This window comes from Macrobrachium nipponense, chromosome 43 (genome assembly GCF_015104395.2).
Source record: "Macrobrachium nipponense isolate FS-2020 chromosome 43, ASM1510439v2, whole genome shotgun sequence".
In the NCBI taxonomy this organism is placed as follows: domain Eukaryota; kingdom Metazoa; phylum Arthropoda; class Malacostraca; order Decapoda; family Palaemonidae; genus Macrobrachium; species Macrobrachium nipponense.
In genome coordinates this window covers 39,232,453-39,376,631 of record NC_061104.1, presented here as the reverse complement: position 1 = coordinate 39,376,631, position 144,179 = coordinate 39,232,453, and the positions used below count along the sequence as shown (strand labels likewise).

General features: G+C 42.8%; 3 protein-coding genes across 6 annotated transcripts in view; 1 reads left to right on the top strand and 2 right to left on the bottom strand.

The window, feature by feature from the left end:
• Positions 1-27,210: 27,210 nt before the first annotated feature.
• On the bottom strand, positions 27,211-98,558 carry LOC135213674 (GRB2-associated-binding protein 1-like). 2 transcript variants are annotated; one of them, XR_010314179.1, is made up of 5 exons: positions 98,311-98,558; positions 92,115-92,240; positions 66,828-68,600; positions 42,776-43,055; positions 27,211-40,734 (listed from the first exon to the last, which is right to left on the bottom strand). XR_010314179.1 is itself a non-coding variant. In XM_064247739.1 (4 exons), the coding sequence occupies exons 1-4, from the start codon at positions 98,386-98,388 to the stop codon at positions 42,831-42,833; spliced, it is 2,202 nt and encodes a 733-aa protein (XP_064103809.1). In that variant the 5' UTR covers positions 98,389-98,558; the 3' UTR covers positions 27,211-42,830. The 2 variants fall into 2 exon arrangements, 1 of the variants encoding a protein (XP_064103809.1); XM_064247739.1 differs by having other exon boundaries at positions 27,211-43,055.
• Positions 84,669-87,172, bottom strand: LOC135213673 (uncharacterized). 2 transcript variants are annotated; one of them, XM_064247737.1, is made up of 2 exons: positions 85,031-87,172; positions 84,669-84,823 (listed from the first exon to the last, which is right to left on the bottom strand). In XM_064247737.1, the coding sequence occupies exon 1, from the start codon at positions 87,140-87,142 to the stop codon at positions 85,640-85,642; it is 1,503 nt and encodes a 500-aa protein (XP_064103807.1). In that variant the 5' UTR covers positions 87,143-87,172; the 3' UTR covers positions 84,669-84,823; positions 85,031-85,639. The 2 variants fall into 2 exon arrangements, with proteins under 2 accessions (XP_064103807.1, XP_064103808.1); XM_064247738.1 differs by lacking the exon at positions 84,669-84,823 and having other exon boundaries at positions 85,008-85,332; positions 85,395-87,172.
• A 35,369-nt stretch (positions 98,559-133,927) lies between the features above and the next one.
• The window catches only part of LOC135213672 (ankyrin repeat domain-containing protein 50-like), a 161,298-nt gene continuing 151,046 nt past the window's right edge, over positions 133,928-144,179 (top strand). For both annotated transcript variants that reach the window (XM_064247736.1, XM_064247735.1), the window contains exon 1: positions 133,928-134,304. The gene's annotated coding sequence lies outside the window, so the exon portion shown is untranslated. The remainder of the gene's footprint in view (positions 134,305-144,179) is intronic.

The following is a 144,179-nucleotide window of genomic DNA, read 5'->3' as shown; positions in this document are numbered from 1 at the left end:
GGACCGACGGGACGCCCACTGGCCCACACCAACAAGGCGCCCGAGCCCAAATGGATGGAGGACGGACAGCATGCGAGGAACCACCGGACGCCCGCTAGGCCCACAACCAAACGATTGCGTCCTAGCCAAAACTGGCTGGAGGACGGACGGCGCCAGGGGACCGGCGGACGCCCACTGGCCCACACCAAACGAGGTCCCGAAGCCTAAACTGAAGTAGGACTGACGGCGGCCGAGGGACTGGGGGGAGGGAGGGAAGAGGGGACGTCGGCCGTCGGGACCACCGTAGCGACCAGGCTCGGGCTGGAGGACGGACGTGGCCCGGGGGACCGCAGACGCCCACTGGCCACACCAAACAAGGCGCGTCCGAGCCAAACTGGCTGGGAGGACGGAGGCGGGAGCCGGGGGGACCGCCGGGGAGCCCCAATGGCCACCCAAATCAAAACGAGGCGCCCGAGGCCAAACTCGAATGAGGACGGACGGCGGCCGGGGTACCGCCGGAAGGACGCGGCCGGGGGACAGCCGGACGCCCACTGTCCACACCAAACGAGAGCGCCCGAGGCTAAACTGGCTGGTGGACGGACGGCGGCCGGGGGAACGCAGGACGCCCACTGGCCCACAAGAAACGAGGCACCCAAGCCCAAACTGGCTGGAGGACGGACAGCGGCCGGGGGACCGCCGGACGCCCACTGGCCCAAACCAAACGAGGCGCCCGAGCTCAAACTGGCTGGAGGGGAGACAGCGGCCGGGGGACTGCCGGACGCCCACTGGCCCACACCAAACAAAGCACCTAAGCCCAAACTGGCTGGAAGACGGACGGGGGGAGGGGGACCGCCGGACACCCACTGGCCCACACCAAACGAGGCACCCAACCCAAACTGCCTGGAGGACAGACGGAACGGCCGAGGTACCGCCGGACGCCTAGTGGCCTACACCAAACGAAGCGCCGAGCCTAAACTGGCTGGAGGACAGACGGCAGCCGGGGGACCGCGGGACGCCCACTGGCCCACACCAAACGAGGCGCTCGAGCCCAAAACTGGCCTTAGGACGGACGGTGGGCCAGGGGACCCACCCCCGGATGACCAGGCTCGGGCTGGAGGACAGACGGTGGCCGGGAGACCGCCGGACGCCCACTGGCCCACACCAAAAGAGGCACCCGAGCCCAAACTGGCTGGAGGACAGACGGCGGCCAGGGGACCGCCGAATGCCCACTGGCCCACACAAAACGGACGGCGGCCGGGGGACCGCCGGACGCCCACTGACCCACAACAAACGAGACGCCGAGCTCAAACTGGCTGGAGGACGGACGGTGGCCGGGGGACGGCCGGACGCGCACTGGCCCACAACAAAAACAAGGCGCCCGAGTACAAACTAGCTAGAGGACGGACGAAGGCCGGGGGACCGCCGAACGCCCACTGACCCACACCAAACGAGGCACCGAGCCCAAACTGGCTGAAAGACGGACTGTGGCCGGGGGACCGCCGGACACCCATTGGCCCACACCAAACGAGGTGCCAGAGCACAAACTAGCTAGAGGACGGACGGCAGCCGAGGGACCGCCGGACGCCCACTGACCCACACCAAACGAGGGGCCAAGCCCAAACTGGCTGAAGGACGGACGGTGGCCAGGGGACCGCCGGACACCACCTGGCCAACACCAAACGAGGCGCCCGAGCACAAACTAGCTAGAGGACGGACGGCGGCCGGGGGACCGCCGGACTCCCACTGACCCACACAAAACGAGGTAAAGGACGGACGGTGGCCGGGGGGACCGCCATCACACCCACTGGCCCTACACCAAACGGGAGCCCGAGCCCAAAACTGGGCTGGAGGACGGAGAGCGGCCGGGGACCGCCAGACACCCACTGTCCCACACCAAACAAGGCGCCCGAGCCCAAACTGGCTGGAGGACAGACGGCGGCCGGGGGACCGCCGGACGCCCACTGGCCCACACCAAACGAGATGCCTGAGCCCAAACTGGCTGGAGGACGGATGGCGGCCAGGGGACCGCCGGACGCAAACTGGCCCACACCAAACGAGGCGCCAGAGCCCAAACTGGCTGGAGGACGGATGGCGGCCGGGGGACCGCCGGACGCCCACTGGCCCACACCAAACGAGGTGCCCGAACCCAAACTGGCTGAAGGACGGACGGCAGCAGGGGGACTGCCGGAGTGACACTGGTCCTTACCAAATGAGGCACCCGAGCCCAAACTGGCTGGAGGACGGACGGCGGCCGGGGGACCGCCAGACGCCCACTGAACCCACACCAAAACGAGGTGCCGAGCCCAAACTGGCTGAAGGACGGACGGTGGCCAGGGGACCGCCGGACACCCACTGGCCCACACCAAACGAGGCGCCCGAGCACAAACTAGCTAGAGGACGGACGGCGGCCGGGGGACCGCCAGACGCCCACTGACCCACACCAAAACGAGGTGCCAAGCCCCCCCCAAACTGGCTGAAGGACAGACGGTGGCCGATGGACCGCCTGACACCCACTGGCCCACACCAAACGAGGCGCCCGAGCACAAACTAGCTAGAGGACGGACGGCGGCCGGGGTGGGGGACCGCAGACGCCCACTGACCCAAACCAAACGAGGCAAGGACGGACGGTGGCCGGGAGACCGCCAGACACCAATGGCCTACACCAAACGAAGAGCCCGAGCCCAAACAAATGGCTGGAGGACGGACAGCGGCCGGGGGACCGCCGGACACCCACTGGCCCACACCAAACGAGGCGCACGAGCCCAAACTGGCTAGAGGACGGACGGCGGACGGGGGACCGCTGGACGCCCACTGGCCCACACCAAACGAGACGCCTGAGCCCAAACTGGCTGGAGGACGGATGGCGGCCGAGGGACCGCCGGACGAAAACTGTCCCACGCCAAACGAGGCGCCAGAGCCCAAACTGGCTGGAGGACGGATGGCGGCCGGGGGACCGGAGCTCGCGCACTGGCCCACACCAAACGAGGTGCCTGAACCCAAACTGGCTGGAGGATGGACGGCGGCCGGGGGACCGCCGGACGTCCACTGGTCCACACCAAATGAGGCACCCAAGCCCAAACTGGCTGGAGGACGGACGGCGGCCAAGGAACCGCCGGATGCCCAATGGCCCACACCAAACGCGGCGCCTGAGCCCAAACTGGCTGGAGGAACGGATGGCGGCTGGGGGAGCCGCCGGACGCCCACTGGCCCACACCAAACGAAAACGCCTGAGCATAAACTGGCTGGACGACGGAAATGGCGGCCGGGGGACTGCCGAACGCAAAACTGGCCCACACCCAAACGAGGCGCCAGAGCCCAAACTGGCTGGAGGACGGATGGCGGCCATGGGACCGCCGGACGCCCACAAGCCCACACCAAACGATGGTCCCGCCCCAACCCAAACTGGATGGAGGACGGACGGTGGCCGGGGGACCGACGGACGTCCACCTGGTCCACACCATACGAGGCGCCCGAGGCTAAACTGGCTGGAGGACGGACAGCGGCCGAGGGAACCGCCAGACGCCCACTGGCCCACACCAAACGCGGCGCCCGAGCCAAAACTGGCTGGAGGACGGACGGCGGCTGGGGTACCTCCGGACGCCCATGGCCCACACCAAAACGAGGCGCCTGAGCCCCAAAACTGGCTGGAGGATGGACGGCGGCCGGGGGACCGCTGGACGCCCACTGGCCCCCCACACCAAACGACGCGGCCCGGAGCCAAACCCTAGCTCCGCCCGAGCCCAAAAACTGGCTGGGGAGGACGCGAGGCCACCACTAGCTGGAGGACGGACGGCGGCTGGGGTACCTCCGGTGGCAAAGCCCACTGGCCCACACCAGACAAGGCGCCTGAGCCCAAACTGGCTGGAGGACGGACGGGCGGCCGGGGGGGACCGCCGGCGCCCACTGGCCCACACCAAATTGAGGCGCTTGAGCCCAAACTGGCTGGAGGACGGACGGCGGCCGGGGGACCTCCGGACGCCCCACTGGGTCCACACCAAACGAGGCGCACCGAGCCCAAAATGGCTGGGCAGGACGGACGGGCAGCAGGGAGACCGCCGGACACCCACTAGCCCACACCAAACAAGGCGCCCGAAGCCCAAAAAACCCTGGCTGGAGGAGGTACGGCAGAACAAGGGACCGCAGACGCCCACTGCCCCCCACACCAAATGAAGCGCCCTAGCCCAAAACTGCTGGGAGGCTGGAGGACGGGACGGCGGCCAGGGGACCGGCGGAACGCCCACTGACCCACACCAAACGAGGTGCCTGAGCCCAAACTGGCAGTAAGACTGACGGCGGCCGAGGGGACCGCCGGACGACCAGGCTCGGGCTGGAGGACGGACGGTGGCCGGGGGACCGCCGGACGCCCACTGGCCCCACACCAAACAAGGCGCCCGAGGCCAAACTGGCTGGAGGACGGAGGGTGGGCCGGGGGACCGCCGGACGCCCACTGGGGCCCACACCAAACAAGGCCGCCCGGAGGCCAAACTGGCTGTAGGACCCGGAAAGGGCTGCCGGGGGAAACCGCCGGATCCCACTGGCCAAATCAACGGCCCGAGGGCCAAACTAAGGCCTGAGGTAACGGACGGCGGCCGGGGTACCGCCGGAAGGACGGCGGCCGGGGGACAGCCGGACGCCCACTGTCCCACACCAAACGAGGCGGCGCCCGAGGGCTAAACTGGCTGGTGGACGGACGGCGGCCGGGGAAGGGGAACGCAGGACGCCCACTGGCCACAAGAAGAAACGAGGCACCCAAGCCCAAACTGGCTGGAGGACGGACAGCGGCCGGGGGACCGCCGGACGCCCACTAGTCCAAACCAAACGAGGCGCCCGAGCTCAAACTGGCTGGAGGGGAGACAGCGGCCGGGGACGCCGGACGCCCACTGGCCCACACCAAACAACGCACCTAAGCCCAACTGGCTGGAAGACGGACGGGGGGAGGGGGACCGCTGGACACCCACTGGCCCACACCAAACGAGGCACCCGAGCCCAAACTGCCTGGAGGACAGACGGTGGCCGAGGTACCGCCGGACGCCTAGTGGCCTACACCAAACGAAGCGCCCGAGCCTAAACTGGCTGGAGGACAGACGGCAGCCGGGGGACCGCGGGACGCCCACTGGCCCACACCAAACGAGGCGCTCGAGCCCAAACTGGCCTTAGGACGGACGGCGGCCAGGGGACCGCCGGACGACCAGGACCGGGCTGGAGGACAGACGGTGGCCGGAGACCGCCGGACGCCCACTGGACCCCACACCAAAAGAGGCACCCGAGCCCAAACTGGCTGGAGGACAGACGGCGGCAGGGACCGCCGAATGCCCCACCCCTGGCCCACACAAAACGGACGGCGGCCCAGGGGGGGGGGGGGGGGGAGGGGAACCGCCGGAACCGCCCCTGAACCTTGACAACCCCCAACAAACGAGAAAACCGCCCGAACCCCCCAACTGGCCCTGGAGGGACGGACCCCGGTGGCTCCCCCGGGGGGACGGCCCCGTGGACGCGCACTGGCCCACAACAAAAAAACAAGGCGCCCGAGTACAAACTAGCTAGAGGAGGACGGAAGGCGAAGGCCGAACCGCCGAACGCCACCCACTGACCCACACCAAACGAGGGCACCGGGAGCCAGCCCCCAAAAACCTGGCTGAAAGACGGACCTGTGGCCGGGGACCGCCGGACACCCATTGGCCCACACCAAACGAGGTGCCAGAGCACAAACTAGTTCTAGAGGGACGGACGGCAGCCGAGGGACCGCCGGACGCCCACTGACCCCACACCAAACGAGGGGCACCAAAGCCCCAAACTGGCTGAAGGGAACGGAACGGTGGCCAGGGGACCGCCGGACACCATCCCTGGCCAACACCCAAACGAGGGCGCCCGAGCACAAAAAACTAAGCCCCTTACGAGGACGGACGGCGGCTGGGGCACCGCCGGACGCCCACTGACCCACACCAAACGAGGCGTCGAGCCCAAACTGGCTGAAGGACGGACGGTGGCCGGGGGACCGCCGGACACCCACTGGCCCAACACCAAACGAGGCGCTCCGAGCACAAACTAGCTAGAGGATGGACGGCGGAGGGGGGACCGCCGGACTCCCCACTGACCCACACAAACGAGGTAAGGACGGACGGTGGGGTGCCGGGGGACCGCCATACACCCACTGGCCCACACAAACGGGAGACCCGAGCCCAAACTGGCTGGAGGACGGAGAGCGGCCGGGGGACCGCCAGACACCCACTGTCCCACACCAAACAAGGCGCCCGAGCCCAAACTGGCTGGAGGACAGACGGCGGCCGGGGGACCGCCGGACGCCCACTGGCCCACACCAAACGAGGTGCCTGAGCCCAAAACTGGCTGGAGGACGGATGGCGGCCAGGGGACCGACCGGACGCAAACTGGCCCACACCAAACGAGGCGGCAGAGCCCAAAACTGGCGGAGGACGGATGGCGGGGCGGGGACCGTCGGACGCCCACTGGCCCACACAAACGAGGTGCCCGAACCCAAACTGGCTGAAGGACGGACGGCAGCAGGGGGACTGCCGGACGTCCACTGGTCCTCACCAAATGAGGCGCCCGAGCCCAAACTGGCTGGAGGACGGACGGCAGCCGAGGAACCGCCGGCGCCCACTGGGCCACACCAAACGAGGCGCAGAGCCCAAACTGACTGGAGGACGGACGGCGGCCGGCCGGGGGACCGCCGGACGAACAACTGGCCCACACCAAACGAGGCGCCTGAGCCCAAACTAGCTGTAGGACGGACGGTGGCCCGGGGACCGCCGGACGCCCACTGGCCCACACCAAACGAGGCGCCTCAGCCCAAACTGGCTAGAGGACAGACGGCGGCCGGGGGACCGCTGGACGCCCACTGGCCCACACAAAACGAGGCACCCGAGCCCAAACTGGCTGGAGGACAGTCGGCGGCCGGGGGACCGCCGGACGCCCACTGGCCCATACCTAACGAGGCGCCCGAGCCCAAACTGGCTGGAGGACGGAAGGCGGCCGGGGGACTGCCGGACGCCCACTGGCCCACACCAAACGAGGCGCCCGAGCCCAAACTGGCTAGAGGACAGAGGGCGGCGGGGGTCGGGGTACCCGCCGGACGCCCCACTGGACCACAACCAAACGAGGCGGCCCGAGCCCCAACTGGCTGGAGGACGGAGGACGGCGGCCAAGGGACCGCCAATACGCCCACTGGCCCACATCAAACCGAGGCGCTTGAGCCCAAAACTGGCCTGGAAGGAACGGACAGCGGCCGGGGGACCGCGGACGCCCACTGGTCCACACCAAACGAGGCGCCCGAGCCCCCAAAACTGGGCTGGAGGACGGACCGGCGGCCGGGGGACTGCCAGACGCCCACTAGCCCACCCCAAACGAGGTGCCTGAGCCCAAACTGGCTGGAGGACGGACGGCAGCCGGGGGACCGCCGGACGCCCACTGGCCCACACCAAACGAGGCGCTTGAGCCCAAACTGGCTGGAGTACGGACGGCATCCAGGGGACTGCCGGACGCCCACTGGTCCACACCAAACGAGGCGCCCGAGCCCAAACTGGCTGGAGGAGAGACGGCGGCCGGGGGACCGCCGGACACCCAATAGCCCACACCAAACGAGGCACCCGGCCCAAACTGGCTGGAGGACGAACGGCGGCCGGGGAACCGCCGGACGGCCACTGACCAGCACCAAACGAGGCGCCTGAGCACAAACTGGGTGGAGGACGGACGGCGGCCGGAGGACCGCCGGACACCCACTAGCCCACACCAAACGAGGCGCCCGGCCCAAACTGGCTGGAGGACGAACGGCAGCCGGGGAACCGCCGGACGCCCACTGACCCACACAAAACGAGGCGCCTGAGCCCAAACTGGCTGGAGGACGGACGGCGGCCGGGGGACCGCCGGACGCCCACTGGCCCACACCAAACGAGGCGCTTGAGCCAACTGGCTGGAGGACGGACGGCGGCCGGGGGGACCGCCGGACGCCCCACTTGACCCACAACAAACGAGGTGCGCCTGAGCCCAAACTGGCTGGAGGACGGACGGCGCCGGGGGACCGCGGACGCCCACTGGCCCACACCAAACGAGGCGCTTGAGCCCAAACTGGCTGGAGGACGGACGGCGGCCGGGGGACCGCCGGATGCCCACTGGTCCACACCTAACGAGGCGCCTGAGGACAAACTGGCTGGAGAACAGACGGCAGCCGAGGGACCGCCGGACGCCCACTGGCCCACACCAAAAGAGGCACCCTAGCCCAAACTGGCTGGAGGACGGACGGCGGCCAGGGGACCGGCGGACGCCCACTGGCCCACACCAAACGAGGTGCCCGAGCCTAAACTGGAAGTAGGACTGACGGCGGCCGAGGGACTGCGGCGGCTGTGGGACCGCCGGACGACCAGGCTCGGGCTGCAGGACGGACGGTGGCCGGGACCGCCGGACGCCCATTGGCCCACAGCAAAGAGGCGCCCAAGCTCAAACTGGCTGGAGGACGAACGGAGGCCGGGGGGGGGGCCGCCGGACGCCCACTGCCCACACCAAACAAGGCGCCCGAAGCCAAAACTGGCTGGAGGATATTCGGCGGCCGGGGGACAGCCGGACGCACACTGGCCCACACCAAACGAGGCGCCCGATAACAAACTGGCTGGAGGAGGGACAGCGGCCGGGGGACCGCCAAACCCGCACTGGCCCAAACCAAACGAGGCGCCCGAGGCCAAACTGGCTGGAGGACGGACGGCGGCAGGGGGGGACCGACCTGGACGGCCCACTGGCCCACACCAAACAAGGCGCCCGAGCCCAAACTGGCTGGAGGACAGGCAGAGGACAGGGGACCACCGGACGCCCACTGGCCCACACCAAACGAGGCGCCTGAACCCAAACTGGCTGGAGGACGGACGTTGGCCGGGGGACCGACGGACGCCCACTGGCCCACACCAAACGAGGTGCCCGAGCCTAAACTGGAAGTAGGACTGACAGCGGCCGAGGGACTTGCGGCGGCCGTGGGACCGCCGGACGACCAGGCTCGGGCTGCAGGACGGACGGTGGCCGGGGGACCGCCGGACGCCCATTGGCCCACAGCAAAAGAGGCGCCCGAGCCCAAACTGGCTGGAGGACGAACGGAGGCCGGGGGACCGCCGGACGCCCACTGGCCACGCCAAACAAGGCGCGCGAGGCCAAACTGGCTGGAGGATGTACGGAGGCCGGGGGACCGCCGGACGCACACTGGCCCACACCAAACGAGGCGCCCGATAACAAACTGGCTGGAGGAGGGACAGCGGCCGGGGGACCGCCAAACCCGCACTGGCCCAAACCAAACGAGGCGCCCGAGGCTAAACTGGCTGGAGGACGGACGGCGGCAGGGGGACCGCCGGACGCCCACTGGCCCACACCAAACAAGGCGCCCGAGCCCAAACTGGCTGGAGGACAGGCAGAGGACGGGGGACCGCCAGACGCCCACTGGCCCACACCAAACGAGGCGCCTGAACCCAAACTGGCTGGAGGACGGACGTTGGCCGGGGACCAACGGACGTTGGCATGGTCGGGGGACCAACGGACGCCCACTGGCCCACACCAACAAGGCGCCCGAGCCCAAACTGGCTGGAGGACGGACAGCGGGCGAGGAACCACCGACGCCCACAGGCCCACACCAAACGAGGCCGTCCTAGCCAAAACTGGCTGGAGGACGGTACAGCGGCCGGGGGGGGGACGCCGGACGCCCACTGGCCCACACCAAACGAGGCGTCCTAGCCAAAACTGGCTGGAGGACGGACGGCGGCCGGGAGACCGCCAGGCGCCCACTGCCCCACACCAAACGAGGCACCAAAACCCAAACTGGCTGGAGGACGGACGGCGGCCGGGAGACCGCTGGACGCCCACTGGCCCACACCAAACGAGGCGTCCTAGCCAAAACTGGCTGGAGGATGGACGGCGGCCGGGGGACCGCCGGACGCCCACTGGCCCACACCAAACGAGGCGCCAAAACCCAAACTAGCTGGAGGATGGACAGCGGCCGGGGGACCGCTGGACGCCCAATGGCCCACACCAAACGAGGCACCCAAGCCCAAACTGGCTGGATGACGGACGGCGGGCGGGGAACCGCCGGACGCCCACTGGCCCACACCAAACGAGGCGCCAAAACCCAAACTAGCTGGAGGATGGACAGCGGCCGGGGGACCGCCGGATGCCCACTGGCCCACACCAAACGAGGCACCCAAGCCCAAACTGGCTGGAGGAAGGACGGCGGGCGGGGGAACCGCCGGACGCACACTAGCCCACACCAAACGAGGCGTCCTAGCCAAAACTGGCTGGAGGACGGACGGCGGCCGGGGGACAGCCGGACGCCCACTGGCCCACACCAAACGATGCACCTAAACCCAAACTAGCTGGAGGATGGACAGCGGCCGGGGGACCGCCGAACGCCCACTGGCCCACACCAAACGAGGCACCCAAGCCCAAACTGGCTGGAGGACAGACGGCAGACGGGGGACTGCCGGACGCCACTGGCCCACCCACCACAAGGCGCCAAAGCCCAAACTGGCTGGTGGACAGACGGCGGCCGGGAGACCGCGAAACGACCACGCTTGGGCTGGAAGACGGACAGTGGCCGGGGGACCGCCGGACACCCACTGGTCCATAACAAAAGAGGCGCCCGAGCCCAAACTGGCTGGAGGATGGACGGAGGCTAGGGGACCACCGGACGCCCACTGGCCCACACCAAAGGAGGCCCAAACCCTGAAAAAAAAACCCCCAAACCTAAGCTGGAAGGATGGGACAGCGGTCGGGGGACCGCCGGACGCCCACTGACCCACACCAAACGAGGCGCCCGAGGCCAAACTGGCTGGAGGAAGGACGGCGGCCGGGGGACCGCCGGAGCCCATTGGCCCACATCAAACAAGGCGCCCGAGGCCAAACTGGCTGGAGGACGGACGGCGGCCGGGGGACCGCCGGACGCCCACTGTCCCACACCAAACGAGGTGCCCGAGGCTAAACTGGCTGGTGGACGGACAGCGGCCGGGGGACCGCAGGACGCCCACTGACCCACAAGAAACGAGGCGCCCGAGCCCAAACTGGCTGGAGGATGGACGGCGGCCGGGGGACCGCCAGACGCCCACTGGTCCAAACCAAACGAGGCGCCCGAGCCCAAACTGGCTGGAGGGGAGAAAGCGGCCGGGGGACTGCCGGACGCCCACTGGCCCACACCAAACAAAGCACCCGAGCCCAAACTGGCTGGAGGACGGACGGGGGGAGGGGGACCGCCGGACACCCACTGGCCCACACCAAACGAGGCGCCCGAGCCCAAACTGCCTGGAGGACAGACGGCGGCCGGGGGACCGCCGGACGCCCACTGGCCCACACCAAATGAAGCGCCCGAGCCTAAACTGGATGGAGGACAGACGGCAGCCAGGAGACAGCGGGACGCCCACTGGCCCACACCAAACGAGGCGCCCGAGCCCAAACTGGCTTTAGGACGGACGGCGGCCGGGGAACCGCCGGACGACCAGGCTCGGGCTGGAGGACAGACGGTGGCCGGGAGACCGCCGGACGCCCACTGGCCCACACCAAAAGAGGCACCCGAGCCCAAACTGGCTGGAGGACAGACGGCGGCCAGGGGACCGCCGAACGCCCACTGGCCCACACAAAACGAAGCACCCGAGCCCAAACTGGCTGAAGGACGGACGGCGGCCGGGGGACCGCCGGACGCCCACTGACCCACACCAAACGAGGAGCCGAGCCCAAACTGGCTGGAGGACGGACAGTGGCCGGGGGACCACCGGACGCACACTGGCCCACACCAAACGAGGCGCCCGAGCACAAACTAGCTAGAGGACGGATGGCGGCCGGGGGACCGCCGGACGCCCACTGACCCACACCAAACGAGGCGCCGAGCGCAAACTGGCTGGAGCCTGGACGGAGGGCGGGGACCGCCGCATTCCCACTGGCCCAACCAGACAAAGGCGCCCGACCCAGAACTGGCTGGGAGGACAGTGCGGAGGCCGGCAGGAGCGCCGGACTGCCCACTGGCCCACACCAAATTGAACAGCACCCGGAGCCCAAAACTGGCTGGTGAGGACGGACAGTGGCGGGACGCCGACACCCACTGGCCCACACCAAGCGAGGCGCCGAGCCCAAAGCTGGTGGGAGTACGGGACGGCGGTAGCGAAACCCGCCGGTACCGCCCACTGGCCACACCAAACGAGGCGCCAAAAGACTGGAGGACGGAACGGCGCGGGAAGACCGCGGACGCCGCCCTGGCCCAGACACCCAAACAAGGGCGCCCGAGCCCAAGACTGGCTGGGGATGCGACGGCGGCCGGGGGACCGCCGGACCCCGACTGGCCCACACCAAACGAGCACCTGAATCCCCAAAACTAGCTGAAGATGGACAGCGGCCAGGGGACCGCCGGACGCCCACTGGCCCCCACACCAACGAGGCGCCCGAGCCCAAAACTGGCTGGGGGCCGGACGGCGGCCGGGAGAACCGCCGGATTGCCCCACTGGCCCACACCAAACAAGGCGCCCGAGCCCAAACTGGCTGGAGGGACGGACAGCGGGGCCGGGAGACCGCCGGACCGCCCACTGGCCCACACCAAACGAGGCGCCAAAACCCAAACCGGCTGGAGGACGGGCCACGGGCGGTTGGCGGGGGAGACCGCCAGACGCCACTGGCCCACACCAAACGAGGCGCCCTAGGCCCAAAACTGGCTGGAGACGGAACGGCGGCGGGCGGGTGACCGCCGGGGACGCCCACTGGACCCACACCAAACAAGGTGCCCAAGCCCAAACTTCTGGAGGACAGACGGCGGCCGCGGGGGACCGCCGGACGCCCACTGGCCCACACCAACAAGGCGCCCGAGCCCAAAACTGGCTGGAGGACGACGGCGGCCGGGGGGACCGACAGACGCCCACTGACCCGACCACCAAACCAGAGGCGCCAGAGCCCAAACTGGCTGGAGGACGGACGGAGGCCGGGAGACCGCCGGACGCCCACTGACCCACACCAAACGAGACGCCCAAGCCCAAACTGGCTGGAGGATGGACGGAGGGCCGGGACCGCCATACGCCCACTACCCACACCAAACGAGTGCGCCCAAGCCCAAACTGGCTGGAGGATGGACAGCGGCCGGGGGACCGCCGGTTAGGACGCCCCTGGCCCACATCAAGACGAGCAACCCGAGGGCCAAAACTTGGCTGAGAGGAACGGACGGCTGGAGCGGCGGGACCGCCAGATTGCCCAACTGGCCCACATCAAACGAGGCGGCCCTGAGGGGCTCAAACTTTGATGGCTGGAAGACGGGACGGCGGTGCGGCGGGACCGCCGGACGCCCACTGGCCCACATTCAACGAGGCGCCCGAGCCTCCCAACTGCTGCTGGAGTACAGACCTGGCGGGCGGTGGACCGCGGACGCCACTGGCCCACATTCAAAACGAGAGCGCCCGCAGGCCAAAACTGGCTGGAGACGGACGTGGGGGATGGGGACCGCGGACGGCCTACTGGCCCACACAAACGAGAGCGCCCGAGCCCAAACTGCGGAGGGACGCCGACGCGGGCGAGGGGGACCCGCGCGGACGACCACTGCCCACACCAAACGAGGCGATTTGACCGAGCCCAAACTGGCTGTGAGGACGGACGGGGGGAGGGGGGGACCGCGGGACGGGCCCCACCCGCCCACAAAAAAACGAGGCGCCCGAGCCAAAACTGGCTGGGGGGGAGGGGGACGGGGACGAGGCAGGCGAACGCCCAAACTGGCCCACCCACACGAGGCGCCCGAGGCCCAAACTGGCTGGAGGACGGACGGGGGGAGGGGGGGACGCGGCGACGGCTGCCCCACCCAAATCCATGAGGCGCCCGAGCCAAAAAAATAAAATGGCGGAGGGACGGGGGGAGGGGGGAGGGGGACCGCGGACCCACCCAAAGGCACACACGGGAGGGTGGCCCACACCAAACGAGGCGCACGAGCACAAACTAGCTAGAGGACGGACGGCGGCCGGGGGACCGCCGGACGCCCACTGACCTACACCAAACAAGGCGCCGAGCCCAAACTGGCTGAAGGACGGACTGTGGCCTGGGGACCGCCGGACACCCACTGGCCCACACCAAACGAGGCGCCCGAACACAAACTGGCTGGAGGATGGACGGCGGCCGGGGGACCGCCGGACACCCACTGGCCCACACCAAACGAGGCGCCCGAACCCAAACTGGCTGGAGGACAGACGCCGGCCAGGGGACCGCCGAACGCCTACTGGCCCACACCAAACAAGGCGCACGAGTTCAAACTGGCCGGAGGACGGACGGCGGCCGGAGGAACCGCCGGATGCCCATTGGCCCACACCAAACCAATCGGCCGAGCCTAAACTGGCTGGAGGAGGGATGGCGGCCGGGGGACCGCCGGACGCCTACTGGCCCACACCAAACAAGGCGCACGAGTTCAAACTGGCCGGAGGACGGATGGCGGCCGGAGGAACCGCCGGACGCCCACTGGCCCACACCAAACCAAGCGGCCGAGCCTAAACTGGCTGGAGGAGGGAAGGCGGCAGTGGGACCGCCGGACGCCTATTGGCCCACACCAAACCAGGCGCCCAAGCCTAAACTGGCTGGAGGAGGGAAGGCGGCCATGGGACCGCCGGACGCCCACTGGACCACACCAAACAAGGCACCCGAGCCAAACTTGCTGGAGGAGGAATGGTGGCTGGGGGACCGCCGGATGCCTACTGGCCCACACCAAACAAGGCACATGAGCCCAAACTGGCCGGAGGACAAACAGCGGCCGTGGGAACCACCTGACGCCCGCTGGCTCACACCAAACCAGGCGCCTGAGCCCAAACTGGCTGGAGGAAAGATGGTGGCCGGAGGACCGCCGGACGCCCACTGGCCCACACCAAACAAGGCGCCCGAGCTCAAGCTGGCTGGAGGATGGACAGCGGCCAGGGGACCACCGGACGCCCACTGGCCCACACCAAACAAGGCGCCCGAGCTCAAACTGGCTGGAGGAGGGACAGCGGCCAGGGGACCGCCGGACGCCCACTGGCCCACACCAAACAAGGCGCCCGAGCTCAATCTGGCTGGAGGTTGGACAGCGGTCAGGGGACCGCCGGACGCCCACTGGCCCACACCAAACAAGGCGCCCGAGCTCAAACTGGCTGGAGGATGGACAGCGGCCAGGGGACCGCCGGACGCCCACAGGCCCACACCAAACAAGGCGCCCGTGCCCATACTGGCTGGAGGACGGATGGTGGCCAGGGGACCACTGGTCGCCCACTGGACCACACCAAAAAAGGCGCCCGAGCCCAAACTGGCTGGAAGACTGACGGCGCCCTGGGGACCGCCGGACGTCCACTGGCCCCCACCAAACAAAGCGCCCGAACCCAAACTTGCAGGAGGACGGATGGCGGCCGAGGGACCGCCGGACGCCCACTGGCCCACACCAAAGAAGGTGCCTGAGCCCAAACTGGCTGGAGGACAGACGGCGGCCGGGCGACCGCTGGACGCCCAATGGCCTACACCAAACAAGGCGCCTGAGCCCAAACTGGCTGGAGGACGGACAGCGGCTGGTGGACCTCCGGACGCCCACTGGCCCACACCAAACAAGGCGCCTGAGCCCAAACTGGCTGGAGGACGGACGGCAGCCGGGGGACCGCCAGACGCCCACTGGCCCACACCAAACAAGGCGATTGAGCCCAAACTGGCTGGAGGACGGCCGGACGCCCACTGTCTCACATCAAACAAGGCGCCCGAACCTAAACTGGCTGGAGGAGGGACGGCGGCTGGGGGACCGCCGGACGCCCACTGGCCCACACCAAACAAGGCGCCAAGCCCAAACTGGCTGGAGGAGGGACGGCGGCCGGGGGACCACTGGACGCCTACTGGCCCACACCAAACAAGGCGCCCGAGCCAAACTGGCTGGAGGAGGGATGGCAGGCGGGGGACCACCGGATGCCAACTGGCCCACACCAAACAAGGCCCCCGAGCCGAAACTGGCTGGAGGACGGAAGGCGGCCGGGGGACCGCCTGACGCCCACTGGCCCACACCAGACCAGGCGCCCCAGCCCAAACTGGCTGGAGGACAGACGGCGGCCGGGGGACTGCCTGATGCCCACTGGCCCACACCGAACAAGGCGCCCGAGCCCAAACTGGCTGGAGGACGGATGGCGGCCGGGGGACCGCCGGACGCCCACTGGCCCACACCACACAAGGCGCCCGAGCCCAAACTGGCTTGACGAGGGACGGCAGCCAGGGGACCGCCAGACGCCTACTGGCCCACACCAAATAAGGCGCCCGAGCCAAACTGGCTGGAGGAGGGATGGCGGGCGGGGGACCGCCGGACGCCTACTGGCCCACACCAAAAAAGGCGCCCGAGCCGAAACTAGCTCGAGGACGAACGGCGGCCGGGGGACCACCTGACGCCCACTGTTCCACACCAAACAAGGCTTCCGAGCCCAAACTGGCTGGAGGACGGACAGTGTCCGGGTGACTGCCGGACGCCCACTGGGCCACACCAAACAAGGCGCCCAAGCCCAAACTGGCTGGAGGAGGGACGGCGGCCGGGGGACCGCCGGACGCCCACTGGCCCACACCAAACAAGGCTTCTGAGCCCAAACTGGCTGAAGGACGGATGGCGGCCGGGGGACCGCCTGACGCCCACTGGCCCAAACCAAACAGGCGCCCGAGCCCAAACTGGCTGGAGGATGGACGGCGGCTGGGGGCCGCCGGACGCCCACTGTTCCACACCAAACAAGGCGCCTGAGCCTAAACTGTCTAGAGGACGGACAGCGGCTAGGGGATCGCTGGACGCCCACTGGCCCACATCTAATGAAGAAAAGGTTAAGTAGGTATTGGAGGAGTAAATTGGCACATCACTTTCATTTAGGCAGCATAGGTCTTGCTCTTATACGTATTTCTCTATATTTGTTCGTGGTGCGTCAGCAGGGTGACTGTTATCCCAAATGGGACTATGAGCGTTAAAATCTCTTATTATAAGTAGGAGTTCGTGTAGATTATTAATTAACGCTGGTAGAACACTGAAATACCAGTTAGAATTTGGTTGGTTGTATAAGTTACAAATTGTGATCATATTTTTGTCCGGTATATATAATCTGATAGCTGTTATCTGATATGATTAAAAGTTCATTGGTGATACTATTATGAACATATATTGCTGCCTAGTTTTCCACCATCAGTTGGTGAATAACAAGCAATTTTGTACTGTCGAATGTTTGTGGGGTTAGATCCTGTGTTGTAGGCAAATACATGTCGGGTTGTGGTCTCGTAGGATTCTGTAATTCACCCAGATGTAGTCGGGTTAACCCTCTTACGCCGGAGCGGTAAATAAAAAAATTACCCCCGTATGCCGGAGGGGTTTGGGAGTGAGCGCGGAAGCGGAAAAAATATTTTTTTCAAAAAATCACAGCGCGCTTAGTTTTTAAGATTAAGAGTTAATTTTTGGCTCCTTTTTTTGTCATTGCTTGAAGTTTAGTATGCAACCATCAGAAATGAAAAAAATTATCATTATCATATATAAATAATGCGATATATGATAGTGCAAAAACGAAATTTCATATATAATTGTATTCAAATCGCGCTGTGCGCGAAACGGTTAAAGGTAACAAGTTACTTTTTTTTCGTTGTAATTTACACTAAATTGCGATCATTTTAGTATATAACACATTGTAAAACGATAAAAGCAACACAGAGAAAATATTATCACAAAATGATGCATGAATTCGTAGCGCACGGACGTAAAAAAATATTTTTTTTTTAAATTCACCATAAATCGAAATATTGTTATAGAGACTTGCAATTTGTTTCAAAATGAAGGTAAATGATGGAATATTACGATACTGTAAGAGTTTTAGCTTACAAATGCAGTTTTTGACCATTTCGGACGAGTTAAAGTTGACCAAATGTCGAATTTTTGTTTAAAAATTTTTTTTATATGCAAATATAAAAAAAATGAGAAATGCAACAACCTTCCAATATTTTTTGTTATATTGTGCATGATTTTGCGCACATTTTCATATATAAAACTCTAAAAAAAAGCGTAATATGAAAAGGCACAAATATTAGGAGAATGTGACCTACGCATTTCGGAGATTCGCTGCCGAGAATCGGCGCGCGGACGGAATAAAAATATTTTTTTCAAATATTCACCATAAATCGAGATATTGTTCTAGAGACTTGCAATTTGTTTTAAAGTGAAGATAAATGATTGAATATTACTAGACTGTAAGATTCTTATGTTACAAATGCGTTTTTTTACCATTTCGGTTGAGTCAAATTTGACCGATCGTAGTTTTTTTCGTACTTATCGTACTTTATATGCAAATATTTCAAAAATGAGAAATGCTACAACCTTCCAATATTTTTTGTTATATTGTGCATGATTTTGCACACATTTTCATATATAAAACTCTAAAAAAAAGCGTAATATGAAAAGGCACAAATATTAGGAGAATGTGACCTACGCATTTCGGAGATTCGCTGCCGAGAATCGGCGCGCGGACGGAATAAAAATATTTTTTTCAAATATTCACCATAATTCGAGATATTGTTCTAGAGACTTGCAATTTGTTTTAAAGTGAAGATAAATGATTAAATATTACTAGACTGTAAGATTTTTATGTTACAAATGCGTTTTTCGACCATTTCGGTTGAGTCAAAGTTGACCGATCGTAGTTTTTTTCGTACTTATCGTACTTTATATGCAAATATTTCAAAAATGAAAAATGCTACAACCTTCCAATATTTTTTCTTATATTGTGCATGATTTTGCACACATTTTCACATATAAAACTCTAAAAAAAGCGTAATATGAAAAGGCACAAATATTAGGAGAATGTGACCTACGCATTTCGGAGATTTTCGGCCGAGAATCGGCGCGCGGAGGGAAAAAAAATATTTTTTTCAAAAAATCACCATAAATCGAGATATTGTTCTAGAGACTTGCAATTTGTTTTAAAGTGAAGATAAATGATTGAATATTACTAGACTGTAAGATTCTTATGTTACAAATGCGTTTTTTTACCATTTCGGTTGAGTCAAATTTGACCGATCGTAGTTTTTTTCGTACTTATCGTACTTTATATGCAAATATTTCAAAAATGAAAAATGCTACAACCTTCCAATATTTTTTGTTATATTTTGCATGATTTTGCACACATTTTCATATATAAAACTCTAAAAAAAAAGCGTAATATGAAAAGGCATAAATATTAGGAGAATGTGACCTACGCATTTCGGAGATTTTCGGCCGAGGGAATAAAAATATTTTTTTCAAATATTCACCATAAATCGAGATATTGTTCTAGAGACTTGCAATTTGTTTTAAAGTGAAGATAAATGATTGAATATTACTAGACTGTAAGTAATTTGCTTACCCAAAAAAAAACAATATTTATAATATATATATATATATATATATATATATATATATATATATATATATATATATATATATATATATATATATATATATATATATATATATATACATATATATTTTTTTTATACGTACATATATCTATTACATTTTTCGATTCTGGTACCAATACATAAATAAAAGGAATGCAGGTGACACTTCTCTTTTCGCATACAATGAAATGTCTTATTATTATTTTATCATGCATAGATACGGATATATAAAAAAATTGTAATAAATATAAAAATAAATATAAAATAAATGCAGAATACTCACTCGTAATCCTGACTCTTCGTTCTATTCTTGTTTTCTCCCTCCTCCATTGAAGAGTCTTGCATTATTTTCCACTCGACATGACGAGGTACAGGTGGAGGAGGGAGACGTGCGCCCTTACTGCTGATGGACCCGGCGGCCCCGTGCGCCCTCCGCTGTCGGTTTAGGGGGCGCGCTCCAATACCCGACCTTAGTGTGGTATTTTCGGTCACACTCCCCTATCCTGCAAAGAGCAACTTTGCAGAGACGACAGAAGAACCGGGTGTCTCTCCTTCTGCCATTCATATGGCACACCCGGCACCGTTTCTGCCTTCGCCCTTCTAAGGCCTCCAGTATGTGATCCCCTGGCTGCAGCCGACACACAGGGTCCACTACCCGACGAGAAGCGGTGATGGCCGGGCCGGCAGCAAGAGGGGCGTCGTCAGCAGGGGCGGCGGCAGCAGGGGCGTCGTCAGCAGGGCCGGCGGCAGCAGGGGCGTCGTCAGCAGGGGCGGCGGCAGCAGGGGCCATCGTCAGCAGGTCGACCGAAGTTGGCCCTCCTATCTGCCCTTTCCGCTAGGGGCAGATCTGCAGCTCGGGGCAGGGGGTCAGTTATGGAAGGCCACTCATCGGGATCGAAGTTGATGAGGGCATTCCCGGCTTCCTCTAGGAACTGTAAGTGGGTCAACCTCGGAAGATTGTCACCGCGGTACCCACAGTACAGTATGTAGGCATTTTGGAGGGCCAACTGAAGGATGTATTTGAGGAGCTTCTGGGTCCACCTTCTGGTTCTCCTGGCGAAGGGATAATACTGGATGAGCTGATCAAAGAGATCAACTCCTCCCATGTGCCTGTTGTAGTGCCCAATGACGGTAGGCCGCTCGATACGAAACTCCTCAAACACAACTCGGCCCTGTCGACGTGTCTTCTTCTGCTGTACGATCTCTTCTTGGATGGGTTCATGACTCGTCGTAATCATGGGGACGAGTCGGACACCCTTCCAACAGATGACGAAGACAGCACCCTTCTGCCGCCACTCTGTCTCTCCTCTTGCCAGGTGTTGCGGATGACTAGCGAACCTCTTGAGGACATTCGGGGCCCCACGCACCAACCGAAGGGTACCACTGATTTGCACACCAGCTTCATACAGTTCCTGGGCCAGGGATACCGAGTTATAATAATTATCCATAAACAGGTGATATCCCTGGTTACGGAAACGTCCCACAAGACTGAATACAGTGTCACACAGCGTGGAGAAGACCCCGGAATACACTGAAAAGTCCACGACGTATCCAGTGTTGGCCTCGGTAATAAGAAAGAATTTCACACCATATTTCTTCGGCTTCTTGGGGTTATACACTTTTATACTAAGACGTCCTTTGTAAGGCATCATCCCCTCATCCAAAGACAGGTTCTTTCCAGGAATCACGAGATTTCTACACCGATCACGGATATAATCCAACACTGGGCGCACTAAAATGAGGCGATCACTGTTATTCCGGGGTATGGCCCTTCGGTTGAAGGCGTTGAAGTACCTGTCCAACGCCAGGAAATTATCACGGGACATAACGCCAGGCACATTAGGCATACATAAAAAATAATTCCTCCTCCAATATTGCCTGACGTCGGAAGCAGGTGTCATACCAAAATAAATGTGGAGCCCCAAAAAATGCGCCATGTCAATGAGGTTGCAACCCCGCCAGTAATACGACAAGGTCGTCCTTAGTTCATACCGGCAGTACCGAGCGTAGTCCACCGTTTCGTGTACCAGGTATTCCAGCAATTCCTGCGTAAGGAAAAGCTGGATGAACCCCAAAACAGTCAGGGGTACTGGTACGGTGAGCCCAGGGGTTGCCGTGAAGGGGTGCATGTCAGGAGGGGTGGGGTCCTCCGTCCACCCCTCGTCACTCTCCGACGACCGACCTTCACCTTGGCTGGCGCGACGAGCCGACCTTCTACGTGCCCGTGCGCGCGCACGCGCACGGGTGTGGGCACGATATTGCACTCTACCCTCCCCCATTGGCCCATTACCCTCACTTAGGCCTTCACTTTCTGTATCGTCCCCCGCGATAAAACTAGACCCCATATCCCCATCCTCCCCCTCCTCAGATTCCCCCTCGTAAGCACTGAAACCACTGAATTCGAGCTCACTTTCGGGATGTGAGCCTCGAACGGACATTGGGGGCATATACCTATTCATCCTCACTTTCATCGGGACTGATGTCCTCATCACTCGATGACCATCCACCATCAAAATGAGGACTTGCGACATGTTCCCGATCAAGCTCCGAAAGATATTCATCTATGTCCCTTGGTTGGAGGCCTCCCAAATGCCTACGAATGCCCCTAAGGACGCCCACATGCTTCCTAGGGGTAACCAAAGGCATACGCTGTGTTCCTGAAACACTTTCAGCCACACGTGGCCGCACAGAACGGCCTTGAGGTGCGGGGTCATGCTGGGTGCTTGGCCCCTCGCCAGCATTCAGGTCCAAAACTCTCCTTACACGATCCCTTACGACGGGTAAAATGCGCCTTTCGCAGTTCACACGTCGTTGAGACATCTCTATGAATGTCCTGTAGCAACACAAATGCTCAAAGTCTCGCACAAGTCCAGAAAAACACGCTTTTGACGAAAGATCGCTCTCGGATGATGCGCCACTGATGCTGGCTGGAGCGAGAAGAAGGGATATCGCGCATGCGCACTTGGGTCACGCTTCAAAACAAAACAAGGCCTTGATCCGTGAACTCCCAACATCCCCCAAGGCGCGTGATTCAAAAGTTTTAGGCTGGTAGGCCTATAAGTATTTTTCCGCGAATTTTAAAAAAAACTTTTGTATGTCGACGTAAAATACGTCCAGTCGGCGTAAGAGGGTTAAGAGGCCATCTATATTCCATCGAATAATTTTATATTCCATTATTGGGAGGAATAGGTGTTAAATTCCGTAAATTTTGCTGATTTTACTTTGTCTCGAAGTTTATATGCATTTGAATTTATTTGTTGTTTTTTTAATCGTTGTATTTGTATGTTGGCTATTAGATTCTGCAGTTGTTTGTTTTTCATAATTGAATATTAAGTATTTTTTATTTTTATAATTTCCTTTTTGTATTTTAAGGAATCAGAACATAATTCGTGTGTTAAAGGGCATTTCCTTAATTTAGTAAAATTGTCTATACAATTTCTTACTGTGTCCAACCACAAGAAGAAGCATGTTTGGTTATGTTAATTATTGGTTCAGAAATATTTGATCTAGCCTTAGAAATTTCTGGTTTTGTAATTCTTTAGGTTCTTTTCTGTAGTGATAAGGGCTGTTGGTTTGAGGGATTATTTGTGTTGTTGTTGTTAATGGAATATTTGGGTCTTGTGGATGGTTGGGGAGTGGTAGTTACATTTTGGTTTGGTTTAATGGTATGATTTCCGTTAGCATTATTTGATGGGAACTGTAAAGTGATTAGTTGATTCTTTACTGTCCAGATGTTGGCTGCTTGCTTGCGATTGAGGGTAATTATGCATTTCCACTTGTGATGAGGTTAGTACAATATCTTTTTTCAAATGTTCTCCTGGTTAGTTGCGTTTCTTTGGATTGATTGTAATTTTCAATATTCACTTTTTTCCCTTGGGTTGGGTTCGTTCTAGTATTCTTTTCTTTTTGTCGGCTCGATTATTATTATTATTTGATTCCTCTTCCACTGGAAGTTCTTTTCCATGGATATCTGATTCTTCTATGTTAGTCGTGATACTGGTGGATATATCAACATGTTTGTTTTGGGGTTCAGCGTTATTGATATGAGAATTAGTTTGTACTTTTACATTATCTTGTTATTTATTATTAATGTGATTGATATTTAGATTTTTCGTTACATTTGCGAAAGAGTGGTTTTTAGATGGATTACTGACACTTACTTTTAGCTTGAGTCTAGCTTCTTTGACTGACATTCCTGTTCTATTCAACAACTGGAGCTCTGTGTTGTATTGATAAAAGGAGCATTCCTTAGATTTTGCGTGATGGGATTGTCCACAGTTAATACATCTTGGGGATTTAAATTTCCAATTAGTAGTATGGGTGTCTGATGCATACAGCTTTATGATGGCATTTTTTGTAAATGTGCCTGTACTTTGAACATTGAGTGCACTGAAGTGGTTTGGGTATAAATGGATGCACTTCTCTCTTTTGTCCAAGAATTTTGAATGGAAGATCTTGGCCTGTAAATTTTATTTTTGCAATATTAATTTGCTTATTTTTATCTTTCCTACTTGGAACTGAGTAGACTTCTAATTCGTGTATATTATTGCATCTAAAGGGAGTCAAGTATCAAATGTTTTGAGGGTCGTTCTGCTCCTTCAATGTTGGGTCAAATGACTGTGCCCTGTAGGTATATCATTTAATGTTTCATGACTTATTATCTATATTTTTGTGCCAATTATTTCGTTAATATATCGGCATTCCATTTCTTGTGTTGGACATGTGTTCAATTATTTTTCTATAATTACTGCTGATATTTTTATTTTCAGCTTTAAGTACTAGAAATCTCGACCAGTTATCTGGTCCACAAAGATGATCAAAATGCACCAGTGTTGGGTTAACACGATAATTTCGATTTCTTTTTTAACCTTTGCCTGATGTGGGTTATCTGTGTATCAGATTTGTTTCCTTTCTCTGTAACGTATGGTTCCATTGTTAAAATGTCTGAATCCTCTGATTGGTTTTTACTTTTTTGAAGAATTTCTATGGGCCCTGACGGATGTTTTGGATCATATAATTCATTTGGAATTCGATGTTCCTTTGCTTGCATCATATCTTGAACTGACTGAGAGAGATTCAAGGATAAACTTCCAATGGTCATCAACTGTGCCTAATTTTGTCCATCAAGGTGCCCAGGACCGGGGTACTAAAAACTTTAGACGTATTTATCACGAAAATGAAATTTTAAAAAATACAATTTGAAATTATCATTGGCTTCTCGTGAAGTGAAATCTTCCGCCAATGACACAGGTGAGAAATGACTCCCAAATGTCCGCATCCCTACCCAACCCAAAAAGGGGATGGCATAACATGATTATTATGGCCCAAGTGTATAAGCAATACCCGCTTGCTAGGACTAAGAGTAATGCGAAAATACAATGATCCCCATCCTAACCACGTCATGGGCAAACCGGACAGAATGCCGAGAGTTCTATCCCTCGAACCAAGCCCTCCACCTGGAATCTGTGGTCCAGCTCCACAGAATAGTTCTGCCTGGAAAACCGGGTCCAAGCATTGTCGGGTAGATGATGCATCTACCACAGTTCCCACTATTTAGCTATGGATTTAACTTCAATCAGTCATACGTTTTCTTATTTATTAGAAATGGAAAATTTTGACAGTGGAAAATCCACGGATATTAACCCAAACATATATGATGTTATAAGGGACTCTTGTATTCGAACCTAGGAAGAAATTCCGGAGGTTCGAGAGCCACTCACCACGTCAAGGTGGTCCCCGGTGATTAACTGTGCAATCTACCTTCATCCAACTGCACAACTAATTTATCGCCACTGTTGCATTTACGTGTATGTGTTTCCTTTTATTCTATTTCTCTTTATTATTAGTCAGTCTGTTCTTCGGTAACTTTGGTTGTATTTGTTGAAGTTAATTGTTATATGGGCTAACCTTCATTTATTGCTTGTGGTTGAGTTTTTCTTTTCTTAGGAAAATTGAAAATTAATTTCCTTTCATTATCCAGTCTCTCAGGAGTTTAAAAGCTTGAGTACGTCGTAGGACTCTGGGCAAGTTAAACACTAAAGTTAATCTTAAGTCTATTAGAACAGGTTTTCATTTATGACACTACACAAAAATCACAGGGAACAGAGAGTACACTGACACAGCCTCAACGTTTAAGGGTTTGTTCTTAACTGAACTTCTCTGAGACCTCCAGTGAAGTCTCAACCTAACTTCTAAACTTTTGCTCCTCCTTCACTTTAACTAAGACACATCCTACTACTTCTTCATTGAAGGTGTCATAGTTCAGATTTTCCACTGGAGCTTGCAACTTTTTGTTTTGGCAAGCTGCTGCTGCCTATGTTTAGTATCGTTTTTCCAAACTGCTATTGCTGCAGTGTGTTCATACCACACTTCTACCTCCTTGTCTTTCATCTACCATAACTCTACCATCACCCTACATATTTCTACCAGTGGATTTTCCTATCTAATTTTCCCGACGTATTTTTACACAGACTTCCATTGTATTCCTAACACCACCATCTATAATCAACATTCACCACCAGTGAGTACCCTTATGATTTAATATTATTGTTGTGATATTTAATATATTATACAGTAAACATAAACAAAGGATATTTCTCTAAAAAATTCCCATCGTTGAATGGTGGCGGACCCGCGAATATTTTTATAGATAAGTTTCACAGAAAATCCTGCAAATAGGCAAGTCCTACGTGAATAAATTTTAGATAGGTTCGACAGAAAAATCCACAAATAGGAAAGTCTGCGAATCTTAATAACGCAAAAATGGGGGGTTGACTGTATAGCCAAATGTCTGAATCTAGATAGCAATAATATTTATTTAATATCATCATATGCCTGGCAGTGCATACCACCTTCTCGTCAATACATATAGTTTGTTTTGCTCCAAACCAAATCCTAAGAGGTCTACAGCTGAAAAGAGGAAGGTTGGTTATTTTGATGGTATCCCACCTCTTTGTACCCAGTAATATGCAAGTCTTGAATGTTGGTACTCCGTGTCCCCCCAAAACAAACTGTCAGTAAAGAAGAGGTTAAATCAAACTTAATTGATGATGCGTAGATGGGGGCAAGGCAGGTCACATACCTTCTTCCTCCATCTACCCTATTGGCTGATGCCAGTTGCCAACAACTGTGCTGTTTTTAACCAGACTCCAGCTAGTTCCCCAGAATTTATCCTTACGTTAAGAGCAAGGTTTGTTCCATAAATGAACAACTGAGAATTATGAACAAAGTATCTGGGTATGTTGACCGATACAATAGCAGCAACAGTAGTATCCAGTTGGCGGTTAAGAGCCAGTCTTAAGGTTGCAGCAAAACCTGTCTTGACAGGACCAACTAGCTTGACTTTGGCAGCTTGCCCTTGGTTGCAAGCAATTCTTGGATATGCTCATGCTACATGGGTGACTCCACCTGCATTGGTTTTATTGGTGTCTGAAGCAGCACTGGTTCCCCTCAGCAGATCCTTTGATACTGTGCTCATTACACCAAGGAACTGAGGGACAATCATACTTCGTGAGAGTTCTCCAAAACGAGACACCTCTGTTTTCAGGCTTGTCACTGGAGGGTTGGGACGCACACCCAGAGGACTTGGTCAGTTTTAGAACGTGGACTAAGAATGCAGTTTGGATCAATGTCTTGGAAATATAGGCAGCGTTACTGATCGCAAGCACTCCGAGCCACCCAAATGGACACAAGGTGACACTAACAAGCAACACCAACATAGCAGTTTGTTTGTGTTTGAACATGCAAGATTGGTGTTCCTGCTGCCAGCCCCTCCCTGCAAGTTGGCATGGAATATGCCCTTTTTCCACCTTCACTAACAAAATCTCTTTCTAGGATAATACAAAAGTGGTGTTATATCAACAATTCATTTAATTAGGCATTATCTGAAGTAACATTAGTAGGCTGAAGATACCAAAAAGCATCAACAGGATTCACTGTTACCCTGTTTATACTTATAGAAATGTGCATACATATATACAAAACATTATGTATCTTAATCTTATTAAGACATAGTTATAGGCCTCCAATCAGGTCACTACAAGAGAGAGGAAAGAGGATTACTGTAGTAGAGCAAACAATAGTTGTTTAAACCTGTGGGTTTCATACTTGCAATCTACCCCTAACATCACATTGTGCTAGTCAAAATGTACTTCATTAAAAACTATACAATTTTTTAAAAATTAAAAAGTTTGGTGGCTGAAATGTTCAAAGTAATCTTAGGTTAAATTGCTAGCCATTGCATATACTTTTAATAATAAATAAAGAATTTGGGGCATTATACTGAAATGGCTTCAAAAGACCAAACAAAACTTTTCTACTGTACAATTACTACTGTAAAAATAATAAAGCCATTAGCCATAAAGAGACTTGTTTTTTATTTCTTTCTTTGTCCTACTAACCAACTGCCTAACACACAATCCTTTCAATAAGATTTGCCACAATCAGGGGTATGTGACACATTGAGACTAACAAAGTTTGAGCAAATCAGACTTAGGTCTATCTATGCTCTCACACAATACAGTAGTAGTTCCTAATCTTTCATACCTTATTCCCAATTGCAAGTGCTCGTTCTGAAATTACTTATATTTACTTTAGTAAACTGCTTTTTAACCCTTCATCTCTGGAACTGTGGTACCTTCCCACAAGGAGTTTTTTCAACTTTTTTCAACTAGGCGACTAGATTCTTGCCACAACTACCCAATTTGGTCCCTCCTAATAATGAACATTTGTGTTTGTTGAAAATGGAATTTAAAACATTGTCAACAGGAATTAATTTATAAAATCTTCTACCTTTTCTATACACTTCTTCAATTCTACAGTGACAGATTTACATGTTGCCAGGATAATCTGTATACAAAACTCAGTCCAAGAAGTTCTCCTGGCAGAGAATTTACAGTTGTACATTTCCCGTAAGGTATTGTGAGAATAACTTAACGCTGCTGCAGATAACTCACATTTAAAGCTACGTAAAATACAACATAAATTATGACTGAATTTCCAAAGATACAGCCATAGTCTATGAATTTCTCTCAGGAAAATATATGAAAATACGCTCTAAAATTACAGATGTGGAAAGTATTTGCTTGACATATGGTAATCCTGTTCTAAGTGTCACAATACAGACTTTCTAATACCAATGGAGAAAAAGTACATGTAAGTAACTCTCACAAGAGAATAGTAATCTAGTTGAACAGTTTGCATCTGAGTTACAAATTAATATACCATACACTTCTAAAATACAGGAACTGTGCTTTCTGCATTAACCAGTGATGTATAAAAGCACATGGTTACAATGACTAAACTCAAACTGACTTGCCACGTTTCCTGTAAGAACATTTAACACACACGTTCTAATTTAAATCCAACCATGTTAAGAATAAGCTGTAGAAACAATTAACTTTCATTTCCCTAAAATAATTATGAATTGAGAAAATTAGCCAGATTTTCTTTCAAACAGCAAAAATGAGAGAATTTATGGCAATGCAGCACAAGATTCACTTTACAAACTCCTGATTAGATGACCGAATTCATACATTTGAGACTAAACATCCCGTAACCTCCCTTGCCATTTGTAGTGAAATAAGGTCAAAATCTGGTACCTTACATCAATCCAAATCAAGTTCAACCGGTGTGATATACTATTAGTATCAAAATCTCATGTTTAAAATGTTTCTGAACATCTCACAGCACAAATAATCAACCCTTTGTAATATATGAATTAAATGCAAACAATTGAAGCCTTCCTTCCTTCCTTATAAAATAATTTGCCTTTTGTAATGGCTTAGGACAAGGCAGTAACAGATTTCCTATATTCATTTGCCTGATCATGACAAACAAGAAAAGATTCCCTAAAACCTGGAACAACATGTATTGTAATCATTTTATCTACTGACGTTCTGAAAACTTCTTATCAAATAATAAAACCTGACTCCCAATTAATAAAAAGCAAGTTGCTAAAGTAGTCCTTATTTTTACAAATAACTTTTAAAATGGTATACAATGAAAACTTAAATATCTCACCAACAATAAATCATAAATTCTATTTTACACTGCTGGTTTGATAAAACCAACTTTAAAGCTTCAACTGCAATAGCAGGTAACAAAAATATGACAGGTTGTACATACTATTAAACGCCTACACATCCTTCGAGTCATATCTGAATCCATTACAATATTATATAGAGTACTGTACCTACTCACTGAGGGACAAAATAAATTGCAAATGAACACCAGAAATCTCCAAATACTTATTACCAAAATCTTTGTTCCTGTACAACATGATTTTTCAGATGGCTGCTGCCGACATAATACAGTATTGCATGCATTATGCTGATCAGACGTAAATTTGTCACTTGTAAGAATATGTATTTATCTGAAGGTCATCAGAAAATAGCTTGTACAATCTGCAAAAAGCAACTGCTATTCTCAATTTTATTCATAAATAGAACAAGCTCTCTGGCATATGAGGTATCAAGATTTATCTAAAGTAGAGTCTATGAATTTTTGAAATACATCACTTCAATATGACATTATACTACTGACTTGGTCAGCGAGGTAAAATTGCAGTTTACCCAGACCACTAGGTCAGAGAAGGCTTATGATATCTCTATTTGAGGTATCAGATTTTATACAACTAAGTTTTACTATTGTGCAATAAGTAATATATAAAGTTGATGGCAGTATCTCAGGGCGCTTTGCAGATTTGTTTTACTTTGACCTATGTACATATTTTTTTTCTACAAACAATTAAATATATTGTGCTTCTCTAGCTGCAAACACTACTTACCAAAGACCAAACTTGGTCCACTTCTGTCCTCCACAATAAATGTCAATTCTACAAAGTCTACTGAGGATATCAAATGAAAGCAAAACTGAATCAGTGCTAAACAGAGGCTGCATTCCAGGGATCTTCTCCAAGAATGAAACAGAGATATTAGAAAACAAAATAGGACAGATAAACAGAAGAATGCATTCATTTCATTCACTCTTTTAAACTGTAATCCACATCAAACACTTGGTGACAATGATGAGAAATGCTTCTATTAAAATATCAAAGGAAAACCTGCGTAATTAAACAGAAATGATGAAGTAGTATCCTTACATGGTAATTTACATACACTATATAAAATTTTTAATCCACCTTACTCCACCTCCACCTAACTCTTCCCTGGCTTAAACTTTCTGAGACACAAAATGTTAAGAGAAATAAAAGATAACTTCACTACTATTTACATAAAACTGGAGAGAATTTCATCATCAAAGGGTATGAACACAGAAAAATAACAAATTTTCTAAGATAATTTGTATTTTTCATAGCTACAAACCTAAGGTCTCAACAATAGGATAATTTTCTAGTGCCTAGCTGGATCCAATTAAACAATCGGAGATTGAAAACCAAGGAATCTGTGAGATCTGGCAATGTGTGCATATATCTGGTGAAAAATGGTCAAAGACCATGCACCCACGCTATAACGTTCAGTCTTTCCCAACCCAGGATGTCATAAGATAACAGAGGGGCAGCTAAAGATGGGCAGTAGAACGTTAAGACCTCAGGTTTGTAGCTATGAAAAATACAAAATGTCTTATGAAATTTGTCATTTGTTCATACACGAACAAACCTTCAGTCCTAACATTAGGATAGACTTATACTTGGTGGGAGGTACAGACATCCTCAACTGGCTGGGGGCCAACCCACCAGTCCATCTCCAAAAGAAATATCTACAGGAGAGAGGGACTAATGCCTGTGAGAAGCTAGATAAACTGATATGCAACAACTCTGCCAACCGAGTTACACACAATGAAATGCATCAGCAATCCTCCAAGGAGGGTGAACCCCGTAGACCAAGCGACGCCAAGAGCCCCACCATTTTGGACGCCTCTGATTCAGAAAGAGAAGAGACTGATGAAATAGCCTTCTCCCTCCCAGGAAGAAAATTAACTCCCAAGGGGGAGGGGGCGACATTACACGTTAAATCAGCCTGAGGGCCTCCTGATACTTCCAACAACAAATTGATGGAAGGAAAGGAAGGAGACACAGGCACACATGCTCTAGCATCATGGGGTGTGACTGAGGAAGAAGACGAAGCATCTGGCCGAGGCAATGAAAACCCTTCCCACAAAGGAAGAGTCGAAACTCTATGACGCTCCCTCTTACTATAAAGTAACTTCCACTGCGATTCAGGCCATGCACAACATTCCGGGCAGGGATTTACTGTAGTACAAAAATTAGCACAACACTTACTGCATGTGGAATGGGAGTCCGTAGCCGAAAAAGCCAGGAAACAAGAACACGGGAAACCTTGAGTCTCCAGGCACATACGTTGGCAAGGCTGAGAAGATGCAGAGGAAGCCCTAATAACACAAACACACACAAGCAAGAGCGAAAACGGGCAAAACAACCGGGTTGGACGGAGAGTAAGCAACTGCGTCGCTCACCCAGGCGATAAAGAAAAAGACCAATCGTGATAGCAGTTTTCACCCGATATATGCATGCATTGCCAGATCTCACAGATTCCTTGCTTTTCAATTTCCAATTGTTTAACCAGATCCAGCTGGGCGCTAGAAAATTATCTTTTTGTTCAGACCAAAGGTTTGATTGCATATTAACAATGTAAATATATAAAAAAATAGTACCCAAAGCAAAGGCTCCAATATTGCAACATTCAGTAGTACCACCTTAATATGTACACTGACAGCAACAGAAATCACTAAGCTATTGGAAATTACTAAAGGTAAAGGCTAGAGAAATAGCATCCCTGCAAACTCCCATATCCTAAAAACTACTGTTAATTGAACAAATGACTCAACACTCAAATCATTATTCCTGCTGATATTGCTTTTCAATATAAATGATTGAAATATTTGAGCATATGAGTACGCCTTATCTGTACATAATAAAAACTAAAATCCAAGAGAGCAAATACTTCCAGACATAAAGTGTTATATACATGCACTGTATATGTCAAAACATTCTGTAAGATATGAATTGGAAATTAGCTGGTTTGGTATACAGAATCACGAAAAGTTACAATAGAGGATAAAATATATACACACCACCCTACTTATGAACATTCAAGTTACGAACATTCAGAGATGTGAACAAATGTGATAGTATATTAAAATAACGTTCCGAGCAGTCCCCTTTGCCAACTGTAAGTTATCATCACTATTTCTTTGGGTTTTATTTATCATTCGTATTAATAAAGTACACTGCATTTTGTAAAACTCAGTACTATATGTACAGAGTACAGTACTGTATTATGTTTTGGGATGAGAAAAACTTACAGTATTGTACTGACTTTACATCATACTGTACTTAAATAGGCGTGAAGACCAACTTACTAACAATTCAAGATACGTGCAGCTGTTCAGAACATAACTTTTATATATAGGGTAGTGTCTGTACTAGTAATTTCTAGAAACAGTATTCCTTTCCCTTTCAATACTGTGAAATATCACAACTACAAAATTTAACTTCCTATCATACAACAACAGCTGCCAAATATAAACTAACATGAATAATTTGGTGAAATGAAAGTGCAATATAATTTAGTTTTGCACACAAAAAACTAGTATCTACCCACATTCTAATTTCTGTAAAAGCATGTAAAAATACTTTAAATGAGAGGAAAATAAAATAATTAGCAGTCACTTTTGCCATCAAAGGTGAAAGATTAACTTTTAGTAGTGTGCAATGTTATCTCAAAAAGTACAGAGGAATAACACACTTATAAGAAGTAAATATTAAAAGGGAATGTTAATTCACCTTTGCTGTTGGCCCTTCTCATACATTACAGTAAAAAAAAAAATTAGTCAGAGATGGAAGAGAAGTCTTTCACTGGAGTAACATCAGAAACTTAGACAGACTTGAAATATGCAGATGATACCCTTTTTATTTTTTATCAGCAAGACACCCCCTTGATTTATAAAGCTTTCAAGAATAGTGGGACTCGATTTTAACAAAAACAGAAGTGGTGATGGCCGAATATGCACATAGGGATGAATAACATTCATTGCAGAGGGACAAATGAGGTTGAACTTGTTGGATGTTTGTGAACAATATCTAGCACAGGTTCCCTTAGGTTGAAATTTGGTGACAACAAAAAAAGGTAAATCAAACATGCTTATTAGATTTGGAAATTAAATAGTTTGAAACTGCATACAAAAGATTATAACTAATTCTAGAGGGAGCTGCCTTGCTATACGGATACAAATCACGGTATGATAATGAAACTATAATTCTAAAAGATTTTGTCAATACAAGAATGAAACTTGAGGAATATTAGGTGTCAGATGACAGGAGCCAACATGAAACTGTTCCCAAAGGGAAATTTTGGATGTTCCATATGATATTGATGTCAGGGATGATGGAGATGGCTTGCATATGTCATTCACACAAGTCCCTGGGAGAATGGTATGCGACATTATCACCTGGGCATCTAGGGCACCAAGCAGAGCTGAATGACCTCAACATACTTGGATGAGACCTATAAGGAGGCTAGAGATGTGTGGAAGATGGAGCACAGGAAAACATGAGGCAGTATTTCAGAGGCCATTTGCATCATGCAACATTGGAGGTTATACTATGATAATGATGGTGATGTATTTCAAGAAGATAACTTCAGATGTCCAAAGTTGTCAGGTCTATTCTTATAAGGGTCTGTAACACTTCCAAACAGCCACTTTCTCCTCTGAAAGTGAGCAAAAATAAGCATCCGAGTCTGTTGTAACAAAAGATCTTCTCAATGAAAACCATTTTTTCTAAGTAGTTAGGCTTGTTCAGCACTATTTTAAAATGTACCATTGTAGTTCTGCTGTTAAAAAAAATTCCAATAACAGCAAATTAGTACTGCATCTTACAGAAAATGTAAGTGGATTCGACAGCAACCAAGAAGGTAAAACACAGAGATTCATGGATCTTGGAATCAAATCCTTGTGAATGCAAGGAGTAAATGCTTCATCAATAAATCTTTGAAAAATTCAGAGCTCACATTCACATCTCAAGATACATTACGATGGATAAAGCTCAAGTGCAGTATTCATTCAGAATCTTTTCCTTCCTCTCTACCACATTTAATATGAACAACTCATTCAGAGTACCTCAATTTTTCCATGAAAAGTGGCAACTTCCAGAACAAACCAACTTTAACCCGATAAAAATACCTAAAATGGCATGTCCAACACTGTCCAAGGAGAAACAAAAGTGATTGTGGTTTTGAATGTACACATTATGTATAGTGGATTATGATGAGAGTACGTACAAAGAAACCGAACCATACCAATTGAGCAATCTCTAGATGATCACAGGGCTGAGCTAAACCAGTTATTTTAAAGGGGGATGAAAAAGTAAGACATCTGGGTAAGGAAGGGCAAAAGACGGACAGACATCACACAGTAATGGAGCTCTTGACCAACAGGGAACAACAAAGATGATTTACTACTGCCAACAGTGTGGTATGCTAGACTATAGAATAGAATAGAATATACAATTTATGCCTAAAGCCAAGTGCTGGGAGCCATGAGGCCATTCAGCCCTGAAAGGGAAATTGACAATAAGGTGGTCTGAAAGGTGTAATGGGAGGAAAACTTCACAGTTGCACCACGAAATATTTGTCAGACAGGGTGAAAAGTCCAACGGGTAAGAATATGAATGGAAGTACAATAAAAAGAATGAGAGACTTTAGCTAGAGGTCGAAGGGATACCTACAGTGCATAGGCAGACTAAAGGTTGCAAAACTGCCTCTCACAAGACATGCCAAGTGTAAAATATCATTTTTACTGTATAATGAAGTATTTCTAAGCAAACCTCTCAAGTCATTACAGGACTCTCAAGATACCACTCCAAAGGATTTGTTTTCAAGCAGTAAGAAAATTCAAGTACTTTTCAAGCAGTAAGAAAGCTAAAGTACAAGTTATGAAAAAGTTGTGGGTAGGTAAGTGGTAAGAAATCAAATGGAATCCAGAAAATCTATCAATCAGAAAGCTAAGCAGTTGGGACAAAAGCTCATCAGACTATCCAAGGAGAGGTGGAAAAAGTTCCAAGGAATCTAGATAATGCTGACAAAAGGCCCAGCCTCTGAATTCTCAACACAGGAGGCTGAGTGGTCTTTTTATCACTGCACTGAATCTGTATGTTTTTGTTTATACTGTACACTTTATAGCGATAATACAAGCAATGAATCAGGGAACTTACAGTTCACTAATCTTTAGAAAGTAGACAAATTTTTTCTTTGTCACAATGGGAGCTTTTAACATATATATTGTTGTCAAGGGCCAAGTACATATTTCAAGTACTCGTGTATGTATTGTAATAATTTTTCCAAGTATTGTTTAAATTGTTTACAATGAAAAATTAATTTTTAACAGTTTGTTAAAGGGTGAAAACTACTCAAAACAAAAAGAGACAGGACTTTCAACAGATGAGTGCAGAACCATTATTCTTCCCATTTTCTTTACACTAAATGTCAGCCTTCAAGATTCTCTAGGGGTTACTTCTCACCTGGCATGCAAATTTATCAAAATACTACAGATGTTACATCTGACCACTTGCAGTCTCAGTTCTTGATACTGATGGGGCTGAAACAAAAGGATTTGGCTTCCAATTAGAGGTCAAATTTGCTGATATTGATGGGGCTGGACCACAAGGATGTGGTTTCCAATAAGGGGCAAAATTTGGATCACGAGGAAGCGAGATCAGAAGGGCATATTGGCAGGAAGTCCAAATGAATCATGAAAAGCACAATCTAAAGATCTCTGCACTACAGCTGGGGAGCCAGATTTACGGGCCAACATATGCTACATGTCAACCTCTGTGTACATGAGTCTCCAAATGGATGCCATACAACGAGACTTATTTCATCATGAATCACTATGTATTACAATGAATCTGTGAAATAGTTACTTGCAACTCTCCTTATTCGTGGCCATCTCAGCACTTGTTACTCCTGTTTTGGATGGCAAGAATTACTGCTGCTACACAGGTGTGCAAATAAATTAATATGAAAGTATAAAAAATTTAAACTCGTTACATGGTTATGCTTGCACTTTACTTCTCTTATCTGAAAATCTTTTAGTTAACTTATAAATCCTGTACCAAAAAGTTGAAGCCCTCACACAACTAAATTCTTTTCAAGTGCATTTATCCCATGCACAAACTATGAATTATGTATTCCGTCCCTACTTCTGTCTTGCAATTAGGTAAGGGTTTTGTTACTTAAGGTTCTCCATAAAAACAACAGATAAGGTTCAAGAAGTTCGAACTACTGTATGGGTTGGACGGAACGTTTGAATAATGGTCTTAAAGTAGTTTTCAGGCAACTATAATATGTAATTAATGAGAACTTTTTCAATAGCTCATATTGGTACAGGCAATACTGTTGAAAATCATAGTATTGTATAATAAAAAGTATATACGTACTTCACTACACATGTAAGTGTACATATACATACATGAACTATGATAATATGAATACTCCATGTAATATAGCTTTATATACATTGCCAATCTGAAAGTATCAGGTGGTAAGCTCTTGTATCACAGGGTGAATGGAAATAAAGCCATATGAAAGCATTTAACAACATACACAAGTCCTTCAGCAGTGCTAAACTCTACCAATGTGATAAATGAGTTGGAGAAGCTGAAAAAAAAGCTTTCTTTGCTTCAAAAATTCTGTAACCATTCTACTGAAAAATAGGATAAAATGACCTCATTCAGTATATCAGATAGCCAACTGTCCTTGTAAAACAGATAACATATTGTCCTGGAGCATGGAATGTTGCACCAGAATTTATTGCAGCCAAGATTATCAAGAACCAAGTTAAGTTCAAGTAGAAAGTTTTTCATGTTCTGTACAAATTAAATTATACTATATATAGACCACAAGTATGCAACAGATACTATATCCAACTTAATTATTGAGCAAGAACAGCACTAAGAACTAAAAGTACGTAAAAACTAACAATTATCACTGAGTTATTCATCAGATTTAAATGACCCCAACTGATTATCTATAATCCTCTTAAAACTCAAATTTTTCAGCTTACCTGCCAACCATCTCTGTATAAAAAATGGTAGAGTGTTCCAAGCTAAAATTCTGTATAAAACCTTCCTAATAAGATTTCTTCAAACAGTCCATTACACATGAAGTCACAATGCTTGCAGGCTTAGGCTGCAAGGATGATACTCTTACTGCAATGCACCAAGTTTTAGGCACCACCGTTCATCATTAAATATTGCTCAACATTCACTTAAGTATAGGTAAAATCAGTAAACCCTTAACCAAAAGTAACCACTTGTGACATCAAAATAGAAGACTGCTTGTAGTATTACAACAACAAAAAAGACACATTTAAATGCAAACACTACTGTGACCTTGGATGAAAAGCAAAGCACTTAGGACAATACTCAATGACAGAGCACTGGTTGTGTAACTGCACTGCCATCAAACAGTAGTCAACTGCTCAAACCAATGCCTAATGGTCTACCCATCATACAGCTCACCAATAATTAAATCTTAATTATTGTTACACATCTCTTCAACATCTCTATGGGTACAAATGCTGATATTTCAAACCAAGAGCACCTACGTATAACTATGTTGTCCATTCAACCCCAAGCAAGGTTATATGAAACAGCATTTAGACCTCGAGTATTCAGAGGCAGGAACATATTCCATTCCAAAACCAGCAAATCAACTTTAACCGTATTGATGAATCTGGATTATGAATAACATAACAAACAACTATACAGGAAATTAGAACAGCATCCATCATTTTGCACACTTCACCAAAAATCTAAGGTGTTCATCGTATTTTCCCCTCAAATTTCAGGATTATTCAGTAGAATGGTAAATTTCAGAAGATGGGTAATATGCCTTATTAATTTTCCAACAAAATTTACACCACCATTTCAAAGAAGGACTACAGCATTAACATTAAGATTCAGTAAAGGGAGTCCCACGATATAAATGAACTGCATTACTTGCTAAATGCTCAACAACTATGATTCAAGCACCCAGCCTTGACACTGACTCAACTGAAGATTTCAAGTTCATTACATTAAGAAAAAGGGACCAGAAAAGGAATCTGATATTTCCTCATTTTCTCGATTCCCTTTCTTAAACTGAAGATAGGGTGCAGTGGCAATTCCCAAATCTTTTCTGTAATTAGTGCACTGAAATATCCTGAGTATCAAAGAGCAAAATATGTAAAGTGTGTATCAAAAGATCACAAAAATAAATGTAAGGCTTGATTCAAAGTCCCTTATTTCAGAAATACATACAAATATGAAAAATCTACAACTCATCATTTGGATGAATAACAATAAGAGCTCACCTCATGATTAGCTAATTGGGTCTGCTGCTATCATTCGTACAAATTGGAACATTTTTACTTATTAGATGAACAACACGATCTTTCAGGAAATGACAATTTCAAGTGGTTTCCATCACGTCTACTTTAAAACAACCCTCAGGACTATTGTAGTGATGTATTTTACATGATATGTTACCATTAGGGTAAAGACATATAAGGCACTATTGACATTACCACATACACATACCATTCTAACACAGTAATAAATTACAATGTCCAAGTGATAACTAGTCACAGTATACCTGATCACTTAATCCGACACTTTTTTTTTTTTTATCCTACACCAATTTAAAAATGCAACTCAACTCATAAGTGACTAATTATGATCTTATCTACAACATTCTAAAAACTTTAATTATGTAAAAAGCAATATATAACAATGAGCTCATAAACATAATCTCATGAACATCCACAAAAAATGTTAGTGCTTATCTGGAGAATAGCTAAAGAACAATAAAATAAGCCATTAGTGTTTTAATCTCTCAAATGTACCTAAAATATAAATTTTCATAAAGATAATTACCTGCTGTTACAGATAGCTTCACACCGGAAAGTGTAGCCACCATTTAAAAATATTACCTGGCTGACACACACGAATGTTTAGTTCACCTGTTCTCCGCTAGGTGTTTTGAATATAGCTCTCACCACAATTCTGCTTGACAACCCAGTAAGTTATGGGGAGGCTTTGGATTTGAACTAAAAAAATAAATTTTATTATGAAAATTTATATTTGGGATGACTCCTACCTACTGTTAAAGGTAGCTAACTCTCACATTGAAAGAAGGATGGTGGACTGGTGCAGCTAGTCAAGAATCAGCTGAGTAGCCAAGAGAACTAAAGGTCTTTTACATGAAACCCAAAACATTCTAACCTGATCTGTCATCATTTCTGGAACGTACTGCCACCAGTTGTATCCCTTGCAAGGAGCCTGGTTCTCTGGTCTAAGACAAGGTAAGAGCAGCCTTACAAAGTAATCTGCCTAGCAGAAGCAGTGTTAATGAGAACACTGTCTGGGTCCAACAGCACAAAAAAAGGTACATCCCTATTTAAATTAATATACCTTCAAGCTCCCCATCACTCAAGACATTACTTGCCTGACCTCTACAACTGGCACAAAGTTTGTACCTATCTGCCACTATGGAATAGAGTACGTATCTAATTTTATAGAATGCAATCTCTATGCAGACAACATTCCAGCAAAACCTGATGCTTTTGTTCCTGGTGTCAGTTGAAGACATCCTAAATGAATGAAGCATAAAATTCAAAATACACAAAAAAAAACAGCCAACATCAACTACCATCCTGCCCTACAGCAAGAATTTTGACAGAACACACATAGTGAGAACACATGAACTAGAAGTCCTTCAGGTCACCAAAGCAAGCTTTCCTTTTTATTTTGAATGCCAACCTGATGTGCCAGCACAAAGGTACAGTTAACTGTAACAGCAAGTAAAATTCATCCCCAATTAAACAGAACGTCCAGAAGTACTATACTGACACACAATTACTGACTGTTAACCTTAACAAAAACATGTACATCTGTACACTGTACAATGGTCCTTCCTTCATGACCCAAGAATGCAGAAATATACTTATAACTTATGATAATTTGTTTTAACATTTTCATACATATACTGAATTTGGACTTCTCAAATAAAAAAGATATTAATTAATGTGATGGAGAAAATGTAAAAAATCAAAGTGACTTGGACAATCTAGATTACAATAGGACTTTTTGTTACAATCCATTATTTAATATGCCTTTAAATGTACTTAATAAAGCCCAAAGTGTTTACAAGAATATAAAAAACAGTACTAAAGAATATGAACATGGATTTGTTCATATAAAAATCATTTTAAAAATCTGTGCTCCTTCAGGACAAATCATGGTCAATATCCAACAAAACAAATAAAGCGCATTTATTATGCCATGCACTCTCCCACATTTGAAATCAGTATTAAAAAATAAAAATTAAATTACATACCTAGCTATTGTAACACTACCTGTTAAGGAAAAGAAAAACCAGGAATTATGTATTGATCATACCAAGCCCTTCTTATGTATAAAATTTGATTGAGTAAAAAAATGCAAGAGGAAATGGCTTGGCATTCAACACTTATAAGACTTACACCACTGCACTTTATTCGCCTGAAGATACATCCATGATTAAAAATGAAAATATGATAAAAATTTCCGAATACCTGAATAATTAAACTACTAAAAGACATCGTACATACTTGCATTCAAGAAGTAAATGACAAGAACAGGTACGGTATATCAAAACCAATGCACCTCTGCCTACCAATAGTAATAACCTAACTCTAAAATTATATTACATGACAGTGCTCTGAGCACTTTTAACTCCTCAACACCTCATAGTCCTTTTCACTAACAAGTGAGCTCTACCCAGAGCAACTTCAAGCTTTCACTTTTCTAGGTATGAAAGAAAAGTTTCTCCTGCTCAGAGTAGGAAAGTAATGTGTCGCGTAAAAACTATTTCCACCAACATGATAAGACAGCATCACCAAAATAAGATTAATACAAATAAGCAGTATGTACCTCAGATGCAACATAATGAACGATAATTTTCTCTGGCACAGATAATATGCAGTTTGAACAAAAATACTGAAGGTAGCTATGGGCATGTTAAATATTTACATTACTGAACAATCTAAACTTTAAACAGAAGACACCTATATGAAAATTCACATACACTATTGTACATAACAAGCACTCACTTTGTTAGTGAAGAAATAAGAATCAGAACTGTCATATTGGGCTCCTTGGAGAAGACAAAACATGTTAATGACAAAAGTACAGACTTTCACGAGCCGTAAGTCATTCTTGAAGGCCTAAAATGGTACTGGAAGTAAGCATGGATGGCCACAATGAGTTGGAAGAGGAGGCACATTCTATCTGTCATTCTCCAGATCATAACTGTTAATCCTATTGAGGTTCACATGAAATCCTGAAGCAACAAATACAATGTGCCTTTTGAATAAAGACACTGAGGGCGTTAAAGATATGTCTCCTCTATCTCAGATTCGTACAACTGTTTCCCAAATTATCTACTCACACAATCTAGAATAAGCATGCTGAATTTCTCAGTAGCTAACTACATATTCATACTGGTTATCAAGGAAAGTTCTTCTATTCAGAGCCTACTTTAAAAACTTAATGCAAACTTCAGTGAATGTCTCTCTTGAATGAAATACTATAACTGAAAATACAATTACTTATGGAACAAAATACTACGTATACTGAATAATGACGACTCCAGTTATATGACAACACCTTTGGATAAAGTGGTGACAATCAAGATGACAGACACTGAATAATCCCAAGAAATATGATACATGGCTCTCTATATAACAAATGAAGTATTCAGTGTCTCTAACCCTGAACTGAATATTAGTATTATAAGATTATTACAAGTGGTTTAAACCACATCACTAAGTCAAATTCCTACACACTTGTAAGGCTGATAATGAGGGTTTGTTCTTGAACTTTGTTTCAATCCTTCAGTTTTAGCACAGATAAAACATAGATTGAATCATACTGATACAATTCCTTTTAAATTCAATGAACAGTATCTTTTTTCTGTAAAGAAAAGCATTTATGATGGATAAAACCAATGTGAAAGAATAATGCAGTACACCCATTCCACTGTTACCAATATGGTAAGAGTGTGAAAAACTTATTTTCTCATTCCATTCACAGATCCTTTCTATAATTTGTGAGGGAAAGAAGGCCACTGTTACAAAACTTTCATCCAAAAGAGGTGGGACATTTGGGAAAACGACACCAACAAAAACAGCAATCTGAGGCCAAGGAGTTGAACCTGCTGCAACAAAACACAGTGAGTGCACTTTGTAAAAAGAATATCATGAAGAGCATGAAGTGTATGTATGCAGTCTTTGTTCCTTCATCACAAAAGGAAATTCTCAAGGCTACTTTGGTATCACATTTAGATTCTCATTCAACATTATAATAGTAAAAGTATCAAATGAAACGTAACAATAAGTGCTTCAGTAGTGCACTTACCACAACAATAAATCTATCTAAGATGCAACAGATCTTTCCACATACTGTGGTTCTGCTATTGATTCTTACGATAAGTGTCTTCAACTGTCTTCTTCATTTCATTGAACACTTCTGTTTTAACAAAGTCTATAGTCTTGTACACCACAGATGGCACAGAGGACATGGCAGAGATTTTCGTTCCAGGTTTTAAAGGCTTGGGACTGTGACGGTTTTCCATCTCAAGGTCTAAATCCGTGTACTGAATCTCGTGCTGCGATCTGGTAGGCAATGGAAAGAAGATCTGAAAAAAATTAAATGTTAATCAAATATTGCATCTTGATTCAAGACAAACTTTTTTCACTATAAAACTGTCAGGTTTTCCGTCTGAATTTTTCCCAATTTCTTAATATGAATACTAAAGGACTATACTAAACACAAAAATCAGAGTAGAGAACATTTCTAATTTGCAAAATTTCAAACTGGTGAACCAAAGTGTTTTTATATTATTATTTACTAATCAAGAAAGTTGACTTGATAAGTACACGAGGTGACTAAAGTCTGGGTGACCTAACAGTTGGGAGCAGGGGCTGGGAAGCTATATCAGATACTCATAGAAGTCATTTTTTGCCACTTTAACATTATATTATAAAATCAAGAATGTTTGTAGCTGGAAGGTCTAACTTTTTTACCATTAAATATCAGCTTAATCAAACCATCCCCAAAGAGGGTAGTGCCGTCAGTGCACCACACGTAGGCATTACTTAGAGGCCTTAGCAGCATCCCTTCCTTATGCCCCTAGCTGCAATCACTTTCACTCCTCTTACTGTACCTCCGTTCATATTTTTTTTCTTCCATCTGATTTCCCAACCTTTCTAACAACTGTTTCATAGTGCAACTGCTTTGAGGTTTCCCTCCTGTTACACCTTTCAAACCTTCTCTCCATTTCAGCGCTGAATGACCTCATAGGTCACAGCACTTGGCCTTTGGCCTAAATTCTATATTCTATTCTATCAAGTTAACAGTTTAACATATGGCTAAACTTTAAAAATTTCTTTTTAATAGACATAACTGATTTTATTTAATATAGTATATACTATACAGTATTGCAAATCATTGCAATTTAATTAATTAATGAACTTAAAATGTGGATATAAAATGTAGATGTAGAAATACTACACTAGGGGACAATCACAAAATAGGTTTGGTATAAGTGTTAAAAAAGTTAAGTATATCTTAGTTTTACCAGACCACTGAGCTGATTAACAGCTCTCCTAAGGCTGGCCCGAAGGATTTGATATTTTTTTACGTGGCTAGGAACCAATTGGTCACCTAGCAACGGGACCTACAGCTTAATGTGGGATCCGAACCACACTATTTCGAGAAATGAATTTCCATCACCAGAAATAAATTGCTCTGATTCCGCGATGGCCGAGCCGGGATTCAAACTTCGGACCACCGGATTGGCAGCAGAGCGCGAAAACCACTCGTCCAGCGAGGGACTTTGTATAAGTGTTGCTCTGGGGATTAAGTTGTGGTTTCTTACTGCCCTAACACTATTCTTGTACTTTAATGCATTTTTATCTATTACTGAATTTATTCTTTCCTTTTTAATAAGGGTAATAAGTGAGATCTTTCTTTCTGTACGTCCCTTTACCTCCTCTTACTTCTTCCTAATGAACACCATATTCTTTGGAAACTTGAATTTCAAGTCAATGGACCCTATGGGCTTGTTCCAGATGAAGGATTATCTTCTGAATAATAATAATAATAATAATAATAATAATAATAATAATAATTAATAATAATAATAATAATAATAATAATAATAATAATAATAAAGGGATTTTGACGTAGGAGAAATCTATTTCTGGGTGATTGGCTCGTGTCGCCCTATGAAATATCCTTAAGATCATTATTTCTAGGTAAAATTAATCTAAAATTACCAGAGAAAAACAAAATTAAGAAAATGTCAGTAAAACTGACTCGCTCACTCTATAAAAGAAGTGTCGGTATGGGAATATAGGCGAGTGGGATCACTACCACGAGTCATTTACCATTTAGACCTTCCAACATAAAATCCCCACCAGAGAGAGCTGATACTAAAGGGTGATGCGGCCGCTACTACTACTACTACCGACGCCACGGACAGCAGCGCCCCTAGCGGTCATCCTTAATCTATGAACATCTTGTCCTGAAGGGTGGGCAAAAGAAAACAGGGTGGGTTTCGTAGGGCGACACGAGCCAATCACCCTGAAATAGATTTTTCCTACGTCAAAATCCCTTTTCTGGGCTCAGCTCGTGTCGGCCTATGAAATAGTACCAGAGAAACAGACAAGATGGGAATAAGGACAAATGAAACCCAATAGTAAAAAAGAGATATATAATATAAGTGAATCAGGGACATTACAGTATACAAACAAAGTACTTAAAGCTAACTTATCCTAAACAATGGCATGATAAAGAAAGCAATCAATATAAAGTACTTAAAATTAACTTATATTAGACATAGTAATACATAATAGTGTAATGGCAAAAACAATAAAGAGTGATTCACTTAATTAAGATATTTACAAAATATACAAACTCATTGTGTTCTACCCTTGCATAAAAATAAGGGTAGAAACACTGAAGTACATTATATGTACATAATGTGGATGTCCCTAGCAAAAAAATAAGGGACAATCCACCAATATGATTCTAGCGGCTAAGGCTAGAGTATTCCGAGTAGCATGGCAATAGGGTGAGGCATGTTGGACGAGGTAGGTAGAAAGGAGACCTGGATCTATACTACAACTACTATGCAGTATCAGGAGAAACAATGTTTCCCGCTGCTACTGCAGAAAATTTTAAAGATTCCAAGGACTTCAGGTAATGACGTTTAAAAACTGTCGGTGATAGTAGTAGTGGTAATGAAGAACAGTAGGAGAAGGAAAACCAACCTAAGCATGGCATGGATAGACTACATATAAGAAAGCCCTCGACATGATACCACACACATGGCTGATAGAATACCTGAAAGTATATGGGGCAGAGGAAAACACCATCAGCTTCCTCAAAAATACAATGCGCAACTGGAATACAATACTTACAAACTCTGGAATAAGACTAGCAGAGGTTAATATCAGGAGAGGGATCTTCAAGGGCAACTCACTGTCCCCACTACACTTGTAGTATCCATGATTCCATGACAAAGTAACAGTACTGCAGAAGATGGCAAGAAAAAAGGCAACAGAATTAACCATCTGATGTTCAAGGATGACATCAAGCTGTATGGTAAGAGCATCAAGGAAAAAGATACCCTAATCCAGACTGTAAGGATTGTATCTGTGGACATCAGGATGGAGTTTTGAATAGAAAAATGTGCCTTAGTCAACATACAAAAGGGCAAAGTAACAAGGACTGAAGGGATAAAGCTACCAGATGGGAACAACATCAAACACATAGATGAGACAGGATACAATTACCTGGGAATAATGGAAGGAGGGGATATAAAACACCAAGAGATGAAGGACACGATCAGGAAAGAATATATGCAGAGACTCAAGGCGATACTCAAGTCAAAACTCAATGCCGGAAATATGATAAAAGCCATGAACACAAGGGCAGTGCCAGTAATCAGATACAGCGCAGGAATAGTGGAATGGACGAAGGTAGAACTTCGCAGCATAGATCAGAAAACGAGGAAACATATGACAATACACTAAGCACTACACCCAAGAGCAAATATGGACAGACTATACATAACACGAAAGGAAGGAGGGAGGGGATTACTAAGCATAGAGGACTGTGTCAAAATCGAGAACAGAGCACTGGGGCAATATATGAAAACCAGTGAAGATGAATGGCTCAAGAGTGCATGGGAAGAAGGACTGATAAAAGTAGACGAAGACCCAGAAATATACAGAGACAGGAGAATGTCAAGCAGAACAGAGGAATGGCACAAGCAGCCAATGCACGGACAATACATGAGACAGACTAAAGAACTAGCCAGCGATGACACTTGGCAATGGCTACTGAGGGGAGAGCTCAAGAAGGAAACTCAAGGAATTATAACAGCAGCACAAGATCAGGCCCTAAGAACCAGATATGTTCAAAGAACGATAGATGGAAATAACATCTCCCCCATATGTAGGAAGTGAAAAACGAAAAATTAAACCATAAACCACATAGCAAGCAACTGTCCGGCACTTGCACAGAACCAGTACAAAAAGAGGTATGATTCAGTGGCAAAAGCCCTCCACTGGCGCCTGTGCAAGAAACACCAGCTACCTTTTCAGTAATAAGTGGTACGAGCGCCAACCTGAAGGAGTGATAGAAAACAATCAGGCAAAGATCCTCTGGGACTATGGCATCAGAATAGATAGGGTGATACGTGCAAATAGACCAGACGTGACGTTGATTGACAAAATCAAGAAGAAAGTATCACTCATTGATGTCGCAATAACCTGGGACATCAGAGAGGGAAAAAATGGATAAGTATCAAGACCTGAAAATAGAAATAAGAAGGATATGAGATATGCTAGTGGAAATTGTACCCATAATCATAGGAACACTAGGCACGATCCCAAGATCCCTGAAAAGGAATTTGGAGAAACTAGAGGCTGAAGTAGCTCCAGGACTCATGCAGAAGAGTGTGATCCTAGAAACGGCGGACATAGTAAGAAAAGTGATGAACTCCTAAGGAGGCAGGATGCAACCCGGAACCCCACACTATAAATACCACCCTGTCGAATTGGAGGACTGTGATAGACAAAAGAAAAAAAAATATAATAATAATAATAATATTCTTCAAATACACCAAGCATTGGTCAAACAAGCGTGACCAATCAGACACAGTATAATAACCATATCAATGTGACATATGACATTTTCTATTAAATGAAGAACATTAAACAAAAATTGGTTTGTTTTGCTTTTAATTTGTTACTATCAGTGAATATTCCATAATGACTGCCACTTGCCTAATATGAGGGGGTTTATAGATAGTAACAAATCACTAACATATTTCAAAATTTTGACCAGCTTTAAATAATTTGTGGAATCTAGGTAATTTGTTGCAACAAGGGATTTATGCAGCAAAAGATGTTTTAGCATCAGACCAGGGATGTGGCCTGGGAGCACAAGAACCTCAGGAGCACAACGATCTTCACATTTCAAGGAATGATCAAAATTGAATTATTGACAGTTTTGAACTGCTTGAGATCGAAATAAAATCATCCTCAAGTGTTAGAATAAACTGGATTTAGGCCAAAGGCCAAGTACTGGGACCTCTGAGGCCATTCAGACCTGAAACAGAAATTGAACAACTGCACTACTGTCATAGGAATATGCAATTATACATCAAAAAACTAAATATCTCTTTTCAAGACGTGACAGCTTCCTGCGTTTGCAAGGTTTCAGTGTCTGTCAGTTCCTGCTGTCAATACTTCGTGGCAAATTAGCAACAATGATGAATCCTCCTTTTTATTTTGTGGAAATAACACCATGTGGTCTCATGCCAAGCTTTGTAAGATGGCGCAACACTTGGATCCAGACTGCATCAGAAAATCTGTTCTAGTAGCTTCTATGGCATGATCAAAATGGGAGTTTTTAAAAAACCAATCCATATGCACAAAATCAAAAACTCCTTAAATGAAAATGATGATTGTCTGTTGTCATTAGCTGAATAAGGGTGGAATGCTCTCAAAAGGAACTGCGTAGCCTTCTCTCTAGCCTTCTCTCAACACTTTACGATCCAAAGTTCTGCTCCTCTTACTTCCCAGTTCATCCAAACTGGTGGAACCTTGCTCCTGCAGGTGTACGGAGGACTGCCCCTTCACTTCTTAGTAGGGGATTTTGGAGGAGGATTCCTAATGGTTCAAGGATTGAGACGTACTCTTCCCCCAATCTAGGGAATGACCTAGAGCTTCCCCTGCCACGAAAGGGCTGAACGCATGTGACAGAAGAAGGGTGCGAGCTAGGATTGGTAACATGAGAGTGCTTGGTTGATTGAGAGAGAGAGAGAAGGTCTGGAGTTGATTTCATCTGAAGGTCAGAAGATACTTGAATCATTATGTTCTCAGGAAAAAGGAATTTACTATCCAGAGGAAAGTAAAGAAGGGTGGATCCCTGTGTCCGAGACACTCCTTGGTGGTGAAAGAACACCAGAGTTCTCTCTTTATCAGAATGCTCAGCATAAAGGGAGAAGCAATTTCTAGGGAACAGTCTCTGATACCTTTATCCACGTAGGAAGTTACATGTTAAAGGTCCTTAAGAAAATCTTCATTCAGCGCCGAACATTCCTTGGTTATGCAGCCCAAAGTTCCAACAGTCCAATCAAAGGAAGCCAACTACTACAAACACATGGAAGACAATTTTGATAAGATGGTCTAATTCTGATGCCGAAAACTTTGTCTGTTGAAAGATTTGACGGTGGGAAATTAAATTCATCCTTTCCCTGTTCCCTCTTTCAGAAAGCCAAAGGTTAACTTCCTTCATCGCCTTACAAGAAGAAAAGGAAAGAACTAGATAAGCAACTTAAGACGAATCTAACTGATTATCTCTCATATATGAAAACACTGGCAAGGAGGAGTCAGAAATATTCTAGAAAATAACAAAGAGGCGACTTGTAGTTCATAGGAGGAGTCTCCTTATCTCCTCCTCCTTCCTCTTCTTCCGCCAGAGAAAGAGCAGTGCGCTTCATGAAGCCTTGGTAAAAAAGAATCTGAAGAATTTGCTACAAAGTAGTAAAGCAGCAAATTGTAAGACATCGGAGATGACTCCTTATCCTCCTCTTCTTCTTCTTCAGCTGATGAAAATGGTGACAAGTCTGCTTAAGATTGAACAGGAGATACCGAAGACTTAATAAAAATGCAAAATACTGTCCAACTTATTTTTGAATGGCTGCAATTGATGGATCAGAGACAGCCATAACTTGTGAAACTGTCGGTAACACAGAAGATTAATTGTTGTTGATGGTTGTAGAAAAACTTCCTACTGATCAGGGGCGCTCGGACACTTGTGGAAGCTCAGGCACCAATGGACGGTCAGGCACTAATGGACACCCGGGCACCAGTGGACGCTCGGGCGCTAATGGATGCTCAGGGGCCAATGGACGCTTGGGAGCCAGTGAACGTTCAGGCGCCAGTGGGTGCTCTTGAACCAGTAAATGCTCTTGAAGAAGAGGTAAAATATGCGCCATTAAGCACTCCTGCGCCAATGAGCATTCAGCCGCTTGTGGAAGCTGAGGCGCAAATGGGTGCTCTTCTCCCTATTCCCTTGAATTATTGAAGATAAAGAGGGTAGGACCAAGTCCCTTTCTGCTCGAGAAGGATGCACAGATGCCAGCAGGTGTTCAGGTGCTGTACACTTCTTATAACTACACTCTAATACAGAGGAACCATCTGGATAGGGGGTACAGGAGGATAAAGGTCTGGCACCAACAGACGCTCAGAACTTGTCCTGCATGCAGCCTCATCAGATGGACGCCCAGAGGATGACTTCCTCAAATCTTAGAAGAGGGTATCCTTTCACTACACTTATCCTCTAAGCCTTCATAACACACTGACCTACTTAGGAAGGATAGGAGCTAGGAGAATCAGAACGAACAGCACCTCCTCCAACTGCACAACGTTTCGCTATCACAGGGTTAACACTGCTAACCCCAACACAACTGGCAATGGTACGGGAAGGTAGCGACGGAGCCAAGCAAAGGAGCAAGTGGTAAACTTAAAACGGCTAGTAGCAGGTGAGAAAAAACACTAAAAACTGGAATAGTGTGTAATCTGACAGTGTCCATGTATCACAGGAAAAATTATATTTTCAAAATAAAATAAAGTTTATTAGTACCTACCCAGCAATTATATAGCTGTAGAAACTACAGCTATATAATTACTGGGTAAGTTACACTAATAAAACCACTTGAACACCTGTACAGCTTACAATATTGAGCGCTCGGCCACCATTGTTTGCTACTAGGCGCTTGGGCGCCAATGAACACTCAGGCACCAATGGACGCTTGGGCACCAATGGACACTTGGGCGATAATGGACACTCAGGCGCTAATGGACGCTCAGGCGCCAATGGATACTCGGCTGCTAAAGGACGCTCAGGCGACGCTGGATGCTTCAGCTAACTATAAGATAAACACAAGACATAATCTTTGGTAAAATACATGACTAAAGACTGGATCAGCCAGAATAATTCGGCGACAAGTAAGCTAACAGCTTTAACAGCAAGTGTACTATTCCGTCAGTCTAAGTATATAACAGATGTGTTTTCATTCAAGCTCAGCTGCTAAAGCAACTTTACTTTGTTCCCTTTAACTGTTTTAAGTACAGTCCTCTATAGGGATGTTCTCTCTGTAGTGGATTCTTGTACGTTTACAAAGAAAGTTGCTTCCCATAATTAATAATAATTTTATTCCTGCTTTTCCTTGATTCTCAGTACATCGTCCTTTGAAAGCCTATCATGACTAATTCTCTCCTGCTACATTACACCCCTTCACTTACAACAATTCTGTAAAGGAAAGATTGATTGATAAGTGTTTGAATTTATTCAAATATCGTTGCAGTAGTGAAACCGCTATTAAGCAAAAGTGGTGTAAAAACTTATAGCAGCACTTTATAACAACAATAATAATTACTAATTCTGCAAAAATGCAGAATTAAAATTCAACACAATTAAAATTCAACACCAACATCGTTCTGGTACAAATGCATTGTTTACATTATTACGCTTAATAACTCAGCAACATTTCATTTTGTTGCATTACTCATTGTAAAGATGATTTAATCCAAAGATTGCTACTGAAACGTATTATTGAATGTTTAGTCAGAAACAAGATTAACATCGGTTTGACAAACCAATGTTTACATATTATAGTCCTACACCTGTCAAAGAGTAGTTGACCAATTAAATGCAATTTCACTGTAAATGTGAACTAATGATGTACTACTTCAGTATAAAAACCAACAAAACATGGAAAAAACTCATCCTGAAACTTTCGGCTGAAGCTATTCCAATTTTGGTTTATAGTATACCGAAATACAGTAGACCCTTGACTCACGAACACAATCCGTTCCTAGACCTTGGTCGTGTTCCAAATTGTTCGTGACTCGGAGCTAATTTCCCCATAAGGTTTAATGGGAATAATATTAATTGGTTCTCGACCCCTACGAACCAATATATATTATGTATATTTTGCCTTATTTTACACAGATAATGTAAAAGTCAGTGTAAAAAACCTTAATATATCTAATAATATAATTTAAAATGGTAAACTAACACTATAAAAAACGTTTGTAAAGTGAACACTTACTATGACTGGCGAGACTTCTGGCTTGACGGACAAGAGAAGAGGAGGGTGGTGGGTGGGGAGGAGGTTATTGTGCGGAAGGAGACCCTCCCCCATCCAGGTCGGGGAGATCTCGTTCCAGAGATTCAACTCTTCTAGGTTTTTTTGGTGAACGTTTAATCACAAACTTATCCAATGTCTGTTGCCTTTTCCTTCCTTGCATAACTTTTCTGAAATGGCTCATTAAATTTTCATTGAGCATATTCACGATCCTGTCGTAACAATTTTGTCCGGATGATACAATTCAAGGAAGCACTGGACATCATTCCACTTTCCAATGCGGCTTTTATCACATCACTGCTGACATCTGTAACTTCCTCCCCAGCCTCCTCTTCGTCAGTTGATTGCTCCCGAGCAAGTTGCTCCTGCTGCTCTTTGTGGAGTTGAACAAGTTCGTCCGCAGTCAAATCTTCTGAATGTTCAGCGACCAATTCTTCAACATCTTCGTCGTTGACTTGTAGACCCATACTGTTGCCCATGGACACAATTTCTTGCACAATCTCTGCATCGAAGCCCTCAAAGTCACGGACAGTTACGCACTGGGGCCAAAGTTTCCGCCACGCAGAATTTAATGTGCGGTACGTAACTTCAGTCCATGCGTTATCAATGAGGGTTATGCAGTGAAAAACATTAAAGTGCTTCTTCCAAAATTCTTTTAAGGTTAATTTTGTCTCTTCAGTTACACGGAAGCATCTGGAGAAGAGCGCCTTCGTATATAATTTCTTAAAATTGCTAATGACTTGTTGGTCCATGGGCTGGAGAACAGAGGTCGTGTTGGGTGGAAGGAACTTGAACTGAATGAAGTCATGTTCACTGCAGTCAGCCAAGTACGAAGGGTGTGCCGGGGCATTATCCATGATCAGAAGGCACCGCAGGGGTAGCTTGTTCTCTGTTAGGTACTGACTCACGGTCGGCGCAAACACTTCATCAATCCACTCCATAAACAAGTTCCGTGTCACCCATGCTTTTGTATTGGCCCTCCACATTACAGGCAGTCTGGCCTTATTTACGTTGTGCTGCTTAAAGGCACGCGGGTTATTTGAATGGTAGACAAGTAGCGGCTTTAGTTTCAAGTCGCCACTTGCGTTTGAGCATAACAAAAGCGTAAGCCTATCCTTCATTGGCTTGTGGCCTGGGAGCGCGCCTTCTCTTCTTGGGTGATAAATGTCCTGTTGGGCATCTTCTTCCAGAAGAGGCCCGTTTCATCACAATTGAAAATCTGTTGAGCGACGTATCCTTCGGCCTCCACGAACTCGGCAAACTCAGTCACGAATGCCTCAGCAGCAGCCTTGTCTGCGCTAGCAGCCTCACCATGCCTAATTACAGAGTGAATTCCAGTTCTTTTCTTGAAGTTATACAAACCACCCTTTACTAGCCTTAAAATCATCTGGCGTGGCACTAGTAGAAGGAGTTTCCTTCAGCAAACTCTGATACACTTGCCGAGCTTTCTCGCAGATGATCGGCTCGTTTACACTATCACCTGCCATCTGTTTCTCATGTACCCACTTCAAAATTATTTTTTCTGCCTCTTCGAGGGTTTGCGATCTCATCTTGGTTAGTACTGTCACTCCCTTCGCAACATTTGCTTCTTTAATGGCATCCTTGTTTTTCAAAATTGTCGAAATTGTCGACTTGGCCATCTTGTACTCACTTGCGATATCGGTCACGCGAACACCACGTTCAAACTTTTCTATAATTTCTTTCTTTATTTCAATGGTTATCTTCCTCTGCACCCTCTTCTCACCATCACTCTTCACTTTCTTACTTTCACCACCACTCTTCACTTTCTTAGGGCCCATTATGAAGAAAATCACAAGTTTTAGCGCAAAAAATGCTAAGCGAATTGACGAACGTCTTGTACACAATGAGATGAGACAAAGAGCGATGCGTGGGTGACGCCGTGCGTGGGCGGCTGGAGGATGGCTGTTCCCATGGCAACTCAAACGCTCTCACGTGTGCTGGGCGATTTCGCGCATTTTTCAAATGTTTGTGTCTAAAAATTAGTTTGTGAAACAAAGTGAATTGTTATTTTCCAGAAATTTCCAGCATTTTTCAAATGTTCATGTCTCAAAATTAGTTCATGACCCAAACAGAATTTTTATTTTCCGCATTTTTTTTTGTTCGTATCTCAAAGTTAGTTCGTAGGTCAAGGGTGAAATTTTACCTATAATTTTGGTCGGGGATCGAGTTGTACGTGGGTCAATGCGTTCGTGAGTCAAGGGTCTACTGTACGGTAAATAACCAGTGAAAAATAAATAACTGCTGCCAACACCAGATGCTTACACCAGTCGTTGCAGAAACAGAATGAACTAAATGGCTGTGTCATTGCTAACCTTCTCGCTAAGGGCTGTCACCTACACACTTATTGGTGTCACTAACGTCAAATTTAAATCTATACTGCTGTGAATAACAAAAACTATAGCTATGTAATTACTGGGTAATTTGCATAATTAAAACGCACTTCTCCTATTTATCACACTTTTAACTTTCACTTCCTGGCTAAACCTAACAATTGAAGTCATGCTAATTTTGCTATCATACAGTAGCAGCAAAATCTTGTGTTTCAAAATGGAAACACACTTTCTCGCTATGATAGATGGATGTATGATATTTAGGGCTAAAGCTCAGGCACTGGAGCCAAGAAGGCCATTCAGCACCATACTGAAGGTTAAATATATTGAATTATGGTCAATGAATTAATGACTTAGTGAAGGAAACGATTAATAAAATTAGATGTGACCAATAAATAAAATAAAAATATGAAATTGAATGAATGGCGTACTGTATATTAAAAATAGTTTAATGTCTTTAAAAATCTGTATAATATGATATACTATAAAGAATTAACTAAAGTTAGTGTTATCAAAAATTTGTACAAAAAAAAGGGAGATGAGAGCAGAAATATCTGCTTCATTTCCCAAGATATTTGAAAGAGATTTACCCTGGAAATAGCTTTCCCTTTGGTTAAACTATCTTGGGCAAATCATCAGAATGTGCTCCACAGTAAGCACACACTGGTGGGCTGCTTCCTTCTAAAATAAACTGATGGGTTAAACAAATATGCCCTATCCTTAGTCTTGTTAAAAATTTCTCGCTATGAGATTACTCAGTCAGCATGCCTGCAGAGATTTTAAATTCTTAGAGAAAATTAGTAAAAAAAAAAAAATTCCAGTCACGCTTTATGATCACAACAATATTAAAATAACAAAATACTTGTGCTGTGTACCTGTTCTAATGTACATGCTTGCGATTCGTTTCTCGTCTTGTATCCAGCTTAGCCAGGCTAATTGCTGAGAGCTGCACTGTTGCAGGCTACAAGATCATGAGCAATGGTTGCCACTTTTATGTTCAGTCAATGGAGGAATAAACTTACCACAAGGAAGGCACTAATCTGACTAATTTCTTGGGCTGTTATAACATAACAAGAGAAAAATGAGCCAAGTGCCTTACTAGAAACAGACAATTTGCCAGTATTGATACAATGCTTGTCATTTCCTTATCTGGTTAAGAAAGCTACTGCAGGTAATTACTGCCTCTGGTCGGTGCTCATCTTGACCTGTAGTGACGTGGCGGAATAGCCAGCAAAATGCCTCCGAATATTTTCCTACCCTAATCTTTCCTATATGCAACAATCATACAATCTACCTTCAAGTTCACGTTCCTCAACCCCAATATATTCCAGCTTGAGACTTTGAACAACAAAACAACCGGACTTATAACTCGTAACTGGAATTCTCCAAGTCTGATGACAACTGATGCACACTAACACAGATGTCTCTCCAACAGCTGCCTATCAAAGCCTGGGCATGTGTGACAAGTTCAACTGAGGGGGTGACTACCCGTAGGCATGCCCCATCAGCCTTCTTTGGACCTCCGGTATGTCTTCTCCCAGGTTCAGGGGAGTAAGACAGGACCTTCGTCTATCAGAACTGGCAGGATGGGCAGCCACCTCCTCCACTTGCACTGACACAACACTATGCAATTTGTCCATAAGGACCTTTAGGGACTCTCCTAAATCAACCACTGTATTCACTATTAAACCTAACTTACGGTCGAATCTGCTGCGAGCCTTCCATGCGATTGGGGTCGGAAGCATGGGAGACAAGGCTAGAACAGGGGGAGAAGGAATGGCAAGATCATCTGCAACATTAGGTTTAGGTGTAGGTTCTAGGCAATGAGCCCTACTTTTGGCTCTAGAGGCCACCTTCCTCTTCCTATACCTATCAAGCTTCTGTATGTGGGATTTTAACACCTTCCATACACTCATCACGTTAGCTCTTTTGAACATATGTCACCTACAGCTTGAACAAATCATATGAGTGTCTTAAGTAGCATTTGTCAACCTGGTGTTACAACCTTCCTGACAACAACCTGATGCTGGAGGAACCGGAGTCCAACAAATATACTGCTGAAATAAATCAACAAACCATATGGCAAACATTTGATGTTACACCACAGGCTGGCAGAAAAGACAAGTTCTTCTGGGTTGTTGTTCCTATTGTCCCCCCGATAGTGGGCAGGGTAGGCACCTATATTCAAACAATAATAGCGCTACCCTGACTTTAAACATTTAAGCTGCTGCGCGAGTGGAAAATATGGCTTTGTAATTACTTGGTAAGTTCCTTATATGAAAATATTTCTATGTAATGCAAATTCTTTATAGTGTAAGGTTCAGTGCTTATTTTTTGTCTGTAACAATTGCGCTCTCCTTGTTCCCATGTTGTGCCCTCCTTACCCGGTAGTGGTGGTTTTTCTTTGTAAGAGGTGACTTCTGCCACTTGTGTTTCTATTAATTTTAGTCAGGTTTGGGATAGCAGTACAGCAGCTTGGAGAATTTTGGAACTGAAGGTATTTTGCTACCTGTGCCCCTCTGCAGTTTGAGGATGGTTTTGATGACTGAACCTTGTCCATCAGAGGAACAGTGTTGTTCCTGTTTGACAGCAGGCTTGCTGTTGCCTTGACTCTGGCAATCATCTGTATGTTTTTGGAGATGTTCCTGTTGGCCGTCATAGGGCGGGTTTTCGATGATCGTGCGGAAGAGTTCAATGTTGTTTGTCCTCTTGGACCTTTCATCGTCTCGACATCTCTGTGTAGATTGTCTGTGGCGTTTTTGTACTGTACAAGGTTAATGTTAAATCTAATTCTCCAGATAATGTTTTATTATGTTATTTTTTACTAGTAATTTGGTATTCATGCAACTTAATTTGTTATATTGTTAACTTATTTTTTACTAGTTGCTTGGTATCTATGCTGCTTATTTAAGTGGTGTGCAATTTATGAAGGTTGTTTCGCCATTGTATTATTTGATATTGTTTATGCGGTCTGATTTCTTTTTAATGTGGCTAAAGTATTTGTTAACTAAAGTATTGTTAACTCAATTTGAAATGTTTACTGCTTGGTAATTTACATTGGTTGTCTTTAAAGTAACCTTAAATGATTTTGCTACATTCGTGTTATTTAACCAACTCGTTTGCTAATACATTTTATTTTTTGTAAAATGATTATTTTTTGGTCCAAACCTGACTTTGTAAATATATGTGAATAATTTAGGTTAATAAATTAGTCCTAAGGTAATTTTGCTCTTTTGCTGATGTCCTTTGCCTGTTGTTGTCTCTACTCCTGCAAGTCATTCCAGATCCATTGTTATTTTATTTGTTGACCTTGTATGGAGCCCATGGCAGACCATAACAATATATATTATGAAAAAAGACATAAGATTTATTCAGCTGTAAAATTTATAGCTCAAAAGTTGAACTTTTTAGTCCTACTGCTGTAGTTTTGAAAAATACTTGTTTAATAAGAGGTGGAAATTTGAAGTCAATCCCTTCAATTATAAGGTCACAATGTTCATTTATATAACAATGCACACTTATGGCATAGGCATCCCCCTTCAACACATATTGAACACTGTTTGAAGCCCATAAAGAAAAGAAAACCTCTTGGGTTGGCAAGAGGAGGAGTGTGAAGCTCAAACCTCTACAACACATCCTCCAAAATAAATTAAGGAACTGTCTTTGGCAGAAGTTGAGAAATTTGTATGCTCTTAAACTTTCTTCAAGTTAGGACAATTTCTCAATGGCTGGGTTTTGCAAAGCTTATAAAATATGACAGAATAGAATAAAATGACATTGTTATGATACAATAAAGTTTCATACATACTTACCTGGCAGATATATACATAGCTATAGACTCCGTCGTTCCCGACAGAATTTCAAATTTCGCGGCACTCGCTACAGGTAGGTCAGGTGATCTACCGCCCTGCTCTGGGTGGCAGGACTAGGAACTATTCCCGTTTTCTAATCAGATTCTCTCTTCCACCTGTCTCCTGCGGGGAGGCTGGGTGGGTCTTCAATTGTATATATCTGCCAGGTAAGTATGTATGAAACTTTATTGTATCATAACAATGTCATTTTCATACATTCAACTTACCTGTCAGATATATACATAGCTGATTGACACCCTTTGGTGGAGGGCAAGAGACAGCTAACTAACTGACTAGACAGGTAAACAACATATGTTGTAGGTATAAATAAACCTTAGTTCCTACCTTCTTAGATGGAAGACTTCGTGGCTACTGCCCAGGAGTCTGCTTCATCTCAAGAGCCTTAGCGAGATAGTGATCTGTGGCCAAGAGTTCTTGTGGATCTGTCGATGGGGTCTCTTCCACTTACTCGACAGAACCTAACTGGCGTTTGTCAATGGGAGCACATCCGCTTATATGACAACACGCATTTATTTAAGGAGCACACAACCAATCCCGATCACCCGATCCTAACCCGTGTTAGTTCTAAGATTGCCTAGAGTTATCCCCAAACTCTTAGCAAACAACCACAAACTCGAAACTCATACATACAAAAATAAAAAAAAATTTTTGTACCCCTCTAATAGTCAGATGTCACTCGATTTTCAAATGAAGCGAAGTGAAGGCCGCTTGTGCGACAACTGACACTCCCATACACCGAAAACACGAGAACACATCCGACAAGAGGGTTACGTACACAATTTAAGGATTGGTGCTTTCTCCTTTACCCAGAACCGTCTGTGCTGACACAAACGGACCTAAGGAAAAACATTTATCATACGTAACTCGCACGTCTTTTAAATAATGGGATGCAAACACGGAGTTGCATCTCCAATAAGTTGCGTCCAAAATGTTCTTGAGTGACATATTTCTTTGGAACGCCACAGAGGTTGCGATTGCCCTAACTTCGTGGGCTCTCACTCTTAACAGATTAAAAGAATCATCTGGACAATTCTTATGAGCTTCTGTAATAACACTTCTAACAAAGAAGGCTAATGCGTTCTTGGACATTGCTCTCTTGGGGTCTTTCACTGAGCACCAAAGACCTTTTTGCGAACCCCCCAACTGCTTCTTCCTTTCCAGATAAAATTTTAGAGCTCTAACTGGGCAAAGGGATCTTTCTGCCTCTCTGCCCACCAAACTAGAAAGTCCTTTCACTTCGAAGCTCCTGGGCCAAGGACTCGAAGGGTTTTCATTTTGGCAAGAAAAAGGGACTGAAATGAACAAATTGCAGAGTCTCCTTTAAAGCCAACTCTTGATTCAAGGGCGTGCAACTCACTGACTCTTTTTGCCGTTGCAAGCGACATCAGAAACAAACACTTTCTAGTGATGTTACGAAACGAAGCAGTGTGAAGTGTTTCGAACTCCTCTGATGATAGAAATTTAAGAACCACATCTAAGTTCCAGCTTGGAACCTTAGGTTCAAGTGATTTTGATGTTTCGAAGGAACGAATGAGGTCGTGCAAATCCTTATCATTCGTTAGATCTAATCCCCTGTTTCTAAAGACTGCTGAAAGCATACTCCTGTACCCTTTAATAGTCGGTACCGAGAGATGCGACTTTTCTCTAAGAAACAGAAGGAAATCCGCAATTTCGGTCACAGAGGTACTGGAAGAGGACAGCTTCTTCGACCTGCACCAGTTTCTGAAAACTTCCCACTTCGATTGGTACACTCGCCTAGTAGATGATCTGCGGGCTCTAGCAATTGCGCTTGCTGCCTGGCGAGAAAACCCTCTCGCTCTGACAAGTCTTTCGATAGTCGAAAGGCAGTCAGAGCAAGAGCGGTAGATTTTGATGGTACCTCTCGAAGTGGGGTTGTTTGAGCAGATCTATTCTGTTTGGAAGAGATCTGGGGAAGTCCACCGTCCATTCCATCACCTCTGTGAACCAAATTTGAGCTGGCCAATACGGAGCAATCAGAGTCATCTTGGTTCCTTCGGATGCCACGAATTTTCTGACTACTTCCCCCAGTATCTTGAACGGGGGAAAAGCGTAAACGTCTATCCCTGACCAGTCCAGGAGAAAGGCGTCTGTTGCATAAGCCCGGGGATCTTCCACCAGGGCACAAAATGTTTCTATCCTCTTGGAGAGGAATGTGGCGAAAAGATCTATTTGAGGCTTCCCCCAAAGGAGCCAAAGGCTCTGACAGACTTCTGAGTGGAGTGTCCATTCTGTGGGAAGGACCTGGAACCTCCTGCTCAATCTGTCCGCTCTCACATTCCTCTCCCCTTGGACAAACCTTGTTAGAAGAACTACCTTCCTTTGGTTCGCCCAAATTAGTAGATCTCTTGCCAGCTCGTACAGAGCAAAAGAGTGCGTCCCTCCTTGTTTCTTGACATAAGCCAGAGCTGTCGTATTGTCTGAATTTATCTGTACGACTTTGCCTCTGACTATGTGTTCGAAGCTCTTTAGCGCCAGGTGAATTGCTAAGAGTTCCTTGCAATTTATGTGCCACCATGACACCTGTTCTGCCGACCAGGTGCCTGACACTTCTTTGGATCCCAATGTTGCACCCCAGCCCGACTCTGAGGCGTCTGAAAACAATGTCAGGCTTGGGTTCCGTACTTGCAGGGACACTCCTTTGTTTTCCTTTAATGGAATCAACCACCACTTCAAATGATGTTTTATTTCTTCCGAGATTGGAAACGTGTCCGAGAGCTGACCTGTCTTCCAACTCCAACTTCTTCTTAGGAAGAACTGAAGCGGTCGAAGATGTAATCTTCCTAGGAGAAAGAACTGTTCGAGCGAGGAAAGGGTTCCCAGAAGGCTCAGCCATTCCCTCGCTGAAGTGCGCTCTTTCCCTAGAAAGTAGAAAGTTCGATACTGTGGCACAGCCTTTCTTTATTCTCTCTTGAGATGGAAAAACTCGAAAACCCCGAGAATCCATCTGAATCCCCAGATAAACCACGTTCTGGCTGGGGATCATCTGAGACTTCTCGAGGTTCACGATCAATCCCAATGATTTTGTCAATTCCAGTGTTGTTGACAGGTCCTCCAAACACTGCTTTTGAGACCTGGCTCTGATGAGCCAGTCGTCCAGGTACAGGGAGACGTTTATCCCTTTCAAATGTAAGTGTCTTGCTACATTTTTCATCACGTCTGTGAAGACTTGAGGAGCCGTGGACAGGCCGAAACACAGGGCCCTGAACTGATAGATTCTTCCTTCGAACATAAATCGAAGGTACTTCCTCGACGAATGGTGGATCGGGATGTGGAAGTATGCGTCCTGAAGGTCTAGGGACGCCATCCAATCCCCTTGCCGCAGTGCTGCAAGGACTGAAGCAGACGTTTCCATGCTGAACTTCTGTTGTTCGACGAATTTGTTCAGCGCACTTACGTCCAGTACCGGTCTCCATCCCCCCGAGGCTTTTGCTACAAGAAACAAGCGATTGTAAAACCCCGGGGAGTTGCAATCCAGCACTAGCTCTATTGCTCTTTTGTCCCACATCTGTTCCACCATCTGACGAAGAGTATCCATCAGAACAGGGTCCCTGTATCTGGCGGACAATTCCCTCGGTGATGTTGTCAAGGGAGGAATGTCCTTGAATGGGATGCGATACCCTTCTTGATGATCGACATCGTCCAAGGATTCGCTCCTATGTCTTCCCAGGCTTTCGCAAAAGAATGTAACCTGGCTCCTACGGGTGTCTGGAGGACAGAATTCTCACTTCCCTTTCTTAAAGGGACGGAAGGAAGACCTGCCCCTCTTTTCGGTTGACTTCCTTCTGGCGATCGATCTAGTTGGAAGACCTCCTCGAAAGGGCTGCTGCTGAGCTGGGCGAGCCACTTTCTTTTCCTCACTAGCCACAGGCCTATTCTTCCTTGAGGATTGTCTAAGGAGATCCTGGGTGGCCTTTTCAGTCAGAGAATGCGCGATATCCTTCACCAACTGCGAGGGAAAAAGGTGTTCAGAGAGAGGCGCAAACAATAAGGCGGCTCTCTGCGAAGGAGAGACGGCCTTCGTGAGGAAAGCACTGTGAACCGCCCTCTTCTTTAAAACTCCTGCACCAAAGAGGGAGCATACCTCAGCCGATCCATCCTGAACAGCCTTATCAATGCAGGCGAGGATGCTATTTAGGGTTTCTGGGTCGAGTTGTTCCTTTTCCTGAGATTTCTTGGCCAGAACCCCAAGGGACCAATCTAAGAAGTTAAAAACTTCTAAAGTGTGAAAAGTCCCTTGAGGAGGTGGTCCGTTTCCGAAAGCCCCCATGTTACCTTCGCTGCATTCAAAGCGTGCCTTCTCGACGAATCCACCAAACTCGAGAAGTCTGATTCAGCTGAAACGGACAGAGACAATCCCATATTCTCTCCCGTTTCGTACCAAATGCCTCTCCTCCCTGTAAGTTTAGCGGGAGGCATACAAAAGACCGTCCTTCCTAACTCCTTCTTCTTCTTGAACCAGGAGTCAAGAGATTGAAGAGCCCTCCTCATAGAAATAGCAGGCTTCATTTTAAGGAAAGAGGAAGACTTGTGTGTTTTCGTGCTCGAAAACAGAGAGCGTGGAGAAGGGGGAGCAGCTGGCGTCAAAGAGTCTCCATATTCCTCCAATAGAAGGGACGAAAGAACTTTATAATTAGAAGATCCTTCCTTCATTTCGTCCTCCGAGGCATCTTCTGGGTTGATAGGCTCGGAAGGAGAAGGCTCCCTTCTTTCTTCTGACTCTTCTCTTACTCTCTTACGAGTGTCAGGCTCTTCATACGAGGAATGCGCCTGGTGTACAGCAGGAGTATCTCGCCTGGGAGGAGTAACGTGTTTGGAATACTCCTGGCGCTTGGCAGGCGCAGAGCGCCTCGAATACTCCTGGCTTCTAGTAGGCGCATCTTGTTCAGAATACTCCTGGCGCGTGGGAGGAGTATTAAGTTCAGAATACTCCTGGCGCCTGGGAGGAGTATAAGCTTCGGAATACTCCTGGCGCCTGGGAGGAGTATTAAGTCCAGAGTACTCCTGGCGCCTGGGAGGAGTATAAGCTTCGGAATACTCCTGGCGCCTGGGAGGAGTATTAAGTTCAGAATACTCCTGGCGCCTGGGAGGAGTATCTAGGCCCGACGACTCCTGGCGCCTGGTAGGAGCACGTCGTTCCAAATACTCCTGATCCTTAGAATGCGTCTGATGTTTAGTAGGAGTATTGATTCCGGTAGGCGCTTTCCGTCTCACAAGCGCTCTACTCCTAACAGGATCTTCCTCTTCAGCTAACTCTTGGCGCTTGATTGAAGATCTTGAATGTTGTACTGGCTCTTTGCGCCTACTCGGAGCCTGGCTCCTGGTTGGCGCCCTACTCTTGACAGGAGTAACTTCCTTTCTTACTTCTCTCCTGTCTAACGCATTGCTCCCCCCAGAGATGGCCGCTTGTGCGACAACTCCCCTGAAGGGTGCGTCGCGCCCGACAGGAGATCGGTATTTAGATCTTTTAATAGGAAGCCTATCATCCTTCTTACGAGTAGGCTCCTTATAAAGAGTTCCTACTAACGAGGCTAATTGCTCTTGCATATTCATTAATATTCTCCTGGTTGAGGAGTCTTTCGAATCAGGAGAGGGAGATCTGGAAGGCGCTCTAGGATCCCTTCCAGACCCAGAGTCTGAATGTATTCTCGCCTTCTTTATTACCGAAGGCGCTCCTTCTTCAGAGAAGCGCTCGGGACTCGAATTGAGTTCATGCTCTTTCATACTCCTCTTCAGCGGACGGGAAAGTTTCGACTCCTTCCATCCTCTTCTCGGAGAAGGCGAACTAGACGAAGAAAAGCACTCTCGAAGGACGCTTTTCCTATAGCGGTCCTTGGCATTATTTGATATGCTCGATTCTGCCGAAGGGACGCCTGATCGTTGGGGATTCTCCACAACCCCCGTACGGCTTTCGACATTCCTTCTCCTCCGGGCCAGGGAGCTTGGAAGAGGTCTAGGCCTGGGAGCGTCGCAGAGACGACCAGACGCCCCCTCCACTACACTGGGGACACTAATATCACTAGCGAAACCACATTCACTTTCCTTACCTTCCAATGCTGCGACTTTTTCTTGCATTTTCTGAAGGGAAGCTCTAAGTTCTGCTATTTCCGAAGCAGAACTAGAGGGATTAGCAATTTGTGAACGGGCTGAAACAGAATGGGCATGATTATCAGAGGAAGAAGCTACAGAACTAGATAGTAAATCATGAGAAGCAGACATTCTGTGGGTTTTATAAGCCGCCTTCCTCTCTCTATCTTTCTCTAACTTCTTCAAGTAAGAAGTTAGATTCTTCCACTCTTGTGCACTCAATTTCTCACACTCGTCACACGTATTCTCAATCGAGCATTCAGCCATTCTACACCCACTACAAGTAGTGTGAGGATCTACCGAAGCTTTCGGAATCCTCACCTTACAGCCCTCATTCACACACACTCTGAAACTAACACTAGAGTCAGACATATTCACGAATTCCAAAAACCAAGTCCAAAAAACAGTCCACGATAGCGAATGCCAAACAACGATCCAAGTACGTCACCAAATATCAGCGAGAGATGATCAAAAGCTTTGCGAAAAACGAATTCTAGTCAGGAGGAAGTAACAACAATGTTGATACCGCCGGCGACAGAGAGAATCTGATTAGAAAACGGGAATAGTTCCTAGTCCTGCCACCCAGAGCAGGGCGGTAGATCACCTGACCTACCTGTAGCGAGTGCCGCGAAATTTGAAATTCTGTCGGGAACGACGGAGTCTATAGCTATGTATATATCTGACAGGTAAGTTGAATGTATGAAAATATAGAATTCAGGCCAAAGGCCAAGTGCTGGGACCTATGATGTCATTCAGGGCTGAAACTGTAATTGACAGTAAAAGATCTGAGAGATGTAACAGGAAGAAAACCTTGCGTTGCACTATGCATCAATTGTTAGGAAAAGGTAAAAGTAAAATGGAAGAAAGAGAATATAGAGCAGAGGTACAGTAAAAGCAATGAAAGGGGTTACAGCTAGGGGCCGAAGAGGCGCTGCAAAGAACCTTAAGTAATGCCTGCAGGTAAAAATGACTGAGGAGATTTCCAGTGCACAGAAAGCAAAGCATTCTCCTTGTAAATCAGTGTTAACATCATCTAACAATATATCCTGATAGGCAACACTGATCCATCCATTCACTAAAGAGTAAAAAGGGGTATTTATGCTGGCATGAAAGATTGGCACTGCATCCTGGGGCCTCCCAAGACATTAAGCTGAAGTCTAGTGCAATAACCTCAAAAGCAATTAAATGGACACTTTTTTATATAATAAATTGCTAAATAACACTATCTAAAATATAATACAAAAACTTATTGAATTTTGCTGGGTTGTGAAACAAAAAAAACTGCTATTAAACAAAATATTACAATAATTTGGGCAAAATTAAGTTTATGATTATTAAAGATTCTGGAAAATATTTCAGATGACAGAGCTTGCAAAGCATTTATAAGCAGTAACAAAAGCTTAGCTACCACAAACCACTCCAAAAATGCATATCTAAAGGAAGAAATACTGTAGATTGATACTAATACAGTACACTATATATAACTGGAAGGGTAACACTTTCCAACTGTCAAAACAGGAGCACAGGAGTTACTGGAGTTCCAGTAACTCTCTATTTCAGATTTACCTACAAACAAGGAACTTACTAATGGTGTTTGGCCCAGAGTAAAAAACTCACCCAACAAACACATTCAGGGAATTACTAATAATTTACACTACCAAAAGACCAGCAAGAGAAAACAATGCAAGAGTAGCAGCTCAGAAGGAATAAAAGATTCAGTTATCATGAATTTCCTGAAACAACACTGCAGAAGTTCAAACAAGAGACACGAAGAGCAACAACCAGTTTTAAAACTATAAGAAATCACTGGATAGGTGCTCTTCATCAACTTAACTGCCTTGCTAACAAGCCTAATGGCCAAACAAACTGTCACCAAAATATTCCTATATAAGACACAGAGGTTATGTTTTCATACAAACAAATATTGCTATGCCCATAAGCAGCTGGTGTGTGATTTGCCGAAGGTGAGTTTTAGAACAAACTGGAATCCCAAATGGTTAATTAAAAGGTTTGTTCTTGAGTCCAGAATTGAGCTTGCAGCTAGTATGCTACTATGTATGTGATGAAATTATGACTTTTTGGGACTAAAAACAGGGTGATTACACAAAGTATTAAACAAATATATTTACGGCATATTACTTTTGAATAGTCTATTCAATACCATTCAAATAGACAGACATTAAAATAAAAAAAGTTTGCTCAACATGCACAAGAATACAGGATTTTGCTTCTCTCTGGAATTCATATTACACAGAGAGAGCATTTCTAGAGGCCAAACAATCCAAAGGTAAAACGATAGGTTTATGCTACTTGGTAAAGGACTAAAAAGTTATCTCTACATTTTGAAGACTTTTCTCTTAAATCTATTACAATAAAAAGACCCCTGGACAAAGAGAATTTACAAATCTTACCTGTTCATCTTGTGTCGAGTTTCTCCTACTACTTGGGTTTGAAGTTCTCTCAGGTTCATCTCCACTTTCATTGTTGACACGACCATTACCCAAGCTAGTTGGTGTGGGTGAAGGCGCCGCCCTAATGCGCTGATCGTGTTTTTTATAACGAAGAGGCGCAGGATCCAATACAATACTTTTGATGACTGGTTGATCAGAGGGAATCTTCATTGGTTTCAAATTTCTATCAACAGCAGGGGGTGCAGATCTTGGTGGTAATGGTGAGCCACCCACAGCCCCTAGGGTATCCTTAGAGGGCCCACCAGCAGAGGGAGGTGGTGACATCTCTGATGAACTCAGGTTCCCACCATCGGCAACTTTCCTCGGTTTCAAGCCCCTGTCAATTGCTGGGGGATGAATTGGACTCATGTTAGCCTGGGGGATATTGGAATAAAGGCCAGCAGGTGATATTCGTGGATCAAACTCCCCTTGTTTATCATGAATGTCATGGGCCCTCATATCATATGAAAAGAACTGGTTTTGAACTGGGACAGCAGTGAAATTGTTATGACAGATTCTCTGTTTTGATCTTTCAGCAGCTTGAGGACTTATAGTCTCAGGATGTTGCGGTGACCTCACCACCAAAACCTGCGCCTCGTCTACCAAATCACTTGGAGTTGGAGGGACAGAACTGCTTACTGAGGCAGGTGAGGGTTCTGGGTCTGACACACCTACAACAGTATCATATGAAGCTAAATGAATACCAGTGCCATTCTTCACTTTGTCGTTAGAGCTATTTCTACGTACAAGATTAGTTTTCACAATAGTTTCTAAATTTTGGTAAAGCTGTTGTGGATTTTCAGTAAGATGAGGGGGTTTTGGTGGACGGGGAGGAGCAATAAATGGCAGTGCACCTTGTTGCTGTTGCTGCTGCTGCTGATGCTGCGAGTCATCTGATAATGTGAGACCTCTGACTTCACTGGGCAGTGTAGCAACCCCACTCACTGCAGGTGAACCTCCAACAGCACCAACCTGACCATCCTTTGGAAGAGGATCCCTAAGTGTATGACTAACTCCTCCAACAGGTCTTAAATTGTCACTGAAAAATTTGGCTTCAGCTTTAGGTGGTGTTAGAGCCCATTCATCTTCACTAAAGACACTGCTGCCTTCTGTCCCCAGTGGAGACTGCACACTTAGTGTATCTTCAGAAGTTGTTCCAGAAGGCCTAAACTGCCTTTGTATGTCATAGGCCTCCCTAGGTATAGCCCCTGTACTTGCATTTGGGGCCAAACTTGAAGATGTTAGTTGACTGTCTGGGCATAAAAACAGGGCAGCAGGTGCCATTTCATTAGGTATGCTGGACCGATGGCTCTCAGCTGAGCCATGTAATGGAAGATTAAGATCATCAGTAAAAGGGAAGTTTGATCCCGCTATTGGTGTTCTTTTTCCTGTTATACATTCACTTATCGGAATGTACGGACCAGATATGGATGAAGGAGACAGAGGAGGAGAATCTAATTGAACATGATGATCTGAGGGCAAGCCATGAAGGGCTGCAGGTGGTGTAGCAGGAAGTGGGTTGGACGCTGAAGGCAAATGTTCCAAAGATGGAATAGGATATTCGTCATCTTGTGAATACACCTTGAGGCCACATACTTGACACACACAGTCTACCCATCTGTTCATTTCTTGTTCAGTTTCTGCACATAAATAGTAGATCCTCTTGGGTGTCTTTATATCAAACATAAACTTGTATTCTGACTTTCGATTTGTAAATGTCAAACCTGCATCTACCTGTAAGACAAAAAAAAAAAATTAGAAAATTACAATTTTATGATAAAAAGGACATTTTTATAATAAAATAAAATTTATATGAATACTACTTACCAGGTAATTACATAGCTATAGTTTCCACTCATACAGCAGCTCGAATTCCACTAGCGGAACATTGGAATGACCTAGCAAACATTCCTCATTCGTTTTATGCCTTATGCCCATCAGAGGGGAGGTGGTTATCAGCAATGGGGTTTTATGGGGCTTGTCTAGCACTGAAATGCGCCAATTTCCAGTTATTGGTGCCGATACATACCCAACTGAGGCGCCATTAACCAGTTGTCGGCACTGATAAGAGTAGAAAACCGTCAATTTTCCCTTATCATCGAGCCATCGGAATGAAACCCATAACCGGGACTGCCTGTATATAAACTTAATTTTATTATAAAAATGTCATATAAGTAACTTTCCAAATAATTATGTGGGTGAATCCCATACCGACAGGAGGTGGGATACATGGACAGTATTCTACTCCATAAATTAAGTAGTGTAATGAATTTCAAACAGAAAAGTTGCTGGCATTGAATACAATGTTTGTTTTTCCTTATCAGTTAAGAGAGCCTGCAGTATAACACTGTAACTGGTTCTTGCTCAACTTAACCTGAAGTGGCATGGCAGTGAAGCCAAGGTTCGTCTCTACTCAAGTGGGAGCTTTGTAGTGATGGAGTACTTCGATGGCTAGGAAAGCATCAGTGGAAGTTATGCAGCTAAATAGTTACCCGATAGCTAGTAAAACTTTAAAAGGTGCCAACATATAGAAAAAAAAAAAAACAGTCACCTACGCTGAAATATTTACCACCACTGAGAGTGGTGGATGCTCCAGGTACTTATACCTCCTGGTTCATAAAAACTCTTACACCTTGTAAAAGGTGAAGAGATAGAACAACCCAGGTTTGTCCCTGCCATACCATGCCAGTCCCTATCCTATAGTACTGCAGAATTTTAAAATCTATTAAGTTGGCGCCAGTCTAGAGGTGATACCAGGTGAGCTGTGGGTAGCTCCAAGAGAGGCATAATTATTGCTGAAGTCAGACTGTAGCTGGCACTAAGTGCATTGGACACCAGTTGAGCTGCTGGGAGTTTGTAGACACTGTAAACTCAAAAGTTGGCATCACGCAAACCTGAAGCTCTGGGCATCAGGATAACTAGAAACTCGAGGTTCTGCAAGCACTATAGCTTGGGACAGACTGTAACTGGCACCATCAGAGCAAGTGCTTCAGCTTTCATTCCTTACAACAGTGAAGGTCGATTATACTTCCAGTGGGTCAATGCAGAATGGAAGTAAGGGGCATATGTGCCTGAAATATACAGAACCAGAAGCTGTTCTGATGTTCTTAGCTTTCACTAAAACCAGGCAAAGTTGTTTTTCAGAATCTGAGTGTAATGGAGATAAAATCTCTCGAGGATGAAGGACAAAGCAATCTAGGTCAGATGGTGAAGGAGTTACTGACCAACCATCAAAGGATTATAAAGTCCTGCTTAGGTAAATACCTAAAAACAACTCCGATTGAACAGAGAACTTACTCCTTTTCCTAAGAGTTGGTGAGTGCTCCTGGGTGCTTGACACAAGAGCTGGCACCAGGCTGTAACTGGTGTCAGGTGAGCTAGACACCAGGCAAGTTAGGAATTCAGAGCTGGCTGGAGTTACTGTAAGCCAAGAGTGTTGTACTTTCCCTATGATAAAGCCTAAGATCTGATTAAATTATTTTAAATAATGAGGATTTTTTTTATTTGCTGACCTGGCTACTCATTGGTCAGTGGCAAGAACAGACAGAGGTGTGCATCACCCATCTCTTCTCAGGTAGCAGGCAGCAACCATACATATTTGTTTTAATGTCTCTCTCTCTCTTCTCCTCTCTTCTCTCTCTCTCTCTCTCTCTCTCTCGTCTCTCTCTTCACTCTCATCTCTCATCTTCTCTCTCTCCTTCGTCCCTTCTTCTCTCTCTCTCTCTCTCTCTCGATAAAGGTTGTTATCAAAGTATTTTGCATGCATTCTGGAGGAGTAAGATGGTAATTTAAGTTTGACAACATATTTGAGAGAGAGAAGAGAGAGAGAGAGAGAGAGAGAGAGAGAGAGACGAGGGAGAGAGCTCAGGAGAGAGGAGAGAGATGAGAGATAGAGAGAGAGAAGAGAGAGGAGAGAGAGAAGAGAGAAGAGAGAGAGAGAGAGGGGGGGGGGGGGGCTGGTTATTAGCTCGTAGGTTGTTTGTGTGAATGGATAGTTAACAAGCAAATTACTCATTCGGCAAGCGGTTGTTGTGTCTGTTGGGTCAGTCACGGGTTCAGTCTGTATTTGACAGTGTCAAGTGAGGCAGTTTTTTGTTGAGTCAGTCTTGGATCAGTGTCTGTACTGGACAGTATTGAGTCTGTGTTGCTCAAGTTGTTGTGCTTGTGTGTTGGTGGATTGTTAAGCTTGCGAGTTCTGTTGTGTTGTAGATGAGTTGTTGAGTGTTGTTGACGGTGAGTTGTTTAGGTGGTTGTATTGACTTGTCATGTTGTTGTTTTTTATGTTGTTAGTGATTGGTTGTGCAGTGGTCTTTTGTTGTATTGTTGAATAGTTGTAGTCCTTGTTTGTCTGTTTGTGTATTGATTTACAATGGTTGTTGGTGTCTCAGTGACCTCGTCCAGCAGATAGCACAGCTTCATGCCCTGGAGTCAAGCCCATCTGGTGAGTACAAGAATGTGAGAATTTATTTCGTTTGTGTCTGTAGGTGAACCAATTGCCCTGTCGAGTAAAAGTAACATATAGGGGAAATTGTGCCTGGGGGAACATTGATAGCAGGTAAGATTAATGCAACTGCAGGGAGATTTGCTCACTTTTGTGTTGGCTTTGAATTCGCCACAACACTGTGTGATACACCAACACTGAGTTCCAAAGCAATTGGGCATACGTCTGCATGATGCCCTTAGTGTTGTGATGTAAGTGGTTAACCATATTAATTCAAATTCCCTTCGAGATCGCCTCTTTCATGAATTCTAAAAGTGCTTGAATGCCTTGTAATGCATACTGAGGTGAGGTGGTTATCAAAGGGGAATTTGTTTGTTTGTTTGTATGGTGCTTTTATGTTGCATGGAACCAGTGGTTATTCAGCAACAGGACCAACGGCTTTACGTGACTTCCAAACCACGTCGAGAGTGAATTTCTATCACCAGAAATACAGACCTCTCACTCCTCAATGGAATGGCTGAGATCGAAACTGTGACCACCGAGGTGAGATGCCAACACCATACCAACCATGCTATTTTATTGCAATTTGGGAGTCAATTGTCTTATTGCTCACTAACACCCAGCTTGGAGAACAACTGCTTGCAACTAAATTTGATATATTTTACTTACCAGATATATTTTATAAAATCAATTTACTTAAGAAAAAACTTCTGATCTCATATCCAGTCAAGGTGCTCACAGCTTTTTTGCAAAAACTACAACTGTACAATATTAATATCAGACGTGCATTTGAACAGCTTCCTTGTCTGGCCTTGATTAGCAGCAATTTGCACAATGAGGCCTTGCACTGTATGGTGAATACAGTCAAACCTACATTTTCATACAACTCTCTTTTTATACAGAAATCTCTCAATTATTCTAATTGAGAGAATTTTGCATAAAATCAATTCTTTTGGTTATCATAGACTTTTTTCTACAAAATTTTATCTCTGTTATTGTACGTTTCCTCGGTTTTCGTACACTCGCAAATGCTCCATCTGGGGCCCACCGTGTGACCAGGGCCCCAGTATCGAGTGCCCGAACAAAGCATCCCATCTTCTTTCGTGACCCATTCTCTGCATATTGGTGGCAAGTGTCAATGAGTCGCTGGAGACCTTGCACTGATGGGGAAATCCAAACCATGCCATCAGCTAACAGAGGTTGTTTATTGTTGTTTCATTGACAGGGCATCCAATTGGGAATGAGTTCAGTTTGACATTCAAGGCATCAGTGTACATATTAAATAGGTATGGGGAGAGAATGCGCCCTCGCCGAAGCCCATTTAGTAAGCCGAAGGTGTACAATAATACATTACCCCATCTGACACAGATTTGCTGTGTGGAGTTCCAGCAATATAAAATGCCAATTAAATACAGTAGTACCTCGTACTTTGAACTCAATCCCTTCCAGAAGGCTGTTCGAAGTACGATTTGTCCGAAATACGAAACAAATATGCCCAACAGAAATAAAATGTCCCCCTTTTCACATTTTTTCTATTATTAATGAGTTCAAGTTAAATTAAGCATGTAAAGTAATGAAACAGTATGTTATATGAAGTAAAATTTTCTAAATGTTATTTTTTCTATGTACGATTTACAAACTGTTTGGTAAAAATGGCGCTGGCCAGCAGGGGGATGGAGGGAGGAGAGACGGGAACCCTTAGAGCAAACCGAATTGGTTGCAATACGCAAAGGTTGATCAAATCAATTTTATTCCCATATTAGGTACAAAGGCAATCAAAGGAATTGATAGTGTGTGTCCAATTGTGTCTGACCTTACCTTACCTTACAGACCTTACAGTTCGTTCGGGTTGCAGGGTTGCCCCAGGTCCCTCAGTGTGAGGCGCCTCTAATGTCTACCAGAGAGTTGCTAGTACATCTTCCGGTATATTTTGCATCTTCCAATCTTGGATGGTCTGGGATGCAGTTTAGATATTTGTCGAGCTTATTCTTAAACACATCTACGCTCACTCCTGATATATTCCTCAGATGAGCTGGCAACGCATTGAATAGACGCTGCATTATCGATGCTGGTGCGTAGTGGATTAATGTCCTGTGTGCTTTCCTTATTTTTCCTGGTATAGTTTTGGGCACTATTAATCTACCTCTGCTTGCTCTTTCTGATATTTTTAGTTCCATGATATTTTCTGTTATTCCTTCTATCTGTTTCCATGCCTGAATTATCATGTAGCGTTCTCTTCTCCTTTCTAGACTATATAATTTTAAGGATTGTAGTCTTTCCCAGTAGTCTAGGTCCTTAACTTCTTCTATTCTAGCTGTAAGGACCTTTGTACACTCTCTATTTGTGCAATATCCTTTTGATAGTGTGGGTACCATATCATATTGCAATATTCAAGTGGACTACGAACATATGTTTTATAAAGCATAATCATGTGTTCAGCTTTTCTTGTTTTGAAGTGCCGTAACAACATTCCCATTTTTGCTTTACATTTTGCCAACAGAATTGCTATTTGATCATTGCATAACATGTTCCTATTCATCATCACACCAAGGTCTTTAACTGCTTCCTTATTTGTGATTGTCTCATTATTAGGTCCCCTATATGCATATAGCTTTCCTTCTCTGTCTCCATAATTTATTGATTCAAATTTATCAGAGTTAAATACCATCCTATTTACCTCTGCCCAATCATATACTTTGTTAAGGTCTCTTTGTAGAGCGTTCCTATCTTCATCACAAGTAATTTCTCTACTTATTCTTGTGTCATCAGCGAAACTACTCACTACCGAATCCTTAACATTACTGTCTATGTCTTCAATCATAACAAACAATATTGCAGCTAGCACCGTACCTTGTGGCACACCGGATATTACCTTGGTTTCACCCGATTTCTCATCGTTTGCAATAACTATCTGTTTTCTGTTGTGTAAAAATTCTTTTAACCATCTTCCTACTTTATCTACGATATTGTGTTTTCTAATTTTCTTTGCTAATATATTATGGTCTACTTTGTCAAAAGCTTTTGCAAAGTCTAGATAAACCACATCTGTTTCATTTCCGCTTTTCATATTTTTGAATATGTTCTCACGGTGGACTAACAGTTGGGTTTGTGTACTTTTTCCGGGTACGAAACCGTGTTGTCCTATATTAAACAAATTATTTTTTATTAAATGTTTCATAATATTTTCTTCATTACCCTTTCATACACTTTCATATATGTGATGTTAGACTCACAGGCCTATAATTACTTGCCTCTAGTCTTGATCCACTTTTGAAAGTAGGGGTGATATATGCTATTTGTGCTCATCATAAATCTTGCCTGTATCTACACTTTGTCTTAATAATATTGCAAGTGGCTTTGCGATAGAATGAACTACTTTCTTTAACAAAATAGCAGGGATTCCATCCGGCCTCTGAGAGAGAGAGAGAGAGAGAGAGAGAGAGAGAGAGAGAAGAGAGAGAGAGAGAGAGAGAGAGAGAGAGAGAGAGAGAGAAGAGAGAGAGAGAGTAATCAGCGTATTTACACTTGGATATTAAGTGCACAAAAGCGATTAATAATTATGCCACAATACATCAACTTACTGTGGGCAAACGGCAGACTTTTAAAAGAAACATGAGGATTTTGCAAACAAATAAGTAATACGTTGTGAAATAACATTTTATTTTTTAATTGAATTGGTACTGCTTTTATGTGCATATTATAGTAAAGATTTTACTGTCTCTTCTCTCCTCTACAATACCATGATGCACAATAACTTAAAATCATTCATTCATTATTCCTCAAAAATATAAAACGCTCCCTCCCCCTACCTCAAGTTAGCTGTGTATCACTGCAATGACGAATGATTTTGTTAATCATTTGTGCTAAATTCTATGGTGAAAAGCTTTCTTTCATTTACTATTTTGTTAACCCTCTTACGCCGAAGGGGTATAATAAAAATCGTCTCCCGTATGCCAAGGCGGTCTCGGAGTGAGCACCGAAGCAGAAAAAATATTTTTTTCAAAAAATCACAGCACAGTTAGTTTTCAAGATTAAGAGTTCATTTTTTCCTCCTTTTTTTTTGTCATTGCCTGAAGTTTAGTATGCAACCATTAGAAATGAAAAAATGTTTAGTATGCAACCATTAAAAATGAAAAAAAATATCATTATCATATATAAATAATGCAATATATGATAGCGCGAAAAAAATTTCATATATAATTGTATTTAAATCGCGCTGTGAGCAAAATGGTTAAAGATAATGAGTTAATTTGGTTTTAGTTGTAATGTAAACTAAATTGTGATCATTTTGGTATATAACACATTGTAAAACGATCAAAGCAACACAGGGAAAATATTATCACAAAATTATGCATGAATTCGTAACACGTGGACGTAAAAAAAATGTTTTTATAAAAAATTCAGCATAAATCTAAATATTGTTCTAGAGACTTCCAATTTTTTTTAAAATGAAGATAAATGATTGAATATTACTGTACTGTAAGAATTTTAGCTTACAATTGCAGTTTTCGACCATTTCGGACGAGTTAAAGTTGACCGAATGTCGATTTTTTTTATATATTTTATTTTATATGCAAATATTTCAAAAATGAGAAAAGCTACAACCTTCAACTATTTTTAGTTGTATTCTACATGAAATTGCACACATTTTCAAATATAAAACTCTATGAAATGCCTAATATGAAACGGAGCAAATATAACGATAATGCGACGTACGCATTTCGGAGATTTGCGGCGAAGAATCTGCATGCGGAGAGAAGGAAAGTTCTATTTTAAATTCAGCATAAATCTAAATATTGTGCTAGAGACTTCGAATTTGTTTCAAAATGAAGATAAATGACTGAATATTACTAGATTGTAAGAGTTTTAGCTTACAATTGCGTTTTTCAACTATTTTGGTAGTCAAAGTTGACAAAACTTGTTTTTTTTTTTTAATTATTGTGATTTATATGCAAATATTTTGAAAATGAGAAAAGTTACAACCTTCAATCATTTTTAGCTGTATTCTATGTGAAATTGCGCACATTTTCATATATAAAACTTTATGTAACGGCTAATTTAAAATGGTGTAAACATTACGACAATCGCACGAAAAAATTTCTGATTTTTTTTCAGAAGAGTTACCCCGCGGACTTAAGGAAAATGGTTTTTTTTATAAATTCACCATAAATCAAAATATTGTGCTAGAGACTTCCAATTTAATGCAAAGCTACAACCATGGGTTGTTTTTAGTTGCATTGTGCATGAAATTGCGCACATTTCCATATAGTATAAAACTTTATGTAACGGCAAATTTAAAATGGTGCAAACATTACCACAATCGCACGAAAAAATTTATCGGAAGTTACTGCGCGGATGTAAGGAAAAAGTTTTTTTCATAAATTCACCATAAATCAAAATATTGTGCTAGAGATGTTCAATTTGTTGCAAAATGAAGGTAAATGATTGAAATTACTAGAATATAAGAGTTTTAGCTTACAATTGCATTTTTCGACCATTTCGGTAGTCAAAGTTGACCGAAGGTTGAAATTTTGGCACTTATCGTTATTTATAAAAAAATATTTCAAAACTGATAATAGCTACAATCATGAGTATTTTTTTGTTGTATTCTACATGAAATATATAATACTCCATGTAACGGCTAATTTAAAATGGTGCCAAAATTATGTCAAAGTGACAAAATAATTTCTGAGATTTCACCGATACTTTTTAGTGTGATAAGAAAGAAATTCGCGCTTGCACGCCTGCGTAACGATTGTAAACAAAACAACACCTTGATCCGTGAGCTCCCAGCATCCCCCAAGACGCGTGATTCAAAAGTTTTCGTCTGGTAGGCCTATAAGTACTTTTCCGCTAATTTAAAAAAAAACTTTTTTATGTCAACGTTTAATACGTCCAATCGGCACCCGGGAGACAATTTATCTCGACGTTTAATGCGTCCAATCGGCGTAAGAGGTTAATATTGTTCACTAGACCGTCTCACTCAGCGCACCGAACACTGGCTCAATTAAGGCTTCTTTTTTTTCTGTTTTGCATTTGTTTGTTTCCATATTTTATCATTACATTAAATTCATTGGGAAATTCCCTTTTTATATGAATTGTTATTGCTTTTCCATACGTACAGTAATATTTTAACTCTCTCTTCTCCTTCTCTCCTCAACATATCAAAACTCCCTCATTCAGTCTCAAGTCAGCTGGGCGTGACGTCACCGTGGTTACATAAGATTTTATACATCTTTTATGCTAAATGTTATATTGAAAGCTGAATTTTATATTAAATGCTTTACACTTTTATTTATTTTGTTGAATATTGTTATCATTAAACTATATATTGTAAATGAAAAGAATATTAATACAGTTTAACTTGTAAGACCCAGTGGCCCGTAGAATACAAGTATAAACTAGCTAATCAGTCAGTTCCAAGTACGAGCATTTGTTCGAGAAACGATATAAAATTTTCTAAAAAATTTTGTTCAAAAAACAGAAATTTCAACATAAACGTTCAACAAACGAGGTACCACTGTATACAGGTATGCCTCTTTTATGCAGCTTCAGATAGTTTACTCTGCCAAATGCTTTTCTCACATCCACAAAACTTAGCAAAACAGGAGAGGCTGATGACAGGTAATAGTTCAGCAATTCTTTCAGTATGTAGATGGAGGTGTCGGTTGAGTGGTTTGCTTAAAATCCGAAATAGTTGTCAGTGGTGTGTAGAAAGGGGAGAAGTCTCACTAGAAGATCCGACTCAAGTATCTTCAACACGATCGTTGTGATTGCAATCGGCCGGTAATTACCAGAATCAGCTGCATCCTTTAGCTTGTGTTTTGATAACAACCCAGGGGCAAACCCCTTCGGACTCCCATGGACTTCAGTATGCCTCTTCCCTGGTGCATGGGAATCAGATAGGGACTGGGTTTAGGAGTCTGAGGAGCCAGATAGTCGTCTCCTTCACTACACATCCGTAAGATTCCTTTCCAGTGCATGGGAGTCTGACAGGGACCTTTGTTTAGGAGCATCGAGGGACCATGTAGCCACCTCCTCCACTGCATTATACTTCACTATTACTGAGCTAACATCTGTTAACCAAGACACATGACTGGCACAGGTACAGAAAAGAAGCAAGGGAGCCAGGTGCAGGAGCATGTGGCAAAGCCTATTACAAAGAGAGAATTGGCACCAAGGTTGTCATCTCTGGCACCAAGCACATGAGAGAGGCTGCAGGCGTTGCTGGCACCCGAGATTGGAGCCAGCAAGCTACTAGCTTTGTAGAGTGAGCTGGAACAGAGCTCGACTAAGGGAACACCTACTCACAGCAGTCAACGAACACCCAATTATCTCCTTACTACTTTATGCCTTAACACTTTTCAGTTCTTCTGCAAAGGAAAATGTGAAGGTTAAGTAGAACATTTATCTACTGGAGGCTTACACGAAGCTTATGTCTGGTAAATAAATCATAATTGTTAAAATTACAGGCCCAATGAAATGACCAAATACCCAAGAATTATTTCCAATGCAATAATCAGTGGCTTATGCAAAGACTAAGGCCTATAAAAAATCATAAATTACTCAAGATATGATCTAGAGTAAAAATAATATAAAAATGTCACAACATCTAAAAATACTTTAAGGTAAAACCATTACAGGAGTCTCGTCAGTAGCCTATGGTCAGAAATTAATTTGTGAATTGCAAAAGTTAATGCATAAAGAAAAAGAGTAACATACACCAATTACTTAATGATTGAAAGTCGAACATCCTGGAATTACTTTAAAGCAAAACTATATCGACTCCCAAAGAGGGAGCTTCTCCAGTAGAACAGGAGAGGTATCTCCTGTGAATAAGCCTGGAAGGAGGTCAGGCCAGAGCAGCTTTGCCCTGTTCCTTCTTTGAAGCGAGCCAGTCATCCACCTCGATGGCTATCCTTGATGAGGAGGAACGCAACACCTTGGGAAGCAGAGACGTCTGCCTGGTTCCTCATAAGGAAGGAAGAGGCAGGAGAAACTGGAGTAGCAGCCAAGAAGTTGGGAAAACTAGCCAAAAGAATGAAGCAATGCTGCAAAAGCAGACTGAGAAGTGGTTTCCTGCTCAAACACCTCTTCATCTGAAGATACGGGCTAAAAGACAGGATCCTGAGAGATTGTGGGCAATGGGGGGGAGGGGGGCTTTCTGTATGAAACCTGTAACAGCCTCTAGTCGGCACTAATAGGCTCCAACAGAGGATTCTCCCAAGCCAAAGGGCGAGCTTGAGGTGGCAATGGCAACCTTACACCTTACAGCTCGTTCGGGTTGCCCCAGGTCCCTCAGTGTGAGGCACCTCTGTCTACCAGAGAATTGCTAATGCATCTTCCAGTATATTTTGCATCTTCCAATCTTGAATGGTCTGGGATGCAGCTTAGATATTTGTTGAGCTTATTCTTGAACACATCTACGCTCACTCCTGATATGTTCCTCAGATGAGCTGGCAACGCATTAAATAGACGTTGCATTATCGATGCTGGTGCGTAGTGGATTAATGTCCTGTGTGGTTTCCTTAGTTTTCCTAGTATAGTTTTGGGCACTATCAATCTACTTCTGCTTGCTGTTTCTGATATTGTTAGCTCCGTGATGCTTTCAATAATTCCTTCTATCTGTTTCCATGCCTGTATTATCATGTACCGTTCTCTTCTCCTTTCAAGGCTATATAATTTAAAAATGTCTGGTCTTTCCCAGTAGTCAAGGTCCTTAACTTCTTCTATTCTAGCTGTAAAGGACCTTTGTACACACACTTTGTCCAATATCCTTTTGGTAGTGTGGGTACTGTATCATATTGCAATATTCAAGTGGACTACAAACAAATTTTATACAGCATAATCATGTGTTCGGCTTTTCTCATTTTGAATTGTCAGAACAACATTCCCATTATTGCTTTACATTTTGCTAATAGAATTGCTATTTGATCATTGCATAACAGATCCATATTCAACATAACACCAAGGTCTTGAACTGCTTATTTATGTACGATTGTCTCATTATTAGGTCCTCTAAATGCATATAACATTCCTTCTTTATCACCATAATTTATTAATTCAAATTTATCAGAGTTGAATACCATCCTCTGCCCATTCATATATTTTGTATAGGTCTCTTTGTACTGAGTTCCTGTATTTGGCACAAGTCATTTCTCTACTTATTCTTGCATCATCGGTGAAACTTCTCACTACTGAGTCCTTAACATTGCTGTCTATGTCTGCAATCATAATAACAAACAGCAACACAACTAACACCGTACCTTGTGGCACACCGGATATTACCTTAGCTTCATCCAATTTCTCATTGTTTGCAATCACTATCTGTTTTCTGTTTTGCAAAAATTCTTTTATCCATCTTCCTACTTTATCCACAGATGAGTGCCAAGCGCTTTGGAGGCGACAGGAGCTTGGAGACAGAGAGGTGTCTAAGTGGGTCTTTCATGAGCTTGTTGACTAATAAAGGGCGCTCCACGTACAGGGTAAATTACTCCAGACTGTCCTTGCCTGACACCTGAGATTGAGCCAATGAGGAAGCAGGAGGGTTGTGGGCTGTGACTGGTCTCTCTGTACCTCTTAACTGGAGGAGGGGAGTGGTCAGCATCATCAGAGTGCCTCTTGAGCAGTGAGAGGGGGCAGGAGAGTGCCACAGGCACCTCTTGTCAGGGTTGGAGACTTCCGAGTCAAGAGGAAAGTTGATGAACACCACTCACTTTATCACCTTTTCACTGGTCTAAGTCGACACATGGGGGATAATAGGTGCAACTGAGGGGGCGACTACCACTCAGCAAACCCCACTGGCCTCCCTTGGCCCTCTGGTATGTCTTCGTCTAGGAGCACCAGCAGGACAAGTAGCCACCTCTTCCACTTGCACAACACTCACTTTGCATATGCACAGACATTTTTTTCAGATTGTGCAGAAACTTTTTCAGAAAGCACTTTCAATGGGGCAACTAATTCAGTCATAGCATTTACCACTAAATTATTGAACCATGATTCAAGACTGGCAATGGGGTCGGGTTTGGAAGCATGAGAGCCAGGAATAGGAATACGTGATAAAGTAGTCTGAGGACTAGGGAACGGAGAAATAGCCAGAACTGGTGATGAAGAGCCGGTACAACTATTCTCTATTGGCCTGGCAGATTCAAGATTGGCCCTACTTTCGGCTTTAGAGACCACCTTTCTCTCTTCTCCGTCTCAAGGCTAAACAAATACTAAAAGACTTCAAAGCTTATCACTATTACATTCCTGTCCTCTACATTTGACACATTTGGAATGGGAGTCGCACAACGACTGAACTAACCTAGTTTTACACCCCTTGCCACAAAAGCAAGCGCTGGAAGAACTAGTATCAGACATATTGCTAAGAAAAGCTAACTATATAGCTAACAAAGCAATACTTCACAAAAGCTACAACAATTCTGACAGCTAGCAATGAATCATAAAAGCTATGACAAATTCTGAAAGTTAACCAAATCTTGAATGACAAAAAAAGTGATGAAGGAAGGCTGCAAAAACGCTCAATGTTAGTCGAACATTGGCAGAAAACAAATTGAGCTCTTTGCCATGTCAATCCTCTTCTTTCCCGTGGGTGGACAAGGCAGGGGTTGTCACCTACACAAAACAACTGAAACGCTACCACAAATTTTGAATTTTTAGGCTGCTGTGGTGGAAAACCTATAGCCACGTAATTACTACTTGGTAAGTTACTTATATGTATAAAAATAAAAATTTGAAATTAGCATTTACTTAAAAATGGACAAAAATACAAAAAATTGTATTTTCAACCTTATTTGATAGCTCTCTTCCTTCTCCCATAATGGAAATTAACATTCAATACAAAAATGGACAATACCGTACATACTCGTGTAACACGCAATCATGTGACCACCAAATTTTCACCCTTTAAAAATGATTTTATTACATATCTCGTGTATCATGCATGATAAATTTATGAGACCAAATAAATGGGCTAACCTCTTTTCTTCCTCTTCATCTATTCCATTTTCTTAGTTAGGCTAACCCCTTTTCTTCCATCTCTTTATCTATCCCATCTTCTTTTTAAGATTAAAAAAAGTGAAAGAGAATGCCAAAAGTTATCGTTAGTAATGTTATATGCGTTTTGAAAATGCATGCAACCAGAAACAGCTGATTTGCTATGAACAACCGAATCCGATAACAGCCTTTTTGCTTGCATTCCAACCATCGTACGATAGTAAATAATTACCATAGTTATGTTGCAAATAACGTTAAGGAGAATAGGAAATATATTTTTACATTACTATATCCTTACTTGCTATGGAGAAAAGATCAGCAAAGGCACATACTGCTAAATTTAATCTGTAAGTTTCAGCTGAATTTGAGGAAAGAATGTTGATCTGCTAACGACCATCATCATGCATCGGCAACGTGGATGGAACTCTCGCATCATCAAACTCAACCGTGAACAAAATTTGAGAGAAACGTGTTTTAATCAAAACTATTGGCATGAAAGAACACATTGTACTGTCTTCACTCCAATGAAAGATAAATACGTAAAGCTTGTAGTATTCTGATGAGATCAAGTGAAATTAATGAACAGAATCTGTTTATTTTTATTTACGCAATAATCATGCCCTCAGCGCCATCTACTAACAAAGAAATAACTAAATTTCATTCATAAACCATACGTATTTAAGTGATTTCGACTTGAAAAACACTTTGTACAATGTAAAATAACCTTGTCCCATGTGAATAGAGTATCTTGAGATTCATTTGCGCTACCTACCTCACAATCGCCCTCAGCTGATTTCCAAACCAAAACATTGACTGCAATGTTTGTCTTTTATAATACAAACAAATAGTACATATATTATGAAAATACATATAACATTATTGGATGCAGTGAAGTGCATATCCATTATGTTTATATTTTATCATATGTGATTATTACATACTTGAATTTTATATCTCATGTGTGATGCGACCCCCTTAACCCTCTTACGCCGACTGGACGTATTTTACGTCAACATTTTTTGTCTTTCGTGTGCCGACTGGACGTATTTTACGTCGACTTACAAAAGTTTTTTTTAAATTCGCGGAAAAATACTTATAGGCCTACCAGCCTAAAACTTTTGAATCACGCGCCTTGGGGGATGCTGGGAGTTCACGGATCAAGGTGTTTTGTTTACAATCGTTACGCAGGCGCGCAAGCACGAATTTCTTTCTTGCCGCACTAAAAAGTATCTGTGACACATCTCAGAAATTATTTTGTCACTTTGACATAATTTTTGTACCATTGTAAATTAGCCGTTACATGAAGTATTATATATGAAAATGTGCGCATTTTTATGTAGAATACAACAATAAAATACTCATGATTGTAGCTTTTATCAGTTTTGAGATATTTTTATATAAATAACGATAACTGCCAAACTTTCAACCTTCGGTCAACTTTGACTCTACCGAAATGGTCGAAAAACGCAATTGTAAGCTAAAACTCTTATATTTTAGTAATATTCAATCATTTACCTTAATTTTGCAACTAATTGGAAGTCTCTAGCACAATATTTCGATTTATGGTGAATTTATGAAAAAACTTTTTCCTTACGTCCGCGCGGTAACTCTTCCGAAAAAAATCATACATGCGATTGTGGTAATGTTTGCACCATTTTAAAATTAGCCGTTATATAAAGTTTTATATATGGAAATGTGCGAAATTTCATGCACAATACAACTAAAAACAACCCATGGTTGTAGCTTTTATCAGTTTTGAGATATTTTCATATAAATAACGATAATTGCCAACATTTCAACCTTCGGTCAACTTTGACTACCGATATGGTCAAAAAACGCAATTGTAAGCTAAAACGCTTATATTCTAGTAATATTTAAGCATTTACCTTCATTTTGCAACAAATTGGAAGTCTCTAGCACAATATTTCGATTTATGGTGAATTTATGAAAAAAATAAAATTTTCTTTACGTCCGCGCGGTAACTCTTCCGAAAAAAACAAAAAAAATCATACATGCGATTGTGGTAATGTTTGCACCATTTTAAATTAGCCGTTACATAAAGTTTTATATATGAAAATGTGCGCAATTTCATGTAGAATACAAAAAAAATAATTGAAGGTTGTAGCTTTTCTCATTTTTGAAATATTTGCATATAAATCACGATAAATAGAAAAAAAACCAAGTTCGGTCAACTTTGACTCTACCGAAATGGTCGAAAAACGCAATTGTAAGCTAAAACTCTTACAGTCTAGTAATATTCAGTCATTTATCTTCATCTTGAAAGAAATTCGAAGTATCTAGCAAAATATGATATTTTCATGATAAAATAAAGTTTCACATATACTTACCGAACAGTTACATAGCTTATAGCTTCTTACCTACGGCAGTCGAAATTCAAATTGTTGGCGCCAGCGGCGTTGCTATCTTAAGTATAGGTGATACAAGACCCGCCCACATCCGGGAACCCTGGGTACTGCTAGCCTTCTACCGTCAATTTTCGTTTAGCCGACACGTCCATCTGTGGGGAGGTGGTGGGCTTTGATTATGTAACTGTTCGGTAAGTATATGTGAAACTTTATTTTATCATGAAAATATCATTTTCACATAAGTGACTTACGAACAGTTACATAGCTGAATCCAAAACTACCGGAAGGAGGGTAGATGGACTACATAAAAATGACAGTAAGACCACCATTATTAAACAGCAAATGTTGCAGTACCCTACCTTGTGAGAGAGCAGCTGCAGGAGAATACTGCCTCTGGTTGGCGCTCTCATCACTCGTAGGAGACGTGGCAGTATAGGCCAGGGTCGTCCCTACTTAGTGGGATTTTGTAACCATGGACAAGACCGTTGGTTGACAAAATATTAAAAAACAGATAATGCCCTTGCCCTGGGCTTCAGAAACCAGATAAAAAACAACAGACCATCACCTATACCAAAAATAATGACATACTCAAAAGTAATAAATAAGATCTGGAGGTTCTCCAAAGTACTATGAGCCTCCAGTCTGCCCACGACTCAACAACCTATAACAAGGCGAGGAGACAGTAGAGGATAGAAAGTTCCCCTATGTTTCCTTTCCCAACACCATGCCCGCTACCGACAAAGGACCCAATTTACAACAACTATCATAGGTAGCCTCTACATTCTTCAGGTAAAATGAGGCGAACACAGATCTCGATCTCCAAAACGTAGATTGAAGAATCGAGGAAAGCGACATATTGTGCTTGAAGCTTAAGGATGTCGCCACTGCACGTATTTCATGTGCTTTCACCTTAAGCACATTTAGAGTCTGATCTTGGACTTGAGAGTGTGACTCCAGTATCAGACTTCTCAAAAAGAACGAAATAGCGTTCTTGGAGAGGGTTTTGCAGAATTCTTAACCGAACACCAAAGTCGATCGGAATTACCTCTAACGGATTGTGTCCTTGACAGGTAACATTTCAGAGCTCTGACAGGACATAGTAAATATTCTTCTTCCTCCATCGGACCCACTATATTAGATAATCCCTTAAGTACAAAAGATTTAGGCCATGGGTTAGAGGGAGATTCGTTCTTTGCTAAAAATTCGTTAACAAAAGAACAAACCGCATTACGATTTTTGAACCCCACCTCTTTGTGGATGGCTTGTAACTCACTCACTCTTCCTGCTGTAGCCAAAGCGAAGAGAAAAAGTGCCTTCCTCGTTACATCTCTCAAAGACGCTTCACGAAGTGGCTCGAATCGTGAAGACATCAGAAAAGTTAAAACTACGTCCAAGTTCCAGTCCACACTATCCTTCTTGGATACTTTTACTGTATTAAAAGATTTAATTAAATCTCCAATATCCTGGTTAGAGGAGATGTCAAGCCCTCTATGCTTAAACACTGAGGACAGCATAGCTCTGTACCCTTTAATTGTCGATACCGACAAGTTCTTAACTTCTTTAAGGTACAGCAAAAAATCAGCTATTTCTGTCACAGAGGTTTTAGAAGACGAGAAATTATGTCTTCTGCACCACGTCCTAAAGACTCCCCACTTTGATTGGTAAAGCTTGGCAGAAGAGCTTCTTCGACAGTTAGCAATAGCCTCTGCCGCTCTACGAGAAAACCCCTTAGCTCTGACGAGTTTCCGGACAGTCTGAACCCTGTCAGTGACAGAGCGGACAAATTCTGATGATACCTGTCGAAGTGGGGCTGTTTGAGTAGCCGAGGATACTGAGGAAGAAGTCTGGGATGGTCTATAACCAACTTGAGAAGGTCTGGAAACCACTCTTTCCTGGGCCAGAATTGTGCTACCAACGTCATTGACACATTTTGATGTGAGAGGAACTTGTTCAACACCTCTCTGATCATTCCAAATGGGGGAAAGGCGTAAACGTCTAGACCCGTCCAATCCTGAAGCATTGCGTCGGTCTTCCAAGCAAGAGGATCTGGAACTGGGGAACAAAAGATCGGAAGTCGATTGTTCCTCAGCGTGGCAAACAGATCCACTGAAGGTCTTCCCCAAAGTTTCCACAGTTCCTGACAAATTTTGTCTTGCAATGTCCACTCCGTGGGAAGAACTTGGTTTACTCGACTGAGTTCGTCTGCCAGTACATTTAACTTCCCCTGTACAAACCTCGGAACGAGGGAAATATCCCGATCTTGAGACCAGAGAAGGAGATCTTCTGCGACTTTGTTGAGGGAGAATGAATGGGTTCCTCCCTGATTCCTGATATAAGATAGAGCGGTAGTGTTGTCGGAGTATACTGCCACTCTCTTTCCCACGACCAAAGGAGCGAATGCTTGCAGACCGAACCAAATCGCCTTCAACTCCTTCATGTTGATGTGATTCAACCTCTCTTTCTCTGACCATAATCCTGAGATCTTTTTGGTCCCTAGGAGAGCTCCCACCCCAACCCTCTGTCCGATGCGTCGGAGTATAATTCTACGTCTGGGTTCCTTAATGTCAGGGAGAGACCCTCTTGCAATCTTTCCCTCGACATCCACCATCTCAAGTCGTTCTTGATCTCTTCCGACACTGGGAACGAATACGTGTCTGGTTGAGACTTCCGACACCAACTCGCTTTGAGATAAAACTGAAGAGATCTCATGTGAAGACGACCCAACTTTACAAACGTCTCTACTGATGATAACGTCCCTACAAGACTCCTCCATTCCAAGGCGGAGGAGGACTGACGATTCAGGAATTGGCTCACTTTTTTTGAGGCAAGATTCTATTCTTTTCGCGGGGACAGAAAACCCGAAAAGTCTGAGAGTCCAGAATCATCCCCAAATAGGGGATCTTCTGGGACGGCACTAATTGAGACTTCTCCAGGTTGATGAGAATTCCCAATTGACTCGCTAATGACAGTGTCTTCCGTAAATCCTTCATGCACTGTGTCCTCGAACCCGATCTGAGAAGCCAGTCGTCCAGGTAAAATGCTGCATTTATGCCCAACATATGCAGCCATTTCCCCAATGGAGCAAGAACACGAGTAAATACTTGAGGGGCCGTCGAAAGGCCGAAACAAAGGGCTCTGAACTGATACGTGCTCCTTCGAACACAAATCTCAGGAACTTCTTTGAACTCTGGTGAATCGGGACATGAAAGTAGGCGTCCTTCATGTCCAGGGACACCATCCAATCGCCTGGGCGAAGTGCCGACATCACAGAATGATTTGTTTCCATATTGAACTTTGTCTTCAGCACAAAAAGGTTCAATGCGCTTACATCTAGCACTGGCCTCCAACCTCCCGAGGCTTTGGGAACTACAAAGAGTCTGTTGTAGAATCCCTGAGAACTGTCGAGGACTTCCTCTATTGCTCCCTTCTTGATGAGTGCATTGACCTCTGCTGCTAAAGCCAAAGCTCTCTCTGATCCTGGAGAATATGCTGTTAAGCTGATTGGTGTATCGGAGAGAGGAGGATCTAAAACAAAAGGAATCGAGTATCCCTCTCGAAGAACTTGAACTACCCATTGCTCTGCACCTCTTCGACTCCATTCTTCCCAAAAAAGATGGAGTCTTGCCCCTACTTGCACGTGAAGGAACGGCTTCTCACTTGTCCGAAGGTTTGGGGGGAGGTTTCTTTGAGGACTTGTACTGTGGACGCAAATTAGTCCTGGGTCGTTGCCACTTAGGTTTATTCCCTCGAAAGGGATGCTTCTGAAGAGGAGAAGACTTAGCTCCTGTCGGAGTAGGCTCTTTCAGACGTCTGGAAGACTGAAGAAGGAGATCATTAGTAGATTTCTTTTCTAAATCCGATAGAATTTGTTGAATGGTTTCTTCAGGGAAAAGATGAGATTTACAGAGAGGAGCAAACATGAGAGCCGACTTCTGGTTATTAGTGACTCCTTTAGACATGAAAGAACACCACCTTTCTCTCTTCTTCATCACTCCCATTGTGAAAAGGGCTGCTAATTCTCCTGAACCATCTCTAACAGCCTTATCCGCACAGGACAGAACTCCTAACCAGTCTGTGGCAAAATCTTCTTCTAAAGACTGACAGTCTTCAATCTTGCGAGCTAAAGAGGCAATAGTCCAGTCCAAAAACTAAATACCTCAAATACTTTAAAAATATTCTTCACCAAATGGTCCAGCTCTGAAGAAGAAAACAAAATTTTAGCTGACGAAAAAGCTGCTCTTCGGTGTGAGTCCACTAAACCGGAGAAGTCTCCCTGGGAGGAGGCAGACACTCCCAAAGAAGGAACTTCTCCAGTTGCGTAGAAGCGATACGCTTTACTCTGAAGCTTAGAAGGTGGGAAAGCAAACGAAGCCTTACCTGTTTCCCTCTTCTTAGAAAGCCACTCCGTTGACTCCTTGAGGGCCTGCTTCGAGGACTGAGAAAGAACCAGTTTAGGTAGACACGAATACGCTGTCTTCCTATCTTTAACGAACATTGAAGGCGGTGAAGACGGAGAAGCAGGTTCAAAGTAATCTGGATAAGTGGACAGGAAAAATTTAAGAAGACTCGAATAAGCCGACGAATCCTTGTCATCTTGATCCAAAGCTTCCTCTTCAGACTGCACGGAAGCAGAGTCGAAATCAGGCTTATGTTCTACCCCGGTGGAGGATTTCAACAAACTCATAAGATCCTGGAAATGCTTCTTAAATGGAGCTAAGGTAGAATCGTCTAACACTGTAGAAGTCGATGGTCTTTCAGTCGAAGAACGATTCTTTCTAACAGGTGAAGTCTCCGCACCACGAGTCGACACAGGCGAACAACCAGTCGAAATTCCTATCGACTCACGGCGTGGGGAGTCGAACAAAGACGAGCGAATACGCTTCTCTGGACAGTAATACGGAGTCGAACGAGGCGACCGAGCCGAAACTGCGACCGAGACTCGCTTGGGAGAGTCGAGCGATCGTGAATTATCACAAAGTTTAGTCCGAGAGCCATTGCTTTTAGCCGAAAAATGCGACTGCGGAGGAGATTCACTAAATATCACATCCGGAGCAAAACTACACGAAGGTTGAGGACTCCAATGCCTCTTAGACTTCTTAACAGGAGTCGGTGACGAATCACCCGCAAGAATCGAATGTCTTTTTAACGGTCGAGACACCAAATCACCTCGCCTTTTGCGCACTGGCGATTGCACTTCCGAATCAGAAGACAGACGAGAATCACAAACACTAACACCTTTCCACATCTTTTTGGACGACACCCACGAGTCGACGGAGTCGACGGCTGACCGTGGGCAAACTCCCCCAGACTCCTTCCGACCTCCGGTATGTCTTCTCCCGGTTGCGGGGGAGCGGGACAGTGACCTTCGTCTGGGAGTCGAGGGGGAACGGACAACCGCCTCCTCAGGCGCAACATTAACACTTTGCACTGCACTAGATTTCACTGTACTATCTACGAAAGCTTTAAAAGACATTCCTAACTTCATAACTGATTCAGCTAACACTTCGAACTTTTTATCCATCTTAGACTCAAGCAGGCAATGGTGTTGGGTTCGGAAACATGGGCAACTTGAACAGGGGTAATCAAAGGAGAAGTAGGAGGACTATTAATTGGAGAAATATTCTCTAATAAAGGAGAGGCAAGAGAAGACTTATTTGTCTCCGAAGGAACAGGAGTAGTTTCTAACCTATTCTTACTACTAGCCCTAAGAGCTGCCTTCCTCTTCCTATCTTTCTCCATTTTCTCAGCATGCGATCTAACCGCCTTCCATCCCTGTTCATCCAATTCTTTACATTCATCACATGTCACATCCATACCATTACAATTTTGTCCTCTGCATTTAGTGCACTTAAGAGTGCGGATCGTGACATAACTTAGCTAATCTTGTTTTGCAGCCAGCGCTGCAAAACCTTACAGCAGATGAACTAGAATCTGACATAATTAGCAATAATGACGAAAAACTGAATAGAGATAGCTAACTGGCAAGAAAAAACCAAAAACTTGTACATCACCAAACAAAAACCAAAATCCAAAATGGCGACGCAGGAGACTGCAGCGAAAATCTCACAGGTGTTACCCCGTGAGCGGCAGAAACGAAAATTGACGGTAGAAGGCTAGCAGTACCCAGGGTTCCCGGATGTGGGCGGGTCTTGTATCACCTATACTTAAGATAGCAACGCCGCTGGCGCCAACAATTTGAATTTCGACTGCCGTAGGTAAGAAGCTATAAGCTATGTAACTGTTCGGTAAGTCACTTATGTGAAAATTTAGATTTATGGTGAATTTTAAAAAAATCTTTCCTTCCCTCCGCGCGCGGATTCTCCGCCACAAATCTCCAAAATGTGTACGTCCCATTCTCAGAATATTTGCTCCGTTTCATATTAGGCATTTCATAGAGTTTTATATATGAAAATGTGCGCAATTTTATGTAGAATAAAACGAAAAATATTTGAAGGTTGAAGCTTTTCTTATTTCCGAAATAATTGCATATAAAAAATATATATATAAAAAATTCGACATTCGACTGTAAGAGTATATTACTATACTCTTACAGTATAGTAATATTCAATCATTTGTCTTCATTTTGAAAGAAATTGGAAGTCTCTAGGACAATATTTAGATTTATGGTGAATTTTTGAAAAAAATATTTGTTTACGTCCGCGCGTTACGAATTCATGCATTATTTTGTGATAATATTTTCTCTGTGTTGCTTTTATCGTTTTACAATGTGTTATATACCAAAATGATTGCGCTATCATATATCACATTATTTATATATGATAATGATAATTTTTTTCATTTCTGATGGTTGCATACTAAACTTCAGGCAATGACAAAAAAAGGAGCCAAAAATGAACTCTTAATCTTGAAAACTAAGCGCGCTGTGATTTTTTGAAAAAAAATATTTTTTCCACTTCCGCGCTCACTCCGAAACCCCTCCGGCATACGGGAGACAATTTTTTATTTACTGCTCCGGCGTAAGAGGGTTAAAATTAGCTCTAAAATTAGGTCTTCAAAAGTCACATGATATGCGAGTATATAATGGTATTTCCAACAAAACAAAATTAAAAGTCACAATGCTATTGATGATGAAATACAAGAAAATGATGGCCCATGGAAATCAATCAATATACATACTGAATAAACATCACAAAAGATAAATCCTAGTAAACCAATAACTTTTGGAAGATGACAGGATAGTAACCTGCAATATGACACTAACACAAGTATATTACTAATTACTTTGTTTCCTTGTAATCTGATTTAGCAGATATTTGGTTTATCCATCATACTTCAAATTAGTTTAAAAGGTTTGTAATTTAATGAAAAAACAAAAATGAATATTCATGACTTCTCACCTCACATAAATGCATCATTATAAAATTTCTAAGACAGATAATATACAGTAGACCACATCACAGAATAGTAACTGAAATCACTCACCTGATCACATTGGTCAAGGTCAATTTTTCCCTTTAATTTCCGGCAAGTTTTATCCGTATAGTATTCTAAAAAGTATTGGCCAGGAAGCTCCCCTGACCTTAAGACAAACCATCGCCTTCGCCACTTCTGAAAGACAATCATGAAATGTAGTATTTTGTGTCACCAATAACAAATTATTAAATATTTTATGCTGGCATGCTGATATGAACCATTAATGTTAGCAATATAGAATAGTTTCCATGTAACTAAGTGTTACACATTAGTGTTCAGATTCACTGGTTAAGGATTAGGTCACTTCCATAAACAGGTTTTTCTCATTCATAATTTGTCCAAAATATATCCAGGACACAGTAAAGAGAGCCTGACCAAAGACAGACAATAAATGGAAAGTACAGTGTGCATCAGCCTTTATGCTCCCAACACCTGGTCTTGTACTCATACAGCATACTTACACCATCTATACAGACCTGTATACTTGCAATTACATATTTAATGTTTCTAACTCGCACTCGCATGGCAGCTTAAATTTTGATATTCGCGGTAGAGCTCTATTGTTTTAGTGTAAGTGCTAAACCCTCCCAACTTCCAGGGGAGAATAGGTAAAACACAGCTGAAGAGCTAAATTTGCTTCCATTATTCTATGATGAAAATAGAACGGGTGTTCAATGTGTAGACTTAAAACATCAGACACAAGTTCCAGCAAGTGTAGGTCCGAGTCCTATTCTCTGCCCAAAGGAAGAGAAGTAGGGGGATGTGGAAGGAGGTGCAGAGGCCAGTCACTCTTGTAATGCTTTTCACTTCCAGAACCACACTTTGGTGAGGTGCTACCTGTCCTGTTAAAGGAGCTGGGTAAGAAAACACTTGTTAAGCAGCCACCACACACCCAAGGAAAATAGGTTCCAAGGACTTGTGGGCAATACCTGAAGGTAGGAATACATAAGTGTTCCGGTGAGACCACATTACTGTATTCAGACTGACAGATTCCTCTGGAATACAATGGATGGACAAAGTCACTGATTCTGTGAGCTCTCAGGGTAAGTGTACAGGTGTGATGTCATCGCCAGCTGCAGAGAACTTCCTTCCTATTGTCTAGCAAAACCAGGAGAAAGACGTGTCCTCAGACACTTCTTCCTTGGCGAGTCTGTACTAGTGAAAAGTTATCGACATCCATTTCAAGGATGTTAAATCGTTTTCGAGAGTACAGCAACAAACTAACAGGACAAAGTAAGGAAGTACTCAAACCTGGCAATAGATGCTGAATGACATCTGAGACGGAGTCGAGACATCGATACCAACCTTGAGAAGGGTGACATTAACAAAGATCTATGTCTGATGATTCTCGCAAGGGTGTGTGCGACCTACACAAAAGCCAAATACCGTCTAGAGACCTGGAGTTCCTGTGTTGGCAAGACAGAAAGAAGTTTTTCATCAGTAGTTGAATCTCGACTGAGGAAAAACGATACTACTTCCATGTGTAAGACTAGGACAACTGAATCGAAGAGAAGCAACTCTTATGACTCTGGCCAGGGGAAAAAGTCCCATTAATGACATCAACCAGCAAAGATGGCTCCAATCCCTGGAATGTTACAAAGGACTGAAAGAGTTATCCAGCTATTTCTGTTGCTGCTCAGTGATAAAGCGCATGCTTGCAAGAAAAGCTGGATAGTCTTTTAGCCATGAAGATACAGGGATTGTACTGCCTGAGGAACTTCTCTTGTGTCACTGACACCGAAGGTTGGGTCAGGGAGGAACTTCTCTTGTTAATTAGGAAGCAGAGCTGTCAGGTCGGGCAACAGGTGAAGTCTTCTGTCATTTATTTTCAATTCGGGGTAAACAATGTTTGTTGAATACCTTACGAATTAGAAAAAAAAAAAGGTAAAAAGAAGACAAAACCTGTCAAGTTCTTCTGAAATAGTCATACTGATTGACTGCAGTGGGCCCTGGGTCAGTTGCGATGGAGCAGAAGACCTTAAGACTTCTGTTGTACTGGACAGTCAACAAAAAGATGATAGGAAATCTTCTGAGACACACCTGTCTGATGTCTCAAGTATTCATTTCCCAAAGAAAAACCCTCAAGTTCTTCTGAGGCGCAAACTCCCGATTTTCTCTCCTTGAAGGGAGATACATACGACAAGACCCAATGAAACTTTCCTGGACTACTTTAGCTTTGGTGCGTATAAATATGATTAAGTTGTTTTTTTTTAAGGTTGTTTATGAATGTATTGGTTGTGGGAGTTCATGTTATTTATTTTTTCTTATATTACTTGCAGTTTGTGAGGAGATTGTTGCTCCCCTTCAATCCACCATGTAGGAAACTTGAAATAAGAAAATTAGAGAAAGTGCAGCTGCTAGACAGCAGAGACAAACACTTTTGTTCCACTCTTCTCCCTGTTCCTCCATACATGACGCTAACCTCTAAAAGGTGCCAATCTCGATACACTTACCACAAATAAAGTTCGACAACAGCCAAAGGAGAAAGCAAATACATAGTACTGTTTAATCTCTCCAATAGCCTATTACAGCTGAAACGGAGAGTGAAAGAGTACCTAATGGACAGGGAAACACACACATTGAACAAGCCCTTATAATAGGTACGCACCAAATTTACTGACCATTTTCTCAGCAGGGTATTGCACTAAGTTAAAATTATATTATTAAAGATATTCAATATAATTATCCTAAAAATAAAGAGTGGTACAGAAAATTAATATTATGCCAGCCTAGAAGGACATTAAATTCCTATACTAATGACAAAAGTATCGGCTGATATTGGTCACAAATTCACCAATACCGGTACCACAAAAACTATAGCTGATACCACCGATACCGATACTTTGGCATTTTTGTCAGAAGAGGTGGGAGCAGAGATCCTCACTGTAAGACATTTTGCAAGACACTGACAACTTTGCAACTTTCCAGGCCTGTGGTTGGCTGATCAACAGCCAATCAGGATTGTCGTAAGGGACAGGGCTGGGCATTAGATGCATGGGTGCTGCGAATTAATTATAGTAGTTTATGTTCATCATTAAATTCACATAGACACAAATTAAAAGCATACTGGAATCATGTATAATCAGAATTTGGAGTAAAAAACTTACAAATTTCTCCCATCTTCTCTGTTTTGTCTTTCACTGAAGTTAAAAGTATGGCTAAATAGGCTGATTTCCTCAAATGCTGAAATTGGCCCAAATACTAGATATATATATGGATAGGCTTTCTACTTTCTTCTAAACAAATCAAATGAATTAAAGTTAAATTTTATTGAAAATTTTAAGACCGCAATAGACTTCTCACATTGCGATCTCCACAAATAAATTACCATAAGAGATTTTCAAGGATTTATGAATTAACATCACTAGAATACATTCATGTATAAATGTATGTTTAACAATGCTCTGAGTCAGGTTAGATCAGGAGGGTCCAGCCAACAAAGCATCTCTCAGTTAGATTAGGATCTAATGCCCTACGTTAGGATGGGATGTACGTATCCGTCTAAACATGGCTTTTCTTGTGCATTTCCTAGTTTAAACAATTCTTAAATTAACTTTTTGCCTGAAATCCATAGGCATAGCTTGTTTAATTTCACAAGTGTGCGTGAGGGGAGGGACTGGAAGAGGAGTAACTAAATACAGAATCATTTGAAACACAAACAAAAACATCAGAAAGAATGGTACGTGTAAAAGAGACAGCTACACAAATATATAATTATTCAAAGTGGTTATTGTCACTGTGCGGTAAAAATAATTACAATACTTATTCTCACCATACGCTCTTTTCAACCTTTGGTCAACAGGTGTCGCCATTTTCTACTACAGGAAGATTGAATAAAATGTTGAACTATTGTAGCAGTAAATAGTGCTTTTCAAACTTTTCAAATATTGCTTCCACTGATCTGTAATTCATCATATCACTATCATAAACAGTAGTTACAGTTACTGTAATTTTTTTTAATACATGACATAACTGCTATGCACATTATATTGGTTCATATTGGTTGCTTGTATTAATGGCAATTGTAGAGGAGAGATCTATCAACATGCTCTCTTTCATACTTGCAGACAGACAGACAGATCTTAGCTGTAGCTTCCAGACTTCTACGGGTAACTCATCAAAGATTTTGGAACAATGCCATGGATTTTCATAACCTTCATCAGGAATGCTACAGGGCCTACTTGCCTGGTGTCTGAGTTATCTTAAAATGTCCTGTCCACCCAAATCTTGAAAAGTGTACCACTTCAAATTTCAGTATAAAATCACTGCTAAAAAATGCAATGGCAAAAAAACCATGCAGTGGGAATAATTGACAATTTTTCATATATAAATTCAAGAAACACTTTCAGAAGGTGAACATACTTTGAATTTATTTCCACCACGCAAATGGTGACACCTGTTGGCCAAAGGTTGATAATAAGTACTACTGAAATTATTTTCACAGTGCGGTGAAAATATCCACTTCATAATATTTTATTTTTTGGCTAAACAACATAAAAATGGTGTTTATAATGTAGTACAGGCAATATAATCTGTGAAATGTAAAAAGATAATTAATTCACTGTATTTTGTCTATATCTCGGTATTTCTACAAAAGCAATCCGCGGTGGCCTAGACTATGGCAATTGACGTTTTCCTATGTTAATTTACTTACTGAAGAAGAATTTAAAGTAATATTTATTCGGACGACTGTAATTAACCCCCAAGGGCCAGTACTAAAAACAGCGAAATACATTGGACGCCCCAATCCCTAGTGGATGACGCATCTGGGGTTACGTTTCTTGCAGTCCGTGCGGAACTATTCTGTAGAATTACCCTGCAAGAAACGTAACCGCGGATATAACATCCACTAGGGACTGGGGCGTCCAATGTATTTCGCCGTGTTTAGTACTGGCCCCTGTGGGTTAATTGCAGTCGTCCGAATAAATATTATTTAAAACTTCTGTTCAGTAGGTAAAACTGCAACTGCCATAGTCTGGGCCGCCGCGGATAGGTACCCTAGATCTACCTAGGCTATATCTCCACTTCAATCACCAAGGGGCTGGTATTAAACACAAAGCTTCCACCTGTTTCATACCGACCAATCAAAGATTAACTTACAAATAAACAAAAAAAAATTATATATTTTTGTTTTGTAATTTTCTCATATCTCACCTGTACTACATAAATTACATCTTTTACTATATTGCATGGCCAAAAAATCATATTAAAGATGAATATCTTCATGCGGCCTTCTTAACTTTTTGGTTCGATCAATGGCAACTGCCTCAGCATATACCTAGCCTATTCCTTTATAAATCTACACTAATCTTCCATCCAGAGGCACCTAGTAGTACAGACATTTTCCAAATAAACTAGCCTACATAAATCAAGCTGTAAGTCGTCCTTCAGTAAAACTGGTTCCCACCAGTCAGCGACCATAACATTTAGTACCACCTACTATTGCTTGGGTTTTTTAACGGATGCCTCAGCAGGAGATTAGTAAATCCCCAAGTGGGGTAATGGGGAGGGGAGGGTAGGGTTGCCACAGAAGTTGGAAGGACTTTATCAGGAACCTCACTTTGGGACATATTTTAAGGACCTTTTGCTAACGAACTCTTCCCCCACCCCACCTTCCCCAACTAGAAATTCTTGTTCCGCCCACAACGGGAGTATGTGTGGGGGGGGGGGGGGACAAGGGAGCTAGGACCTTATCAGGAACCTGACTTGGGGGGGGCATTTGATAAGAGCTGTTCCCTAACAATACCTCCCTCACTAGGACTTCAAAGGATATTCCGCCCACCAGGGGGAGTACCTATGCAGGGGGGGGGGGGGTCATGGGAGTTTGGACCTTATCAGGAACCTCACTCTGGGGCATTTGATAAAGACCATTTAGGTACTAACAAACCCAACCCTCACCCCCCGGGAACTTCTTAGGTATTACCACCCACGAAGTGGTGTAATTGTGGGGGCGGGGGGTAGGGGGGACGCCCACAGGAGTTAGACTGACCTTATCAGAACCCCACTTTGGGGCATTCGATAAGAGCCGTTCCCTAACAAAACCCCTGAAACTTCTTTGCTTATTCCGCCCACGGAAAGCATTTAAGTAGGTGGTGAGGTGGGAATAATGCAATCGTGGTTCAGTGCCCACACCAATACGACGGATACCCACAGGACATGCCCACAGGTAACCCCGTCCTTTCTCTCTCTCTCACTTGACACTTACTGCCCTCCAAAGACGTTTCGGCGGAGGAGACTTCTCCAGAAATCCCTCATGAACGATCTCCATACTGCCGTGCACCATCGCCTTCCGCTACTATTCACACACAGCATAGTACCCGCGATTGCTGGAGGGACCGCTGAGCGTTCTCTCTCACTCTCACTCACTCACTCACACACTTATTATTACGATTCACTATCACGACGAACACTTGATGGCCATCATCGTCACTCCCAACCCCAGTTGTTGCTAGTACCGTCGGATTCCACCCAGCAGGGTCAGGCAAGGGTGCCCCCAAGCCTTCAGTGGCGCTTCTTTATTTCCGCGACTCATTAAATGCTCTGGTTTGAAGCATGAAGTTCCTTGGTTTGGGGCACCCATTGATTGATCGAATAGTGGCTAACAAAGGAATTACTTAGACCAGTCAAATTGTCTATTTTAACACCCCAAGAACCCCTAATGCTAAGAGGCGCATCTTTCTCTCGACGACTCGTATGATGCCCTGGTTTGAAGGACCCATTGATTTATCAAATACTGGTGGGGAAAGGGCATTACTATGACAAGCAAAATTATTTAGCTTTAAGAACCCATTGATTGATTGAATGGTGGAAAAAAGGAACATTACTGTGACTAGCAAAATGATGCAGTTTGAGGTACCCAATGACTGACTGAGTACTAGAAAAACGGCCTTACTGTGACATATATATATATATATATATATATATATATATATATATATATATATATATATATATATATATATATATATATTCAATGTAACACGAAAGTCCACGTGCTTGAGAATATCATAAAATCCACGTATGAAGGCGAGTGAAAACCGGGACTTATCAAATATAAACTACGAAAGTACTTGCTCCAAGTCCCAGCTTTCTCTCGCCTTCTTACGTGGATTTTATTATATATATATATATATATATATATACTATATTATATATATATATATATATATATAAGTCATATCACATTACGTGATTCATATACATATATCGAGCTACAATGTCCTTTAATATCTAATTCGCTCTACCTCGGAATTAATATATTTTCATATATGCTTAACCGAAGGGGAATTTTTTCTCGATAATAGATTTACCTGTACGTTGGGCACGAACGCAGGTACATTATAAATCCAGGAGCGTCAGTGGAAGCTATAACCACTCAACCACCGCGAGAGGCTTAAAGGTATATGTCGTCTCTCACTCAAATACTTTCTCGCGCTGAAGTATTCGTTGGATTTGGAGACAACATCAACCCGCCTCGACTCCGGTAGTTAAGTTAGCGCTTTTGACAACACGTAGCATTTACATAAGTCATATCACATTACCGTGATTCATATACATAATATCGAGACTACAATGTCCGTTAATATCTAATTCGCTCTACCTCGGAATTAATATATTTTCATATATGCTTAACCGAAGGGGAATTTTTTCTCGATAATAGATTTACCTGTACTTGGGCGCGAACGCAGGTACATTATAAATCCAGGAGCGTCAGTGGAAGCTATAACCACTAACAACCCGCGAGAGGCTTAAAGGTATATGTCGTCTCTCACCTCAAATACTTTCTCGCGCTGAAGTATTCGTTGGTTTGGAGACAACATCAACCCGCCTCGACTCTGGTAGTTAAGTAGCGCTTTTGACAACACGTAGCATTTTACATAAGTCAATATCACATTACCGTGATTCATTACATATATCGAGCTACAATGTCCTTTAATATCTAATTCGCTCTACCTCGGAAATTAATATATTTTCATATATGCTTAACCGAAGGGGAATTTTTTCTCGATAATAGATTTACCTGTACTTGGGCGCGAACGCAGGTACATTATAAATCCAGGAGCGTCAGTGGAAGCTATAACCACTCAACCACCGCGAGAGGCTTAAAGGTATATGTCGTCTCTCACCTCAAATACTTTTCTCGCGCTGAAGTATTCGTTGGTTTGGAGACAACATCAACCCGCCTCCCGACTCTGGTTAGTTTAAGTAGCGCTTTTGACACCACGTAGCATTTTACATAAGTCATATCACATACCGTGATTCATATACATATATCGAGCTACAATGTCCTTTAATATCTAATTCGCTCTTACCTCGGAATTAATATATTTTGATATATGCTTAACCGAAGGGGAATTTTTTCTTTTCTCGATAGAATAGATTTACCTTGTACTTGGGCGCGAACGCAGGTACATTATAAATCCAGGAGCGTCAGTGGAAAGCTATAACCACTCAACCACCGCGAGAGGCTTAACAAAGGTATATGTCGTCCTCTCACCTCAAATACTTCTCGCGCTGAAGTATTCGTTGGTTTGGAGACAACATCAACCCGCCTCGACTCCGGTTAGTTAAGTAGCGCTTTTGGTTATAGCTTCCACTGACGCTCCTGGATTTATAATGTACCTACGTTCGCGCCCAAGTACAGGTAAATCTATTATCGAGAAAAAATTCCCCTTCGGTTAAGCATATATGAAAATATATTAATTCCGAGGTAGAGCGAATTAGATATTAAAGGACATTGTAGCTCGATATATGTATATGAATCACGGTAATGTGATATGACTTATGTAAATGCTACGTGTTGTCAAAAGCGCTACTTAACTACCGGAGTCGAGGCGGGTTGATGTTGTCTCCAAACCAACGAATACTTCAGCGCGAGAAAGTATTTGAGGTGAGAGACGACATATACCTTTAAGCCTCTCGCGGTGGTTGAGTGGTTATAGCTTCCACTGACGCTCCTGGATTTATAATGTACCTGCGTTCGCGCCCAAGTACAGGTAAATCTATTATCGAGAAAAAATTCCCCTTCGGTTAAGCATATATGAAAATATATTAATTCCGAGGTAGAGCGAATTAGATATTAAAGGACATTGTAGCTCGATATATGTATATGAATCACGGTAATGTGATATGACTTATGTAAAATGCTACGTGTTGTCAAAAGCGCTACTTAACTACCAGAGTCGAGGCGGGTTGATGTTGTCTCCAAACCAACGAATACTTCAGCGCGAGAAAGTATTTGAGGTGAGAGACGACATATACCTTTAAGCCTCTCGCGGTGGTTGAGTAGTTATAGCTTCCACTGACGCTCCTGGATTATAAGTACCTGCGTTCGCGCCCCCTAAGTACAGGTCAAATCTATTATCGAGAAAAAATTCCCCTTCGGTTAAGCATATATGAAAATATATTAATTCCGAGGTTAGAGCGAATTAGATATTAAAGGACATGGTAACTCGATATATGTATATGAATCACGGTAATTTGTGATATGGACTTATGTAAAAAGCCTAGTGTTGTCAAAAGCGCTACCTTAAACTACCGGAGGCCGAGGCGGGTGATGAGTCTAAACCAAAAAAAAAACAAAAGAATTTTACTTCAGCGCGAGAAAGTTATTTGAGGTGAGAGACGGGACATATACCTTTAAGCCCTCGCGGTGGAGAGTGGTTTATAGATTCCACTGACGCTCCTGGAATTTATAAGTACCGGGCGTTCGCCGCCCAAGTACAGGTAAATCTATATCGAGAAAAAATTCCCCTTCGGTTAGCAATATAATGAAAATATATTAATTCCGAGGTAGAAGCGAATAAGTATTTTTAAAGGCATTGTAGTCGATATGTATATGAATCCACGGTAAATATGTGATATGACTTGTTAAAATGCTACGTTGTCAAAAGCGCTACTTAACTACCGGAGTCGAGGCGGGTTGTTGTTGTCTCCAACCAACGCAATACTTAACAGCGCGAGAAAGTATTTGGAGTGAGAGACTTGAACATATACCTTTAAGCCTCTCGCGGTGGTTGAGTGGTTATAGCTTCCACGGAAGCTCCTGGATTTATAATTGTAACCGCGTTCGCCAAACCCAAGTCAGGTAATCTAATTATCAGGAAAATTCCCCTTCGGTTAAGCAGCATTTAAAATATATTCATTCCTGGGTAGAGCGAATTAAAGATATTTCGAGGACATTGGTAGCTCGATATTGTATATTAACCACGTAATGTGATATAGCTTATGTAAATGCTTACCGTGTTTGCAAAGCGCTACTTAACCTACCGAGTCCGAGGCGGGTTGATGTTGGTCTCCAAACCACGGAATACTTCAGCGCGAGAAAGTATTTAGTGTATGAAGACCGGCATACACCTTTTAAGCAAATCTCGCGGTGTTTGAGTGGTTATACTTTCCACTGACGCTCCTGGATTTAGTAATGTACCTGCCGGTCGCGCCCAAGTTAAAAGGTAAATCGATTACTCCGGAAAAATTCCCTCCTTCGGTTAAGCATTATGGAAAATAAATCTAATTACGGAGGTAGAGCGAATTAGATATAGGAAAACATTTGTAGCTTCCCCGATATATGTATATGATTCACGGTAATGTGATTAATGACTTATGTAAATGCTACGTGTTGTCAAAAGCGCTAAAACTTACTACGGAGTTCCGAGGCACCCCGGGGGGGGTTGATGTTGTCTCCAAACCAACCGAGGTACTTCAGCGCGAGAAAGTATTTTTGAAGGTTGAGAGGACGACATATACCTTTAGCCTCTCGCTGTGGTTGAAACTGGTTCTCATCTTCCCACTGACGCTCCTTGGATTTATTAATGTGCTGCGTTCGCGCCCAAGGTACAGGTAAATCTTATTATGCGCGAAAAATTCCCCTTCGTTTAGCATAGTGACAATATATTAATTCCGAAGTTAGAGCGAATTAGATATTAAAACATTGTAGCTCGATATATAATATATATATATATTATATATATATATATAGATATATAATAGATATATCTATATATATATATATATATATATATATATTATATATATATATTGTGACGAAGTGCCAAGCATCTGGTTTCTACTTACCATTTGTACGTGTTAGAGCAAGATACTCTTAACCCCGGGTCAGGACACCATTTATACTTGGTGCACGGTTTGGTCAAGTACCTGGTTACTATAGTTACCTCATAACGACCAGACACCTGAACCTTCATCACGAATACAAAACGTGTGAATACTCTAAAGGTATCAGTGATCCCTTATAGAGCTTAATAATCATTTAAGAAATCAGACTAAGTTCATTAAAACAGGTGTGAGGTAACATTAATTAAAAGACATCACTCCTTCAACAATTTTGAATCTAAGTATTTCCTCTTCTTCTCCCAGCTTTATCCCTATTAGGGGTCGCCGTTTTTAATGAGTCTCTTCCATCTACCTCTGTCCTGTGTCATTTCCTCCCGTGCTCCCTTCTCCCTCATATCATCTCTAATGGAATCTCTCCACCTGGTCTTAGGTCTTCCTCTCCTTCGTGTTCCATCCACCTCCACGTCCATCACTTCTCTTCTCTTTTCTCATCAGGTGGCCATACCATCTTAACCTTGCCTCTTGCACTTTCTTTGATGCATCAGTGACCTTTCCTGTACCCCTAATATGTTCATTTCTAAATCTAAGTATTTCCATGGTTCTAATTCACTTGAGGAAAACAGCACAAATACCACTCATTATTTCTACTTGAATAAAATATAAAATATGTACTGGTCGTAAATAAGATACTCATTAAAATTTTAAAGACAAAAAATTTATCTCTAAATTCAAAAATTATAAGTGAAATTCACAATCTCAGGGAAATTGTTATTACTTAAAAACAAAAGTTTAATTAATTCTTGAATTAATCATTAAACAAAATTAAATCAAAATTGTATATAAATTTTATCAAGAAAATGATATATTATGCGTTTGCGTGCGCGCATGTGAGTACCCACTACTGGTAATCTTAGAAACGGAGAAATGTTATTCAGTTGTATTCCACATAGGAAAATGAGCAGAGAGAGAGAGAGAGAGATGCAGAGAGAGAGAGAGAGAGAGAGAGAGACGAGAGAGAGAGAGATGAGAGAGAGAGAGAGAGAGGATAATACTGGAACGAGAGTGGCTGGATTGTTGGTAAAGCTTTTCAGAGACAATTAGGGCAGTTGGTTTTGTGTATAGAGTAATGTGCCAAGTCAGAAAGAGTAAATTAAACACATGTGCAAAGTTATGGAATGAGAAATTTGGGTGAACTGAGAGTATATGAATTGAAGGTTGTAGATGACGTAGTAATTACTGGAAAAAAACAGCAGAAAGCACAGAAAGAATTTGAGTATGAACAGAATTAGGTTATGAAGGTAAATGGAAACCAGGAAGAATAAGCAATGAATTAAATGGATTTACTGGGAGAATTATTTGTACATGTATTTAGGAGTACGTATAAAGGATGAGAGAATGACTTAAACAGAACATTCAGAGTAACAGATGCGGTGGTGTGTGAGAAAAGGATGTGGAGGGACTATGGAGTCATCTCTCCTTCACAGAAGTAAAGTTTGAATCTTGAATGTGGATGGAAAGGGAAAGAAACACTGGTTGAGATTAGCTATTGTGTGACATAAGAAAGCTGAAAGTGTGAAAAATATAGGAATAGTTAGATATGTAAAAAAAAATTATGATAAATGAAAGGATGAAACGGTGTTATAAGATGGTCTGGTAACGTAGAAAGATGGAGCGCACTCGGCTAGCGAAAAGAGAGTGTAAGTTAAAGTGTTAGATGTTAAGATGGCAGACCAGAAAATGCCGGATAGATTTCGTAAAAGGAAGGGCTTTTGTATTTCTAAAACTCAAAACTGTACAAAACAGATGTTAGTGTGGTAGTGAATGTTAATCACATATACAACTAAACTCAAATTTAATCAGCGTATAGCCATTAGAGTAAGACGCAATACAATTTCCTTTAACATAGGTTTACTAATCGCGGACGGTAGAAGGTTTTCTGCAACACTTCAGGCAAGATGACTACAACCAGGAAGCGTTCTGATTGGCTATTGACTGTCTTGTCGATATATTACCGTCGTGATGATTGGTGTAAACATTATTCTTTACCCATAAGAAACTTTGATAAATCAACAAAGTGCGTTGAAAGTATTACCATCCTCATTACCCAAGCATTTGTGGGGCAGTTAATTACTACAGAATTATGAAAGGACAGTACTCAGGCTTAAAGGACGTAATGTTTCAGTGCTCGATAATATCGGAGACTAAACTCTTTGCCTGAGTTAAACAGAGTTCAGTTCACGAAGGCCACTGAAGTTGCATCGCTCTTAATTGTTAACGTAACCTCTCAGTACGCTACTGTGGCACATTAACACCTTTGTCCTTTGATGAGAGCGAATAATCGTTGTAAACGCCGCAAAACAATACCGTTATTGCAAGGCGATAATTGCGCAGTCAATCGATGGCACTTAAGATTTTATTGAGAATAAAATCTTATTAACGAATGAAATCTCCAATACTATCGTCGTTACATGCCTTTAAACTAACGGATTCAGGCTTAAACACGTTCTTTACCCGGTAAAATCTGGCTTGTCGAGATACAATATTCATGCTGTGACCTTTCCTGGCGTACTGCTATACAAATCTGCTCTTTAACAAACGCTCTCTCGTGTTTCTAGTCTTTTACATATCATGAGCAGAAATGACCTGAGCTAAGGTTAACCTGGACTTTGTTTCACTTCTTTTGACCCCTTGTTGTTGGTCACACCGGTCTTTTAATTTAAATCCTTAGGTCTAGCGAAAGTCGCTATTTAAGCATTGCTTTGGATGACCTGGGATGACTCAGGTAACCCTGTCAATACGCCCTACAGATGATCACGGGATCATAGATCATAATACACACACACACACACACACACACAACACACACACACACACACATATATATATATATATATATAATATATATATATATACATAATATATGATATATATATATGTATATATATATATATATATATATATATATATATATATATGTATGTATATATATATATATATATATATATATATATATATATATATATATATATATTATCCAGTTATCTGGACACTTTACTTAGGGCTGGGTACGAAGGAATATATATATATATATATATATATATATATATATATATATATATATATATATTATCCAGTTATTCTGGACACTTTACTTAGGGCTGGGTACGAAGGATATATATATATATATATATAATATATATATATATATATATATATATATATATACTTCGTACCTAAGTAAAGTGTCCAGAATAACTGGATAGTAAACAATATTCTTAGCTGAAAAATTCAGTAGTTATGGCATATAAATATCCCATCTTCTATGAGAGATCATGAAAACCTGGCGTCAGCAAGCCGCCGAGTGACGAAGTTCCGTTTCTTGGAAACATCTGAAGTTATGGGAAAATTTCATGACCTATCACACCCTCTTTATTACAGCAGCTGCTTAACAATCTCAGTGAAGATCCCTCACACATTAGCGAGTATGACCAGGCCCACAAGGTATTTTTAATAGGTGTTATAACGAGAGAGCTCTAGTTGGAGTTGGAGTGTCAAGTATTTTTGACAATGGGATTCGATTTACTGGAAATTGATTTATGTTTAAATGAATTGTAAACTACTGCTTCATACAAGCCTTATTTTAAACTTAGAACCTAATAGATACCTTTAGAAATTCTTCTTCTATTTATTTGTAGTGATGGAATAATCATACTATCACATTTAATCTGTGAATTGTAATTTGAAGAAATGCCTTGCTGGGAAGTGTGCAGAATTTTGGACACTGGGCCTCAGTAATACTGCGATTCTCTCTCTATTAGTTAATGCTGGAAATTCATTGCAATCAACATATTGCTATTTTGCCTTAACTTAAAATGGTTTTAGTGACTCACTTAGAAGTTTTATCAATAATTACATTAACAACATCTACGTAACAAGAGTGGACGTGTTAAATTGCTCTGTCACAGACCTAAAAATTTCATTTATGACTAAACTTTATTTTAACTAAATGTAAGTGTAAGCCTCAATAGCTGTTGAGTTCCTGAAGCCTTAACGTAAAGACATTGTTTGGTTTTTAACTGAGAGAGAGAGAGAGAGAGAGAGAGAGAGAGAGAGAGAGAGAGAGAGAGAGAGAGAGAGAGAGAGCTGTAATTAATGATTCTGATGGTGACTAAGGGAATTAAAGGTAAATTTGGACTTTAACAAAGAAGCTATTTAGATTATTCTCTCTCTCTCTCTCTCTCTCTCTCTCTCTCTCTCTCTCTCTCTCTCTCTCTCTCTCTCTCTCTCTCTCTCTCAGCACTTGAGTTATTGAAATCTTAACGTAAAGACATTATTTGACCTTTAACAGAGAGAAAGGTGGAGTGGGGGAGAATTTAAATACCTTTAATTCTCTGATTCACCATCAGAATCATTTATTACAATCCACCCCCCCCCTATCTCTCTCTCTCTCTCCTCTTCTCTCTCTCTCTCTCTCTCTCTCTCTCTCACAACACCACACACACACAGTTGCTGAGCTATTGAAATCTTAAAGACATTATTTGGCACTTAACTGACAGAGAGAGAGAGAGAGAGAGAGAGAGAGAGAGAGAGAGAGAGAGAGAGAGAGAGAGAGAGATCAGTAATGAATGATTCTGATGGTGGATCAGAGAATTAAAGATAAATTTGGACTTTAACAAAGGAACTATTTAAATTCCCCCCTCCCCCCCCCCCTCCCCCTGCCAACTGGTAAATGCCAAATAATGTATTTACATTTAGGCTTCAACAACTCAACAGCTATTAAGGCTTACATTTACAATTGATAGTTAAAAAAGAAACTTGGTCATAAATGAAATTATTAGGTCTCTAATAGAGCATTTTAGAATTTGCACTCTTGTTATGCAGCTGTATTATTTTTCATGTGCGTAATTTCAGTATAAAAAATTCAACACTCCAAGTTTTATTTACCCATGGATTTTTTAGAGGAAAAACTACGATTTGCTTTCTTAGTAGACATTGAATTATTTGTAGTGATTTATTCCACAATCGTAAATACAGTACATTCATCTCTAAACAAGTTTACAATAGATAAACAGCAACATCTCAGTATATGAATTTTTTTTCCTAAAAATTTCAAAGGTTTGAGACGCCATTTTTTTTAGCGAAATCCTGTATGATATTTCATGATATTAGTGATTCCTCGGTTTCATTATCATTCAGATGACTAAACTATGCCAAGTATATTTCGATGATATCGCCACAATCTGCGCATTGAAGGCCACTGTCAAGAAATCTAGACACGATAAAAGGCTTCATAAGCCGAAAACGGGTTACATTTGAAACTTCCGGTAAGGTATGTTAGTTATTAGACAGAAACCTTCTTAGGCTGCGAATTTCAACAAAAGAGTAATTTATAAGTGATAAACAATCCATCATGGGGGACTTGAACCATAAAGGCTATTGTGTTTGTGTGTTTCACTTGTTTGGTTTTATGTACAGCTATGCTCAGAATTCATACGTGATATATGAGGATTGCGTTCAAAATTCACTAACTGGCAACATAACATGCTCCATATTTATCCATTATTTCAATGCGAAAACAATTATTGCATACAATCAGGTCATAATATGTTTCATAAGAGTGAAATCTGACATATATTTCAAAACTCTAAGAAAATGTCAGAAAAAACACTTACAAAACATTTTCAAAACTTTCGTTTCGTTCACTCAACGTTGATGCATTTGAACCAAACCGAAGACGTCATCAAACCTCAGTTTAAATGTTGAATAAAAAAATGAAAAAATTGTCATAACATTAATATTGCTTCCAAAGCAAGCATAAAATTTGGAATAGTCCTATTTGATTGTTTTTCTCTATATCAACAATTTCTGACCAGAAGGCAAATGAGGTTATCTATCTACACATTCTTGCAATCGAAGTTACCTTATAAAAGAATAAAATATACACCAAAAGCAAGCAGAAGGACTTTTAAGGAAATGATATTTTAAGCCAGCTGAAAAACAAGTGTTCCATACGCCTTGGTATTAATACTTATGATATTTCAGTTAATAGCCATCTTCTCCATGTAATCAAAATCATCATCTTATATTCCTCAAAGAACAGGTAATCTCGCTGTCATTGACGACACCACTAACCTTATCAGTTAAAATCACACGGATTACGAATTATACCGATGCATAAAAGGGATCATATTTATATAACCATAAGGAAAATAGTGCTAGCTGTGAATTCACAAACGTTTCGACATGTATGACATTAGAAATAAAAAAAAAGTTTAACATTACTTGGCAACGTTTTCGTTGAGTCTGAGAATTAGGACGATACAAAAAGAATCACGTTGCATGAGATTTGAGCATCCCTGTACAGTGGCCCCCACCCCGGCACCCCACAGGGATGATTCCCTCTCTGACGGGCCCTTGTACGTCTTCTAAGTTGCATCTTATATTCTATAATTGTCTTTTGGTGTTTTCTCATCAGTATCGTAGCTCTGCAGAATAGGAAAGTCTTTAGTTCTTTTTAAAATTTGCTTTCTTCTGTATGATCTTCACTTCAGGCGTTATTTTGTTGTATAGTCTTAGTACATGATGTCCAAATGCTCTCTCACCTAACTTGCGATTTGCTCTAGGTGTGTGTGTGTGGCGAATCCTGACATACAAATAGCATAGAAATATGAGAAAATATAAAACGAATTAACAAGAAGTTTATTGGTATCTCAGTACCAAACTGGTACTGAAATGCGATCAACTTGTACTAACGTCGTTTGAAAGTGCACCGAACTCACCTTTCTCCGTCCGTGGGATATCTTCTCCCGTTGTCTTTTCCCATCAAGATTTATTAATTTGTTTCCACTCTCCTGCTCCTTCCAGTGAACAGGCTTCTGTTTTAAGTTTTGATCCTATTCAAAGGAGAAAAAGTCCTTCTGGAGCAGGTAGACTGACACATTAAAAAGCCTTCAGTGTCAGCTAGTCTCACAGAGAGGTGTTTCATGTAGTTTTTCATCAGATTGAGAACTATAGAACACAGGACCGTGGGAACGACAATAAACAGCCTTCGAGCGACTAACGAGTGAACGATACAGCGATACAGAATTAGTAGAACGACTGAAGCTACACTGCCTGGCGCTTCAGATTGTCGTTACACCATATTTAATCGGGATTGTAACATATCGCCGATTTGAGCGCTCCTGGTTTTACTCAGAAGAAACTGTCACACTACTTCAGCGCTCTATGATATGTGCAGTGTCCCGAATGATTGTTTATGCATTGTACACGTATTTGCAAACAATCTTTCAAAACAAAATATCTACTGAAATCAATATTCATTGTATTATTCAGAGGAGTCTTACGTGCCAAGGGCTGAAAGCAAAGCAAGCGCACATGCCCTGAAGATTTATCACTGGTACTATATATTCCCAAGTTCCAAATTCTTAAAAAAGAATAATGTAAACACTATTCAAAACTGTATTCCATAGTTCATAACTTCCGTCCACTTTCTGCAGGATGATAAGATTCCCCTGAATGGTGAGGAGGTGGAGGAGGAGCAGGAGCAGAAATTACTTTATTATTATTATTATTCAGAAGACGAGCCCTGTTCAAATGGAACAAGCCCACCACAGGGAGCCATTGGCTTAGAATTCAAGCTTCCAAAGAATATTATTGTGTTCAATAAGAAGTAAGAGAAGGTGAAGGCCCTGAAAAACAGAAGAAGAAATCTCACTTATTAAAAAAAGAATAATTAAATAGATAAAAAATAGTAAAATACAAGGAGAAATGCATCAGGGTAGGAATGCGCAACGTCCTTCAGGAGACTGTTCCACAGTCCAACGGTGTCAGAAGTAAAGGAACACTGGATCCTTGAGACGTTGTACAGCGATGCTCCCTTACCTCAAATTGGCACTATGGTAATATGATATATATATATATATATATATATATATATATATATATATATATATATATATATATGTATATATATATATATATGGTATATATATATATATATATATAATATATATATACTATGGAGGGATCTTGTATAAATCACCTTTCTGAACTTTTCTCATTCATCTATCTGAAGAGGGGGACAGCAGTCTCTGAAATATAGTATTTACTCTCTCTCTATATATATATATATATAAATATATATTATACATCATATTACCACAGGTGACAAATAAGGTCCTGACCGGTTCTGACTTTATTTCCAAGCCATATGTCAATCATGGCTTGGAAATAAAATCGAAACCTGTGGTAATGTGTGATAACTGAATCACGTATACTCAAGTTATTATAATCATTATATATTCTTCTTCTTCCCAGCTTTCCCATTTTTATTTTTAATGGGGTCGCTTGCTGTTATAATCATTATATATATTAATATAGATTTTATGGTGGTGGTGGGAACCATATATTGCTTATTCTCGTAGACAGTCTTAATTTGATGGCTTAATAGCTTTTTGTTAAAAAATATTGTTGGAAGGAAATTAAGTTTAGTACCCCAAAAATGTTATAACCAAACAAACTCCTTTAGAAGTTTACAGGACAACAATGCCTTCAATCGATGGTAGGAAGACAGACAGACAGACCAGACAGAAAGAAAGAGAGGAGGAGAAGGAGAGAGAGGTTGGGGAACATGAATTTACCTTGATTCGCCCTGACATATGATTGAGAAAGGAAATTGCCAAACGGGGTTTAAACATTTCCGGCTGAAGCGGGAGATTCCATCCGCACTTAAAGCTGGAATGCCCGCTCACCAGTAAGATTGCTGCGGGGACAAAAGGAAGTAGAAAACTTCAGGGGTTTTGCAGAGAGAGAGAGAGAGACCACCCTTTGGTAGGGGTGTAAGAATACTACGATCCGTAGGTCCTACGTGTCGTAAAAGGCGACTAAAAGGACAGCTGCTGTCTTGCAGTCTTACCTTTTTATTAAAATGTAGGCCCACCGCCAATAACTGTGGAAACTGCTGTCTTGCAGTCCAACCTTTTTAGTAAAAGGCTAAGCCCACCGCCAATAAACCTGTGGGAACAACTGCTTGTCTTGCCAGTCTTACCTTTTCAGTAAAAGTCTAGGCCCACCGCCAATGAACTGGTTGGAAACTGCTGTCTTGCAGATCCAACCTTTTTTAGTAAAAGGGCTAAGCCCACCGCCAATAACTGTGGAAAACTGCTGTTCTTTGCAGTCTTACCTTTTTCAGTAAAAGGCTAGGTCCCACCGCCAATAACTGTGGAAACTGGCTGTCTTGCAGTTAGCTTAGCCTTTTTCAGTCAAAAGGCTAGGCCCACGCGCAATAAACTGTGGAAGCAAACTGCTGTCATTGCAGTCTTACTTTTTTTATGTAAAAAGGACTAAGCCCACCGCCTACCAATAACTGTGGAAAACTGCTGTTTCTTGCAGTCTTACCTTTCAAGTTAAAAAGGCTCTAGGCCCACCGCCAATGAACTGTGGAAACTGCTGTCATGCGAGTCTTACTTTTTTAGTAAAAAGGGCTTAGGCCCACCGCCAATAACTGTGGGAAAACTGCTGTCCATGCAAGTCTTAACTTTTTTTAGTAAAAGGCTAGGCCCACCGCCAATAACATGGTTGGAAACTGCATACGTGTCTTGCAGTCTTCACCTTTTTAGCAAAAGGGCTAGGCGGCCCACTTGCCAATAAAACTGTGGGAATAACGGCTGTTCCCTTTGCAGCTCTTACTTTTTTAGTAAAAGGCTAGGCCCACGCCGCCAATTAACTGTGGGAAACTGCTTGTCATTGCAGTCTTACCATTTTTAAGCAAAAGGCTAGGCCCACTGCCAATAACTGCTTGGGAAACGGCTGTCTTCGCAGCTCTTACTTTTTTAAGTAAAAGCGGCTAGGCCCCACCGCAATTAACTGTGGAAACTGCCTTGTCTTTGCAGTCGTTACCTTTTTAGCAAAAGGGCTAGGCCCACTGCCAATAAACTGTGGAAACGGCTGATCTTGCAGTCTTACTTTTTTAGTAAAAAGGCTAGGCCCAAACCGCCAATACTGTGGAAACTGCTGTTCTTGCAGCTTTACCTTTTAGACAAAAGGGCTAGGCCCACCCTGCCAAATAACTGGTGGAACCGGCTGTCTTGCAGTCTTACTTTTTTTTAGTTCAAAAGGGCTAGGCCCCAGCCGCAAATAAACTGTGGAAACTGCTGGTTCTTTGCAGTCTTAAACCTTTTTTAGCAAAACAAAAGGCTAGGCCCACCGCCAATAAAACTGTGGGAAACTGCGTGCCTTTGCAGTCTTAACTTTTTAGTTAAACAAGCTAGGCCCAACCGCCAATACATAACTGTGGGAAACTGCTTGCCTTGCAGTCTTACTTTTTTTACGTAAAAGCGGCTAGGCCCATGCCAATACATTAACTGTGGGAAACTGCTGCCTGGTTGCAGGTGGACTTTCCTTAGTCAAAGGCGAGGCTCACCGGCCCCAATAACTGTTGGCTTGATGACAGCAAGGGCATGCTGGTCGTAAAAATCCCTTTGCCAAATAATTTAAAGCAAGCCTGATGTTTAAGGTAAAGGAAAGGCGAACGTCAGGCAACCGACCCCTTAGGTGTAGGGATGCCGGTGGCAAAGGAAGAAGAAGAGAGAGAGAAAGTTTCGAGAGTATTTGAATATCTTCACTTGCTGATGGTTTCTTCGTTCTCTTCCTTTCGTCAGAAATTCGTTCTTCAATAGGAGGACCTCTCATCACTTCAAGAAACGTCTATTGACGAAATATAATTGCAGGAACGGTTTCTTTTTAGTGGGGAGGAGAGCAGGGGGGTGGGGGCGGCTTGTAATTCTGCGCATTTCGGTCACCTTACCTTTCAGAAAAAAAGTCAGATATTCAGCGACTCATTCAGAATACTGGACAATATCAGGGAACCCTCTTGGCGAAAGAAGGGCCCACCCACCCCACCCACCCAGGGCAGGTACTATATCGAAAATCGTTCTCGTGGGACAAAGATGATAAAGTGAGAGCGATGTTTGAAATAGGTGTTTTTTCTTTTATCTCTCTCTCTCTCTCTCTCTCTCTCTCTCTCTCTCTCTCTCTCTCTCTCTCTCTCTCAGTGGAAAGTGAAGGAAGAAGGTAACGTATTCACTGGAAGCTTCCACATTAAGTTTTACATGTGTATATACTGATGATGCAAAACAAACTTGACTCGGTCTCTAATGGCGAGAATACATCACAAGAGTTCTTAAATTTTTAGTGATTAACTTTTAATTTATCTGGTTTTCTAATTACTTTCTTTATGTCCCTTTACCTTCTTTTGCTTCTTCCTCATAAACACCATAATATTCTTCGGAAGCTTGAACTTCAAGTCAGTGGTCCCTGTGGTGGGCTTGTTCCGTATGAATAGCGGTTTATCTGCTGAATATAATAATAATAGTGCTTAGTAAGCAGACCCTCTCTCAAGCATACTTTATTACAAGTACGTAATGGCTACTTCAGTAGCGTTACGCTTGTAGATTCTTCTCTATTTTTCGAACGCGTAGAGTGCCTATGGAGGTCACTATCAAATACAGGGTCAAGATCGGTGCCTATATTTCAATTTTGCAGATAAACTTTGATATCATAGTCATCAAAGTCATCCACGGTTTCTCTCTCTCTCTCTCTCTCTCTCTCTCTCTCTCTCTCTCTCTCTCTCATGGAACACCAGAGTAGAAGAGAAAGAAAGAGAAAAAACTGATAAGTATCAAGACCTGAAAATAGAAGTAAGAAGGATATAGGATATGCCAGTGGAAATTGTACCGATAATCATAGGGACACTAGGCACGATCCCAAGATCCTTGAAAAGGGACCTTGAAAAACTAGATGCCCAAGTAGCTCCAGGACTCATGCGAAAGAGTGTGCTCCTAGGGACAGCACACAGTGAGAAAAGTGATGGACTCCTAAGGAGGCAGGATGCAACCTGAAATCCCACACTAAAAAAACACCCAGTCGAATAGGATGACTGTGATAGATAATAATAATAATAATAGTGTGTGTAGGCGTAGGCGTTTGAAACCTATACAGCACACAATATTTATTAGTTTATGGATTCTCGCTCCCTCACGTTCGCTGTGTAACTCGAATCCAGTTTCGTTCACTGCGAGATATTTCGTGTTTTTTATCTGGACCACCGGGTTATCGATGCATCCAGCGACGGTGGAGAAAGAGAGAGAGGTTTAGGTAGCGGCTTTTCCGAGATGCCCTACTGCTATGTTGTTTAGAGACCAGAAGATGATCTTTCCGATAGCAGGGTCTACGTATTGATGCATCCTGAAGTTAATTTGGTCACGTGCAGGTATTTCGAGGGCAGCAGTCTTCATTTGCAACGGATGCTGGGGAGACGAGAGAAGAGGTGAGTCACAGATCAGTTGAGACAGGGAAGGCAGCAGGGTGCGTACGAAAAGCTGGGAAGAGTCTTAGATCGTCTGTTGAATCCAGGGTGGGAATGTACAAGGGGATTGTTGAGCCGACTCTCCTTTATGGAAGTAACGTGTGGATGCTGAATGCGAATGTAATAAACAAGTAGGAATTACTTGAAATACACCGAGTGTTGTATTTAAGAGAAACCATTTTTAAAAGGCGAAAAATATGGAAATATAAAGAAACAGTTAAAATGTTATAAGAGGGGAAAGATTGGATCAGTGAGTTTCAAGAGGGTTTGGTCAAATAATAATGAAGGATGATAGGAACAGTGGGTAGAAAAGATGATTCAATATCTGGAAGTGCCATAATGAAGGAAGGGAGAAAGCCCTAAAAGATGCTGGGTAGGTGGTATAAAAAATGTTTTAGAAAAAAAGGGCCTTACCTTGAGAAGATGGACAAAATAGATGTGAGTTATCACATGTGTATTAGAGCTTGACATACTGATGGTGAGTCTCGTATGTAGGCAACTGAAGAGGCTATTATAATGGAAGTTATATAATTATACTATATTAATATCTATATATATATATATATATTATATAGATATATATATATATATATATATATATATAATAAGATGATTTTATCCCGCTGCTGACACTAGCAGTCGGTCGTGGAGAAATTGCCTATTCTCTAACGCTCTCCTTATTAACCCCTTGGCAGCCCTTCATTCCCTTCCTCGAACTTGTGACTGCGTTAAACCATTTTCCAGGTCACTAAGCCACCCTTGGAGACAATACCTGGCTCGTCTGATGGCTGCGGGCAAGATTTAAAGAAAGGTGACCCTGCGTCAGCGCTGTGGGAGGCACCAAGCACCGCCGATTAAGTGTGACAACCAGGCAAACCACGAGTTCATGACACCTGCCCATGAGGTTGTGGTAGCGCACCAAGAGCCTTATGTCTCACGATAGAAAATGGGTATACCAGGAGAATGGGACAATTAATCCACCAACCGCCGCCACCCCCCCCCCCCCCACCTCCACTCCCTTTGAGCCTGGCCCCACAAGGTTGACCATCCAGTTCAGTATCTTTTCCAGTGACAATTTCCCTATACCCCATGTCCCCATTGTTGGTATATCTACGAGGACTCATCTCTGCAGAATAAGGCAGTGCCAGGAATCTGAGGTTTAACAGTCATATAGTTCTTTTTCTTTTTCTATTTATTTTCTGTTTCCAAGTGTAATTCTCACACAGACCTGACTTTGTTATTAACGTTGTTTTCTAACCGAGGATCTTGGCGCCCTTGAACTCTTATTTGCACTAATTCACCAAGTAATTGTATGCATTCTCCATTGCAGAATGGAGTTTTCTTGTTGTGGACCCTCTGCTTCGATTGTGCTTTTATTGCCGTACATCAGCCATTGCAATTCAATCTGTCGTGCCATTGAAATGGAATACCAGGCACCTTTGTTATCATCTTTTCATAATGATTTTGTGCTCTGGCAGGTCCCCATTTACTTGTCGTAATTATCCCTATTGTCTGATTGTTTTATCATAAATATATGTGGTTTCAATTAACCTAAGAGTTTATCTCCAAAACCTCTATCTGGTAAGGCCCTCAGCTCATTTTCCTCTTATTATGTTCTAACAGCCCAGGATCTTGTAGCCAGCAACAGTGCAGTTCTCAGCAACTAGCCTTGCTAAGCTGGATACAAGACAAGAAACTAATCTTTTAGTCCAAGTCCCCTTAAGCAAGCATGTGCATACAATAAAATGGAGGTACATAGCATAAGTATTTTGTGATCATAAATCGTGACTGGAAATTTTTTTTATTAATTTTCTCTAAGAATCTAAAATCTCTGCATGCATGCTGACTGAGTAATCTCATAGTGAGAAAGAGTGTTTCCATTTCGAGACAAGATTTTGCTGCTACTGCATGGTAGCAAAATTTCCATGACTTCACTTGTGATTGAAGTGTGATAAAAAGGAAAAGGGCATTTATTCCCCACCCAACAATGCCCCACACCCAGCCCCCGCCACATGCTCTGGGCAATTTGTCACCCATTATTTTAGCTAGGAAACACAACATCTGGCAACTCCATGCGTCCCTCATCTTTCTCACCCACATAGTAGCAAACGTGCCTAAATTCTAAATAAATTCCACATAATTCCACGTCCGTTCTGTGAAAAATTCTATTTACAAGGCTCATTCATTCTTGGCCATGTGAGCAATTTTGCATGTGTAAGAGTCATCTTTCATAAGTACTTATGTGTGAGCATTTTTCGACTCCATATCTAAGTCAGCTGAGAGGCAAAGGAAACTTTCCCAAAACTGTTCGCCCTTGTCTCATAAAACTTTGCGTGAGACTTCTCTCAGGCACCAATGTGGTCAGCGCATATGCCTGGCTACCATCCAAAGCATTAACTTGCAACCTCTTAAAATTACGTAAATTTACCTACTATTATGATCACGTGTCCTCGTTAGGTCAAATTTCTTGTAACGTAAGGTTCTTTGCACATGTGATCACCACGAACAAACGTCCGGTTGCATGATAGCTTTGAGAACCATACTCGACATAAGTTGCTGTAAATCAAGACTATATACCCATTTACACACGCATCCCTTTGTGTACTAAAAAACAACCCAAGTTGTTTTGCGTAAGCCTCTTCCACTCTGCACCCATTCCACGCATCTCTCCCCTGAATAAACTGCACCAAGGCTTATGCTAACCATTTAACAAACTTCCATGTTACTGCACATGCCTGAGTTACTCAAGCCTACCCAGTATCAAGGGGTCCCACAAAACTTTAAAAATCCTGTGCTTTATTCTACAGAAGGAGCATGCACGCAGTTTCCCACAAACCTTTCTACTGAACAACCCTTGAATTCATTCCCCAGAACGAAACCCATTTAACCCCTCATGCTCTATTCCCCAGAACGAGCCCCACACTACAAAGTGCCACTTCCTGTTCTTTTGAACAAACTACAAAACTGTTCTCTGAAACAAAAGACCTTAAAGCTCTCACCCTCGATCCGCCAGAGCAAGCCAGCCAGCATCCATTCTTTGGAACAACAGCCCAAGCCTTACATTCAATTCCCCCACCCTCCCCAAGATGAGTCCTCACTTCTTAGTGCCATCATACGTTCTTTCAAACTCCCTATAACTGGTCCTCATACCAAACTTCCAAATTTTGTGCTCGATTCTCTAGAATGAGCCCGCATGCCTGTCCCATTCTCCGGAACAACCCAACAATTAGTGCAAGTGCTGCCTCACCAAGGGGGTACTCTCATTTACTAGTGGCACCACCTACTGGCCAACTTCATTGCATAATCACTCCCTGCCAAATCAGGGTGCCACTTCCATTCTGTGCAATTGCTTGTATGACTAACAACTCCCCCTGACTCCACCTCTCATACCCCCACCCCCTTTTGTTTTTCCTCTCTTCGACTTCCTAACACTCCAGCACCTTCCGGACCGAGGACTACAAAAATTTTTCAGATATTAGAAAGGGGCCGAGATTGATGGGAGAACCCTTGATTAACTGGGTCAAATCCCAGGTCACTACCACAGAAGGAGGAAGAAGCCAAGGAGGAGGAGAGGCAGGAAAGGGAAGCAAGAGAGGAACAGGAAAGACAGGAGAGGGAGAAGGAGAGAGCCCATGAGCTCGCCATCGCCCAACATAGGGCCGAGACCCCGTTCTGACCTCTCCCCAGGCACTCTCAATACCGACAGCTCTCTAATGCCTTAATAGAATGACACCGAACCCAAGGCCTAGCTCAACCACATAGAACGAGTCTTTCCTTGATACTGGGAGAGTACATGGGCAGAAAAGGTGCAGTCGCCTTCCACTCCCTTATCCCAGACAAGCTGGAGACTGCGTTGGCGAGGCCACCCCAAGGAAGCAGGTCAAACCTAGACCGAATGGGTGTACCATAAGTTCTGAGCTGTCAAGTGCTGGCTGGAGGCCCTGGGCATCACCACCTTCAAGGCCCTGCTCGAGCACATACAGCTTTAGGACTTCTACTATGCTGCCAGTGCTCTTGCTACCCCTGTCTGTGAGAAAGCCCCCAAGACGTTCACTGAGTGCTGTGGACAATTGGGACACCTACCATCCCTTTGCCAGCTCCTTGAGATGGAAAATCAGTCCCCCTTCTCATACCTCCAGGCCAACTTAGCCCAAGAATGAGCAGCCTCCAAAGTAACCTGTGTGCGGCCATTGCAAAAAGGTTGGGCACCTAACTGAACAGTGTCGTCTGAAGACCGAGGCCTAGCCAAAAGCCCCACTAGTTCTCAAAATGGGACCACTCCCAACTGTACCACTCCTGGCTCTTGGGTAAACAACAACTGGCCTGCTCCTACCACAGGGACAGAGCCAAGAAAAGACTTCAGAAAGGAAACTTGCAAGGTCTGCAGCCAGAGGGGAAACATGTCCATGAGATATCAGTACTGTCCGAAATACGCTGCTCCCAAAGTCCACACTACTCTCATTTTCTGACAGTCCACTGAGTGGATAGGCCTCAAGACCATGGCCATAGTGCCTCTCGATGACCCCACTCCACCTCAAACGCTTCCAAATATTATTGACACTTGGTAAAAAATCAGCCTTATCACCTGGGAGTATGTACCTTCCAGTGCCACCATCCACGACAATGAGCAGATGACCATTTGATGGGTTGACTGTGACATAAAGGACCTCCCTACCGTTCGTCTATGGGTCACCACTGGTGACTCCTCCCAAGAGAGGAAACATCTCTTTGTGGTAGTCCAGTCTCTCTTGGCCAAAGATCTAGTACAGTGGAGGGACACCTTGATCCCTCTACGCTACATGATGGTTACTGCCTCCGATGAATCCAAGAAGGAGGCACCTCCCACCGGTGCTGATCTGCTACCCACCAATCTCACCTTAGTAGAAGTGCCATGGCTGCCAGAACAGCCTGGCACCCCACTCAACCAATCTGACTCCAGTTCTGTGGCCACCCTCCTCATTATGGGGGCATTCGCCTGCCTTCCTACCTTAAGTAGGGACCAGCTCATATGAGCACAAACAGAGGATGTTTGCCTACAGCGCCTCCGCTCAGAAGTCATCACTGACAAAGACGAAATAAAAGACCTTTCAAGAGATGACTTCCTCCTGAAGGAAGGGGTACTTTACTGGATGAATTGGGGATGGCATGCACCTACTCAGGTCATCCACTGGCTGGTGGTAGTATACTTGTCTCTGCAGCAAGACCCCCTCCAGTTGTCACACAACAGTATCAGAGGGCACTTCAGTGTCCCCATGACCATTCAGGCCACTGAGGGAAGATTCTAATAGCCAGGTCCTTAGAAGGCTGTCAAGGCCCCAAAGTTCCAGTCAAAAACATTCCTTCTCTTAGCGTCCCCTTTCAGAACATTGTCGCTGATTATTATACGTCCCATAGACATAAAAAGCAAGGCAGGTTATAACCACTGCCTCACCATCCCGAGAGCTGAGGAATAGTTGTTGTTTTTTATTAAGCTGGCCTTATGCCAGCACGGGCTCTTGCTCATAGAGCAGCCCGTAATGAGGAATAGTGGAGTGATTCCACCAAACCCTTTGCTCTACTTTAGCCAAACTCAAGCACAAAGGAGGAGCAACCTGGGAGGAGAACCTCCCCTACACTCTCTTTGTGATCCCACAGGCTCCTTCCAAAGCCCTAGGGTACAGCCCCTTTGAGCTTCTCTACACTTACTCCACCTGGGGCCCCCTTGAAATAATGCATGAGTCCCGGGCCGAACCAGCAAGGGCGGACTGGGCAAAAAACCTGCCCAACATACAGTGAAACCTTCAGGCCATGGAGGTAGCAACACAAGAGAGGATCAAGCTCATGCTTGACAAGAAAGCAAGACCTAGATCTTTCAACATTAGGGAGCAGGTCCGGGTAGTCCAGACTGGAAACTCATTTCATAGCCTCTACAGAATACTTGGGAAGCAAGGGACCCTGAATTATCTTGTAGACTGTGGGCAAAGGTGAACTAAATGGCTACACATCAACCTATTAAAGCCCAACTTGAACTGAGAGAAGGAGGCTGGAGAAACCCCTTCTGTTCCTGGGCCATCATGGGCACTATTACCACGGTGCTGCCCCCTTCAACGAATTTTGAAGTCCTACTTAACCTCAAGACCATTACCCGGGACTATAAAGGATCACCAGCATCAGGATGTACAACAACTGTTAAGCTCTCACCTATAAGTAACCAAGGACTGTCTCGGATGCACCAACGTCCTGGAACATGATACACCTGCAGGAAGGTGTCACTCCTATCGTCCAAGGCTACTATCGAGTCAATCTGCAAACAGCAAAGAGGATCGAGGAGAAAGTGCAACTCCAACTCAAACTCAGTCTTATCAAGAACAGCCACAGTGAGTGGCCCTCCCCAGTAATCTTGGTTCCTAAGGAAGGAGGAGGAGATAGGCTATGCATAGACTTTCATAAGTTAAATAGCATAACCAAACCTGAACCATACCCCCTCCAACAAACTGAGGCCTTCTTAGACAGCTGGGGCAGTGGCCCCTACTTGAGCAAAATCAATCTAGAAAAGGGATACTGGCAGGTGCCCCTGTCTGAGGAGTCACATCCTCTGCCTGCCTTCACCATACCCACTGGGCTCTACCAATGTAAGGTGATGCCCTTTGGCCTAAAGAATGTGCCTAGCTGTTTCCAGAAGCTAATGAATAAGATCCTGGTAGGAATAAAAAACTGTGATGTGTATTCTAGATGACATAGTTACCTACGCCCACTCGTGGAAGGATGCACCTAATGATTCTTGACCAAATCCTCACTGCTGTATGGCCAATCTTATCATCAACCTAAAGAAGTGCCAGTTTGGGTGGCTGAGATCACATATCTCCATCACCAAATAGATACGGTAGACTGATGCCAAAGGATGCCAACATCCCTGCCATTCTGGATACAACATATCCGAGACCGACAGGGCATTTCATTCCCAACTTCATTGATGCAGCCACCATATAACTGACCTCTTTTGAGAAAAACAACCTTTCCGTTGTACACCTGAGTGTGAGCGGGCATGCAACCACCTCAAGGCGATACTCATCAGTCAGCCAGTTCTCCATACATCCAACTACGACCTGCCCTTCCACATGGCTGTCAATGCCAGCGATATCAGCATTGGGGCAGTCATGTTCCCATGGGTGCGGTGCCAATTTTATAGGTGCAGAAGCTCTTTAGAGCCTGACAAAATTTGATTTTACATATGTCACATTTCATGTTTGCATTCACTAATTATAATCATAAAATCAATTATTACTTTTTTTTACTTCTTTAAATGTATAAAAATCGAAATACTATCAAAACTTAATGGAAAAAGCAGAAAATTTTGTAATATTTATCAACTTATTAGTAATGCCATACTAATGTTTTCTTGCTGTCACTAACAGGTTCCCACAAGCATCCATCCTCTCATCCTCTTTCCTTTTCTCACATCACACCATCCGCTTGCAGAGATGCTGGAGCAGCGATCCGGCAAGCTCTGGCAGCACCAAACCCTGCATGTTCCAAGAAAAGAATGAGGTTAGGCACCCAGTAGCCTACTATTCCAAGAAGCTTAACCCAGCTCTAACCAGTACAGCACCATCAAAAAGGAACTTCTGGGTATGATTTTCACTATGAAACAATTCGAATCCTATCATGCTGATCAAAAATTCCTTTTAACTGTCCTTACTGATCATAGCCCCCTTAAGTATCTCATGACTTTCAGGAACCTGAACAAGCACTTAATTCGTTTGTGCATCAATTTTCAAGATTACAACTGAAGAATCAAAACACATCAAGGATACCGACAATAACATTCCTGACGTCTTCTCAAGGCATCAGAGTTAACAACCCTATCAATGGCTCCTTGCTACCCACTGGCCACCCACCCCAACCCCAGAGGAACTTGCACTCTCTCCCAAGTGAAGAGGCCCCGTCATACCCAAGTACCATAGCATCACCTAACATAAGCCCTTGAGTACTTCATTTGTACTGCCTCATCAAGGCAACTAACCATATGACTTTGAATAGCAAAGTTAACTCTATGTTTAAGTGCATGATTAACACCTAGATACTACTCTAGTAATAATCCTATAACCTTATTCTTATGTTGTAACATTAAGTCATGAGATACATATACAGTCATGAAATACCTTTCCTCATGATTTGCTATACACGCTGCTTTAGTCTTACCATAAAACCTACTTAAGTCATTAACTTCCAGCAGCAATTCCATTCTGTGATAACATAATTATTAACACTAAAGTGACATAACTTGCTGTTAGTTTTACTCAAGAAATACTAATCTTAAGTTAATTAGTGCAACCAAGGATTTAATAATAGAGAAGATATTATGAAAGTCAAGTTATCTTGCTTGTAGACATTCTCACCCAATCTAAATGTGATATGTCAACTTGTTGGGGAGTTGCATTTAGGGACTACCTTCTCAAGTCAAATTACCTTTCAAGAACCTTGCTTTTCAAAGAACTTACAGTAAATCATCTTATCTCGCTGCTGACACTAACAGTCGGTCATGGAGAAATTACTTCTTCTCTAAAACTCTCCTCATTATCCCCTTGGCAGCCCTTTATCCCCTTCCCTGAACTTGTGACTACATTAAACCCTTTTCCAGGTCACTAAGCCGCCCTTGGAGACAATACCTCGCTCGTCCAATGACTGCAGGCAAGACTTAAAGGCAACTCTGAGTCAGTACTGTGGGAGGCACTAAGCGTCGGTGATCGAGGTGAACACAAAGGGAAAATCAAACGACCCTCACAATAGAAAACAGGTATACCAGGAGAATGGGAAAATCAATCCGCAGAAGACATAAAAGGTACGCACAACCTATGCACGTGAGAGACAAACCGGGACACAGATACCGATACACACTGCACACTGACCTCTATTCCCTTTGAGCCTGGCCCCAACGTGGTTGACTATCCAATGTCAGTTTCCCCCTCCGCACCCCACCATCTACAAGGACACATCTCTCCAAAATAAGGTAGTGCCAGGAATCTGAGGTTTAACAGACATATAGCTCTTTTTCTTTTTCTAATGATTTTCTGTTTCCAAGTGCAATTCTCACATAGACCTGATTTGTTGTTAATTTGTGTAAGTGAGTGGTCAACTTGGTTTTCTAACCAAGGATCTTGGTGCCTTCAGTTCAGCCTTGAACCCTTATTTGCCTAATTCACCAGGTAATCATATGCATTCTCCATTGCAGAATGGAGTTTTCTTGCTGTGGACTTCTGCTTTGATTGTGTTTTTATTGCTGTAGATCAATCATTGCAATTCAATCTGCGATGCCGTTGAAGTGGAATCCCAGGCACCTTAGTTATAATCTTTTCCTTATAATTTTGTGCTCCAGCAGGTCCCCATTTACCTGCCGTAATTATCCCTACCTTCTGATTGTTTTATTGTAAATAGATGTGGTTTCAGTCATCCTAAGAGTTTATCTCCAGAGCACCTTTCTAGTAAGACCCTCAGCTTATTTTTCTCTTAGTTTGTTCTAACAGCCCAGGAAATTAGTCACATTAACATCTTCCTTGTGGTAAGCTTTTTCTCCCTTTGACCTTGAACATAAAAATATATATATGCCCATATTTATAAGTTGTTACATGGATCACTTCATGACACTTGTATTTTTTTGCCAATTTACATTTTTATCCAAGAAAAGTACAATTAAAGTAAAAGAATTTAAATAGTTGGTTGTTTTGCAGTCAGGAAAACTCAGGTGATTTGCCCAGGGCTGTTTTCACCTTCAGATAGGAGCAGTACAGATAGTGCCAGGGAAATTAGCTTGATTCATCTAGCTGTCAAATAAATCATAAACACACTGAGTTGCTTGCCTGCGACAAGAACACCTTAATGTCACCATAAATCAGCTAAGTGCCAAAATAAATCAGATTAGCCTTGTCTCACTTGATGTACCATTCGCACATTCAAATATCATTTCAAGTCATAGCGAATACAATAGTGCGACATCCAGGTATTCCTTAAGAACTCCCTAAAGGATTCTCGACTTAGCAGTAGCGCAGACCACAGCACCTTTGAGAACATTTGCGTCACCCTTAGTGAGGCCCTTTAAACGATCCCATAGTGCTGACCATCCCTTAAGCCTATTGTTAAATCCCATGTCCAATTCTGTATAAACACCATTAACGACCTCTAGCGATTATTAGCGTTTCATGGCACCCAGCTAGCAGGCCACTAACCCTTGCCCTTCACACCTAGTAACTCCAACCACTCTCAACCTTTCTCTACTCTGCGATGCCCATTCCATTGTTGTACAAAATGAGACACCCTTTCTGTCGAAATATTGTTCTCTTCCAGCACTACCTTGGGATTTGGAAGGTCCCCTTTAGATGAAGAAACAATAGAGGTCGACAATCGGAAAACATCCAAAATGGCACCCACAGACAGGATATAAGGGCCTAAGATCGCCCTCACAAATCAGCTAAGTAGGAACCTACAGTTAAGTATGAGGCTCCAGTCAAGCAGGAACCTACAGTCAAGTAGGTGGTCCTGTCACAATACTTTACGGACCCAGTTGTCCATATCGAGTTGAGAGAGACTCATCCAGCCCAATGATTTGGCTTAAGCTGGAAGCCTATGAGCCTTTCTATATCGGACTCACACTCCAGACGAAGCCGTAACTCACCAACTTAGCCAGCATCATACTATGGCCTTCTGCAATTAGCCATTCCAGTCACATCCCACTTGCTCCTTCATTGGCAGTAAGAAGATATATGTTTCCCTCGACCACCATCCCAACTGGCTTATTCTACAATGAACGTCAAGTTCACTGACTAAATCAGATGTACCTGCAGTGCTGTAGTGTCTACCTGCGTGTCAAGCAACGGTGTTAAGAGAAACAATTGCAAATTGCATCTAACAAAAGTGATCATAGATGCTATTATGGGTGATGCAATTTTTCCCTGCTTTTCTGTGTCAGACCCATCGAAGGAAATCCTGTTTTACTTTTATGTATTAACTTTAAAATTCAGTTCTAGTTATTTTATTTACATCTGCTCGTACCTGGTGTGGCACTAGTTAGTGTTCGTAACCTTGTTTAAGGTAGCCTACACTGCTACAGGGTTCAATAGCAGCAACTGTAATATCCCCTTGCATTTAGTGAAATTATACTTAATTTTATTGGATGCATAGTGTTGTCTTTTGAATCAATTTTGGTAGTTTAGTATACTTTGCAGAGCAATCTTTTGGCAATTTAGTTCGTTGCCCCACTTTTTGTTGGTTCTTCATAGTCACTGATTAAGTTATCCTGTTGCAAAGGCATTCAAATTGAGCCAAGTCATTGATCTAGTAAATCAATTGAAATCTTAACCCTTGGACCCAACGAGATTGAAGCTGGGCATGCAACAAAGTACACACACACACACACACACACACACACACACACATATATATATTATTATATATATATATTATATATATATATATATATATATATATGTATATGTATACATCTCTCAAGTATAAAAAGCCCATTAAAACACTCTGGTTTAAAACTAAGGACTATATTTCAGTTGACTACTCCCACCCTTATCAAGTAGTGAATGACAGAAGTTACATTTGTGAAATATATATTGGGAGATATGCCCTTAGGTGGTGCCCGGGGTCACCGCTAAGCCGATGTTGGTTTTGTCAATTGTCTTCACCTGCTTCATCATTGCCTTAAGGAAGATATTGTCTATATGGTCAGAGGCCCAGGCTCCATTTGAAAGGTTGATCCTATTATCTTGTTGTTTTATCAGTGAAGATTCTACCATTTGACACTTGTATCGACAGCTGCTTTTGTATAAGATTCGGGATGAGTTCCAATCCATGGTATGGTTCATGTTATTTGTATGATGGAAAATTGCTGAACTATGTTGTCCATATCTAACTAAGTGCTTATTTTGAGTTAATCTTTCTTAGGGAGATTTTCCTGTGAATACATAGAATGACTTATCACAATCCCTACAGGGGATTTTATAGACTCCTACATCTTTAGCAACTGGTTTCTACTGAATGTTAATTAAGGATTTCCCCTATCTATTCGGGTAAGTGAAGATGAAAGGTTAGGGCGGCCTAATGTTTGTGTAATCTCTTGTAAATTATCCATGTGAAAGATAATGGTTTTGTTTTCTGTGGGTTTGTAAAAAATGCTCATTGCTTTATGTATGGCTTTTTCTATTATGTGCTTTGGGTATCTATTTTAAGTTGATTTCTGATTGTTTCAAGTTCTTTGTTAAGAAAATCTGGGGAGCAAATTCTCAGGACTCTAAGAAATGAGTTACTTGCTATGCCAAGTTTAACTGAAATGTCATCATAGCCGTAAAATGTATGTATGAAAGTAAGAATGTCGCCTGAGTGAATTTGTAGTTGTTATTAGTTCTAATGATTAAGAAATCTTAAAAGGGAGTTTGGTTGTTGTTTTCCCATTCTACTTTAAGTCTTATGCTCGGGACTAAGGAATTTAATTTTTGTAGAAAGACCTCAAAATCGCCCAACTCACTTTTCCAGTATGTTAAGATGTCTACATAACGAAGCCAAATCATATCTGCAGGTCCTATAGGGTTTATAATTACTGTTCGAAATACTTCATATATAAGTTTGCTAACACAGGACTGAGCAGACTCCCCATACTGCGACCGAATTATTGACGGTAAAACTTATCACCAAAGGAGAAGACGTTATTAGTAACACAGTGCTCTACAAATTACATTAGTTTATTCATTTCTATGAGGAAGTGGTCAGCAAATGGGTCAAGTTTATTTTTGAGGGATGTTAATACATCTTTTATGAGTACTTTTGTGAAAAGGGAGTCTACGTCTAGGCTGAGAAGTTTTACGTTATGTACATGTACAGGGATATGTGCCAACCTAAATTTGTTGCAAAAGTCTTCTGTATGCTTGATATGACTATGGGAAAAAGTTCCTAAAAAGGGGAATAGTAACTCGGCTAACAATTTAGAAATTCTGCAGTTAAAAGCTCCAGCACAAGTGATTATGGGACGGAGGGGGATGTTATCTTTGTGAGTCTTGAGGAGGCCATAGAAATAAGGTAATTTGGGATCAATTGCTTTACATTTTTCCAAAATTTCTATATTTTTCTTACTTTTACCGATATTTATGATTTTTCTGAAGAAATCTATTTGGACATTATGGCTCGGGATTTTTGTTAATTTCCCATAGGTAGTTATATCATTTAAAAGTTAACTGATCTTTTCTTGGTAGCTTGTCCATTAACACAATTTTTCCGTCTTTGTCTGTTTATAATGTTTAGTTTGCGGAGTGAGTTTATAGCTATCATAAATCTTTTAGGCAGGGGGTGTGTTGTTGTTGTGTCTGGTTAGGATGTTGAGAAGAATTCCCTTAAGACATATTTCGTCTTTCTTGTAACTGTTGTTAGCAATGAATTTATCAAGTGTTACTTGGAAGTCGAGTTTATGTTCTTTATCAGGTTTAGAGGCAAATGACAAACCTAATAAGTTTAAGACTATGGACTGGTTATTAGTTAAAGGACACGTGGATAGAGTCATGATTTTGCTTCGTTAACCTAAACGGTTCCAAACACTATTTTCAGTTAATGACTCAAGTTTACAAACAAGCCTCTTGTAATGAATAACACTATTACGAGCAGCTGTGTCGATGCAAATGGAGGATAGGTACTACTTATATATGTGGGCTCTGAAGTGACGAGACGGAGGTTGTGCTGCACCTGACTGATGGTTTTTCGGTGTGTGTAGATGTCGTCCTTCGTATCCTGGGTCATTTATTCGATAGATATCATGTGAGATGGTGGAAAGGGATTCATTGTTGTAGTCCATTTATGGAAACCGTACATTTTCGGGAGTACCTGTTCCTTCAGATATTCTTCTATAAAGTTTTCTGGTTTTTCAGGCGGAAAAACTTTATCATGTCTTTCTCAAATCGGCAGTAGGCTGGCTTCACTTCGGGCTGGTGTCGGAGAATCCATTATAAGTGAGGAAAGTTCATGATGGGCTTCAATGTAAAGAAATTCTTCTGTTAAAACAGGATACGTCTCAAGTATAAATGATTCTTTAAAACACTCTGGTTTAAAGCTAACGACTATATTTCGGTGGACTGACTCCCACCCTTATCAAGTTCCTCGAAAAAAAGGTCAAGAATACGAAGGACGACATTTACACGCACCAAAGAACCATCAGTCAGGCGCAGCACAACCTCTGTCTCGTCACTTCACAGCCCACATATAAGTACCTATCCTCCATTTGTGAAAAGGCTGATATGCCATCCAGGTGGCATATCCTCTCTCAAAGGGTTCACAGACCACCACTAGACATCTATCTCTTTTGATGTACTACTCTCTTCCTGCATCCATAGCCACTGGTATTCCTGGGGCAGCAATATCCAGGTTGTACTGAGTGCTATCACCTTGATAGGACCCCTCAGAAAATAGAATGACTGATTTATGCGGCTATCATTGCCTCAAGCAAGGGATATTTCATCTCCCAGTGGGTTCACAACCATCAACTAGGTTACTAGATGCTCCTCTGTCTTTCCTGAAGTGTTCATGTACTGCTGACTGACTGGGTTTTCAGACCCGATTCAGTAGTAATAGTGTGCATGTTGGGGGGGATATAAACATACAGACACATACCATAACATATATAGATATTAATATATAGAGATAAATACAAATATATATTAATATACACATATCTATATATATATAGATATATATATATACACATATATCATATATATATATGTATATATGTGTGTGTGTCTGTGTGTGTATAACTGAATCACGAAAATTTGGAACGAGATAAATATAAATGAAGGCAAAAACCACGAAGGAAAATGAAATAATGGAGTACTGTTGCAAGGTCTTTCGACTTCTCGTCCTTTACTATGCAGATTGATATAAATATGAAAGTAAGTTTACAAAGAAAGCTCATATAAATGACAGATAGGGATTATAAAGGAAAATGGTGTAACTGGAATCCAACATATATATGTATAAATGTACATATACATAGTTTATATATATACATACTATATATATATATATATATATATATATATATATATATATATGTGTATGTATAATATATAGATAATTATGTATATGTTACATTTATACATATATATGTTGGATTCCAGTTACACATTTTCCTTTATAATCCCTATCTGTCATTTATATGAGCTTTCTTTGTAAACTTACTTTCATATTTATATCAATCTGCATAGTAAAGGACGAGAAGTCGAAAGACCTTGCAGCAGTACTCCATTATATATATATATATATATATATATATATATATATATATATATTATATAGATATATGTATATATATAGTATATATATATACATATTAAAAATATTGCTTGTTCAGCCTCTCTTGCAACTTAGCAATAGACAGAATTCCTTTAATGATAGGAATACAAGAGTAAGGAGTGGTGGTAGGGCACACACCGAGCTGTAGGAAGGTGGGGAGAGTTTTTTTTTTTTTTTTTTTTTTTTTTTTTTTTTTTTTTTTTCAAATAGCCAGCCAACGAACATTATTAAGGTGGGAGATGAATTCATAAGAGAAAATATTGCTAGTCTAGCTCTGAGGCACCTTTCCCTAAAATCTACTTTTCTGTGATCTGTTTGCTGGCGAGTGTTTTGTTAATTTTCAGACTGACCTGCCTGAGGCGTGACTGGGCGGAGCTACAGAGAGAGAGAGAGAGAGAGAGAGAGAGAGAGAGAGAGAGAGAGAGAGAGAGAGAGAGAGTGCTGAAGGAAGGACAGGAGAGGACAGAGGAGGCAAAGGTCTCAGACACTCCTTAGCTAACCTCCCGATCCGACCTGTGTTCTGGTGCTCCTCTGGCTTTAAACCCCCTTGCCTACAGGCTGCTCTATGAGCAAGAGCCCGTGCTGGCATAAGGCCAGCTTAATAAAAAACAACAACAATAAACCCCCTTTGTCTTGTCCCCCCACGTGGAGAGCCTTCGTGAGCCTCGGTAGACCGGAGCAAGCTTAATGCTCCAGATCAACTGCATTATAGAATTCAGCATTAAGTCTGATCTAACAATTGATTCTACGGTGTTCTTTTTCTATGACTGGAAAGTCTCATTTTCCCTTGCTCCAGGTTCCATCTCTAAGACATCCCTTGGAGCGTCCTATAGTACTGAATACTCTCCTTGTGAAGTTCTTATCGTACTGGAATTCATTGCTACCCAGTGATATAGCTTAACAAATTCCTCCATGGTGTGTCCGTGATACAAACTTCTCCTATTGTGAAGTAAATATTAATAATGAGAGATTTATCGTAAATGCTTTGTTATCAGGATGATTCATTTCCAGACGTGTATGTTTGACTCGAAGCCTAGTTTCTCTCTTCCTTAGAGACATCCGGATGGTCAGTGCAGATAAGCAATATTCAACGTTCCTTAATACCTGCTGTTACAAAGAAGTCCTAAAAGAAACTCAATTCCATTATGTAACTTTTCTGTATTATTAATGTATACGTAGTAAGCGTCCCGAGTAGGACTAATATTTCGAGCCGCTGTTTAGGTCCTGTAAATGCTCCATTTTTTAAATTATTTTTGGAAATAGTTTCAGTAAATTCAGTTAACTCACGTTGTTGTGTGAAATAAATGTATTCTTGTACTGTTTAGTTTCAAGATGGTGACCTGGCCATTCTTATTGCATGTTATTTGCAGCTTTGTTGGCCTTAATTGGCAGGATACGTGGGTCCACTGTGAATGCAAGGCAGCATTGATGTAATTTAATCAAGTAATTAACGTAAATAACCGGGCAACCACGTAATAATTATATATATATATATATATATATATATATATATATATATATATACGTATATATTGGAGTAGGGAGACGTGTTCTGTCTTTTATCCATTTATTTAGCGCCGACGTTTTACTTATACGCCATTGATGTGTAATCATTTCAGCCTGGAAAATGTATCAAGCTGATACGAAACGTCGGCGCTAAATAAATGGATAAAAGACAGAACGCGTCTCCCTACTCCAATATGTTTTACCCCTGAGTAATTGCTCCTGTCTTCATACTGCACACACACGCACACACCACACACACACACACACACACACACACACACATATATATATATATATATATATATATATATATATATATATATATATATATATATATATAATATAAGGTATAAGCCACGATGGAAAAATAAACAACGGAGTTTTTCCAAGATCTTTCGACTCCAAGTAATTTACTCAGCAGAGTAAAGGACGTCGAGTCGAAAGATCTTGCAGACACTCCGTTGTTTATTTTTCCTTCGTGGCTTATGCCTTTATTTATGGATTTATCACGTTCCAAACTTTCATGATTCAGTTATATATATATATATATATATATATATATATATATATATATATACATACATACATATATGTACATATATATAGCCATTGTGGCACGAAGGAACACGTAGTACTTGAGAATTTCCTTAAATCCATAGTAGAATATATTACAAAAGTACTTGTTCCAAGTCCCTGTTTCATTTAGGTACCTTTCTGCCATGGATTTAAGGATATATATATATATATATAATATATATATATATATATATATATATATATATATATATATATTAAGAACACTGAATTCAGATGGCACGATAATGAGAGAAATCATGCTGAAACGGAAATTACGGAAGCGCTATATGCAGATGAAATGATTATGGAGAACAGATGTGGATAGATGGCTTGGACATTCCTTCTCTCAAGTCCTTGGAGACCGATAACATGCGAGCGACAAGAATTTATTATAGAAGATTGTGTTATTTTGATGAACCTAATGCGTTCGGTAATACCACTTAATAAAAGAAAAATATTTTCCAAACCAACTATGCTGCCATTTCTTTCTTAGTAGCTAATGGAAAGTGAATGGCTGTCAATACTAGAGCTACCATACGGTTCAATAATAGTGATAAAAAATCTTTATATTGACAACAAAACCCCATAATATAAACAACTCAATTATCGAAAAATTTCTATGTAATTCTGAGCACTTCATGGTCTATATATATTTCATAATTACGATACAACTCATAATTAAGACGAAAAGATCAAAATCAAGATATTAAACACTATACTTAGATAAAAATCTCATTGGAAAAATTAAAACATCACAAAAAACTGTTTACACAGCCCTAAGTAATCCACAATCTATAGTGACATCACAATCATGATAAAAAGATCATAATTGCTATAAAAACTTGTTAATTAGAATAAAAGACTTGACAATCACAATAAAAAGAAGTCGACGAAAAGAAAAAAAAAGGTTTGTTGACGATCCCATAAATCCCAGCACGGAAGCTGAAGAAGAAGAAGAGGCCAGAGAACGTGCGGAGAGAGGCAGCCATCTTGCATTATCCGAGTTAGTTGTCTGATGAATGGTCTGGAGTGAGGTTGTTGTCCGCGGTCGCAGCCGATTGGCATTATTTTTCTGCCGAATGAACATGGATTTGAAAAGTTGAAAGGCCGAGCGCGTGTATTTAGTGTGCTAAAAGGTGCTGTGGAATTGAGGATGTAAGCCATCGCGGGATTTACTACCTGAAATGTGATACAAGGCTACGGAGCTGTTCTTTTTTTTTCGCTGTATAGAAGCTCCAAGTGATCATCATCATCAACAACATCGGCTGGTGCTGCTGCTGGTGTTGTTGTTGTTGTTGTTGTTGTGGCCTTTAAAGCACCTCTCTTATCATCGTCTTCCGGAGAGTCTGTCTGTCTCTCTCTCTCCTCGACGTGAGTATTCAAATATTTATTGTTAAGAAACTAGAATGTACTTTGTAAACACTGAGGGGGGAATTCATTCCCATCGTCGGAGACCATTGCCATTACTAGGTAGCTAGTACTACTACTAGCTATTACCTAGCTACCTATGTGGTTACTACTACCTATTCCTGTTGACCTTTTTCTTCCTGACCCTTTTATTTCCCTGACCTTGTGTCGACGACCTTTTGGGTCAGTTGTGTTCGTTGGTTTTTATTTGTTTCACGGTATGCTTTGCCACATGTTTTTTTTTGCCCCCTCCCCCTTTTTGTTTTTAATTTTATTCTGCAATTGTTCCACCCTGGTTGGTGTCGGGGTTTTGTTAGCTACTAGTTTTAGTGCTGACTGTCGAGCGTCAGAATGGGAGGTTGGTTACTATATTGCTGTTTGTGATACTATTATTTTTTTTTTTTTTTTGAAGGGGGTGCTTGTGTTTATCATGGTTCCTATAAAATGGGGGCATATGCAGGTCAGCGAGACAGGGATATTCAGTGTTACTTGCTGGGATCGGGGAGGGGGGCGGAGTCTCCCGGCAAGGTCAGGGCACCGTGCCTTGTGTTAGGTTAGGAAGGGAAGGTGTGGTTGGGTCAGGATCCAGCATTGATTGTTTGCAGAATGACAGGACTAGGGTAAACAATCACGGACGATCCACCATCATCACGCTGGCCGGGTCTTATTCACTTGATATTTAATTGGTGAAACAAGAATACAATGACAACTTTAAGCATACCATTCAAAAGATTGAAGTTTCGTCAACATAATGTGATATATGAAAGCCCCATAGGAACTAAAATAAGCTTGTGACGCTCTTCGTAAAATATGTTTTCAAGGCAGTTTTGAAATCCAATATGGCTGCTATCGTTTGGCTGGCCGGTCTAATCACGGACTTTCCACCTTCTTTCCCAGCACTCATTTGAACAGTGTTAGCGCATAGCTACTTCTGGACGGTAGTGTTACTTGGGTTGGGGCAGGGGTTATTGTTCCAGAAGGGGTGAAGTCAGGGAAAGGCACCATAAGTGAGGTTAGGAAGGTAAGGTCTAATGCTTTCAGTGCACCTTATGCATTATACTGTAGGCATTACTTGAGGTTCTTTGCGGGGCCTCTTCCTTAGGCCCGTAGCTGCAACCCTATTACTGTACCTCCATTCATATCATCTCTTCCATATTACTTTTCTCAACCCTCTCCTAACAATTGATTCATAGTGCAACTGCCAGGTTTTCCTTTTGACACCTTTCAAATCTTTTTACTGTCTGTTTCCCTTTCAGCACTAAGTGACCTCACAGGTCCCAACAATTGGCCTCCAATTCCAATTTCTCCCAGTAAATGATAGTTAGCTTGTTTTTTACGGTAGGTATAATGACAGATACCTACTATGCAAAGGAAAAAAAATCCAAGGGAAACTGCATTTGATCTCTCTCTCTCTCTCTCTCTCTCTCTCTCTCTCTCTCCTCTCTCTCTCTCTCTCTCTCTAATTAGCATGGTCAGTGTTGGCTATGGCGTAGGTAGTTGACAAATTGTAGCCTGGTGTATGGTGGGTGCCTTAGGTTAGGCTATTGTGGCACAAGGCTAGGCCAGCTTAGTCCAATCCTATACTTCTACCCCAAAGAGAAGTTATACTCTCATGGTCCTGCAGGGCTCCACAGAACAGACCAACCAATTACAAAAAATTCTCTTATACAGATACAGTAGTTGGCCATGGCCAGGATAATGCTTGTTGGCACAGTGATAGAATATAATGACTCGGGACAGGAGGACTCCGTCTCCTGTACAGCGGCGACTGCCTCGGTTTTCTCTACATCCCACTGGCATAGATGTGACAACAGTGCATATGTTGACAATTTCTTCATTACACTCGAGTCTGTCCAAGAGATAAGTTCACATTTCAGCATTTGGTGTGACTGGCAGAAAATTGGTAAAACGTAACTTTAAATCATTACTTATCACATTTTGGACTTGAATATATTTTTCTGTTATAATTTACGCTTTGAATGTTTGATGTTTATTTCCTTTGGTGGAAAGTTTTACTTAAAATCCAGCATCATTCCCACGACCGCTGTGTACAGCACCTTTCCCATTGCAATGAATGGCAAAACATAAATAAAAGATGAGAAATATTGTGGTCATCGTAAATTTCCGATAAATGTGAGCATTAGTTTCTTACTAATCATATTAGCGTAAGGAGACCTAAGATCACAGTGTACAAGAACTCTGGGTAGTTTGTAGGACAACAGGATTACCTAAAAGGTACCATAAATTCTGTATGGCATTTCTGTTGTCACTTATCTTTATGTCAGTAGCATTCCATGACATTGTCGTTTATACGTACAAAGGTTATTGATATAGTGTTGTGTCTTTTACCCCCACAATTAGAGTTATTCATGTTTGATAAGGGATATCGATTGTCATCCAAAGTGTTTAAGCCCCCACTCGTGAAAAAAGTTTTTGATGAATTTTTTTCTTTTAGCTCTTATTTTCTGTCTTTCATCTTACTTTATACCCATTCCTAATAATTGATTCATAACACAACTGCAAGGCTCTATTCTATTCTTTAATTTTATCAGATTACCTATCCTTAGTGTATGAGCTTTGTTGCTGTAATACCTTGTTGATACAGTGAAAGTCTGTTGTTTAACGCAGATATCGTCTTGAAATTATGTTATGCCGGTTATCGGCGGAGGTTCTGTTATTGTGGGGGTTACTGATAGTTGAAAACCGCCATTAACTGAAACTCTGTGATTTTTGGCACCAAGTTTCGGTTGATGGCACCTCTGTTATGCATGTTATGGTGCCATAGCTCTATTATTGGCACTGATAACTGAAACTTGGCCCGTTATGACATCATAAATCACCGATTTTATGGTACTAGACAAGCCCCTAGACGGATCGCCATTAACTGAGTCCGCTGATAACCAGCGACTGGCCATGTTAAGGTGCTTAGATATGTGATAGCCTATTACTATAATTTTATTGTTTTGTTTATTGTAAGGTGGTACAATAATTATACTCTGCGTGAGTTATTTATTTAATTTGTATGTTTACAAATTTGCATCTTAATGATCCAGGTACCTGTAACACATTTTTATTCATTCTGGACTTGAATCTCAAATTACTTCGACAGTGTTGAAACAGAGCTGGGAAAATTAAAACAGATTCCCATGCATGGGTGACTTTCAATTTGTTGCTGATAAAGGCTTCAGTGATATGACTTCAGGTGTACCTGAGTCAGATATTCACCTGTTCAGTGATTTGATTAAGTTATTAGCCTATTTTCCGTACAGGATTAGTGCTGTCAGAGCACCTCTTGCGATGCTCTTTAGGCATTACTTAAGGTTCTTTGCAGTTTCCATTCAGCCTCCAACAGCAACCCCTTGTATTCAATTTATTATATACCTCTGTTAATATGATCTTTCTTGTATCCTACTTTCCATCTCTCCTAACAATTGATTTATAGTGTAGCTACAAAGTTTTCCCTCGGCTACACCTTTCAGACATTTTTACTGCCAATTTCAGTTTCAGTGCTGAATGACCTCACAGGTTCCAGCACCTGGCATTTGGCCTAATTGCTATATTTTATGCTAATATTCAAATTTGTCATTGTACTGATATGGTGTGTTTATATTACACACTGGTTACAAAAATTAAGTTCTGTCATTACTTTTTCTCTAATATATGAATGTTGATTTAGGCTATCCAAATTGCTTAATTTGTCTACAAGCAGTTTGCATATTTACGTGATTTGAATTTAACTTATTCATCTTTTAGGTTAGCTTTTTTTTCTATCCAGGTAGTTTATTCTGCCAATGTTTCCCAAGGACTTTTGGAGTCGTATTAGCTTTTTAGTATATCAAGATTTATGCACATTATGATTACTGTATGAATGATGTCATTTTGTAGTGTAATAGTTGATGAAACCAGACATGGGTCTATGCCATTAATGTGGTGTACTGTAGGCATTATTTAAGGTTCCATGCAGGGTACCTTTGGCCCTTAGCTGCAACATCTGTCTTTCTTTTTTTCATTCATCATACTTTCCACCCTCTTTAGCAATTATTTCATAGTGCAACTAGTACGAGGTTTTCTTCCTCTTACATCTCTCAACCCTTCTTACTGTCGATATCCCATTCACTGCTGAATGACCTTTATATGTCTCAGCACTTAGCCTTTGGCTTAAATTCAATCATCTTTTGTATTCCATGGCATTAAAGTTTGTTGGTTGAAGAATGTCATGTAGAGGTTATTTTGTTAAATTTCTGAAATAGTCTTCAAAATTGTAGATGAAATTATGCAGCCTATCGTCCTGTACTTGGCATAATTGAATGTAGCAAATGCAGCAGAGCCATAACAATGAAACACCTTGTTGTATATGTTAGTGTTGTCAATGCACCTCATGCAGTGCACTGAAGGCATTTCTTAAGGTTCTTTGCAGCATCTCTTTGACCCCTAGCTTCAACCCCTTACTTTTCTTTTACTGTCCCTCCATTTTTATTCACTTTCTTTCATCTTACTTTCCACCCTCTCCAAACAATTGATTCATAGTGCAACTGTGAGGCTTTCCTCCAATTATGCGTTTCAAACCTTTTTACTCTCAATTTCCGTTTTAAGCACTGAATGACCTCATAGGTTCCAGCGCTTGGTCTTTGGCCTAAATTCTATACGTATTCTATTACTGTAGTATTAACTGTACTGTAGTCACCAATGTCATTTAGTTGTAATTTGTTAGAAAATATAGACTTTGTAAGCTGATCAGATGGTAATTTCTAAAAATTTTGGATGTTATTATTATTGTTATATACAATAATGGAATTGTTATTAGTTTTCATCAAACGTGTAATTGGAGTTTTCTGGGTAGTAGGGAAATGCAGTGGTAACCATGATAGTTGTAACTCAGGCAAGAGGAAAGTGTTCTGGTTGGCTGTGTAGCATTTATTTTAATGTACTGTAAAGGTTTCTTCTTGATGGAAGTGGTTTCAATGCCCAAGAACATTTTTTTATGAGGGGAGATACAAAGATGGCTGCTAATGACATTGGGGGTGGGGGGGTAGCTGCCCAAACTCTTGTTCATTGAATTTTAATTGGGTTGCAATAGATTTAACGGTATCATACAGACACCACCCTATTTACGAACATTTAACTTACAAACATTCAGAGATAGAAACAAACAGGATTGCAAATTTTATTTTGCGTGCCTAGTCTGTACATGCAGTACTTTATGTACAGTGTATTTTATTTTAGGATGAAAAAACCTACAATACTGTATTGAATTTATATCATACACTACTCAAATAGTCATGGAGAATATAGTAACCAACATACAAACAATTTATCATAGTACAAATGGCCGTCCAGAACATTTGTTTGTAAGTCTGTGGGTACTTTGCATTAATGTGGTTATGCATATATATTGTGGTTACCATTTTGCCAGTCATTGCCAAAATTTTTCACATAGTATGGCTTGCGTCTTATTTGGCAATATTGTAAGCAAACCAATTTTACCATCAGCATGGTATTCCATAGTTAAGCCTACTTATATGACTTAAATACTGTGCAGACATTGCCTTGGAAGGGGTCAATGAACTTGGTATGTTTGAGATGAGATCAAGTTGGAAATTGACACACACACAGTACATTTTGAAACTAAATATCATTGTAGTATTTGCATCCTGTGATTAAGCTTTTGGTTAGCTGGTTTCAATTGGCCTACACATTTAATTGAAACTGTAGACTACACACCTGATGATGGGAAAGTCTTAATGTTTCAGCACACATTAATTGAGGACTGCACATTGTAGTTTCAGCAAATTTATGTACTATGACAACTGTATAATTACTCTTGTGATTACTGGTTACTTATTACTGTATTTTGGTATGTGTAGTACATGTATTATCATTCAGTAAGATGACTACTGTATACTGATTGCAGACTTAACCTTTAAAAGGTTTGCTGATCTCTCTCTCTCTCTCTCTCTCTCTCTCTCTCTCTCTCTCTCTCTTCAAGTTACCCTACTTATAAATGACTTTTGTTCCAGAAGGCCTTTTGTATCTTGAATTTTGTATGCTGGTCTTCACCCTGTTTAAGTACCGTATGCTATAAATTCAATACAGTATATACTGTACACTGTACATACAGTACTTTATTAATATAAATGATACATGAAACCTAATTAAATTGTGATGATAATACAGTTGTTTCTAACTGAACATAGATATAATCTACAATCACATTTTTTATTTTTTATCTGAATGTTCGTAAAAGTCCAATAACAGATTCTCTCTCTCTCTCTCTCTCTCTCTCTCTGTCCAGATGTTGCAAATTGGCTTCAGAGGTAGAAATAGGAGCATCATTTGCTTTTTGAACCAGCCATGATTCAAAATGCAGTCTAGACACTGAACTTTAAGCTAAGCATCATTAAAAAGTTAGATACAGTACTGTATCTTGCTTTATAAAGTAGATTTCAGATTTTGAGTTTGTCATTACTGATGCAACAAGTCTTCCTGAATTTATATATTTCATTTTGAGAGGGTCTTGAGAGGTCACAACTCAGGATTGTTCAGACTTGGGCTGAGAGCACATGAAATTCAAGTGATTAGTAAACAGTTTACTCAGACAAGGCAAATCAGGTCATTTAGCCTTCCCAGTCCAATCTTGATTAGTATTCTTTTGTTATTATCATGGTTAAGTTCATGGACACAGGTGGTAGTGGTGAAAAATATTAGTACGTCTTTCATATCTAGAGAAACCAGTTCTTTGGCATAGGTTACATCAATGTCCAGAAAGCTTAAGGCTTCCGTTTATGAACTGAGATGATGGGGGTCTTAATAACCTTGTGTTTAGGCTTAATACGTCACATCTCTTGGAAGTAGGACAGCCTATCCAATCCTATATTTCTAGTTGTGTTAGAGATTCAATGGAAGTGGTTTCATCATTGAATCATCTCTGAATATTTTCATGTTTGGGTATGATTTTTTATTATTCTCCCAAGACACTAAAGTACTGTAGATAGAATGGAGTCGTCTACTTCTTTTTTAAAGATCCCTGTTTCATCAGCAAGTTTACTTCCACATCTCTTCCAATCTCTGATAGATCATCTTCATGTGATACAGTAGTCTTCTAACAGACTTTGCTCTTTGCTTGCCACAATAAAGCAGTGTTTAGGCCTCAAATTATGCAAAAATACTGCCTTAAAGTGGCATCTTTAATTCTTTTCATATTGCACATTTTTATAATTATGTTGAAAGGGGATGTAGCCTAATACCAAAATTTTTAGGTATCTAGTCTTGGTGTGGAAGGCTTCTGGAATTGCTAACAGAAATAATGGCAATCAATATACAGTTAGGCATTCATGTTTAAGCATAATAAAGATAGTTGTCATTCCATATGAATCAGAATGCATAATTTTTAGCTGTCATCTTGTGGTAGCTGTCCTTTTGAAGGTTTAAGTTACAGCTGCCAGTGGATAAGTGTCACCATTGATACATTTAATTTTAATAAGTGTCCTTGATTGTCGTCATCTTTTGAGAAGAGGATTGTGCACAGTGTGTTACATTGGCAGGATTGATAAAGCGTAGCTATGATATAGATTCTTTGTAAATATAGTAAAGAAGTATTTCGTTGGTATCTTGGTATTTCATTCAGAGCAACATCTCACCTTTGTAAATAATGTTTTCCTATGTGTAGAAATTACTGGATGGTTAAGTGCTGATCTCAAAGGGTCAGACATTCCATTATTTTATGAAAGCCACTATGCCTACAGAAATTTATTAGGTTTTGCAAAACCTGTTAATAAGTTATGTTCAAGACAGATATCAGTGAATGTTAGTCCAGAATGGTTCTGATTGACACTGTCAGCTTTTGGTTTGGTCTAGTTGTAATGATTTAACTTTGTAACAGGGCTCTTAGGGTTTATAACCTTTTGGTCATTCTGAATTTTCAAGTGCTGGCTACAGAGTAGTTGTTGGTGGTGTTCTGCCTGGTGAGGCTAGAACTGTTATGTCTGGTGTTCAACGGGGCTTGTGTTTAAGAAAATTATTTCTTATGATTTTTATTTGATTTGATGCTCATATTATAATGAAGTTAATTAGTTTTCCCAAAGCAAAATGAAAAATCCCATTAGGGGGTTAATGCCATCAGTGCAGCTCTATGTGGTGCACTGTAGGCTTTACTTTAGGTACCTTGTATCATCCCTTTGGCCCCTAGCTGCGATCTCTTTCACTCCCTTTTTGGTACCTCTGTTTGTATTCTTCCATCTGGCTTTCCACCCTCTCTAACAGTTGATTCATAATACAACTGTGAGGTTTTCCTCCTGTTTCACCTTTCAAACCTTCTTACTGATATTATCCCTTTCTTGGCCTTTGGCCTTAATTCCATATTCTAATCTAAAATGAAGGAATGTTAAACTTAAAATAGTATGACGTACTGTATTTAGAATGGATCAGTTAGAAGTGTAGCCAGTGTGAGTGAGGCTCCACTCTTACCAATTACCCAGTCTTTTACTATACTCCTACCACATGAGGCATTGGTAACACTGTGTAGTACTTTTTGATCTGCATTTCTGGTACTGTTAATGCCCATTTTTTCTTTTATTGCAGTACTTTCTTGAAAAAAATAAGTTCTGTAATGCAACCAAGCTTTGTATTGTTTGTGATGTGTCTTATGCCCACTAGCCTTACGCTTCAAGAATAATTTTGCTTAAGCTCAAGGAATTCAGTTGCTCATTCCACCTTTCTTGTTGAGTCAGAATGACCCCTTGTGAATTTAACCTATCTATTACATCCTGATTCAAAATAAGCTTTGCAACTATGAGGTCAGTGATGCTTCTTGGGTTTCTGCTGAATGAGGTTTAGTGCAAATGCATAGGCCTATGAAGTGTATCCCAATGTCCCAAGTTTAGAATTTAAACGGCATTAGATACATAGTTTTTTTCTGTTTAATTTACAAACCACAGATGTTTATGGTAGAATTATTAATTCTAGAACCCAAAAGCGCCATGTCGAGCAGTTCTTAATCTGATACCACTTTCCTCTGGAATAAGAATAAGATAAACTAGATGCCTGTGTTTGATAGGGAGATTTTATTAAATTAGTAGTAAGTAGGGTATTTTTAATTTCTCTCTCTCTCTCTCTCTCTCTCTCTCTCTCTCTCTCTCTCTCTCTCTCTCTCTCTCTCTCTCTCTCTCTTTATTTTATCACTTAGCTATAAAAATTATGCCTAAATTTGAACTTTCTCTCAAACTGAAGAGATACAACACATCCCATTGTGGGAACTTCTTTACATACAAGATATGTGAGACGTGGAATAAACTGCCACCAGAAGTTGTAAACAGCAACAGTGTGGAAGAGTTTAAAAGAAAGCTAGTCAAAATCAATAGGACACTGTGAATGAACAGTAAAACCTGCTCCTAGAGTTAAGTGTATACATGATGGCTCCTCGTATGTCTGTGTGACATCCTAATCCTTGTAACTCTCTCTCTCTCTCTCTCTCTCTCTCTCTCTCTCTCTCTCTCTCTCTAATGAAGTCAGTGGTTGGTACAAATTGCTGTAAATTTGCTTTCATCGTACTTGAGATTTCCTTTTAGAGGTAAAGTGAAGGCCTATATAGCCTAGTACCCTCGTAGGGGTTTGTGCTGTCAGTGCACCTCATGCAGTGCACTGTAGGCATTACTTAAGGTTCATTGCAGCATTCCCTCTGTCGCTAGCTGCAACCCCTTTATTCCTTTTACTGTACCTCCGTTCATATTCTCTTCCATCTTGCTGTGCAACCTATCTTAACAATTGTTTCTTAGTGGCAACTGGTAAAGGTTTTCCTCCCGTTACACCTTTCAAACCTTTCTACTCGCAATTTCCCTTTCAGC

Excerpts from the sequence above, each read along its gene's own strand:
- LOC135213673 (XM_064247737.1), bottom strand. The coding sequence starts at position 87,142 with ATGGTCAGAGAAAGAGAGGTTGAATCACATCAACATGAAGGAGTTGAA.
- LOC135213674 (XM_064247739.1), bottom strand. The coding sequence starts at position 98,388 with ATGGTGCACGGCAGTATGGAGATCGTTCATGAGGGATTTCTGGAGAAG. Across the intron at positions 92,241-98,310 it reads CGAAACGTCTTTGGAGGGCA|AAGTGGCGAAGGCGATGGTT; the intron begins GTAAGTGTCAAG and ends ATTGTCTTTCAG. Across the intron at positions 43,056-66,827 it reads ACTCGACACAAGATGAACAG|ATCTTCTTTCCATTGCCTAC; the intron begins GTAAGATTTGTA and ends AATTTTTTTCAG.